This window comes from Microtus pennsylvanicus, chromosome 9 (genome assembly GCF_037038515.1).
Source record: "Microtus pennsylvanicus isolate mMicPen1 chromosome 9, mMicPen1.hap1, whole genome shotgun sequence".
In the NCBI taxonomy this organism is placed as follows: Eukaryota; Metazoa; Chordata; class Mammalia; order Rodentia; family Cricetidae; genus Microtus; species Microtus pennsylvanicus.
In genome coordinates this window covers 2,022,549-2,166,727 of record NC_134587.1, presented here as the reverse complement: position 1 = coordinate 2,166,727, position 144,179 = coordinate 2,022,549, and the positions used below count along the sequence as shown (strand labels likewise).

General features: G+C 36.8%; 1 protein-coding gene across 1 annotated transcript; it reads left to right on the top strand.

Moving 5' to 3' along the window:
- Positions 1–53,424: 53,424 nt before the first annotated feature.
- On the top strand, positions 53,425–120,113 carry Fsip2 (fibrous sheath interacting protein 2). Its single transcript, XM_075984384.1, has 23 exons — positions 53,425–53,523; positions 53,806–53,931; positions 56,662–56,823; positions 58,329–58,418; positions 59,550–59,689; positions 61,376–61,517; positions 62,072–62,182; positions 65,161–65,284; positions 67,400–67,486; positions 69,705–69,820; positions 70,720–70,756; positions 71,587–71,690; positions 73,398–73,461; positions 77,001–77,058; positions 81,413–81,446; positions 83,216–92,126; positions 92,918–102,195; positions 105,494–105,985; positions 110,999–111,090; positions 113,019–113,065; positions 116,224–116,267; positions 118,543–118,612; positions 119,977–120,113. The coding sequence occupies exons 1-23, from the start codon at positions 53,425–53,427 to the stop codon at positions 120,111–120,113; spliced, it is 20,565 nt and encodes a 6,854-aa protein (XP_075840499.1).
- Positions 120,114–144,179: the final 24,066 nt, after the last annotated feature.

The following is a 144,179-nucleotide window of genomic DNA, read 5'->3' as shown; positions in this document are numbered from 1 at the left end:
GAAAACCTATCATGTCCTGTATCAGCACAATTTGGGGAATCTATTATTGGAATCATAAAGAAGAATAGAGTTATGATATGCTAATTGGCTAGTTGCTTCACTGATCTCACTAAAACAACATATTGATTTAAGGACATATACATGGGAAATGTATCCTCTGCAAAGGGACTTTACACTAAGTGTGTGTTGTTAGAAGTCAGTTTAAAGAATTTGGAAATATTGACAAAGGAGTAATAAAAAAAAACTGAAGGCACACCATTGAGGTCATTAGGGAGAATCCAACTTACAGTTTCTGTGGAGCATTCATGGCTAAGGCAGGGCAGGGCTGTGTACTCAGGTCAGCAACACCAACTGAACAGGAGTCTCAGTTTTAGCATTTTGATTTTCTAATTGTAATACTAAGGTTATTTAAGATATAACATTTACTAGTTCAGTGGTTGTTGCCTTCTTCAAAGTTTGTTGAATAATCCGTGTGACAGATGGTAACTTTGTGAATTAACATTGAAGATGAAGAGGGAGGAAAATTTATGAAGTAGAAATGTACTTTGGATAAGCAGTGCATTTTGTTTGAAATGATGAAGTTTGAAAGTGATGCTTTGGAGAAAGAGTTATTTGACCGCATTGTTAAATGAAAACAAGACACTAGAGTGGGGGCCACTGCAAGAGTGAAGAGCTTGGAATAAGATTAAATGATGCATCAATAAGTCCTCCACGTCCAGACAGTATGCACTGATGAATTAAGCCATTCTTGAACCATGAACCACTGGGCACAAGTTACCAGGCACATACACATGTTGTCCTTGATTTCCAAACATGAAATATATAACATAGAAGTCAAATTTCTTATTCTGCACCAAAAATAAAGAGAGTGAGGTCCACAACCTTTTAGTACTCAGGGGTAACAAGTTTAGTTCATTGAACTAGAGAAACAAAAGGGGAACTTCTGAGAATCCAGGACATCTAGAACTCTAGAGACAACCTTATAGTGATAAAGAGGTCCCCAGGGAAAGGACAACATGAGTTTTCACTAGGGCACCTTGAATCTTTAGCATGTTACAAGTTTACCTGTGTAGACTAAAATTTCATGATAGTAGGTAAAGACCGGAAAAGGGAAAAATGTTTAATCCTAAGAGTTTTCTGAGACCAGAAGAAAATGAAATTGCAGGATACCAGACTTAAGGGTCGCATTGAACATCCAGAACACTCAATAGCAATTTCAGAATGGTCACATCTAAAAAATAAGATCAAACTATCATTGGAATCAAAGGACCTCCAACACCTTTGCCAAATCTAATCTCAAGGAATCAAGTCTATCAACTGCCAGTTCAGTCACCTCTCAGAGGCAAGTCCACCAAGTGATGAGTGTTGTAAGAAAGATAGGATATTCAATATCTAACATCTTATTAAAAGAAACTAGGTAATAGTGAAAAACATCTATCATAAAAATTCATAAAAAGACATGGCATTGCCTTGCTAATAAATTAAAAGGAAAAATTAATGTTCTAAATATGCTTACATGGTTAATGGAAACTATTAGTTTAATCAGATAGAGAATTTGATTAGGAACAATTAAATAACATGTATGCGTAAGATTAAGCGGTGAAACTGTTACTTAACAAATAAGAATCTGTAGATCACTAAATGCAAGTCGGTAAAGAAATGAGAGAAAAGCACACAGAGAAAAAAACCCTCAGCTACCCACTTCCCAGGCTACAAAAGCAGAATTAAGGATCGGATCTGGAAATACTAACATGGAAACAATTGATAAACACTCACACAAAAGAAGGAACTCACTAGCAAGAAGGCAATAAGATTATCAAAATAAAAGGCTCTGTGTAGGTATTTTTCAAAAGACAGTATATAAAAGGTATTCGAGGAAATGCTTAAAATTATCAGGCATCAGAGATGCAAATTCAAATCACAAGGAGGCACTACCTCACTCCAGCAAAAATGGCTATTATCAAAATTCTCATTGATAATAAGTACTGATGGGTAAATTAAAAATAAAATCATTGCACATTTTTATTAGACATATAAATTAGTTTAGCTTAATACTGACTAGAAATCTGTGTGACTGTATTGCTACAGGGTTGCACACAATAGCCCAGATAGAGAACTGTGCTACATATCCATTAGTTAACTATGATGTTAAAGCGATGAAACTATGCTTTAGAAAAGCATATAAAATTGGGAAAGGAAAGTGGGATGGGGATAGGGGAAGAGTTGGGTGGGGGAGGGTGGTACTGACATGACCTGATCAAAACATGTGACATACAGGTATGAAATTCTGGAACAACATAAAATCTACATGTTTAAAACATAAAATTTGGCCATCCTACTAATTATTTTACAAAAATGTTTCACTTTTTAATTGATTGTAAGTGTGTAGATGTATGTGTGAATGCAGGTGATTGTAGAATCCAAAGAAAGGGCTCCGATCCCCTGCAGCTGCAGGTAGTTCTGAGCCTCCCAAGGACTTTCTAGGAACCGTGCTTGATTTTCAGAAGGATCAGCACAGCCTGCGCTGTATCACTGAGCCCCATCTCCAGCCCACTTTAGAAGACCCTTACTCTTCCTTAGACATTCAGACTTCTCATTTCACAACCCTTCCATCACTGAGCAACGTTCTTCCCTTTCTTTTTTCTCCAGATTTAAGTTTTAGGAAACTCCTAACTTAATCTCTCTTCCTGCAAACTTGCCTATCCTCAACGCCTGCCCTTTTCGGACTGGCTTATTTCTCTTAGCACCACTTTCCCAGCTTTGGCTCTGCTATGCCCAAACCACCAGTTTCTTTCTTCTGTCAAATGCTATTCTAAAAACATGGGCATGGCATTTGTCCCTTTAGAAACTAATAAATATTTGATAATGAATGCTATAGCCATACACAGCAAATACAGAGGTATTCATCTTGGGTGTGCAAGGAAACAAGGTGTTGCTGTTTCATATGCTTAACGATTGCTTTTGCAAAGAGCCGCTTAGAGCGAATGGCTTCCATTTCTCTTTGTCCTCATCAGCCCCTACTGTTTTCTGTTTTGATTACAGCCATGCTGATAGGAAATAGTACCCCAGTGTTTATTTGCTGTACCATGAGGACATGTTTTTTTTTTTTCCTTCCACATTGAATAGATAGGTAAACTAATCAAACAGATCAAGTTTTATTAGACAAATGCCAAGCAAATTGCTTTCAAAGGGAGTGTCACATATGGTATTCATGGTTATTTTTATATAAATCATGTTCTGACTACGAGCACAGCTCGTACAGCTGAGAGGATACAGGGGAGGCTGTGTATATATTCTGCAGCATTGCTTTTGGACTGGTTCCCTGAACTGGACACTGTTCATGGCTCCGGAGCCTTGGCATGTAGAATGGACTGGTTTGAGATTTAAGTCTCAAACACTATTTTACTTGGCTTGTTATTAATGTAAAATTTCCGTAAACACACTCCTCTATCATCTTATTCCTGACGACAGCACCGTCTACAAGGTCACACTCCGGTGAGAATGAATGCGATTATGCAGATGTATCATATGGTAATTGAACTTTTGGTCAAAGAGGACAAATGTAAAACAGCTGGATTTTCTGTTTTAAAATTCCCATCCGTCAATTACAGCACAGTGATCGGAAAGCAGATGGCGCGGCAGTCAGGCGGAATTCTCTGGAATTAAACATTGACGAGAAGTCAATTTATCAATAAAGCATGTCACCCCATAAAATAAATGCCATGTGATGTTTACCACAATTCCATCACATAGTTAAATGTTTTATCATTTACTAAGATTAAATAGTCATTAATCAATATGCTATTACTTTTTCCATTGTCTGTTTCTAAGGGCCACTTTCACCGGAGGACAGTAATCAAATCCTCCATGTATTGTTTTCAGCCAGATGGAAGCTAATGGTTCAGGTTTTTCTTAAAGAGTACTGAAACACCTGTTCTGTTTTATTCTACTCTTAATAGCCTTGCTTATTAGTAGGTAAAGCTATCTCATCTGTGGTATAATTAAGTAGAGATGGAAATTTTGTGCAAAATGTACAGATTTATTTTACAACATATTCATATCACACTTTAGATATCCATTGAATTTCATAATTTTATATAAATCTACAATAGGACTTTTTAGTTATGGTAATATATAACACTACAAAACATATTGTTAATTTATTTCAAGCAAATCATTTAAATTTAAAGAATTTAAAATGTATGTTGTATGAGTGAGTTGTCTATTATAATAACAAAATACCTGTGAAAATCAGAAGATAAAGAGGAAAGGTTTCTATAGTTTTGTAGCATAGAGGTGTCAGTTTTTGCTCAGATGGCCTCAGTGTTTTCGGGTCTGTGATTAGGCAATACATCAGGACAGGGAGCTAGTTATTCACCAACCAGCAACCAGAAAGTTACAGAGTAGAGAAAGGACTAGCATCCTGCAGTGCCTGCCCCTGAAAGGCATGCCCTCAATGACTTAAGAACTCCCATATATGCCATTTCTTAAAGGCTGTATCACTTTCTATAATAATAGTGCCAAGCCGAATACAAAGCCTTTACATGTGCAATCTGGAAATATCTGAAATGTAAGCTGCAGCATAAATACACCAAAAAATGTTGAAGAAAGAGGGTATACTAATTCTATCATTAAAGGAGTGACATATTTCTCATGATAGACATTATTTTATGATGGGATATAGGCAAGACAAGTACCCAAGACAAGACAAAATAAAGCTCTCAATATTTTAGTGATGTTCTAACAAATAGAAAACAAACATAAATCTAAAATGTACAACAGAATTTCTGGTTCTATGAAGAGATATTCTCTTTTCTAGGAATCCTCTATATACATCAATTGACTTGGATATGATCAACAAAATATCACAGGAAGAGTGTGGTGGGTAAAGGAAAGGAAAGTGGACATAAAGACTTCTGAACTTGATGAACAACGTAATAGCAAGTTCTTGCTATTTGTATGCCCCTATAGAAGTGACACCTACAATATGCTCAACAGTGTACCATGCTGTGCTAATACAGAAGAGTATCTCCCTACATGTAGAGCAAGCAAGACAAGATCCAGAATAGGATTAATCCTAAAATAATAATGGGATTTCAAGTCAACAAAAACATAGCATCCATAATGGAAAAGCAAGGTACAAATTTTGAACAGATTCTTACAAAACATACAGTATACAGATGTACTCAAAACAATATACCCATATATTTACTTTATATATATGAAGTGATTAACTTTGAATAAATAATAAAAAGCTGTTTTTAAGTATAAATAACTATTAATTGTTATTTGTAAGTATAAAGGTAAGAGTTAATCTTGTGTTTAACTTGCTTTTAAAGAAAATATTTCTATCCAAATAGAAAATGATTCTTTTTAGGAAGCTCCACAATTTCTTTCCTTAACAGGTAAGTTCTGAACAGTGTGGTTACCAACTGGATGGCTTCTGATTAAAAAAAAAATTATACAAAATTGCTAATTTTGTTTCAAGTGTGGCCTAATTAGTAGACTTTACAAACATGGATATTTTTTCCTAAAGCAATTAGCACTGAATATCTAAAGCTTCCAATTACTAATATTATTTCAAATAATAGGATATGGTGTTATAAATGGTTGTGCTGAGCTAAGAGTGTCAACTACCTAACAGTTCTCACTAAAACTTTCTTATGAAAGATTCTCTATATAATTAAATTTCACAGTCAAGGGGGAAAAACCCTTTTAAATGCTTTTATTAGTCTTATAACTATACATTTTCAAATGGAATACAGTATCAAGCTTTGTAATAAATTTCTGTTCTTTCCCATTTTGAACTGCGTTGTCAAATTATACTTAATGACCCATTCAGAATCCCTCAAATTATAGAGTGAACGATGTGGATTAATGTACTCTATTCCCTTTGCAACATTTAAGGGTTTTTTTTTAAAGTTTTTAAGGAGAAAATGTGTTTCAGTCATGTTAAAAGTTATATTCAACTTTTCTTCATAATATAATAGCTTTTCAAAGTTTACCCACTTTATAATAGATTCAGGACTGTATAGATCTATCTATACCCAAAAAACTGATGGTGTTGAATCAAGTGAACTATTTTCAAAAACAGAAGTCAAAATATCCCAGTTTAGAAAAATAGTTTGATGATTTGAAATGATACTCTCCTCTTAATTGTCCACATCTTTTAATTTAGTAGTAAGGTTATAATTAAGCAACATCCCTCTATTGTCATAGTGACATACATTATTTTGTTTATGTCTTGTATTTTCCTAACCTGTCTGCCATTTAGCAGAAATGTGAAGTCAAGGCAGTAGCTCGTTCTTAAATGGGATGCATAAGAGGACAGAAACTCCTTAAACAGGCCTTAGCTAAAAGGCTTTTCCTGTCCCTTCCCAGTGCAAGTACAACAGCAAGTATGTTAATCTAAAGACTCAAACCTGTTGTTGTTTGTTTGTTTACACTGTGTGAGGATGTGTCACTGTGATGGGTTTAATAAAAAGCTGAGTGGTCAATAGCTCAGCAGGAGAAGTCAGACAGCACTGCCAGGCAGAGGGGCACTCAGGACGAATCCAGGCGCATTGTTTTCAACAAAGAGAGTTGAGCAAGTCAGACACATGGAACTGAAGGGAAATAAAGAGACATGAGGTAAAATGGAGATCAATAGAAATGGGTTAATTAAAGTTATAAGAGCTAGTTGGAAACAAGCCTAAGCTAAGGCCAAGTTTTTATAACTAATAATAAGTCGTCGTGTCTTTGATTCGAAACTTGTGTTCCAAAGAAAAGTCCAACAAGAAAGACTTGCTACCCAAACCTATAACTCATTAATCACCCTCCAACTGCTCACAAAATATGGCATAGGAAGGTAAAAAAAAATGTAAAGAAAGCTGAGTAATGTTGGTGGTTTTAAGATGGCATACAGTATGAATATAAATTTGGCACTTTAAACACAGGATGATTGTAGTTATAATAACCTCTTCTCCATTCAATACGTATTGAATTATGAAATTGATATTTGAATATGTTATTGCCAAGGTCTGAGTTAGGCATTTGAGTGAAGTAGTTTGTTAAAACCTGGAACATATTTCAAAGCCTGTAGTTGTCTGTTGTTTGATTTAGGCTTCTATTATGTTGCCAGGCTAGGTCTGGAATTCCCAGATTCAAGCATGCTTCTGCTGCAGCCTGCAGTGCAGTCGGGACTAGAGGCACAGTTGGCATGTCTTCATAGGCTTCATGGCTCTCACTGCTTCATAGGGTTTTTAATTTAATGTAACCATTGTTTCCTTATTGTATTTTACACTGTGAAATGTCTCTATGCGAACTGAGTAGAAAATTGCACTAAATCTCTGGAAGGGATTGAGTTTTAGAATAGGTTGCAATTGTAAGAAAACGGATTACGAAAATTTAAACATCTCATCAACTACCAAAGTCTTGCATAAAAAATATAAAAGATATATTTTTAAATTAAATTCAAGTTTACTAAAAAAATATAAAAGGAAGTTTTCAATTGTCTAAAGCGCAAACTGAAACCCATCCTGGAGATGAGTAAGCTGTTGGGAAAAGGAGGAGCTATTTGTGTCAATAAAATTCTCTTGATGATTATTGTCCTCTCCAGATCTGTGAAGAATTTTGATGGGATCTTGATGGGGATTGCATTGAATCTATAAATTGCCTTTGGTAGAATTGCCATTTTTACTATGTTGATCCTCCCAATCCAAGAGCAAGGGATGTCCATCCACTTTTTGGTATCCTCCTCGATTTCTTTCTTCAATGCCTTAAAGTTCTTGTCAAATAGATCTTTCACTTCCTTGGTTAGATTTACCCCAAGATATTTTATGCTGTTTGTGGCTATCGTGAATGGAGAAGCTTCTCTGATTTCCCTCTCTGCTTCCATATCCTTTGTGTATAAGAGGGAGACTGATTTTTTGGAGTTGATCTTGTATCCTGCCACATTACTAAAGCTGTTTATCAGCTGTAAAAGTTCTTTGGTGGAGTTTTGGGGGTCGCTTATGTACACTATCATATCATCTGCGAATAACGAAAGTTTAACTTCTTCCTTTCCAATTCGAATCCCCTTGATCCCATTATGTTGTCTTATTGCTATTGCTAGAACTTCCAGCACTATATTGAAGAGGTATGGCGAAAGTGGACAGCCTTGTCGTGTTCCTGAGTTAAGCGGGATGGCTTTGAGTTTCTCTCCGTTTAATTTGATGTTAGCTGTCGGTTTGCTGTATATAGCTTTTATTATATTTAGGTATGACCCTTGTATCCCTAATCTCTCCAAGACTTTTAACATAAATGGATGTTGAATTTTGTCAAATGCTTTTTCAGCATCTAATGAAATGATCATATGGTTTTTTTCTTTCAGTTTATTTATATGCTGGATTACATTGATAGATTTTCGTATGTTGAACCAGCCCTGCAACTTTATATGGAAAAACAAAAAACCCAGGATAGCCAAAACAATCCTATACAATAAAGGATTGTCTGGAGGCATTACCATCCCTGACTTCAAACTCTATTACAGAGCTACAGTAATGAAAACAGGGTGGTACTGGCATAAAAACAGAGAAGTCGACCAATGGAATCGTATAGAAGACCCGGATTTAATCCCACAAACCTATGAACACCTCATTTTCGATAAAGGAGCTAAAAGTATACAATGGAAGAAAGAAAGCATCTTCAACAAATGGTGCTGGCACAACTGGATGTCAACCTGTAGAAGAATGAAAATAGACCCATATCTATCACCGTGCACAAAACTCAAGTCCAAATGGATTAAAGACCTCAATATCAGCCCGAAAACACTGAACCTGATAGAAGAGAAAGTGGGAAATACCCTACAACAGATGGGCACAGGTGATCGCTACTTAGGTATAACCCCAGAAGCACAGACATTAAGGGCAACATTAAATAAATGGGACCTACTAAAACTGAGAAGCTTCTGTAAAGCAAAGGACACTGTCACTAAGACACAAAGGCAACCTACTGACTGGGAGAAGATCTTCACCAACCCCACAACAGACAAAGGTCTGATCTCCAAAATATATAGAGAACTCAAGAAACTAGACTTTAAAAGGCTAATTAACCCAATTAAAAAATGGGGCACTGAACTGAACAGAGAATTCTCAACAGAAGAAGTTCAAATGGCCAAAAGACACTTAAGGTCGTGCTCAATCTCCTTAGCAATCAGGGAAATGCAAATCAAAACAACTTTGAGATATCATCTTACACCTGTCAGAATGGCTAAAGTCAAAAACACCAAGGATAGCCTTTGCTGGAGAGGCTGTGGAGGAAGGGGTACACTCATCCATTGCTGGTGGGAATGCAATCTTGTGCAACCACTGTGGAAGTCAGTGTTTCGGTTTCTCAGGAAATTCGGGATCAACCTACCCCTCGACCCAGCAATACCACTCTTGGGAATTTACCCAAGAGATGCTCTATCACATGACAAAAGCATTTGTTCAACTATGTTCATAGCAGTATTATTTGTAATAGCCAGAACCTGGAAACAACCTAGATGCCCTTCAATGGAAGAATGGATGAAGAAAGTATGGAATATATACACATTAGAGTACTACGCTGCGGTAAAAAACAATGACTTCTCGAATTTTGCATGCAAATGGATGGAAATAGAAAACACTATCCTGAGTGAGGTATCCCAGACCCAAAAAGATGAAAATGGGATGTACTCACTCATAATTGGTTTCTAGCCATAAAAAGGGGTCACGGAGTCTACAATTGGCGAACCTAAAGAAGCTAAATAAGAAGGTGAACACAAGGAAAAACATATCGTTATCCTCTTGGATAAGGGAAGTAGACAAAATTGCCGGGGAGAAAAGTGGGATCTTGGGGGTGGGGTGGCAAGGGGGTAAGGGGAGATGGGGAGAGAAAAGGTAGAAGGGAAGGAGGGGGGACTTGGGGAAATAGGAGGATCGGGATAAAGGAAGGTTGGATAGGGGAGCACGGAACCACAATTCTTAGGTAAGGGACCCACTTTAGGGTGGGCAGGAGAATTGACCCTAGAGGGGCTCCCAGGTGCCCAAGCTGAGGTCCCCAGTTAGTTCCTTGGGCAGCTGAGGATAGGGAACCTGAAATTACCCCATCCTAGCGCAATACTGACGAATATCTTGGATATCATCCTAGAACTTTCATCTGGTGATGGATGGAGATAGAGACAGAGACCCACACTGGAGCAATGGACTGAGCTCCCAAGGTCCCAATGAGGAGCAGAAGGAGGGAGAACATGAGCAAAGAAGTCGGGACCACGAGGGGTGCACCCACCCACTGAGACAGTGGAGCTGATCTACTGGGAGCTCACCAAGGCCAGCTGGACTATTACCAAAAAAAGCATGGGATAAAATTGAACTCTCTGATCATGACGAACAATGCGGGCTGATGAGACGCCAAGGACAATGGCACGGGGTTTTGATCCTACTTAATGTGCTGGCTTGGTGGGAGCCTAGCCAGTTTGGATGTTCACCTTCCTAGATATGGACGGAGGGGGGAGGACCTAGGACTTACCACAGGGCAGGGAACCCTGACTGCTCTTTGGACTGGAGAGGGAGGGGGAGAGGAGTGGGGGGAAGGGGAGAGGGGTGGGAGGAGGGGGAGAAGAGTGGGAGGAGGGGGAGAAGAGTGGGAGGAGGGGGAGGGAAATGGGAGGCTGGGAGGAGGTGGAAATTTGTTTTTTTTTTCTTTATTCTTCTTTTATCAATAAAAAAAATTTAAAAAAAAAATTCTCTTGATGAATTAGTAAATCAGGCAGAAAAAAAACCATTCCATTAGAGAAATAAAAAGTAAAACTCGGTGAATATAGAACTATGTGCTAAGGTTCTTTAATATTCCACAAAACTTTGGAGAATAATTTAGAGCATTAAAAGGCAGAAAATTAGGGCTTTTTCTTGTATGTAGAGACCTCTCTAATGTGTCCTCAAAGCTTAGGCAGAGTCGGTGTCCTTCCTCCTGAGTCTGGATGGTGGCAGAAGGGTCTGTACTGGAATATTAGTTGTATACTGCAGGCTCGCCTCCACATCTTCAGGTTTCAGCATTGTCTTTATGGCTTTAGGCACTTTTTAAAAAAAATTCAAAATGGAGTTTCTTTTCATATAACAGATTTCAACCAGTTTCCTCTCCCTCCACTCCTCCTACCTCTCTCCCCCAGCTACTCTCTGGCCAAGTTCCACTTCCCTTCTGTTTCCTTTCAGAAAAGAGCAGGCCTCCAAGATGTAACAACCAAATAGGAAAAAACAAGAAACCACGGGGGGGAGAGGGGGGGCGGGACTCATATCAAGGCTGAACAAGGTAATGCAGCAAGAGGAAGAGGCCTCGGAGCAGGCAAAAGAGTCAGAGATAAACCTGCTCCCACAAAAACACCCAGCGAAAAGTCATAACTACGCAGAGGATCTGGTCCAAACCCATGCAGGCTTGTTCTTGCCACTTCAATTGTGAGTCCTGCTTTGGTTGATTCAGTGGGACATGTTCTCCTGGTGTCCTCCACCCCTCTAACTCTACGGTGTTTCTCCAAGGGAAGGGACCTGATGAAAACCTCCAATTTAGACTATCTCTCAGTACAATGTCTGACTGTGGGTCTCTGTATCTACTTTCATTGGCCGCCAGAGAAAGCCTTTCTGATAAAAACTGTACAAGGCACTCATATATGAATATAGGATAATATTAATAGAAATCATTTTATTGACATTTTTTAAATATTTATTATTTATTATGTATATAATAGTCTATCTGTGTGTATGCTGAAGGACAGAAGAGGGCACCAGACCTTATTACAGATGGTTGTGAGCCACCATGTGGTTGCTGGGAATTGAACTCAGTACCTTTGGAAGAGCAGGCAATGCTCTTAACCACTGAGCCATCTCTCCATTGACATTTTTGAATGCTTGGTTTTCCCCCAGTTCTCTGAGCTATCTAGTCTCCAGTTCCTAGCCATTCAGACAGTGTTTGACATTGTCTTCCTCTCTTTGTATGACTCTCAAGTTAAACCAAATATTGGTAACCCCCCTCACAAGTTCTGCACTGATTTCCCCAACATATAAAGCATGCAGGACAAATTGCAGGTCTAAGGTTTTTGGGCTTGGTTGGTGTCCAGGTTCCTCTTCCTGTAGCCTTCTTACAGGAAAGACACTAGAAGGCAGGGGTCAAGGCTCCATGGAGGTACCACTTTAACCTCTTTACGTTCAGTGGTCTGGGTGAATGTTGTCCTCAGCAATGGGCCCGTCTGTCAGTTTTCAGAGAAAGACCTACTATACTAGCATCAGTTTGTGTAGTTTAAGGATCTCTACATACCCCATTAGCCAACTGCTCAACCTATTGCAACCCAGTCCAGCACTGGATGCCAGGCCTGGCTACACAATATGACCATTTTCAGATTCTGTGTCTTCCATTATTAGGAATCCCCACTGGGGTCATCTCATAAATTCCAGAAAGTTTCTACTGCACTGGGTTCCCATACCACGGCCTTGATGATGCCCAAATTCCTGTTGTCCTTCCTTTGTCTCCTATTGTTTTTCTCCATCCCTTTGACCCCCTGACCAGACCACTTCCACTCCTGTCCCCATCCAATCCCAGCCAATCTGCAAAATTTACTTTATTTCCCCTTCTCAGGGAGGTTCATGAATCCTCTCTAGAGCCCTTCTATATACCTGACCTCTCTGGGTCTTTGAGTTGTAGCTTGATAATCATTTACTTAATAGCAAAAATCCACTTGCAAGTGAATTCATGACATATTTGTCTTTCTGGGTTACCTCACTCAGGATAATTTTTCCAGTTGCATTTATTTGCCTATAAATTATATAGATAGATGATAGATAGATAGATGATAGATGATAGATAGATAGATAGATAGATAGATAGATAGATAGATAGATAGATGATAGATAGAACTCACACAAAAGTGTTAAGTGAAGGAATTAAAATATTTTATTATCCACCCAATAATTTAAGTACTTAAAGATAACAACTGGTTGTTTCTAGAGACTCCAATGTTTCATTGAGAGAATTTGAGAAATAGACATGGGAGGCAGTAGGAGAAGTGGACAGAGCAACACTCTAGACATTGATATAGTACAGAAAAGGAGTAAGTCCTTAGGAGCAGATTTCCCAAGAGGCACTTGGTTTCAGGATGTCATGACACCTGGTGTCTGAGCATCATATTAGAGCCCCTCTTCTCGTGGGTTAAACTCCTCAGAGATATGCATGAGGTTAAGTAATTTAACAGCATGTTCTTCCTTCTGTCTCCCAGTCTGCCTGCATAAGACCCTCACCACTGCTGCTTTTCGTGCTCTCTAGATCAAAAGAAATTGAGAAGCAAGTCCAGCTGCTTCTTTCTACCTAGCTATTAGGAAAAAATTTCTTTCTTTTTATATGTTAAAAATTATTAAGATTTTAACCCACTACTTCTCAGAGTTTGGTCTAGAAGGGCTGAGGCTGAAGCTATATGCAGGGAGTATTCCTTACTAAAAGATGAGCAGAAAAGAAATTGTTAATTGATAAAAAAGTTAATAGTTCTATAGAGCTAACATTCAGAAACTCAGTTTCTCCGTCATTTTTCATTCCAATTTAAACCTCAAAAAAGCCTGTGAGTTGGTAACCTATGTCCTGTGAGAGTTTGCCTCAACGCAGCAATCTTAACTAACAACAAAGATCTTTTAGCCTTTCCATAAATCGTTGCTGCAAAACAAAGTATTTATTCTAACCTGATACAAAAACAATGGTGAACTGTCTGGTAACCCAATAAAATAACTGTCTGTCACAAATTTCTCCATCTCTGGATGATTAAACTTGTCACAAATATTTCAGTAGGTCACAGAGCCCAGCGTATATCCTCAATAGAAGACAGTGTTTTATTTTTCAATTTTTCTTTCATAGAAGTGATTTTTTTTTGAGATTTTCAAAAGTAATTTTGAGTTTGAACACGAGGCCAAGGAGATCAACCAGTATAGTGTGTGTGCATGTGTGTGTGTGTGTGTGTGTGTGTGTGTATACATTACATTTTTTCTCTGAAGCAGACACTATTTAGCATTTGAGCACTTTAAATATAGCTCATCATGTACATTTACCATGAAATTATAGCAGTAGAAAAAAGTACAGTTGGTAGCAGACACTTGGAAACAGTCTCTAGTAGGCAAAGTAGATTTATTTTAGTTTGTGTCAGTAACATATCGCTTTGAGAAAATATCTTCCAAATATACTACTAATCACTTTCAAAATTGCCTTGAATTATACTAATGGGAACAAAGTGATGTTTGCTACTATGTTCTTTTTAAAAATCATAACTAAATGGAAGAAATGGGTTTTGAATACATTTTGAAATCTCCCCATATTAATCATATTTTAATAACAGGATTCACAACAAGGGAGATTTTAGGATCACAATAGTAGCTTGTAAGATATTTGTTGTATTAACCAACACATACTAAATAATGTTCTATGCATTATCTATTTCCTGGTGTAAAATAAAGCCCTGTCATCATTTATTTATGAAAATAGTAAATATTATATTAATATGCTGAAAGCCTTGCTTCAGACGGGGTTCAATGACTTGGGACGAATGTGTGAAGTTGGCTCCGTGAAGATATTGTGACCAACTATTGTTGTTCAAACAAGTGGCCCCAGGTAGCCTGGGCCATTTTAAATTATGGTTTCAATAGTTTGCTTGAACTGTTTTACAATCAGTTTTACTTCCTTACGTTTTGAGTAATGGTTACAATAATTGCCAATTTGTTCCTTTGCTTCTTTCCTCTTCCTTCCCCCAACCTTCCTACTAGTAACCATTACCTTTTTTATTTATATCTCTACCATTAGAAGCCTTCTTGCAAGTTACAAAGGAAGTTTTCTAACTAGGCACACCTACAGAACAGAGTGCCCAGCTGGCAGCATTTGCGGTTCCAGCATCATGCAGGTTGAAAGTGGTGAATATTTACCTCAGGTCGGGTCTGGGTTCTCACAGTCAACTCACCAGTCAATGCTGCTGCTCATTCAACTCTGCATTCTGCCCTACTCTATCTACTCTGGGGATATTACAGACTTTTTCACTTATCCTATAGGCAATAGAACTTGGAAATTTAGTCTTAGTAGTTGGCATTGTTTATCCCTAGTCCTTATGTCTATCTTTCTTAACTTCTTGGGGTATTGGCACAGTTATCAGAAATGAGGGTACGGTGGGTTCCTCTGATTCTTCTTTATTCCCTGTTTCTAGACATTAACTCTTGATACCGTCTATTTACTAACCTTTCTAAAAGACTCTTGTGGTTAAAGTCATTCTTTCCAGAACAGTTACGCAAATATGCAATAATAAACCTTATGATCTGCTGTGACTCATTCAAGCTACTAGCATGACTGGCATGGTGAAAGTGAGGAGAGCAGACATACATACGTCCCTGGGTCATACCCAGAATCATGCAGTGAACTGTTCACAGGTCTCTGTCAAGTAGATCCGGATCTCCAGGGTCTTGCCAAAGGAGAGTCTTTCATGCTTTTCTCAGTCTTTGTTTCCCAAAGAAGTACATGGCTCCTGCCATGGATAATTAAATAAGCTCATGCAAAAATATTCAAAATTGTTGGGAAACGGCTAAAGTGAATCAGAAGCTTGTGATATCCATGTTAGAGTCATGGAGTTCCACTGTGTCCCATGATGACCTGAAGTAGATTATTCCAATTTGGCAACTAAAGGAAACAAGGCACAGACCAATTTCAAATTAAGTGTCTATGTCATAGCATCAGGCTTTAAGCTTAAACTATGGGGGTTTCGTTGTTGCTGTTATTGTGCTTTGCTTTGCTTTGAAGCTGTTTTCTCATTGGTTCCTCCTTCATCTCCCCTCCAAAATTATCATTTCCTTAAAAGAAGGATTTGTTCCCAGCTTAATCAAGGTCTGTCTATTGATGTTTATGAGTGAAGAGTGGACCATGAATACAATTGTGAGGTTCATGAACAGCCGTCAGCAGCTGTTCCCATCACTCGTGGGAATGATCTCCCTACCATGGTAAAGGTCATCTCCTGGGCCTCTGGGTGAAGAGCATTCTCTTCTCCTTCAGTGTGCTGCCCATCAGGTGTGTGACCCCAGCAATAAGGAAAGGAATCGATCCATCTACGTTACGCAATCCGGAACGCACACTATTCATATACGGCATTCTAGTTGTTCTTTTCTTAAATTGAATCTCTGGACTTTATAAAAACATCAAAGCACTTAGTCAATGAGAAAAGCATTGCTAGCTAATGTTTGAACCCCAGTGATTTCCACGAAGAATGAGCAATGATTCAAAAAAATGACTTTTGATCTTAGAGTTATTGTTTGAAGTATTGCAATGTATGGGCAATGAAGAGCATGGAAGAGTTTGTAGTAAACAGATGGCATTTATTCTCTATAATGGAATTATGCTCTAGATTCACCAAGAAATGATAATCTAATAACTAATTAAAAGCAAGTAGGTTAAAATAAATTAAAAATACTAAGTTATTCAGATTGTATGAGCTGTTATTGTTACCTGCTACATTTTCTAGACATCAATCCTAGAAAAATATAATTCAGTGGCCTAACAAATACTTCTTAAGTAATCAAACTATGTTTAGATTCATCCACATTTCACTTCATACTTCTTCCCCTTTTTTTTCATAATCGGCAAATCAGGCAAAAAGCAAGTATAGGTTATAGAAGCATTAAAGATAACACACATATGCAAAATGGAATGGTTAGCTTTGATTTTCACGTTGATACAGCGTAGAAACACCTGGCAAGGTGATCTAACTGAGGAACTGCCTAGACGGTGCTGTGCTGTCATCACGCCACCTGATTCCATTAATTGATGTGGGACATCTCCTAAACCAGCATTGCACCACCCACCAGGGTTGGGGTCTGGGCTGTGTGAGAGAAGAGGAAGTGGACTGAGTCGCAAGCAGTCATGCACTCATTCACCGCCCTTAACTGTAGAGATGATGGGAGCAGCTCCTTCCGGCTTTGCCGTTCAATCCCTGCTGTGGTACCCTGTGAGACAAAGTAAGCCTTTTCCCCTAAATCATTCTATGTTGTCAGAGTGATTGCAGCCATTTTTTTTCTATTTTTAAGTAGAGAAAGAAAGAAAGAAAGAAAGAAAGAAAGAAAGAAAGAAAGAAAACATGTTTTTCCTTAGGAGTTTATTTAGTTTGTGTACTCCAAAAGTAATTGTATATTCACCAAATAGAAGCACCAGGGAAGTCAGGATTCTAATTTTACATATCTGTTTATTGTAGACTTTAACTGCATTACAAGACCTTTCAAATCTCAAATAGAGTGAGACAAATAGAACTGGGGTACTGGGTTCATTAGCATTTAATGAATAACAAATTCTGCCTGCCTGGGCTAGTAATCTGCATTAGTCTTTCTCCTGAGTTTTCGTGTCTGTTATCTTCTTTCATGCAAATTAAGAAACTACACAAACACAATTAGAAGTGGCAGCTATCTCTGTAGCAACTTACAGGAAATGGGCTTTACAAAGCAAATTACAGAATAATTCTTTCCTTACCAGCGATGATCAAAGGCAGGCATTCGGGGTAATTCTAGACTGCTTCTGTTTTCTTATAAATTAGAAGAGGAAATAATACAAATATTTTTTTTTTAAGAAAAGAAATCTAGCTGTTTCCCTTTTCTATTTTTCCGTCATGAATACTTGATTCCATGAACTCTTAAGGAAGTGGCACGCGGGAGAGTTTCTGCGGAACTCAAGGTCACCTTACTCACGGAACACACAGTGCTCCCTAGGAGTAGAGAAGTTAGCACAACCGCGCTCTTCCGGCGCCATTTGGCTTCATGCCCTGAGCAACAAAAGCTGTGTTCTTCAAAAATAATATTGGTTTCCACTTCTTCAGCAAAGTCCAGTTCAGGCATAAATAAAGGCTGAGTGCTCCTGGGCAAAACTGGCTCCAGGTGAAACCGAAAAGTAAGCAAAAGCCTCCAAAGCTGCCTTACTAGTGTACTTCCGCAGAAACACCCCGTAACTAAGTTTGCTCTAATTGAACATTAGTTCATTATGCCCATCCCATAACTTCACTAAATAAGGTTGGTTAAGTCAGAAACTTTAATTAAGACAAACTCGGTATGTGGCAACAAATCCCACAGCCAGGGGTGGTAAAGACCTTACTTAAATTTGAGTCTACAGGACTTCATGAAAGAGTCCTTTGCTGTTACTCTGGCCACGTCCACAAGCAAAGCAGCTCCGGATAGCTACGACGTGTCCCACGTCATTTATAGATGATAAAGCTTTATATCACAATGCCAAGATGTTGTTTGTCTGCCAGACGTGAAGTTTTTCAGTTTCTGGAGTTGTTAATGTGAAACACAACATAAAGAAGTTCAGTTCTTAAAACAGCACTCCTTGATGTCTCTTCTTCTATATGCGGAGAAGACGTGACATGCTACCTCTCCAACAAGCTGTGAAAGCTGATGTAGCATGTATCTATAACCCCAGTTCCTTAGGAGGCAGAGACAGGAGAGAACTGTAGGTTAGAGACTTTCATGGGCAACATGAAAATACCATGTCTCAAAAGTGAAAAGATTGTTCCACTTCTCGATGCAGTTGCTCATTTTAGAGTAGAATATTGTTTCAGAAACAAAGGATGTCAGGCTCTTCCCAAGCAGTTTGGTGCTTAGGGAGATAACAGAAAGGTTAAAGATTCCGTGGGTGTGTCCATGGCACCTAGGTGGCGACATCCTGGGAGAGATGTTCTTCCGGAGAGGAAGAATCTAATGGTTTATAAGAACTTCTTTGAGAAATAGTCTCATATTCTCCTAGAGCTCCATGGTCCTGATTCAGTTCTCTGCTTACCACATTTTGTAAACAGCAATTGTTCATAGTCACAAATGTAAAACAGGTATATTTCCTTTCTAGAACCACATTAATTTAAATAATTGGCCTAACTTAAGAATAAAGTATTTTAACTGAGTAAAAAGGAGCAAAAGAGAGGATAATCAATTCAAAATAGAGAGACTGTCAATACTTTTCTACAAATGCCTTTGTGGCATCTTCAACCGTTACTTTATAGCAAGTCAATCTTAACACCGTTCTCTTTTATGTCAGCATGTTAAAGTACTTAGCATGCTTGTTTCACCTTGGTTAAGGTAGTTGAAACATTTGTGAAACCCTAACTGATGGACACGCTGAAGTATATCTTTGACTACACTGAAATATTTAATTTGAAAAGGTTGGAAATTTCAGATGGTAGAGTTACGGTGTTGACAAACATAGCAAAATGATTTATCGTTATCTATTGTTGAGCATCTCCAGAGGGGAGTAAACTTTGATATTTCTAAATATTATACCAACTTTATGTTTTCTTTAACTGTGTAAAGAGTTAGCCATTTCCTAAAAGAAGAAAATTTATTCATTGACACAGAAATGAGAAGATTTAACTAAGGTCACAGAGTTAGCGGTAATAGAGACAGTTGTTATTTGAAGGCAAGTCTCACAGCGCCAAAGAAAACATTTAAACACAACAGCTGCAACAGAAAATGTGTCTACTTTTGCTTCTAAAAGGTAGAAAAGTTCTACCAGGTATAACATATTATAACTATATACTAGTATATATGTTTAATATAGTTTTCAAGGTCACCTTAAGGCTGCAGTCTTAGAGAATGCTTCCCACTAAATGAACAAACAAACCAAACAATGAGAACACTGGTGGACACTTCCTACATATATAAAAAATGAGCTTATTTACAGATATTTTAAAATCTTCTCTATATACTGCTGTATTTAAGAGAACTGGGAATCTTAATCTAAGTTTGGAGGTGGTTTGGATGAATGCCATGTAATTATTCTTCTTCACTTGTGAAGAATGAGCCTCATATCCTGTCAGTATTTGCAAAGAATAAAAGAAGGTATGAGACATTTCAAGGTAATTTGAAAGAAAGTTTGGGTTGCATATGTTTATTTCTGAAAATAATTTGTGCAGAAATAAAGGATATAAAGAAACTCCTGTGTCCCTGTGTTATTGTTTCACTGTGTTTGTAAGGCTTCTCTGCCTTATAAAGGAAGAAATAAGTTTTGGGAACTAGAAAGTTATGAAAGCCCTACTTTACACTCACAAGAAAGCAGTCTTATATTTCAAGGTCACCGGTGGTGATGTGCCTTTGCAGTGATGGCTCCAGCCTGTGAAGACAGCGTTAACCCATTCGTCTACAGCATTGGCCTGGACCCTGGACCCATGCTCATTTTCATGTTCAGATTCACAAAATTCTCTTTTTTGTTTATTCATTCTTTCTTTCTTGTAGTGGTAAACACATTCTGTAGTGATATTTCATTTGTATTTTAATAAATAAAGCCTACCTGAAGAGCAGAAGGTAAAACCAAGCCACTAGGGGCCAGGCCATGGTGGCTCACACCTTTAATCCCAGTACTAGGAAATCACATACTTTTAATCCCAGCACTTGAGAGGAATATAAGGAAGGATGAGATAGGAATTTGTTCTCTTTCAGTCTGAGGATTTCTTAGAGGTAAGATCTCTCTAGCTGCTTTGCTTTTCTGGTCCTCAGGTCGAACCCCAATATCTGTCTTGGAGTTTTTATTAATCAGGCTACATATGGCACTCAGTGTTTGGCAACTACAATCACATAAAACCTGAGAGAACCTGGGAAGGAATTCTAGACACAGAACAGAGTTAACGGCTTCTTTGTAGCAGCATTTTCTTGGGTAGGCTCTATTTGCTAGAGACAAGCAGAGATGCTGCTCCTTTAAGACAGGCTTCCTGACTCAGCATTAGCAGGAGAAACCTCATAACTCTTTTAAGAGGCCCTGCCACTTTTTATGTTTTTGAGCAGCTGGAATCAGGTTTCTTGGTGGTGCCATAGACCTAGAGACTCCACAGAGCTGTGGCAATAAACATGGCTCCTGCCAGTACCTCTGCCATGAAGCTAGACTCTCAGGAAGTCAAGGAATGTGATGAAGCCAGCTCCCAAAGCTGCAACTTTAGTATTAACCATGTTGCTTGGCATCTTAAAGACTTGTGTGCTCAGAAAAAGATACAGTAAAGAAAAATTCAGACAAAAGAAAAAAGAAAAAACTCTAAATGGTTTATGGTTTACAGTATTTAAAATAAAATATATGTAAGCTTGAGACAGAAAAGAAAAAGGATAAACTTTTTTTTAAAGAGAGAGAGACACAGAGAGAGAGACAGAGAGACAGAGAAACAGAGTAGCCAGGCATGGTGACACATGCCTTTAATCTTAGCACTTGAGAAGCAGAGGCAGGCGGATCTCTGTAAGTTCGTGGCCAGCCTGATCTACAGAGTGAGTTCCATGACAGCCAAAGATACACAGAGAAAGCCTATCTCAAAAAAAAATTAAAATTAAAAAGAAAAGAAAAGAAATAGAGTTTAAATTAAAGCCACATAAAGATGGAAAATATACAAAGAACCTGGATACTGTTGGTTACTGTGTTACTGCTGAGGAAGGAGGAACAGCTGCCAAAAGACATTTGATTATAAATGCTGCTGAACTAATTTAACCATATGTTTTGAAAATGCCTTAACTCCAAAATTTAAGTCAAAAGATATGTTACTTTGGAGAAGAGATTATGCTTTTGTTCCCACAGGAAACGAGAGGCTGTGGATTTATTGTTGGTTAAGAAAAATAAGGTGTTTTATTTTTTTTTTGAGGAAGATCCCCTGAAAAATTTTTCAAAGGGAACAGATGGCCCAGATGATCCAACATTTCAGAGAACCTCTGTTTTGCAGTTTCTCCAGAACAGCCTCAAGACTGCTGGCTGAGATGATCCAGCCTCACAGAATACTCCAGGTAGGACTTGACGGTATTCTAGATTTTCTTTCTGTCTCCATAAGATTACCAACACCCAACCAGCAGGAAGTAGCCTAGAAAACTATGTCTACATTCCCAAAAAATGGATTACAGATGCTTGTCTTTGTTTAGCATATTGGTTACAAGTTGTTATAAATAATGGTCATGAAGAAAGGTAAGCAAAGGAGATTAGATTCAGGGTTTATGTTTTGAAAGGGAAAAAAGGGGGGAAATGCTCTGGGAGAAGGCTCTTGTATCCTGTAAAGATTTGTCATTTGTATTGATTTAATAAAATGCTGATTAGCTAGTAGCCAGGCAGGAAAGATAGGTAGGGAAACCAGACTAGGAGAACTCTCAGAAGAGGAAAGGCAGAGACATAGTCACCAGCCAGATGAAGAGGATGCATTGAGTGTGGAGTCTCATGTATTTTATTTGCCACACATTACAGTAACTTTATTCTGTGATATGTTTAAATAAATACTCTCACTTTTAAGAGTTACTTCTCTCCGAAGGCCTCACTGTTTTTAAAGTTCTACGTACTTCTCATTTCTTTGCTTCTTCCTAGAGCTTCCCTCATCTTAGTTATGGCATTTTTCCTCAGGCATGTTAGGAAAGCGGCCTTCCAACTCCTAAGTAATTCTTTTTGTCATGGAACTACTGAAACTCAATTAATCGTTCATTTATTCACTGTAGTAGATGTTACTAAGTATTCACTGTGTGGAGAGAAGGCTCCAGCCACTGGGGACTTAAGAGTAGAGAGAAAAGTGACCTAGTGATTCCAAAGACACTTCTACTATATTACGGAGAAAAAGAAAACAAGCAAAAAGTGGTGGTGGTGACTTATAATGTACTATGAAAGCAAAATGTGGAAAAGTTCCTAAGAGACAGAGATATCATGGTTGGTGGCACCGAGGCAACAGAAAGATGTTACTCAGGTTGGTTAAGAAAAGCGATATCCTTGAAAAGGTAGTCAAAGAAAGGAAACAGAAAGTGAAGATCCCCAGATGGAGATGTCCTTGGGAGAATCAGTGAATACAGACCAGGTCGGCAAAGGCTAGAGTAGACTGCGTGATGGAAAGAATAATGGTCAAGACCCTGAAAGGGATCCTTGTGTGTTAGTCACGCTGATGATGACAAAGTCAAGGACAAAATAAACACACACCAGAAGGTCAAGAGACTTGATGAATCTAAGCTTAAAAACCCCAAGGGCATATCCACAATGAAGAATGCTTCATGACATAAATAGAGAGTCTTTTTTACCTCCAGCAAGATATACACGGCCAAAGCTAAGACAGTTGCTTGATCTCCCTGGAGCACCCTGGAGCCCCTCAAGTGTCTTTCTTTCCTCACGCTCCCTTGGAAATCATACCTTCTTTTGGATTTGTCTTGTATATATCTGAGTACCTCTTGTTCTCTTCATCCTCATGCCTAAACCTGTATTAGCATATCTTTAATAAAATTGCTTCACTAAACTTGCTAGACCTAAATTCTTTTCAGAAACAAAGTCAGGAATTCCAGATTTGATTGACTCAGTGTCACTGAAAGCTTAAAAGAACTAACTTTCCACGCTGGTGAGGATGACATTGTGGAGCTGATTCCTTGACTCCCTCCTACTGACCATGGCACCAGAAGAGACATATACAGCCTTTCCTATGTCAAGTGCATGTTATAAAATAAGACATAGTGTTAGTCACTAATCACTACAGTGTCCATTTCATTAAAGGTGAAACATGTAAGGTAACTAAGATTAGTAAGATGGTGACATCGCAGGAATTATTATATACTGAAATCTTATTCATGATATTAAATTTAAAAATATCAAACACAATTTAAAAAATCAAAAACTACCCAGTTTTCAAAAGAATGAATATGCTATCCTTATATATTTAGGCCTATCAATTAATTCAAATTGGGATATTGATAATAAATAGGGTAAAGGAAAAATTATATAACCATATCAATAGACTTAGAAGTACTTGGTAAAATTGAATATTTGCTTAAAGTAAAACATTTTGCAAACTAGGAATAGAAGAGAATAATTTATCTAGGAAATTTACATTTGAAATCTTTTGACAGGTGTCATATCATATCATTAAAATATTGAAGCTTCCCTCTTAACAGTGGAAAGAAGACGAGGCTGCTGTCATCACGAACGGCTAATGTGGCACTTGAAGTATCTGCTCGTATAAAAGTCAAATTAAAGGCAATGAACATAAGAAGATCAGAAAAGAAACAAAATACCTCCTTATTTCACAAGTAACTATGCAAGAAACATTCAAAGGGGATTAGAGATACTTTATTCTTGGCCAAATATGAGTGAGCTCATCCCAGATGAGTTACACCAAGTTTAATGGTTCAACATGACAATAGTTTCATGAAGTCTGATAGTATGAAAAAGAAAGTCATAAATCAAGTCACCCTCTGAATATGTAGGTGGAAACATTAGGTCATAGTGACAGCAATGCAGAAACATCTCAGCTACAAGCCTCAGATGCTGCCCAAGGGCATTCTTAACCATCTGGTTGGAGAAGACTTGGGGGTTTCTTTGCGCATTCTGAAGTCAAGGGTTTGGACCACATCCAGAGGTAGATAATGAGTGGCTATTAAGGGGAAGAACGATGGTCCCAGATAGTTTAGTTCTGGACTTCCTCTTCACATCATTGATGTTCTAATCAGTCAATTGGCTTTTGCAACTACATCTTCTTCCCAGGAACCCTTATCCACAAGAACAGCTAATTGCTTATTATTCCGGCCCTGTGAGGTAAGAGAAATTAGTCCTGAAGGCAACTCCAAACATAGTTATACTTTGATGTCCAAACTGAAGGCAAAAGTAAGTGCTATAACAAGAGAGTGCCTGTCATTTTGATACCTTTTCATTTGTCTCTATATCTGCTTTTATTAAAATGCAACAGCATTTCATTTTACAAAAGAACTGACACTGTTAGCACAAGGTTTAATGAAAAGAATGCTTAAAATCATTTTAATGCAAAAGTTTGACGAGTATAGGATAGTAGAGTTTGTCCATAATTTTGGAACTTACATATGAAATGTTACCAAAATTAAGATTGGAAAAATAAAGAACACAATTTAAATTTTATTCTTGGCAAAAATTACATCTTTGTAAACTTTCCTACTTGCTTTTCTTTAGCTATTTTGTCACGCAACGTGCCTCCCGTCTGCACTCTATGCGCTAGAATCCAGTTCGCGAGCTTCGGGCAAGGGGCTGGAGGTTGTGGAAACACACGCACAGACCAACACATGGACCTCCAATCGCTGGTACAAAATCCCTTCTTGAATAGCACCATGGAGGCTTAAATACCCTGCAGTCAATGGCCAACAGATGAAAATCCCATCCTCTGATCCTCTAGGCAAGGCGCAGCTTTTAGTAACTTCAATTAGAAGGCTCTAGCAGGGAAGAGCAGTTGAAGGCCAGGACTTAATTGATCCCAACACTATTTATGACGTCTTTCCAATAGATCTCAGAGCAGAGTGATTGGACACAATGTATAAAGTCTCCTGCTTCATTTGTATCATTGTAACAACAGTCCTGTCCTACAGGATAGCATCTGAATTCAGAACAGAAAGAATGTTGTATGGGTTGCAAGTTTACCTGAAAAACAAGAGCATCTGTAAGTATAGGTTGCCAACTACCCAAGAAGACCTTGTACTCTTACACAGTGAATTTTCTTGAGAGCAGCTGACCCAGAGATATTCTAACTTAAATGCCTGGAGCACAGCCGTTTTCGGGGATGCAGTGCTGAACTGACAAAGGTGATCATAGGTCAATGTAGAGCCACCATGTCTCCGCATCCACTTCTGTTTCTCCATTTGTTCAACCACAACAGCTACAGGTGTATGCATCTTGCAAGGATGTATTCTCAGCAGATGAGAGAACTCAAGGATGAACTCTCAGTGGACCCTGGACCAATGGAAAGGTCACTTCTTACGTCTATTGCAGTCCTCCATAAAAAGATGTACATCACTTGAACTTGCTGCAGTACCTGTGACCAGTTGGTTAGACTTGGACTTTCAGCTCACCCCTTCATTCTAAAATCCAAATTGACCATCACAAACTACACAACTAACCTTACCATGGGAGGGTGTTAATCAAGTATAAAGGCAAAAAAGGAAGGCCAAAACTAAATAAAAATTAAAACTACTGTCAGACTTAAGAGCAAGTCTTGAACTTTTGAAATGTAAAATGCCATGCTAAAATAGAAGTGATATCTCTTTAAAAATTCTAGTGACATAAATTTTAAGAAAGTCACTGAAGCAAAAATTTGAATTCAAAATATGTAAATATAAAAGTAAAACAGAAAAATAAAAACAAAATTAGTAAATTTTATATTAAAATCAAAAATTTCAGAAAGATACATATGAATAATGTGAATATCAAATTTCTCCAATGCAAAACATTAAAGTTATGCTAATAAACTCACTATCAAATTATTTTATTAAGTAATAATAATAATTGCTTAATTTTATCTACAGTGTTTCTGAAGTGTTCAATAATTTCTGGACCCTTCAAGACAATCTTAATGAAAAGGATTTTACCTTTATATAGTTCTCACATAGAACAAAATGAAAACTGACCGATCAATCAACAAAAGAACTTTCAGGGCTGAGGAGAAGGCTTAGTGAGTCAGGTGATGGCTATCTAATCATGAAGACCTGAGTTTAGAATCCACAGAAACGCCAGGCAGAGACTGTAATATCAGTGCCTTCTAACCAGAAGATGGGGGACAGAGACACAGAAAAACCCTCATAGTCCTGCTAGGCTGAAGTATACAATCATAAAAAATGAGAAAGATAATATCCCAAACAAGGCAGAAAGTGAGAACCTACAACAGGCATTGTCCTCTGACATTCGCATACATGCACACACACACACCCCAATACACACACACCCAATACACACACACAGACACACACACACACACACACACACACACAGACACGGGGGACGGGAGGTGTGAGCAAGAGTAAATTTAAGCAGAATTTACTTTTTAAGCAGAAGTAAAAGTTTAGAGAACTCCACTCCTTAATGTTGGTAGAGCTGGGCACTTACAGACAGAAGGAAGTATAGAACAGGAACACCTTGATCTGTTTGAACTCAGCAGCTCATTTAACTCACAAACCTCCTATCAATATGGTCTGACCAGCTGGCCACAGGTCAAGTCACTGAGAATGACAAGCTCGATTACTTATTGCACGACTGTGCCCTTCCTGGGGCTACAGTTTGTTTAGAGAATGAACTATGACGCATTTCATAAATGCGCTCTTAAAGTATGGAAACAACTCCAGATCAATTTTAATTTAACATTTCCAGTAGTGATATCATAAGTGTGAGAAGACCAGTAGTTCTACTAAAATATTTGGGTGGAGGAAAGATCATTTTTCCCTAGTAATACTGAATTTTTACTGGATTTTTTTTTCAAATCAGTCACACTGAAAATAGTATATCTTTTTTTCCTGCAATGTAATACTGTTTTTCACTCCAAAAACCTTTAAAAAATGGCATACTGGGCAGAGGTGGTGCATGCCTTTAATCCCAGCACTTGGGAGGCAGAGGCAGGTGGATCTCTCTGAGTTCAAGGCCAGCTTGTTCTACAAGAGCTAGTTCCAGGACAGGCTCCAAAGCTACAGAGAAACCCTGTCTTGAAAAAACAAACAAACAAACAAGCAAAGAGTTGCAAACATCATTGGGTGGACTTAGAAGAGAGAAACACCTCAGTTAAGCTGTATCATAAATGTTTATATTTTATACACTTGACAAGTTGTATATGTAATATGTATATTCCTTTACATGTCAGTAATATATCTACAAAGCTGTTAAAATTACATGATATCTGGGTATCATGAAGATATTACAATTTACCCTAACGGGATATCAGGATAACAAATGGTTCAAACATCAGTGACTAGAAATAAATCATTCTGCTCCATTTATTGTTACCTTTCATGTATTTTTACTTGCCTATCTTTGAAAATTGTCATTAAAGAAGATTCACAGATACAGCCAAGGTATGTTTTCTTTCTATTTAATGGAGCACTGAAATATAGACAATTTGTAGTTGCTCACACATAAAGCAGATAAACCTATCACTCTGTGTCATTGTGCACTGACAGGCACGAGGTGATGTGTTGTGACATGCTGACACAAGCAACAATGAAATTTCTCTTCTTTATTTTTTTCTCAGATATAAAGCCTTGTACAAGTTAGGGATTTGTCTAAACACTCTAGATTTTTGTCACTCTGTAATTATATTCTAAAAATGATTCTGAAAATTTATGAGGTACACAAAAATAACTGATGTAGAACTGGAAGCTCAGAAACATCTTTTTAAATTGCCTAATGTCACACAACTTACAAGGGGTAGGACTTAATGTCAGGTTATCTGGCATCCATGTTTTTGAAATCACTTGACTAATCTGTATTTTGTTCAATTTATATCATCAAAATAAATGCATTTCATTAATCCTCGAGTAAAACAAATTTCAGATTAAAATGTCTAGTTTTTAAAATATTATAACTTTTTTATTTTAACGTATACTTGTTTTATATTAATTTGCTGAATTCTAGACCCCACAGATATCTTTAAGTAAAATAGGCACAACTCTTTTATATTATCAACTAAACAGATTTTTTTCAGAAACACTGTTTATCTTGTTTGACTAATGGGTACAATTTTGAGAAATAAACTAAATGATGACTCTCAGAAAAGAGTGACATAGGTAAAACTCACTGTAAATATTAAGTCTGATGTGTGCCATTACCTGCACATACTACAATGCCATGACTACAGATGTTAAGCTCACCAAGGGTGTTGTCTTAGCCATGCAGGGATGGTGCATGCCTAGCCAGGTGGATCTCTGTGACGCTGAATCACCGTGGTCTACAGAGCAAGTCCCAGGATGGCCAGGGCTATTATTTAGAGAAACCCAGTTTTAAAAACCAAAGCAAGAGAAAAGAGTGTTGCCTTCAAATGGATTTTTTATATATGTATTACATTCCATAATATTTCTTTATAATAGTGAATCAGCAATGCTCTAGCTTGGGCAGCAGTGTCCTGCTTACTGGAATCTGAACACTGACTTCAAACAGCTCAACAACATCACGTGAAGATCTCTAGGAAGTCATACAGGAGCTACATTTTCTATAGGGAAACAACAGCAATGGAAATACCTACATGAAAAAGAATGTGGAAGTTTTGGATGTCCTAAAATGTACTTTGTACTATATTTATAAAGGTATATATTGTTTTCCAAAAATAAAATCATGGAATTTTTCTCTTACAAAAGTGAAAAACAATGATCAATAACATTCTATATACATATATACATACACACACACCACACACATATACATATACGCTACATGTGTGAGTGTTTTACCTACATGTACAGATGCACACCACATGTGTACTTGGTGCCTAGAGAGGCAAGTGGAGCTCATCATGTCTCCTGAAACTGGATTTACAGGAAGTTATATATGTGGGTGCTAGAAATCAAACCCATGCCTTCTGCAGCAGCAACAAGTGCTCTTAACCACTGAGCCATCTCTCCAGCTTCCACTAGCAACACTTTTTCAACACTTATTTTTAATTCATCCACACTCTCTCTATTTCTGTTTGTCTGTCTATCTCTTTCTGTCAGTCTTTCTGTCTCACTCTCTGTATGTACACAAATACTCACTCACTTGAATCCATGTGCATATGAGTCCAGAAGCCTATGGAAGTAGGAAGAGAACATCTGATCCCAGGTAGCTGGAGTTCTAGGCAGTAAAAGCCAATAGTGTGGGTCCTGGGAACTGAACTTGGGTCTCTGGAAGAGCAGTAGGTATTCTTAGATGGTGGGCCATCACCCAATAATAACATTTTAAATTACATTTTATAGTGGAAAATAATCATAGGAAGTCTGAAAATTATACCTCAGCAATTAATGAAAAAGAGACAGGGGGTACAAGGAAGGAGGATGGAAAGGGAAGGAGAAAATCATGTAATTACATTAAAATATTAAAAGTAAACAATGAAAAATATAATAAAAGTAGAATATGTTTAGGCTGTGTTTTAGAAGCACTGAATCAGTAAAATACTGATCTTGTAAAATATAATAGGTGATTTTTATTCACCAGCAGGCTACAGCATTTGTAGCTTCTCTATTATCTTAAATTTATGGTCTCATTCGCTTCTGTGTCTCTAATCTTCCCTTTTTTCATATACTCTTTTGTAAGATTTTTTTAAAAGATTCTTCTCCAAACCCCCTTATCCCACCCTTACTGTGACATAAAAAAATACTATGCCTTTCTTGATTATCAAACATGTTCATAAAAAAGTTTTAAAATAGACTTTATTGTAAAAGCTTACAATTTCAAAATATCACACGGTGAAATTAACCAGACCCAACCTCTAAGTGTCTCAATGAACTGCTGTACAGTTAGGATCAGTGTAGAAATAATGAGAAAGAGGCTTCTGAACAGACAGTTTCTCGCACATTTCCTACTGTGCAGTGCTAAAGTGATTGGCTAATTAAGAGGCCTTTGGAAAAGAATAATGAAGAAAAGATGGAATATATCACTTACCTACAGTGTGAAATTTCACAAGTCAGAAGAAGTTTGAAAATTTCTATTAACACTTCAAAGAATGTGAAAATTCTGGTCTCAGAGATATGCGTGAATATTCAGTATACAATTTGTGTGTGGTTTGTAATATAAACAATTTTCATTATATATAAATACATATGTAAAAATAATAAAATGGTAATTTACCAGTCAATATTTTTTACAATTATACACATATATTTCATGTTTTTGGTAATGTTTATACTTTAATAATTTCAAAATTACTTTTTATATCTGAAACATATTCATATTCATGATTGGCCATATTTTATTTTTATTTGTTTTATACCTTTATTTTCATAATAATGAGAACCATGAAAATGTTGATTACAATATACATTAATATTCAGTGTATTGAAAATCCTTAAAATATGTACTAATTCATTAAAAATTATTAGTATTGACCATTTGCATGTCTATAGAATTAAAATTTTTATAAAAATAACAACTACATGAAAATAAGAAATACCAAAAGAAAGCAGAAATCGTTGTAGTTTTGGAATTTTTTAAAGCTTTCTTGATTCATGAAAGACAGATTTCCTATCTGCTCTGCATACAATTCTAAATAAAATAATTTCATTTGAAAAAAATCCAACCTATACCAGGTTGTCTTTAGTCCTAACACTTGGGAGACATTCACTAATTAATTCATTAATTAAAATTACAATCACTAATATTACTATTGTTTTCATTAGAGAATTCTCCTTATGCATGGAAAGCTATCAAAGCCTTAGTAACAAACATTTTCTCCAGTTCATATTTTTATTTTATCACTACCAAAACTTTTATTTTTAAATGAAATAATATAGGATGCTGTCGAAAAAATTAGTTCTCAGAATGACTCAAATATGTTCTGGAAATAGTACCATTCCATAAAAGAAAAATGTTGAATCTATATTTTTGCTTTTTTATAGATAATAAAAGTATTTATATTCAAAAGCAAAGACAATATGATCAATATTTTAATGAATCATTAATACATTAAATTACATCGAACATTTAAATACATAGATTGTTTAAAATGGTATAAATGTGTGAGTGCGTGTGTGTGCATGTGTGTGAGTGTTTATGTGTGGACATGTGCACTTGAACGTTGGTGATCACAAAGATTAGAGTCATCTGATTTCTCTTGATTTAGATTTTCAGGCAGCTGTGAGCTGGCCAACATGAGTGCTGGGATTGCAACTTGGTCCTCTACAAGAGCTGTAGTAGGTCTTAGATGCTGGTCGACCTTTCCAGCTCAGTTTTGAGTACTTTTTCATATTTTTTGATTATTTGTATGTTTATGTGAAAAGTATAAATATGTATCAAATTATCATAAACTACTTTTAAAATATGAACAAATATGTGTCGTTAATTGCAGCTGACCTTAAAAATTATTGGTGTGGTGCTGGTACAAAGCAGATGAAGATAAAGTACAAGTGACTTAGAACACTAAGGATGATGCATGAACTTGTTTAAGGTACTACATGAGACGATATAAACTAAATAACAAATAAAACAAAGCAAAGGATACAGGTGAACACATGCAGAAGCTCAGGTTTATATAGAAAAATTTTGAATTTCAAGGTATGTTAAGTTTATAAATCTAATAAATTACTACATTAATAGGAGGGAGAAAATGAAGTAAGAGACGTATGTCCTATAGAAAATGTGGGAAGTTAAATAAATACTATGGATGAAATAATCAACAGGTAGGGCACTACAGGAAGTCTATACTTTTCTGTCCAACAAAATCTTACAGGGAAGAAATTTACCATTAAATGATTTCCGAAGCTACTTAGCAACAGGAGTGAGCAGAGAAAGGAGAAAGCAAGCAGTCAACACCCATAAAAGGCAATAAAGAAAAAAAATAAACTTCAAAAACATGTTTTATAAAATAGAGAAGTATGAAGAATATGAGCCCATGATGAGAGAAATAATGCTGTTTCTATTGATGAGGAGGTGTAGTGCACAGTGCTGTGAGACAGACCTAAAGGGAAAATAATTCCCTTCCATAGGAGAGACAGATTTTGTCAAGAATTAATTTATGGGTACATCAACTTGTAAGAACTGAAAAGAATGGAATGCCAGCCATTGTATGAAGACAAAGAAAATGTAGAGAGAAAGGAGTGTATGAAAATACCATATGGGAACCAACTATTTTGTTAATCTACTTTTTAAAACTACATAATTCTCTAAGTTTGAACACATGCATCCTATGTGAATACCATAAGCCAAAAGCTATTAAATAAAAATCCCAGCAGTAGGTATATGAGGTTCCTATAGGTTTCTAAAGAATATGGTGATGTCCTTGGTTACCAATCAGAATTTGAACATAAAAGTCTATTGATGATGATACAACATCCTTTGTCTGCAACCCAAGCTAGAAGTTTCCTCCATGTTGATTAACATTCAAAGAACTGGAAGATACTACAAGAGCTATCTGGGAAGAAAACTCACCCATGGTCTTACCTAACTATAGACACCATGAGCTGTGAGCATTGGTACAATGGTGGCCTGACTATTATTAGGAGGGTGATCAGCTATTTTCTTCTTGAATTTGAGGCCCACTCCACTGGAAGGAACTCATGCCCAGTCAGTGCTATAAAACTTGGCCAACAACTTGTGGCTTGGGGGATCATAGGCCATAACACAGAAACTGTTACTGCTATGCTTAGATGGTCATAGAGTTAAATTGCCTTCTAAACACTAATCTATTTAGATGAGTGTTGATCTCTCCCTTTATCAGAGAAGGCACTTTTGGCAACAGCAGAAGTTAATTCAGAGTCATAACTGGTGAAATTTTAAGTAGTAGGCCATTAATAGGTATTTATATCTTATCCTCCGAAAACTCAGGGTACAGGAACCTGATGGGGTTCAGGAGTGGAACAAATGAGGAACGGGAATGTAAGAGAAGAGGGTCAAGAGGAATGCTTCAAAACAGCATATTTTGAACATGAAAAGGCCATCTCAACATGTCCTGACTGCAGTTGTGATTGCCTGCACAACTATTATGCGTGCACGAGGAGCTTGTGAGGAACTGTGGGCCGTTAATGGATGGTTAGAGAGAGTGATTGTTTTCTTCAGTGGTAGAGCCACTTCTCAGTTGACTCTGTTCTAGTAAATACCCTCCCTGACTTATGCGTAGGTAGACAGTCATAATTAATTCCCATGAGTTGTCAAAAGACTCACAGATACTTATCACTTATTTGGAAGAAGAAGTTGAGCAGCAGGGGAGGATGACAAGTGGTAATGGTAGTGAAAGTCGGGCTATAGACCTGTCTAAATGCCAAAGAATAAAAATTATGATAAAAATATTGATTGGATTAGAATAGTTGATTCTAGAGACAGTGTTGTATTTATTGGGGTGACCACAGCAATATGTTACTATAACTCAAAGATACACATAGAACCTAAGAACTCAGACTAAACTAAGAAGTTTTCCAACTGCAACATTATTCTGGAAATTTTGGGAGCCCTTGGGTTGGGTAGAAATGTAACATGAAGAAATGAACATTAAGTTTTGTTGAGGACCATATGAAATAAATTAACTCTGAGGAATTTCACTGTCCAGATAATCTCACTAAAGTGTGTATGAACTGGTGAATTTATGACAAAATCACTTAGTTGCATTCCTGGTTCTAGTTTTCCAGCTTCTATCACGTGAATGACAGCTCAGTAAAATGTCTCTGAACTGAGAGTATCACTGCAAAGATGCCCCTAACGTGATGTGATGTATACATATTCACTTGCACGTACATATCCATATATAATTTACAGACCAGTAATTTTAAGCCTAAATTATTGAATCACTTAAAATAGGCACAAACAAAAACACCTATTGAGAGTCAAGGAATTTGAGGAAAATATGTTGTTATTGCATGTGATTGTTTGAATGACAAATGCCCACATAGGTTCAGTATGTGAATATTTCATCCCAGCACTGTTGGGGGCTGCGGGAGGAAGGGTGTCACTGGCGAAGGACTTCGTGAGTTTATGGCCCTCCCCGAGTACCAGTTTGCTCTGGGTTCTGTGTTTGTGATGGCAGATGTGATCTCTGTTTCCTCTTCTGGCCGCATTCTGTCATTCTTATCATGCCGTTATGGATTCTCCCTGTGACTATGAAAACCAAATTCAACTTTCTTCTATGAGTTCTTTCTGGTTATGATATTTTATCGCAACAACAGAAAGGTAATTAATACCTTGGACTTTGCAAATAGGACATTTTTGCTTTGTTTTGTTTTGTGACATAGTCTTGCTGTGTACCCCAGTGTGACTTTAAACTATGGTCATCCTTCTGCCTCAGCCTCATGAGCCCTGAGCTGACAGGAGTGAGCCACAATGCCCAGTTGAACAACACTATATTAACAGCCTGGAAGAGATGTACTGGATGGAGAGATGACTCCTCAGACACACACTCTGATGTTCAAGCATGAGGACTTGAGCTCAGATTTCCGCATCCATGTAACTCCTCTGACTTGGTCTCCTGCCTGCTTCTCTTCTAACTCCGAGCAGATCACGGAGGGACAGCTGGAATTTGCCAGCTGTGGGCTGGCATCACAGACTTAGGGTCTGAGAGAGAGAGCCTGCCTGGAAGAAAAAATCAGAGAGTGATGGAGGTGGAATTTCTAGCTTTCTGTGTTATCTTCATACATAGGCACACATTCTCCTTCAGACACATTTTAATCCTCTTGACTTAAAAAGAAAGTTGATCTTTGCTTAAATTAATAATGTGACTCAAAATTCAAAACAATATAATATCCTGCTATCTAAATGCAAGTAAATTTCAGAAACTCTGTATCCAATAGATTTTAACATTATATCCATGCATATATGCATCATATTTATATATGTGCTTGTGTTTCTTATTGCTTGCAGAACTTTTAATATAGCATGTCAATATTTCCAGGATAGTTAATCTAATTATAATATTATTCATCTAAGCACAGAATAAATAAAATCTTAGAGCACTGATCTTTTTATTCTTGTAATTCAAATTCATGCATATTGATTATGAATCATAATGAAAATATATTTAAGTACACATATGTATATGAATCTGTGAAAATAAGGCTACATGAAATTCCCATTCTTATTAGCTGCAGTTTGATGCCATTCTCAGGATCATTTAATACAACCAAGTTGCCTGACAATCTTTTATAAGAAGAACCCAATTCATTTCTTGGTATAATATCTCTTTTTATTTGAAACACATATACTCATTATTCAAAAATGTAAAATAGGTCCCCGTCATTTGCAAAATGACTTATATAATCAGAATATGTTTTAACATGGCTTGTGTATTTATGATGTAGTTGCCAAGAATAATTCAGCACTCAATTTGTGAGTGATATCGTAATACTGCGAAAATAAGGATATATACAAAAAAATTTAAAGCCAATACTGCATATTTCATTTACTCCATTGTTCATGCGGCAGGTCTGTATCGTGACATTTGACTCCTGGCGAGATGACATTTGGTATGAAATCAATGTGTTGTCTGAGCAGTCACAGTCAATTTAACTTTCTCAGAATATATTGTTTTTACTGTTGCTATAAAAGATCAAAATTAAAGTCCCCATGGGGATTTTTAACTGACATGTTAAGATATACAAAAGTAATTTTCTAACAAGAGAGACTACAGAAATGAACTCAATTTCATTTTGATTATAATATATGTTACAGAGACAAAGGAAGATTCTAAATGAGCCTTTGAAAATTTTCATTAAAATTTAATATCATCTGTTACAATATTTGAAATGCCTTATAGCAATGGTATGGAAAGAGACAATACATATTCAATTCAAATATCAACATCTTTTAATATGGTATTTATCTTACAGAATTGATTGGGCTTTCTAACTGCCAATACTAGTACTGTCAAATAGGAAAATGTGTGTTTATATTTTGATGTTAGTTCTTCATCAATCAATGTGAACTTATGAATCACATGTCCATAGGGCAATATGAGTATTTGTTTTATAGTCTCAAGACTCTCAAGCCAAATCTAGCTGTACGGAGTGACATGGGCCTTCTAAAAATATAAGTGTGCCACCATGTGCAGATAGTGTATGGAAACTGTCGTGTGCAGCTTGATTTCCATAATCCCGTGTAAAATCAGAAAGTGAACCCTTGACTTATATTCTCAGAACTCCTGTATTGCAAATTTTGACACTTTTCAAACAAAATGCTTTAAGCTTGCTTTATTATAAATCTGCCTAAAATATGGATTATTTTTACCCATCATCATAAAGGAGTTCCTTTGACATAGTATCATGGAACACATTCGAGATGTTATAGAGGTAATTGATTAAATCTCTCTGAATTATTAGTGGGACTGTCAGAAAATTTTGAAAACACAGCTTTTCAGTTGTTTAGACCACAGAGGAGGATGTGAAATAAATATTAAAAACAGATGGTATTTTTATCCTCATGTCTCCACTGCTGCCATTGCCCTTTTCTGGTTTCTGTTGCATGAACTACTCAGATGGCAGTGTATCAATTATATAGACACTCACAAGTAAGACAGAGGGCAGAAAAACTGCTTCCAATGAAGACACAAAAATTATTCCCTTTAAATGTACTGTGGGTTGTTTTAAAAAATCATATTTAGTAAAGATACATGAAAGGGATCACAAGAAGGCAGACTGGTTTGGAAGAGGAGATCAACAGGCATGGGTCTGAGGAGGAGGCTTGGATATGATCAAAGTGCCTTATGTACAGGAATGAAAATGCCAGACCGAAACGCATTAGTATGTACGCTTAGCACATGTCTAAAAAGGAAGCTCTTTACTTCCAGAGGCATTACCTTCACGAGTTGTACAGTAATAGAAGTAAGCATGAGCACTCAATCCAGGGCACGGTTTCCAGATTTAAACTGCCCTCTGATATAATAGGGCTTATTATAGACAAAATGTAATTTGCACAGATGTTATGATTTTCAAAAGACCAGAGAGACATTTTCACCCTACTTCTTATCTGCTTTTTAGTTTGGCTGAAATCCTTAAACGTATTAGTCATCTCCAGAGATGACGACCTTTAGCGACCCACATGAAATCAAAGTTAGACTTATCTTGTTTCAAGAAAAAAAGATCTTTAACCTTACAGCTGCGGTGTGTAGAACGTGAAGCTGGTCTTATTATGAGATGTGCTTTGTGCTAGGAAACTCTTGATAGGTTAGGGAAAGGAGAGTCTCGGTTCAGTTAATTTCTGTGATGTTGTGGGCAGTCTCCACAGTTTCTCTGAAGAGAAGCGGATTTCTCTTTAAAGAACTGGAACGTCTAATTCAGCATAGTGTAAATGTGCAGATAAGAAGTAAACGGGCATTGAGCTGGTGAAGGGTATAACCGTGGCTTATGAATGAGAAAGGCTCCAGGAAGTCACTGGCATTTGAACACTTTATCCCCCAGTAGGTGGTAATGTTTGCAGAGCTTTAGGAGGCCAGGCATCGGTAGGACTGTTGTGTTACAGAAGACATGATTTGAGAGTTTCAAGACTCCGTGCCATTTCTGGTTCACTCTCTCTACTTCACATTGTGATTCAAGGTGTGAGCTCACAGCTTCCAGTTCCTGCCACTCTGCTTGCTGCCTGCTACCTGCAGTTCCTAGCCTTGCCCCCCTGCTGTGATGGTGATGGACTCTTATCCACTTGGAACCACAAGCCCCAATTAACTCTTCTACAAGCTGCTGTGTCATGCCGCCTTACCACAGCAGCAGAAAAGTAACTAATACCTGAAACTTATTCCTAACCTTGACCACAGAACTGCGCATTCCAGGTATAGCATGCACAGCACCATACATAGCAATTCTATGTTTCAGTACTGCACACAAGAGCTTATGGATGATACCATTCTTGGAAACGATGCTTACTATTTTACTATTAGGTTAGCCAATCCAGAATAAATCAACAGTGATTTATTAGCACTATGGCTATAGTCTTATCCTCCTTGATATCCTGTTGAGGAACACTTTCCTTGTTCATCTCGTTATATACAAATTTTAAGAAGTCATAATGAAGATGTACTCAAGGCAAGTTGGTAAAAAAAAAAATGTCCCTTGTAATACAGATCAGCTAAAGGACTTTTCAGGGTGAAAAAAAATAAAAAACAACAACTATAATCCAAGTTCCACCACAGCTTCTGGAGGGCACAGCCTGTCGTGGTGGTAACGCATGACAGCTGGTGACACCAATGATGACAGTGGCTGTAGAAAAGAACTTGTTTACAACTGGGAAACGGACTGCGAGCCGAAGACCTGGAGCCAGAACCTGGAGCAGAGCAGGGCTAGAATCCGGAGAGTGTGTAACCTCCAGTGCCCTACTTTCTCCTGCCAGGTCCCACCTCCTCATGGTCCTCCAACTTCCCAGAGCAGTGTCATGGCACGGGAATCCTGTGCTCACACACATAAGCCAAACTTGGTAAGATTGTTTCCAATGTTGTAAAGTTTGCAAACTGCTCCAAATAGGAGCAATGTTATTATGGTCCTTTCCGCAAATGACTGTTGGAAAAGTAAGAGGCCCAGTGGCTTTAAAATATCAACCACATACTTTAACTCAGATCCTTGGCTCAAATCCCTACTTCTTGTTGGGAACTTGCCCCTCTCCACCAGCCTCTGAATGCTTGTTAGTCTCATCCAACTCAGTCAGTCTCCTCCCACAGTGAAGCCTCTAGGACACTTGCCATTTCAGTAACAGCAGCTTGCATTTCTCCTATAGTTTTAGTCTGTAACCTTAATTTTTTTTCTTAAACTCTGCAACTTTTCTATCCTTTCTAGCAGATTAGTCAGGCAACGCATCAGCTAGGTAAACATGCATCCAGACTCCTCCCACTTTCCTCAATTAGAACTATCGCCACCTCCACCGCCACCCCTTCTTAATTAGAACACAGCAACCCTTCTTCCTGTGCGGTGCTTACATCCACCCATTCTTTCTTAGAGAAGCTCATTTTACAACATACCATTTTTAATCCCTAGTTTACCAAAATAAAGACAAGCATTTGCCTCCTCTTGGGTGATATCACCATCACAGGTCGCTTGTATCATACCGAATTCTCTGTTCTGGTCATACCAGGTTTACTGCAGCATGTATGCCCTAGATTTACATGTTTCTCTGGACCTGCTACATGCCAAAATCAGATATCTGCATGCGAGTCCCCTACCACTCACACATTTTCAGAATGAGCTGTCGCTACCACGATGGTCAACACTGCTTCCCATGCCGTACCCCACACACTAATGAACTCCCTTCTCTGTTGCATTATTTTCTTCTAACGCACACATATGCATTTATACACTTTATTATTTATTATCTTCCTGCCTGCTTTGTGTCTTTGGGAAGGGACATCCGGAAAAGAACCTTAGCAAAGGTGATAAATTGATTAGAAATCAGTGACTATAGGGGTTGGAATCTTACAGGCCCAGAGCCCAACTATAATTTAACTAAGGCTGTTTTCAACCCTCTTGGAAGCTGTTCTTTTCCCACCTCTGCCTAACCTAACATCTCTGTGACTAACAGGTAAAAGCATTTAGAATGTAATGACTGCGTACCCCATGAGCATCTATGTATTGAAAGTTAGAGTGTCATCAGAAAACATCTGAACCCTACAACAAAAGATTTCTTTAATTTTGCTTTAATCCATGAATTAGTTCCCATTAATACAGTTCAAAAGTGTATTAATTTATTACTTGCTTCTTTCTGTTACTATAAATACCTCCTTAAACTGTTACTACCTTGGAACATGGAATTTGGCGTAATCTAAATCTGTATTCCAGGGCTGTGGTCCATTATACTAATAACCACAATGAAGTATTTCTTATCTCATTTAAGGTGAGTGTTGTGTTTTGCATTGACAACTGTTTGTTTTGTTTTTTAAATGATCAGCACCATGAAGACAATACTTTTGTTTCATTCATTAACTAGTGTACCACAATGAATTAACACAGTCTCTGACTCATAGTATGTGTTAAATAAATACTCGTCTTAATAATTAAGAAATGTGTGGCTGTATATTGCCACCAAAATAAAGGTCACATTGAATTTCCCATCTCTGGTGTTTGATTCCTGGGAATGTAATCTCATTGGAAACAGGGTAATTGCAAACGAAAGCAAACTAAGGTAAGAATATTAGGGTTAAACCTAATCGAATCACCCTGGTGTATTTATAAAAGGCAAGTTGGAGCATCAGCACACCTACAGAGGAGCACATTACATGAAGAAATAGATACAGGCGACCGTTAAGTGATGATGAAGGCAGAGAGTGCTGCAGCTGTAAGCAGAGAACCCCAGGGACCTCGAGTAAATCACAAAAAGTCAGGAAGAGACAAGAGGGGCTCTTACAGACCTCAGACAGATGACCTTGCCGACACTCAGATTTCTGACTTCAAGACATTCGAACAGCAAAAAAAATTAATTTCTACTTTAAGTCCCATGGTTTGTAGTACCTTCTCTCAGCAGTGTTAGGAAACTAAGACAGCAAATTGTTGTCATTACAAAGAAAAGTTATGAGAAAAAAGGTATTGTAAACAAATTCACTGTCTTTGTGGGACAATCTGATGCCCACTGTTTCATCATTTTTCAAAAGTCATGCAGAATATCTAGAGAATCTTTGAATGTTAAGCTTAAAACTATTTCAAATTTGTTAATCGTGTTAGATATACCTGCCATTATTTTCAACCTAAATTATGGCATCTTCCTTTTAATTTCTAAATCTTTAATTACTATTACTGCAAATTGATATAGATTTATTTTTCTACCTTTTTTATGAACCAATGAATTTTATTTGGGTTATTCACAGTAGTATGGGTGAGGGGTAGTTACTTACCATAGGAGTAATGTGTAGGGTAACAGACCAAAGGAAAAACACCCTGCCCCTGGCCTGATCCCTAGTCCTCAGACTTGGAAAACCCCATCCCCGTGACTGAGCATTAATAGTTAATCAATACCTCCAACCATACTGTGCTTTCTCACTAGCTCACCAAGCACGCTCCACAAACCCTATAAAGCCTGCCCTTCCATCCAGCCCTCTACTGTCTCTCTTCCTGTCCAGAGGCAGCCGCCATTCTGTTCTTTCTCCAGTAAACACCTTGTGTGAGGTTGATTGCATGGTGTACTTTCTGGTATTTCTTGGCTCCCAACTGCCAAGAAGCCAAAAAACAACAACAACAACAACAAAAAAAAAAAACCCAAAACCTACAAAATGACTCACCGACAACTCCAACACCAAGGCTCACCCTGGCATGGGTGACGACTCAAAAAAGCCAGGAAACCTGGAGCACACTGCAACTGGCTGGAGAGTGTCCCTTCCAGGGGCCTTAGCTCGTCTAAGCTGCTTCCAGGGAGCTCAGCTGGTCTTAGAGACATCTTCGCAGCTTGGCTTCTCTGAGGGTCTTTCTTTAGCTTTGCTTTGCTCCTCTGAGAGGGACTCTACAGGGAAGTTCCTTAAGCGGGAAGGCAAACAACTCAGAAAAGATACAGAAATTCCCTAAAACTGACTAGATTCACTAGGACCCGCCCCATCAGAGTAAGTGATAAAAGCTGAGAGTCCTTCTCAGAGGAGCAAAGCTAGGCTCTTTTTCCACGTTATATGAAATGTGTACACTTCTATTCCCTATGGTACATTCCTGAAATTGCCTATCTTTACTGTATATACTATACATTTGCATTATACATACAAATATATTTATGCTTATATTTACAGTCTATGTCACATCAGCAATTAATAATAAAATGTCTCTTATTCAATACCCAATTGAAGTATGAGAACATTAATATTTTGGTATAAATATTTGCTTGATATAATTTTTGATCTCCAACGTCTAAAAGGGTAATCTTTTTATACAGTCAAATAGGCGTAGCATGTTCTAGAATTCTATAGAAAGAATTAGATGAGAGACAGCTTAAGAAGCAAACATAAAGAAATAACTAGATGATGGTAGAGGTTACCCTGATTTTTTCTTCATACTTTCTATAAATATTAAATTATGCCATTTTACCCCATGAATATATATGCAATTACTGTGTGTTGATTAAAAACTAATTTACAGGTTAGAAGTCCCATGCTTAGGTTTATGGATTAATTTAAGGAATGTGTATCCTCATTACAAATCAAAATCTCTAATTCAACTCTTGATCTCTTCAGACTTTAATTACCAGGATATTACTCTAGGTTTGGAATATTAAACTGAATATGATAAACAAAACTTCAGGTAAATTATATTCTCTCCATTTTCTCTACCTTATTAAAGGGCTGTTTCAATGACATTCTGAGATTATCTAAGCATCTTCATTATCCTTTGGGTTCAAATTCTTAGTCCAGTGTCCCATCTCATTAAAATATATTGCTTTTTGTTGTTATTAGTGATTGCGTAATAGCCATAGGTAAATTTGAACAACATGGGCAGTTAAAACTTCATGTGTGAACTGGGCAGTGGTGGCACACACCTTTAATCCCAGCACTCCGGAGGCAGAGGCAGGCGAACCTCTGTGAGTTGGAGGCCAGCCTGTCTATAGAGTGAGTTTTAGCACAGCCAGGCCTGTTTGACAGAGAAATCCTGCATTGCAAAACAAAAACAAAAACAAACAAGCAAAAAAAATAATTCACGTATGGAATTATGGACTTGATACATGATATCTAGCAAGCATTTTCTTCAGTGTCTGCTGTCGTCATTCACATTGCCTGTCTTGTCCATAAATGAAATGAATACTATGAAAATATTATTGATTATAATGACAAATCACATAGAAACAGCCAAAGACAGAAAAGATTTCAATGTCTTCGTCTATGGTACATCTGATCAAGCCGTAGAAGTCATCAGTTGTATAGTCCTTGAGTTTAGTAGCAATTAGTTGAAATATGAATTAGTAAAAGGGTGAAAATAATTTCCTTTAAATTAAGTCTCTGGGTAAAATAATACCCCTCAGTATATCCCATCCTAAGATCATTCCAAATTAGCATACTTTAAACATAAATATAGCTTATTTTGCCACTTTTGATACTTTAAACTACTGTAAAGTGTCATCCCTATTCTTTGTGTCTATGACTTTGTAGTTTCTATCTTGTTCACAGAGTGCAATTTTGTATGTAGACCATGTGAGCCCATCCTTTTGCTAAAATATAGCAATTAAGATTGTCTTCATCTCCTTGTCCCTATAGATAACATTTTAATAAACATTGTTATTCATGCCCTGAATTGAATTATGTGTGTCAGTTGATGGGCAGGATATTTATGCCCATAAGCACAACAGCTAGGATTAGAGCAGAGGTGCTCATCTTCCAGGACTGACGAACCATTAAGCACTCCCAAAAGGGATTCGTTTATGTCTCCTTCAAACTCATAAAACTTGCTTAAGTTTTTAATAAGTACCTCATTCTGCTACACTTAACTACTGAATATAAAGTTGGTCTGTCCGAAGGAGATAAGCGGATTAAATGTAAAGATTTAATTATTGCAATCAAGCATACAGATTCTGTATGTAAAAAGACCAAACTAATCTATTGCTGAGGAAGTGAGGTTTCAGACTCTTCAGAGAACCATGAAAGGAGAAACAGTAATGATTCCTTATATTCTAGAATTATGACTACCACATTCCTCCAGAATGGAAATTCTCTAGTATGCTGTCTCTCTAAAACTGATGAGTATCATAAATTTCACTGTCTGTTGGCTCTGAAATTCCTCTGTGAATAGCTCTAGCCATGAATTGTTTGCCATTATTTTTGACCTTTCTCAGAGACCTATCTAAAATGCAAGGATGTCTCATTTCTATATTTACCCGACAAAGAAGCCCATATATCATCCATACCTTTATTTGCAGTCATTTTATGAGGGTGTGAAGAAAGCCTAGAAAGGAAGGAAACATTAGGTTAACTGTCCTCATATAGTCAATCAAAATCAAGCATTTGACTCAATTATTTAGATTAAACTTATGACCTTATAGCTTGACATTAGAAGCACTTTCTACCTGAGTCCAATACTGATCCTATTGGGAAGAGGGAAATCATTAGTGATACTGCTTTCTTTTAGGTTCATATTCCCAGAGCTCTATATCTTGTGTTAAAGCTAACCATAAATGGACTTGTTTCCTACAAACTCAGTGATTTTTTTTGCCTCTGGAGTATGCATAAGTAGTTTGAAAATGGCTTATGCAACCTCTCATTTGATTATGTAGTTTGTGTAAAATGAGAAATTTGGTTTTATGTTCATGCACCCAGCAAATTTCCTAGTAATAGTAGCTTCCATTAAGAAAGTTCAGACCTAATTTGCCCATAATTTTAGTTGAAGTCGTCAATGCCAGGTGAGTCAGAACATGAAAATGGGTCAGTTTCAACTCCCTAGATAGAGTAACTACGCATTGCACTGCTTCTCCAGCCTTCTTTGTGAATTGAAATGAAGCATGGACAGTGACTAATACATCCGATCATATCTGGATCAGTGCCTTCAGTCAGGTGGGAAGGTCAAAAGATGCTTTTAAAAGATATTTATGTGTTTACTAAGTTGACTTTATTAACTTGTAGGATTTGTTCAGCAAATTGAGGTTGGGACTCTGAAAGTTGGCCTGGATAAATAATGCAGATTAACAATCAGCTGAGATAGCCTAACCCTTTGGTGGTAGCTCAAGCGTGTGCAATATGGAACAAGTTGAATGGATATGGTGCCACCCTTAACAGTCAGATGGATGAATAAGTCACATGGGAAACTTTTATGAAAGGCTAAGACCAAGAAATGGAAACCGTATATTGCTGAGACACGTGCCTGTAAAGACTGGTCACAGTTCTATGTGGATTATATATAGACACTGACAGATTTGGTTCAACTCCTTTTTTACCTATGATCTATATACTATACTGCCTTGAAAGACAGATTCTGATGGTTTATAGCTAATTTTATGTGTCAACTTGACTGGGTTGAGAGATACCCTGGTAGCTGGTGAGACATTCGGGGGCAGGTGGTTATTGTTCTGGATCATTTGCAGGGTTATTGAAAATGCCACTAGTTTTATGTGGAACCCAGAACAAGAGAAGGCACTACAAAGTATGCATGGCTGTTCTCCAGACGGCTAAGCACAAATGATCCAGGACACGTCATATGATCTGGCATATATAATTAAGCACATAGAATGTAGTGCATCTAATAGCAGCGGACTGGAATGTTGCTTGGAGTCGTTGAAAAAGCCCTTAAAAGTACATTTAAGTTTAGTCCTTCAGGATTTCAGGAGATAATTCTTGGCCTTCTACTGAGTCATAGTAGAAACTGAAGGTTTGACAATAGGCACCCCTATTATCTAAGCACCTGATCTTTACCTCATGAGTGGAGTGTTAGCTGACCCACTGCATCACACCGTTGTGTATCCCAAACAATATTCTACTACCTCCGCACAGAGGCTGTGCCTCAGTGTACTGCTCTTTCAGTCAGAAATTGTTTCTGTAGTTACTGCTTCTCTGGCAGGGCCCTGGCTCTTGAGGCCATAGCTTGGTAGGAATTCTGTTCCCACAGTCTCTAGCCCTGTTGCTGTCGCTAAAGGTTGTTTTAACTAAATCTCTATTGTTCTATTTACAAATAAGACTCAGGATTCTATGGCTGGGGCGAAAACCTGAGAGGTCACAGAGGCTGAGGTGCAATCAGCTTGCCCTCTCTCCTTGCCAGAGTCTCCAAAAGAGCATGTCCTTCTGCTCCACCAAAGCATACAAGCAACACCACTTCCAATCATTCCTGGCTACTTCCTGTAATTTTTCTGTGTGCTCTGTGATACTCTGTGGCTATATGTTGTCAACTACTTGCTAAATCAGTCTCCTGACCCAAGACTCATTATGTTTAATTAATGCAAATACAAACTCAGGGTTTGCAGTGTGATCAAATGTCCCCCAACACCAGAGTCTTTTCATGCCATTTCTTGTTCATTTTTTAAAAAACTCTAGAATGTATTGTAAATCTCATAAACAAGCATAATACCTGATATATCATATAGTGCCTCACATTAGCTAATCTGTTGCCAAAGGATTCAACTATAACTACCAATACTGTTCTTTCCTATAGTTAAGATCAATTCATGTGTCATACTAAAAATTTTTTATTTAAATAATAAAATATACTATGAAATTCATTTAACAAGAAGAATGTTATTGCATTGATGCTTAATCTCATGCTCTATAAATCTGACTTTGTGAAATACAAAACCCTTTATATTTCCCATTGAAAATTATACAATATATTGATATGGTATTCACCTCAGTATGCTGTGAATATGTTTTATTGCCATTGGTTTATAAAGAAGCTGCTTTCAGCCAATGGCCTAACAGACTAAGTCAGAGAGAAAATCCAAACAGAGATCTAGAGAAAGAGTAGATGCAGTCAAAGAGATGCCATGTAACTGCTCATGGAGACAGAGGCTGCCAGAACCTTACTGGAAAACCACAAGCCTTGTGGTAAAATACAAAATAATAGAAATGGGTTAATTTAAAATGTAAGAGCTAACTAAAAGTACACTTAAGCTATTAGCCAAACAATTTTGCAATTAATATAGTTTCTGTGTGATTATTTCAGGTCTGGGCATCTGTGAATAAACAATTAGTCTCTGCAATTACTAGCTTCAATATTTGAAATAATAATCCACTGTTTCCCGAGTTAACCATTCTGCTGTTTAAGCAGGACATGCAGCAACTACACCTTAGATCAAGCATTCTATAGGCAGTCACTCCCTGGGCCAAACCTCCTGCTGTATCCTTGAAGGAGCAGGGATAGACTTTAATTCTCTCGCCTTCAGTCAGGGTGGTATGGATCCACCTCTGTGGGCCATCTCAATACCCCAAACACCAAGTAACTACACACTAGGTCACACCTTAAGTCAGACCCCCAATTAAAAACTGTGAAGCTAATCCCTTTGACCTTCAGTTAATGTGGAGAGGACCCACTTCAATGGGCCCTCACAATGAATATGATAAAGTACATTAAAAGGGATATAAGTAAATCCATTAATGAAAACACAAACATCAGTGGAATGAAATTTATAAAACTGTTCAAGACATGAAAGTGGAAATGCATCAACAAAGAAAACCCAACCCTGGGGAAAACTACAGATCCCAGATATATCTCATTTAAATTCACAGAAGAATGTATATATATAAATTATATACATAGAAGAAGATATATCTACACTTTGTAATTTTGTCATTGATTCACACTGAAAACATCCCAAGTACTTTCATTCATGTTTTGAAGTGAACGATATATTACTGTTAACCATCCCTACATACTACAGAAAACCAGAAAAAAGCAATACTACATGATCTCATGCCCATGTAATCTAAATATCTAATTTAAATTCACAGAAGTTAAGAGAATGGTGGTCATCAGAGACTGAGAAAGAACAGAAATAGGACATGGTTATTTAAAGGTATTGTAATTATGGTGAGAAAAAATAGTTTACTCCCTTGTGAACAGTTAGTATGTTCTAATCACATTATTTGACAACTATTTTACTTTTGTGTGGCATAATGGCTAAGGCAGAGTCAGGTTTTAAACACAGAACGTGGTTTCTACAGATTAATAATTGAAGTAAAATAGATTTCATAATAAGAGGTTTGTTGTTACATCTGTAGACCAGAGCAAAACTGTGATGCTAAACAATGCAGTTTTTATTGTTTTATGTCATAAACTTTCATTATATCTACCACCGTTCCTTAACTCTTTCCAGATGTCCTCCTATACCATGTTCCTCTTCAGTCTTCATGTGCTTTCTTAAAAACCACCCACTGAGTCTGATTTGAACAATATATTGCTGTCTTATTTGTGTTTTAATAAACAAAGCTTGCCTGAAGATCTGAGTGCAGAGCAAATCTACTAGAGGCCAGGGAGTGAATGACTCCCCCACCCTAGGAACCACCAAGTGCCAGCTGTTTAATCAGCTAGGAGGACCTCATGAGCCCTGCATCCATGCTGGAATGTTGGCTGGGTTGGCTTTGTACAGGTCTTGGACATATGGCCCAAGCCATGTCGAGAAGACCGATTTCATAGCCTACACTCCTCCCTGAACTTTGGCTCTATCAGGCTCCCTTCCTCTTCTCTGAATAAAATTTTTATAAGAAACATGGTTTTAAATTTTTTCATGAATGTTTTTTTTCTCGAAAAATATCATTATATTAAAAATAGGTGTGATTGTAAATTGCTTTCCTGGTAAATCAGCTACGATTAATATTTAGATTCATTATGCGTATTTAGATATTTTAACGGAATTTTCATTTATATTAATTACTCATTAGTCTCTATAGTCAAGTAATGAATAATGTAGGAACTTAACGAGTGTCTGTGGGTCTCACTGAATTTCACTGCTAACAAAGGATTATGAGATTTATTTAAAACCATAATTTGAGGAGAGAAGATTCATCCCTGTGCACTTTCCTACATTAAATAGGAAATACACTGTTGAACAATTGGCTATTTTAAAATATACAAGATTATCTTCTGAAGATAATTTGAATTGGATTATATGTGCTTGGGAGTACATAAAACAAGTAAAAATAAAAAAAAAAGGATACAATGGACCATTTGTCTGTGTATACGTGTGAGGACTATACCCCAGAGAGTGTGGAAGCATGTTTGATCTGTTGTCTGTACATGATTTAGTAAGTGGGGTGGTTTTAATAGGAATGCCCCCACAGGCTCACAGACTGGAATGCTTAGGCAACAGTGAAAGGCACCATTTGTAAGGGATTAAGAGGTGTGGCTTTGTTGGATGAAATGTGTCACTGGGGGTGGGCCATACCAGGGTCAGTGTCTCTCTTTCTCTCTATATACAGATCAAGATATAGCTCTGAGCTATTGCTCCAGTACTTGCCTGCACGTCACAATCCCTGCCACCGTGATGATAATGGACTTATCCTCTGAACCTAAAAATAAGACCTCTTGTTAGAGTACAATCCTAAACCAGACATACCTTGCCCAAACCCAAGAACCGATGCAAAGGAAATGCTGTCAGTTTATCTATGGGAGGGCAATTATTTACATTCATTTTTCCTGGTTAGATTTTATGAATCACTTATCTTCTTTTCCCTCAGAAACACTTACCATCTTTCCTTCTAAATGGAAGAGGAGTGGATATAAAGGTACCTGCCTAATGAGATAATCCATGAAAAGAATTCAACCCAGTGCTCATCAAATTTAAAAACAGAGTTAAAATTGCAACCGTATTGCTGTGATGCAGACTGAAATCCCACCACTTGGGAAGCTGAGGTGTAAGAATTAAAACTACAGGGATTGTTTAGGTGGGAATTAGTAAGGCGCTACCTCAACATAAAGCTAACAGGTAGCAATCAAAGCAACTGTTATCAACCTTCATATTTTCATTTAAAGTTTACAAATAGAGGTGAAACCCAGTCATATTTAATGTGGGAAAATAAAAGATTGCTACTCTCATCTTTCAGTCACTTTTGGTTTAATCACTAAACAGAAGATATCTTCTTAAATGAGTGAATTTTTATCACTTACAAAGATTCTTTGAAAGAGAACTATGAAGCAAAACCCAGCCATTTTTGCTTGTAGGAGATCTTAGTTAGGGTTTCCAAAGCCACGATAACTCATCATGCCCTATAGCTGTTTAAGGAGGAAAGGGATTATTTGGTTTACATATACTGAGCCACAGTTTGGTGAGGAAAGCCAAAACAGGAAGGCCAACAGGACGGGAACCTGGAGACAGAAGCTGATAAAAGATCATGGCAAATGCTGTTTACCAACTTGCTATCCAGGGCTTGCTCAGACTAATTTTTTTATATACCCAGGCCCACCTGTGAAAGGATGGCACTGTCCACATCAATGTAATTCATATAGATACAGGCTTGCCCACAGGCCAAAATAGTGGGACATTTTCTCATTCGAAGGTTCCTTCTTCACAAATAACTCTAGCTTGTGCCAAGTTGGCAAAAATCTAGCCATTGCATAGGGAATATATCTAAAACTCTACGATTGAGAAGAATTGTCAAGACAGAGATTGGAAAGAGTCTGACAGCTGTACACAAGTGTTAGCCCAATAGAGTGAGCAGCTGAGCAGGCCAGGTACTTTTGCACAGAGCAGCCTCAGTGTGGAGAAGATGATAGAGAGGATTGCTGTTGTTTTGTTTCTTACATAACGTCTCCAAAGACTCACTTTATTCTCAACTTCCTTGTTTGTGAAGCTGCACTAAAGATAAAGCTTTTCTCTGACTGTTCACTAATTACGTGAAAATATTAGCAGCAACATAAAATCAAGCCACAAGTGATAAGCAGCTACCTTAAATAGCACTGTGATCACTGCAATGTTAATACAAGCAGCCAGCTGGCGGGGAATGATAAGGATGTAGTGATATTTTAATTGGCACTTGTTCTGCGCACATGCATTAGAATGGTTACAATACCAATGACATGAGTCACTGACAATTATTCCATGTTAGCAAAAAACAAATTTCCTTTAATTTAGCATTATGAAGATAAAAAGTAAGGAAATTACAAAACCACAATTAGAGGCATTTTATTTAAAATGTGTTAAAACGAGTGTTTATTCTTTGAAAATATTGAAAAGCACCACCTTATTTCTGTAGTGGTTGTACATAACTTGATGTGGTTTTGAAAAGACAAGAAAAACAAAAAAAAAACCTGTGAACTCAATATCCGTTAAAGTCTAATAAAAATAAATTAGACAGCACGATAGTGAGCTCTATGAAGTTTTGATTTGGAGTACAACTTTAAACACAATTATAATTTTTGTTTTTATTTTTTTTCATATAATATGATCATGTAGTACCCTCCCCAAGCTTCTCCCAGGTCCTCCCCATCTTCCTATTCAACCCAACTTTATGTTCTCTCTATCTGTAAAACTAATACAAAATATACAAAAACAAAAATCAAAACATTCAACAAATTAATAAGTCAAAATAAAATAAATAAAAAGTCTCAAAAAAAAAAACTGGAGGGAAATGGGAGGCTGGTGGGAGGAGGTGGAAATTTGTTTTTTTTTTCTCTTTTCTTTATCCTCCTTTTATCAATAAAAAAATTAAAAAAAAAAAAAGAAACCCACAAAAAAAAATATTCTAGATACACAGAAAATTTTACAACCATGTATATTTTATAGTTCTAGGCCAAATTTCTGAAGATGTATTCTCTATAGAAACTGCTTACATCACTTTATAACAGAAACTATAGAGGCAAAACTACATTATTTCTTTAAGATACTGTTTGTTTCAAGTGAGCCTAATAAACAATTCCTACTGTAAAAAAAAAAAAAAAAAAAAAAAAAAAAAAAAAAAAAAAAACTGTGGACTTCATTTTGAGTTGGTTAACTACTCCTGGACATGACACCTCCCTGGGTGTGGTTGTTATTTACTCCTCTCAGTGCTGAGACTCTATCTGACTCATAATTGTACAGACCTTGTGCATGCTTGGCTCAGTTTTATTTATTTCCTATGTCTATCAGTCCTTGAGCCTGAGAGACACCAGCTTTCTGTATTATCATCTGCTGCAACGAGAAACTTCTCTGCTGAGGGTTGAGTAAGATACTGATCTGTGGATTAGCAATATCATTAGGAGTCATTTTCTTGCTAGGCTCTTTTAGCAGAATAACAGTAGTTGGCTGTCCACCAAATGCTCTTGATCTATCTAACGCCAGGTTTGTGGCCTGATTTTCAGCAGTGTCAGGTGTGGGTTCTATCACACAGAGTAGGCCTTCAATCAATTAGAAATTAGCGGTTGGATTCCCTTTACCTTTCAGGCCACTATTCCACCAGGATATCTTGTAGACAGGTTGCTGTTGTGGTAGCAACGGTTGTAGCTAATTAATATTTGTGATTATCTTTCCCCTCTGGTGGTGTGCAGAGTGCCTTCCAGCACCATAGGATCTGGACAGCGGGAATGAAGCTTCTAGTTAGACGCCAGATTTATTTCTTCACATTCAGCAACATAAATATCGTCATCAGCAGTAGGGCCTTACAACCGGTTTGTAGAAAGCAACCCATAGCCTTGCCTACAGCCTGTGATACTTGGGCATTTCCGTGGGAGCATTTTGTCCAGCAGCTCCACAAAATGTAATCCATTCCAGGTGCTGGAAATTTTACTTGTTGACAGAAAATATCGAGCTAGGGCACCGTCTTCCCCATTAGCTACTATAATTCTTAATTTTGAAAGCAATACCCTTTCACTCAGTCTTGGCATCGCTATCTAATAGTAATTTCTACTCTCACATTTGGAGGGATGTCACTTTTCAGATTATCACACCCTTAATATTTGAAAATAAAATGTAAGTTATTGATAAGATAGTTACAAATTTAAGGAGGTTTTTAGTACACAGAGTTAACAGCTTTAAATGACCCAGAATGGGCTAATGGGTCAAGGAACCTCTGGAAAAAAGTCCTAGTTCTTGACCAATCAAATGACTGCCTAGAAACTACTATGTCCATGCAACTGCTCAAAGACAAGCACCGCATTTTAAACAGTTGTGTTCTACCCTGTCCAGTCATGACTGTCTCAGAGGGCTGAGAGCTTTACAAAACTGGGTTGGATGGCTGGGGACAGGAGGAGAGGATAAAGTAGAGGACACAGGAGGATGATAAAGGGAAAGGGAAGAACAGAGGAAGGAACATGAAACAGGATCATTTGTGGCACGTGAGCCTGATATGCAATGTTGGGAGAACTGGGGTGTGGGATGGTACGAAGTTTTACTGCAGAAGATGAACATATAGCCAGGTGGACCTCTGGCTCTAGGTATGCTTGGGAACACTTGTAGTTTTTTCGGTGAAAAAAATTAGCTAGTTCTTGGCTCTGTTTTCTCAGCCTCCTACCCAGCCCAATTTTACATTTTCTGTTTGTTTGGATTATCTAAGGGGTGACGGTTTCCAAGAGAACCAGATTTTCCTTGGAAGTCGTCACAGTCCGGTTGTCTGGGGCCGAATCTCCCAATGTGAGCCACTCGATCTGCTGCGTGGCCGCTACTGTTCTAGGTGGAACGTACGCTCGTGGGGCCGCAGGGGGCTGGCACCGGTCATTCGAAACTGTGGGACCACGGTGAAGGAAGCCAGGAAGCGTCAAGGGAGGACGGGAGGCTCAGGCCGCCATGGAGCTGTACCTCAGCGCCTGCTCCAAGACGGCCAATGTTGCTGCCAACAAAGCAGCCTCCAGCAGCATGGCTGAGGACAGTCAGCAATGCGGAGAAGTGAGTGGGGTGGCCTCAGGCCAGTGTGGATGTCCTGGGCCTCAGTCCGGCCTGGGAGTGGTCACTGTGGGGCTCGGGCTGGGAGCAGCAACCGCCTTACCAGCCCCTGTCTGGCTAGGGCAGGATGCCTTAGGCTGGCTGAAGAGAGGGACCCTGTAAGGGTGTGCCCTGCAGGCCTTTGCTTCTGATTCTTGGATTTCTATCTCTATTGTGGGAGGAGATGGGCCAAAGCGTAAGACTACTACCGAAAGAAACGACAAGTTATCTGATTATGTTTCACAGAGGATACACAAGACGCCCATGCCAGGGGTGGGAGCCGCTCAGCTGCTGGATCTTCCTCTTGGGGTCAAGCTGCCTATGATCCCAGGAACTGACACTGTATATTTTACGACGAATATCAGTGAAAAGGTAAGGCAGCTTTTTCTAATTACATTAGTTATCTTGCGTCCCAACGCTGTAGTCTCCTTGCTGTTAGAGAACACAGCAGAGTCTATTAGGAGACTGTGTACTAGCGAACACAGCAGAGTCGATTAGGAGACTATATACTAACAGGCAGACATCCTGGCCACAGGTATTGTTTAGGGTGTGCATAAAGCAACTTCATCCAGTGTGGCTTTATGGGAATATGATCGAAAGGATTTAATTCCTCAGCGCTACTTTAATTTATATTACATGCAACATATCAACGTTTAGTTATAAGCCATTTATATGTCTATGTATTAACTTTTTTCATAGAATTTTTTGATTAAAAGGCTATTAATAGTTTCTATTAATTAAGACTAGTATTTTAATCAATACCGGGATTAAACTCTCAGTGAAAGACATTTTTGTTTTGTGTTTTTCTTTTGAGTCAAATGCTATCCCATGCAGTAAGTTAAAAAATAGATTTAAAATTATTTTTCTTGTTTAGTATTATAATTCTCATAAATGGAGAAAGACGCTGCTTCTGTGAGGATGAAACCCGGTGATCATCTTAGCCCTCTTCCTCCATGCACAGCTTCAGAATGATTTCTTCCAGCTGAGATGGTTTATGCCCATTTAAACAAACGACCACCACTCATTTTTATTGTCCAGTTTGTTGCCAAACTTGGTTTACTCCTTTTTTTCTTCTTTCTAATTTCTTAATCTGAGTCATTCTAGATGATCACTTGTAACTACATCACAGTCACTAATGTATTTTTTCCTAGAACCCACATTTCTTTAGGCTGAATAATTGTACTCATCACTTATAACAAATTCTCAACGGTTAAGAGCACTGCCTGCACGTCCAAAGGTCCTGATTTCAGTTCCCAGTAAGCACATGGTGACTCACAACCATCTGTAATGAGATCTGGTGCCCTATTGAGGGAGAGACCTGGTCAGTCGTCCTCATCAACTTAGACTGCCAATATGGACAAGTTCCACAGAACCGCCATATACGGGAGCCCATGCATGCTTCAGCACTGTCAGGCCATAAACTTCATTCATATACTGCCTACTTCCCTTACTATTTTTGTCCTCCTCCAGTTCTTGACTAAATAATTCTGAAGAAGGCTTATAATGTCAAGTGTTACTTTAATTATTATTGAGAAACATGTTTGTCGTTGTCAAAAGTCAATATTTAAAAAGAGTTGACAGCCAAATGTTACCCTCTGAGAGAGACAACAAATTCCTTCCTTGACATATTATTTCCCTTAAGGAAAGTTAGACTTTAAGCTACTGGAGGACGGATGCTCTCTGGGACACTTTCGTAGTCCTTCTACCTACTTTACCGATTAGGCCCTTTGAAAGATGTTGAGCTTGTGGAATTATGACCTTCGTGACTTAACAAAGCAGTATAAATGCAAATGAAGAGCTACTGTGCAATCTTGCCTTAGACTTTCCTGTTTGCCCAGCACGAAGCATTGCTTCTGCCTTCTAGTTCTTTCTAGAGCCCTACTCTGCCTGATTCTCCAGAATTCAAGAAGTGGACTGAACGCATAGACCTGTATTTACAGGTCACAAACTGGCACCTTCAGGGCCCTCTAAGTTGGTGCACGATATTATCGGCAGTGTGAACTGAATTAGATGCCCATAAACAGCAATGCTCTTCAGATTCTCCAGCTCCCCCCACATGCTTCAACGTCAACGTCATCACCTGTTGTCTGACTTGGCAATGTATTAGTAAGCATCGGAGCTGACAAAATGCAAAGACAGCATTAGCACATTTTCACACATTCTTCTATCTGGTACCTTTTTGTCTTCAGAAGTGAATGTGCAAGTTCTTACCATCCTTCTCCCCTTGAAAAATTAACTGAGAACTCACACCTGATAATGTTTGAGTTGATAAATGAGACTGAATAATTTAAGTGTTTCCTTCAAAGGAAAATCATAGGGATCACAAACATTAGTTGACTGTCATTTCATTCCTTTATGGGTTATGCTTATTATGCTGTTTATATGAAAATATTCATATCTACAATTGTACTGTAAAATCATTCTTATACATTAGTATTTGTTGTATGAGGTTGTGTTCGCTGTTCACAGAGGATACAAACCTATTTTCTCTAAATATGCCTTAAAATTAGTATTTAGTGGAATTGTAGAGTATAGACACTGGTTTTTTTTTTTCTAACACTCAAAGTGCTTTGGGTTTGGTAAAGGTCCCAAGACACTATGATTCTTTATCCTTAGCATTTGGCATCTAAGTTCTACACTGCTAATATGTGTTATTTCCATTTATTTTATAAAAGATTTTTGCATTATTTTTCTTCACTTTAAGATGATTGAAACATAGTAGTTAACATTATCCTTTTTTTTTTCCTTTTATGTATAGAGTCTTAATCTAGGGGGAGACAGACTTCTAGTATTGGCTTTATTTCTTAAAACAAACCATGCACTATTCCTATTCTTTTCCTCATCCTGGTTTTTGTCTCATGGCCATAAGGTGATGCATCAGGGAACAAACTGGCTTAGTGGGGCCAACTGTTTAAATTACTTCATGTGGGTGAGGGGAAAAAGAGAAAGTTGTCTGAGTAAGTCCTCTTGTTGCTTGCTTATTCCCAGTTCAAATTTAAACTGCATTTAAACTGTCTGATTTTTATAGTCATGTCAGCAGGTTAATTAAAAGTGGAAATACATTAATTTATATTTGCAATATTTTAATATCTGTGTATGCAGCTTTTTCGACCTTCCTATGGTTTTAACCTGAGTGATCCTTACTGCCGACTCTTGGAAACCCAATATAAAAGTCTCCATGATCCCCATTTAAGAACGTACTATAAGCGCAAGGATATTCTGAGAAGACTAAAAAAAGGAGGCTACATCACCAGCAATAACAAAGTAGGTGGTCGGCTGCTTGTTTTCCTTAATCGGAGAGAACTTATATCATTTTGTGTTTGTTCCCCTACACTTAGGAAAAAGAGTCTGTTGGTGCAAAAAACACAGCTTTCACCTCTAATGGAATAAGAAATGATTTCTTTTGGAGTTGAAAATAATTGACCATTGCTCAGGAATGATCAGGAACACAGATTTCAGTTACCCCAAATTCCATGATCTAATGCGGAAGTAGCCTCATAAAGTTTTATAATAACTAAACAAAGAAAATCATAAATTAGGAGACTTTTAAGATATGATGGTGGAAATATCAGAGAAGTGATTATAGTCAGTCAAAGAAGTCTCAGCTGTCGGCCTTGGGTGCTTTGTGGGTAACATTCTTCTCCCTTTGAGGACTGGAAAATAGGGTTTTGTTAAAAGGTCAAAGGGGGCTTTTATGTGTTAGTCCCAATACAGGTGGGCAAAGAATATCGAAAGACTCTTTCAGATCAGTTATTCTTAGACTGAGTATCTGCAGCCTTCCATCCCCCCACATCACTGAAGTCCTGGTCTGTAGACCAGCTTGTCAGGTACAGCGTCTTTCTGGGAATTGTCTTTCAGAAGTTATCACCGTTAGCTTTCTTGTAATAAGTTACTTCTTGATGAGCTTTATAGAATACTCAAAGATCAAAATTTCACACGTGATTATTTCTTTCACTCTTTTCTGTTTAATATCAAAATATTGTTGTCGAGTATTTTGAAGAGGCAAAGGAATATTAATGTTCCCAGCTGACTCATAGTTCTCTTTTTCCTGTCTGTAATGGTACTGTTTTGTTATATGTGTTTTTTTTTTAAATATTGAGATAGAAATGTAGGAAAGGTAGTTTGTTAGCATCCTGAGAGATTACTCTTATTGCACTTGAACATTATATTTACAATCATAATCCAATTATAATGAATTAGAATTACCATTTTAATAACTAAAGTTATGTGTGACTAATAACATCCTTTTTATAATAAAGTTTTTATTTCTAAATAGAAGTTTCTTGCTTACAAATGTAGAGTCACCACCTACCAAACCGTTAATAATTTCTTACTCTTCGCACCGTATCACTAAAATTTTCATTTTTTTATTGCTTTTTATTGAGCTCTACATTTTTCTCTGCTCCCCTCCCTGCATCTCCCCTCCCCTTCAATCCTCCCCTAAGGTCCCCATGCTCCCAATTTACTCAGGAGATCTTGTCCTTTTCTACTTCCCATGTAGATTAGACCTATGTATATCTATCTCTCTTAGGGCCCTCATTGTTGTCTAGATTCTCTGGAATTGTGATTTGTAGGCTGCTTTGATTTATAGCAGCCCAGCTAGCTCAGTTGGTAGAGCATGAGATTCTTAAAATCAGGGTTGTGGATTCGAGCCCCACGTTTGGTGTCATAAAAATTTTCATTGCTTTTTTTCACTCTAATAAGCAACTGTTATGACTTTCAGTCTTCGTACAATTAAAATATTGATGCATTATTGGCTTTATTTTTAGATTGTATGTAGTTTGAGGGAACTGAATAAATACCGGCAGTATCTTACGAGTTTAAAATTAGACTTTGAAAGGAACTACTTACGAGAACAGGTAAGTTATGCATTTAAAATCAGTGGTTTAAATAGACGATAAAAAGGTTTTGTGTGTACCTGAGTGTGTAAAATATCGTCTTATATTTTGAAGTTTAATTGCTAATTAAATAATAATCTGTGCAAAATTCGGAGAAGAAATAAACAATATTTAGAAGTTGCAACTTTTGCCCAGTAAGGGAAAAAGATTAAATCATAAAATCAATATACTAATATTCAGTATTATTTTTTATATTTAGTGTTAATGTAGTGAGTAATTCAGTAAACCAAAAAAGTCAGCAGGTCAGATAAGCTAGTTAGACCTTAGCTGGCAGTAGAAGCTGTCTCTTGTACTAGAAAAATTCCGAAGCTAAATCCAAAATAGTCTTAGGAACAGCTGTTTTTCTTGTTACATATGTGATGTCCTACATAACATGGAAGAACCGTAGACCGTGAGTTTGTATCTATGTATGAATACTGTATTTATTCACAAAAACTCATAAAAGTGAAACAGAATTCTTAGGTTATGCTTGTTTCTTTTAGTCCTGAATCAAAGTTGTGTATTCTCTCTCTCTCTCTCTCTCTCTCTCTCTCTCTCTCTCTCTCTCTCTCTCTCTCTCCCTCTCCCTCTCCCTCTCCCTCTCCCTCTCCCTCTCCCTCTCCCTCTCTCTCCCTCCTTCCCCAGCATGTGTAGTCAGATGTTTATTTAAAGTCAAGAGAGCTAAAAATTAGGAAAACATGTGCTCACAATTTTATATTACAAAGTAAGAATGTTAGAGAAAAGCAAGAATGACTCAGATCAGTTCAGTGCCCACCTGAAACACTCTGCAAACTGGAACCAGAGAACTGTGAGTTCCAGGCCAACCTGGGTTATATATTTTGAGACATTGTGTCATAAAAATCAAAAATAAATGGAAAAATAGACAGAGACAGAAAATGTAGTATTGATGATGAAATAAAATAGTTGTCTTCTGTTTTTAGAGCGATAAATCCTTACTTTAGTTCAGCTGTCGGCTTTTGTAATGGATTCAAAACAGAATTAAATGCAGTTAAACAATTTACCATTTATAAAATATAGGAATTTTAATGATTATATTTCTGGGAAATGTAAAAATATTATATATTTCTGGCATTCTTTTATTTAAAAAAATAGCAATTGATTACAAAACAGCTGCACAAACTGCAAGAAACCAGCCAATATCCTCACTGTTCTGACGTCACACGGTTCCAAAACTGGTTGTTACAGGACAACACACAATCTATTAAGGACCAAGAACGTTTGTTAAGACACAGGTGAGCCTGAAGCTCTAGCACTGTGAGTGTGTGTGTGTGTGTGTGTGTGTGTGTGCACATGTTTGCAATAAATTATACTCAAAAGCATTGTAAGCAGGACTTTTATTTTCTTAAGTAGTAAATATTGTTCAATTGACCTTTGTTCCTTGGTAAGGAAAGGGAAGGAAATCAGAGAGGTGCAAGGAGATACTTCTTCCAGGGGAGCTGAGATTTCTGGGAACCCAAGAGATAATGAAATGAGAGCTGAAAGAAGCACCAGATCTCTATAGAACTTATTTTTGCAGCAGCTAAAAGGAAAAGCAACTTTTAAAAATCCCCCTTTAGGGACTGACAGCACTAAATCAGTTCAAATGAAAACAGGAGTTTTAGTGTATCTGAAGAAAACACGAACATTCTAAAATAACTGAAACGTATTTAAATATTTCCCATTCACAGTCATTAATTAGCATTACATTACCAAATTAATTTCTCTGAATGAAAACCTATTTTCCAGTCTTTTTCCTTTACTAAGAGTGAGAGTTTTATATTGTATAGTTTTGTTTCCTAACAGTGCCATAAGATACACTGTAGAGTGATATTTTGTTGTAATCTAACAAATAAAGGTTGTCTGAGGATCAGAGTGCAGAGGTAAATTACCAGTTGTCATAGAGGCCAGGCAGTGGTGGACATACTTTTAATCCCAGCATTCAGGAGACAGAGGCAAACAGATCTCTGTGAGTCCAAGGCCACCCTGGGCTACATGAGATTGAATCTGTCTAAAAGAGAAACAGCTCACACACAAAGGTGACATCAGTACCTTAGGATAATATGCCTTTAATTCTAGCACTTAGGAGGTGGAGACAGGAGTGATGGCTGGGCAGAGAGAGGAATATAAGGTGGGAGGAGACAGGAGCCCAGCAGTCTGAGAATTCATAAAGACAGAATCACCCCTTGTAGTCTGAGGATTTGGTAGCGGTAAGTGTCTCTGTAGTGGATTAGGACTGCTTCTCTGATCTCTCAGCTTTCACCCCCTAACATCTGAGCTTGGGTTTTTGTGATTATGAACATTTAGAATTCGTGCTACAGCACTGTTGTCCCAGACCTTCAGTGGGAGTTTTGTGTTGCTACCAAGAGCCAAGTGCTCATGTTGTCCTGAGAGGATCCTTTCAGCGGATGTGTGGCAAGCCTTGTTTTCTGTTGTGTGTGGAAGTCCCGGTTCCTAAACCCACTGACTTACGTTTCACTGTGTAAAACACAGAATCAGCTTTTTTCCCACCCCACTATTTCTTTTTTTTTAATATTTATTTACTTATTTATTTATTATGTATACAATATTCTTTCTATGTATATGCCTGCCAGAAGAGGGCACCAGACCTCATTACAGATGGTTGTGAGCCACCATGTGGTTGCTGGGAATTGAACTCAGGACCTTTGGAAGAGCAGGCAATGCTCTTAACCGCTGAGCCATCTCTCCAGCCCTATTTCTTTAATCTAAGTAACAAATATGTATTAAAAAAGAATTAAGAATAAGTCAAATATTACGAATACATCTGATCTGAAAAATTATAAATGGAACCAACAAAACAAACTATAAAAGCCCTATGAAAATTCTGTCATTCAAACCATAGCAAGCAAGGTAGGACCTGGCTTGGAGTATGGTGATAAGGCTTCCAGTTCACCTGCAAGCCTATGTTCATCCTCACTCAGGTATTTGGATATGATCAGTAAGGAACTGGAACAACTAGAGCGCACAGCGGAAGAGCAGCGCCTTCTCCGCATGGACAGGGAAGAGAGACGGCAGCGGGAGTATACAAGAAAAAAACTCAATCTCCGGAGAAAAATCGAAGAGGTAAGACGTGACTGTAAGTGTTGTTAGGGGAAAATACACAGTTTTTCCATTTGCAAATAAACTTAACGGTAGAGGCAGATACCACAAACGGCATAAAGAACGATTATTTTTAAAGATCAATGTAAAAAAGTTACTACGCATTGTTTCCCTTTACATTTACTTCAGTGTGCATAGGAAATAATTTTTAAATTGCCTTTGGTAAAAATGAACCATGGCCAATTTTCATTTGAAATTTAAAATTATTCATTTGTGTGTGCACACCGCATAATGCAGTGAAGAAGTCCAGACAGCTTATGGGAGTCAGTTCTTTCCTCTGCTACGAGGGCCCTGGGAATCGCACTCAGGTGAACAGGATTGGCCGCTGACAGCTGGCGCCCGGCCTCGTGCTGGCTGTCTTAGCCCATTCGAAAAGCGCTGAATGGCTTTCATACATCTGTCCCCAGAAGTGTTGGGCCCTTGACTTGCCAGGTTTTTTTTTCTTGGTGGTGGACAAAGCGCACCTGCCGTGAAAACAAAATGCCCTCTCCCCTCCACGGTAATTCTGTGGCCTCTAGGAATGGAAGACAAAGGAGATGCTGCTGCTCACGAAGATTGGAGAAGATGTCAAGAGAGAGCAGCGGGTAGAGGAACAAAGGCGCAGGAGCCGAGAAGAGAGCGACAGAAAGGTAATGTGAGCTTTGAGGGCTTTCTTGGGATGTTTGAAAAGGAGCTTGGATTTCAGAGTAAATATTTGAATGACAAATTATTCAAAAACTATATATTCTGCAAAACTAAATGTTAAAAACTTAAGAACCAAAAACCCGGGTGTTGCTGTGCGGCGAAGCCTATTTATGAACTCCAGGAAAGCTGCCGACTTGAGCCCACTGCGAGGCTGGCCTTGTGCCCACTGCAGCAGCCACTGTATCACTGAAAAAACAGCAGCAAGTAGAACCCTTTACCAGATTACTGTTAAGTACACACACACACACACACACACACACACACACACACAATGCTCTTGTGAATGTGCATTTAATCCTAAATTATATCTTTTTTAAAAAGATTTATTTATTTTTAGTTTATGTATAAGTTTAACAGCATATATGTATGCGCACTACATGCTTGCATATACAGGGGCCAGAAGAGGGAGTCCAGTACCCAGGAACTTGAATTCCATATGGTTGTGTGGGTGCTGGAAACTGAGCACAGATTCTCTGGAAGTGCTCCTAACACCCAAGTCCCCTCCTGCTTTTGATTTTATATCCTATGGGTTAGTTTGTAGGTGGCTTCTTTGTTTAATAAAGCACACGAAATGATCTTTCATGTTAATAAATGTACATCTAAAATTCTAAATTTGGGGTAAACTATTCTTGACAAATTTAGGTGTAAATTTTACAAAGTTTGATTTGTGTTGCAATATATCATTATACTTAAAACTTCACAAAATATTGGGAATTGAAGTAGCTGTTTTATTTTTCTATAAAAATATCATAAATTGAAGTTTTTACTTAATTTTCCATTCTGCTTCTTGCATGTGTATCTTAGGCTTGTTCGAGATTCACTAATGATGTGAATAGTAGGCTTGTCTTACTTAATATAATCTGCATATTAACACCTTATCTTCAGTGTTTCAACAGCTCTGTACACACCTAAAGATAGCACACACACACAAAATAGTTAATCGCAGTAGGTTTTAATAATAGAATAGTACGAGGCACAGCAGCTTCCCTTGCCATGCATCTCAAAAGTAAAACATTACTTTTACTAGAATTAGCTTTGAGGTTCTCTGTGTCTCTTATACTTTTCATAAGCCTTAAAATTTTTTACTAAGCCAGGCTTTGTGGCACACGCCTTTAATCCCAGCACTTGTGAAGCAGAGGCAGGCAGATCTCTGTGAGTTCAAGGCCAGTCTGGTCTGCAAAGTGAGTTCCAGGACAGCTAGAACTGTTACACAAAGAAACCCTGTCTTGAAAAACAAAACAAAAAATTTATTACTCGATCACCAAAAGTTTTATCATAAAGGAATGTTGGTGGTTTGTCAAATATTTTCTTTGGTGATTTTGTGGAATTGCTGTTTATGGTTCTTTGGTGTGTATAAAATAAAAATGTTAAACAGTCATTAAATCAATTCATTTGGCCAAATTTTACTGTAAGTTTTATGATATATAGTTTGATACAAATTGCCAGAAATTTGTGTAGAATTTTGCAGAAGAAATTTTAGGTTTATTTTTGATCTCATGTAGTTTCTTTGTCTGGATCTGGTATTGGTGCAGCACAATATCATTCAGCTAGCTTGTAACCCAGACTGGGTTTCTCCTGAAACTCTGAGTTCACCATTTGTAGCAATTTTGGAGTTTTTTTAGGCACCAATTGTAAAATATTTGTTCTATCTCATATTAGTTACCTTTCTCTCTGTGGTCAAATACCCAACAAGCAGTGACTTAAGGAAGGGAGAGTCTATGATGGCTTTCAGTTTGAGAGGATACAGTCTCTCTGTATCTTAGGGAAATAATGCAGGATCAGAACAGCTGGTCACTGTGCATCTGCTTTGGAAGCTCAGGAAAAAAATGAATGTCTGTGCTCACCTCAGCTTTCTCCTTTTTCTTCTGAGGTTCCAGAACCTAGAATAGTACCACCCACATTTAGGGTGTATCCGTTCTTCTCAGTAAACAACCATGCAGACCCACAGTGTGGTAAATATTCACGGTGATCCTCAATCCCGACAAGTTTGCAGTGAAGATCAACTGCACACAAATTACATGCTTTCCTCTTGCCAGAACCTTAACTACTTCAAACGGTGTCTATCTTCCTGAAAGTCTGAGTGTTCTCCCTTCCAGGGCTTCCTCTAAGATCCTTTACATCATGGAATTCATACAAAATGCACCTATACTGGGTGCACTGAAATTTTCAACTTGAAGTCTAAGTTCATCTTTCCTAAGTTAATTATAACTGAATAATATATTTTTATAGGTCACGTGGCCCTGTCTCTTTACAGGCCTAACATTCTGCCACTTGATGCGTTATATTGACTTCTTGTGTTCATTCTTTCTATAACTTTGGAAATAATTTTGATTAATCAAACTTTTTACGATTTGCCAGCTGAGGCTAGTGTTACTGTTTATTGGAACTAGGTATTGCCTATAATTGAAGCAAGGGCCATTTTAGTATTCTAGCCAGTATGACTCATGAAGCCTTTATAATGGGGCTTGTAAAAATGCATATAATTTTCATCTTTATGGAAATGCAAGGCTGTCTCCTCTCTTAGCCCTCAGGATGTTCTTTTATGTTCTCTTGTGTACTTCTTTATGTGCACTGATCCTTTTTCTTACAGAATGCGGAATAAGATGTCTAGGGCTCTCTCTGTGTATCTAGCACTCTTCTGACTTGTGCATGGTCAACAGTATCCCAGAGAGTCACAACGAAAAGTTACATTTCTAAAACTGCAATCATTCTTCTAAAGTATTCAGTGAGGTAAACTGTACCTACCTAAGCGTGCAATCAGAAATAGAAATGGATTCCTTACTTCTCTCTAAATACTCTAAATTTACAAGTCACAAGACAGAAATAAGTGTTTATTTCAACTATACGATATGGTTTAAATATTTGTTTGGAACTTAAAAATGTCAAATTAATACTCACCAGTATATTTTCTTTACTATTTTAGAAACAAGCAATGCTAGAGAAAAAAATGGCCTATCATTTACAAAAAATGCAGGATACTGGCTTAAAAGATGACGTGGGAAGAAATGTGTTTGAATATAAAGGACAGAATGGAGCTCCTTATGAATGTGAGAATACTGTGCCACCAAGTCGATCAGTGTAACATGTAATATCTTACATACTTGTGCTCCCTACCCACTTTATACAGGGTCCTAAACTAATGATTTCCACACTACTATTCTAGTTGAAAAGATCACACACACACACGCACACACGCACGCACACACACACACACACACACACACGCATACACCAAGACTAAAATAATGTTATCAACTGGTTCAAGTGACAAATTTGATTGCCCTTCAATTTTTACACCAATTTCCTTATTCTTAGTATAATGTATATTTTACTACTAACACATTAAAACTAATGTGTAAGGTAATTATTTATATACATTAACATTGTGTTTTGGTATGTTGTCAACTAGTAAGAATAGAAAACACCTGGTGAACTAAGAAGATAAAGAAGGAGAAAGGTGGTAGAAAAAAGCAGGGAAACATAGACTAGAATGGAGGAAGGTGTAAAAGTAGCAGAGCGTGACTGAGTGTGGCCAATTCACATCAGGGCATTTTGGGTGTGACACCAAGGGATCACAATGAAATGATCCGTATCAGTTGTTGGTTAGCACAGCAGGAGGTTTTTTAAACGTTCTAGGAATGCACACTATTGAGAGCACGTGGCCGTCAGCCTTTTTTCTCATCAGCCCCACCTGTAGTTCAGCTCCTCCCTGTACTGTTACCTTATTAACTGCTCTTAACTGGAGTCTGCCTTACCTTCCTCCACACATATTCTGTAACTGTTTAATTATGATAATTTCAACTGCTGATCCCGAGCTTTTTCCTATAAATTCACTTTAAAGGGTATGCAACCATCACCCCATGGAGTCCAGTCTTAATTTAAAGTTCTAGGTTTTAGTTTGCACTATTTTCTGAAGATGACACTGTCCTCTCCTGGTGCCACGTCCAGGCTCTGGAGCCAGACTGTACTGACCAACACCTCCTCTAACTCCTCCTTTATAATTTTCAAGACCTGTAAATGGTTTTGGCAAGTAAACATGTCACAAATACTATCACCATCTAAAACGTAACATAGCACACTAAACAACTATGAAAACCTAAAAATTCTAGGACAGAGTAAGGTTTTATTTATAGTTCTGTCAAATCGGAGTACTGACCTTTGTAAGCAGATTAAATTCCCCATTTTTGCCTCTCTATGTTCATTGTCTCGGCCCTACTATTACTAGTCTCCATTTCTCTCTAATCCTTCACACGCAATTTATATCCAATCAAGTATTTCTAGATAACCTTAAATTGTATGAACCCTTTTCTTTAAGTCACTGGAAGCTTGCAATACTCTAGATATCTACAGATTTCTAATAATTTCAATCACTATAATACTAAACTTCTATTTTTGTCATAAAATTTTGAGAAAAATATATCTACTAATTAGTTCACTAGATGAATTAATCCAGTCAATTTGCTTTTTTCAAGGATTGGTGCAGCCCTATGCTTCAGATTAGAAATCACTTGAGCAGCTTTGTACATCCAGATATCTCTTCCTCATGCAACTGGGAAATAGTGTGAACTGTCCACTTTTTCACGCATTTAAAAAAATTTTCCTTTTCTGTGTGTTTTATTCTGTATGCACATGTGTGTAGCATGTGCATAGCTGTTATCTCTGAAGGTCAGAAGAGGGCAGGAGACCAGACCTTTGGAGCTGCTTGGTTGTGAGCAATCAGAACCAAACCCAGATCGTCTACAAGAGCAAAAGTTGCTCATAACTTCTGAACCATCTCTTCTGGTCCCTATATACACAGCCACATATTTTTGCTTTTACTCATCTCAAAGTCAAATTCAAGAATCTCAGAATCATTGTGGGCTGATAAATCTTCATCAGTGTCATTATGTTGACCTGTACTCTTTACAGAAATTCGGGGTTAGGTGTAGCTTTCCTTCTTTCCAAAATAAAAATAGTCTCTCCAAGTATGCCTTTTAAGTTAAAGACATAATATCTCAGAAATAATCACCTCTTTCCATTTTCCATTTCTCCATCTTCTCCTCTCTGTCCCCCAAATACCACATACAGATTAACAAGGACTTACTTCCTCTTGATCACAAGAGGATATTTGGTCTTGGGTAATTCTATTATCACCACTAATAATGTCTTATTATGTTTTTAAGCTTCTATGAAGAAGAGAAAGAAGCATTTTGATGACATAAAAGTAGTTTATCCTGATGGTGAAGATAGGCCATATAAAGGAACGTCAGGTAATGAATATTTTAATAAATACTCAATAAGCAGCACTCCTCCATGCCTTCTGCTTCAATTCCTGCCTTGACTTCCCTTCCTGAGAGACTATAGTTGTAAGATGAAATGCATTCTTTATTCCCAAAGCTGCTTTTGGTCAAGTTTTTTATTATAGCAGAAGAAACTTAAGATAACAAAAATAACACAATACTGCCACAAGAAAAGAACATGTAGAATAATGGAATAAAACAGAATATCTTATAAGCCGACACTACCAAATACCCACTGATTTTTGACAGAGTTCTTAAAAGTCTGAACTGGAGAATACGATGCTGAGTTCAGCAAATGGATCTGGGAAAGCCGAATATCTACAAGTGGAAAAATAAACCAGATGCCTAAATCTTGCCTTATATAAAATTCAGTTCCATGTATATCAAACAAACACAACTGCTAGATAAAAAACTGTTAGTTAAAATATTAAAGACCTAGGCATACGCAAGAACTACCAAATGTGATTGCACAGAATTAAATGACTTCACTTGACATATGTTTTAGACAATAGAATGATTAAATGGAGGACTGAACAGAGTAAAATCTTTTCTAACTACACGTATAATCTTGGGTTAGCATTTGGAATAAATACATTCATACACACACACACACACACACACACACAAAGAAAACAGGAAATCAACCAATCCAACTTGTAAGTAAACTAATGAATAGACACTTCAAAAGATGAGGTATAAATGGCCACCAAACTGAAGAAATAAATCAACATCATTAGAAAAATGCGAGCCGAAACACCTGGCGAGATGGAAATCAAAACACTGACATTCTTTTCCACTCCAGACTAAATTGCAGTCATTAAAAAACAAATAAAAACACATGCTAATGAGGGTGTAGATTTCAAAAAGTGAAGGAAATCTGTCTCTCCGTGCTGGTGGGAACATAAATCAGTCTAATCACTTTGAAAATCTGTATGAATTTTCCTAAAAACTTAAAAACAGATCTACCACGTAATCTAGCTAAATCATTTTTGGGTATTCCCACTAAAAACTCAAACAAATGATACAGAGACCTGCACATCAATGTTTATTTCAGTACTGTTCAAAATAAATCATAAGATGAAGATTGGTGTCCTTCAAAAAAGAATAAAGAAAGTATGGTGTGTTTGCACAGCAGAATTATGTTTAATCAAAAATGTGGTAATGTAAAACAACGAGAGCAAGCCAATGTTTGAAAGTTTGTGCAAATTTAATTTCCCTTAGAAATTTGCTTCAATCTATGAAGTCACTTAAACTCAAGAAATAATTTGTGTCTGGTACATTTTTGCAGAAAATGTTTTTAGAGTCATTAATTTATTTATTTGTTTGACAGTAATTTACTCACATTTTAATTATTCATAAGTAGGAGTTGATATGTAAGTTTTCAAGAGCATTGTCTTTGATGTCAATTTTCATATCATCCCTCTTGTATTGTACTTCTTTCTTAATCATTTGGCAATTATCTGTAATCTCTGCTGTGCCGATTGATGTCTTCTCCTTTTCCTGCTCAGGCTTGTTTTCATTTTTACTGAGTTTAGAGCCGCCTGTTTGGATCATTAGTTTTTGCGTTTTTTTTTACTATGTCTTTAAATGAATTATTTTCTCTGCTTATTAAGTATTGATAGAAATATGTGAAAGAAAAGTACTTATGACCCACTGGTGACAGATACTATAATAGGGTGATCACTTTGATAAAGTTTTTAAGGTTACTTAAGTTATAATTACCATATAGCCCAGGTAGTTTTTATGATAAAGATTTATTCAATTTAACTGAAATAGATACAGAGACAAATCAATAGTTTTATAGATCAATATATCATATTGATCTATGTTAGATATATATGTATAAAAATTCACAGTTCTTACCCCAAAACAAAAGCAAAGGAGAAGTGTACACACTGTATCATTTAATTCATGCAAAATTTCAGAAAACACAAAATAATATTGAGTTATACATCAGTACTCTTAAAGATGGAAAGATGGATTAATGACAACCATCGCGGGGAACATTTATATGAGGAATCCCAATATACTATATCACTGATTGAATGATACTTTCAGTTGTCTGTGTCTCTTTTAGAAGTATTGTTGCTCAATAATATTTAAAATTTAAATAACTACTTTAAGGAAATAGTTTGTTGCGCTTAACAGCATGTTCAAAATCAAAGGATTTCTCCTCATTTACTCCCAGGGCAAACGTCCACTGTTGTTAATCAGTCTCAGAGTAGTACGAAGAATGTCATGAAAATGTCAGGATCCTCAGTTGCTTACCAGCCAGAGGTACAGAACAGCAATTTAGAACAAAAGGTAAAAATGTTTCAATGATGTGGTTAGTGTTACTTCCTCTGCTTAAGTTCCATTTACACATGTGACCTCTTTTACTAACCTGGCGTTATTAGGGGAAATGAATTCTTGCAAGAAAAAGGGTTCCACTCCCTGGGCAATGAAGTGTCAGCTTAGCTATCTTACTCATGTACTGTGAAATTTATCAGAAGCAAATCCACAGCCCGTTATCAACAGTGATGATAATATACTATTTATTTATTTATTTATTTATTTATTTATTTATTTATTTATTTATTTATTTATATAATACTGCTATTTGTTGGTAGTCTAAGAAATGTATGCTCATGTAGACCAAGCACTGGGATAAGCTAAAACATGGAAAAATAAGAAAATTGTTTTAATTTTCTTATTGAATTGAATGCAAATTGAGTCAATTATATGCAAAGGTGAGTGAGGCAGCACCCTTCTTGAGGACACATTATCCAGGGAGTCATAAAGAAAGTATTGACTTCATCCGGAGTGACTAATTTTTATTCTGGTCCTAATGAGTATTTTAAATAAGCATTTTATAGTGTTGCAGGATGTTTGAAATGGTAGTATAGCTCCCTGTATCCTGTTGAATGACTAAGTTTTGGAATTATCCATTGAACGTCTCACTGTGCCTTTAAATAAAGTACAAACTGGAAGAGGAGTAAGGTGTATATTGCTAGAAATTGAACTCAATATTGAACTAGATTTGAGACAGCAAAAAGTATCCTGGGAAGTCAGTGATAGGCACTGTGTCTGGTACACTTCTGATGGCAAACTTAGAGCAGAAAGAGGAGAAAGCATCTGCATTAATTTGATTTTCTGATAGAAGATAAAAAGGTCTTCCTGAAGTACTGTTACTTATATTTTTTATTTAATGTTTTATCATATAGAGAAATGGAATGACGAAAAAAACAAGTGATGAAAGAGGTAAGATTTTGAACTGTACTTCTCATTCTGTTTTTAAGTATATAATTATACTCCATTGTATGGTTTTAAAAGTGTTTTACCTAATTTTAAAAGGAATGATTAGTTTGACTTTTTTATTTTTGAAGTAGCCTTCCTCCAATCACTTCTTTCTCTTTTTAGTTTACTACACATCTTGCTGAAAAAAAAATCTTTCTCTCTGTCCCATTTCTCTTCTGAACAGGTGGCTGCTGCCTCTTCTCCCTCTTCTCTCTCTCTCTCTCTCTCTCTCTCTCTCTCTCTCTCTCTCTCTCTCTCTCCCTCTCTCTCCCTTCCCCTCCCTCCCTCCCTCCCTCCCTCCCTCCCTCCCTCCCTCCCTCCCTCCCTCCCTCCCTCCCTCTTTCCCTCCTCCTCTCCTTCACCCCCTTCCCTTTCGCAATCCACTAAATAAACTCAAGGCTCAAACTATCAGAAAAAAAGAAAAAAATCTTCTTAAAACAGCTTTTTGTCACGTTGCTTTTTGCCTAAAATCAAAGTTGTCATTGCAGACTGAATACAATTATAACAGTCCATTTTGTCAATGGGCCTTGTTTGTTTCATTAGAGTAAGCTCTTTCACTCATCACAAGATAAGTATTTCAGACTTTTTCTTTGGAAGCATTTGGGAAGAAGTGACATCTCGAAAGATATTATCCTTGGAGAAGTTAGCTTATAACTTAAACAGATTGCTGACTGTGATTATTCTGGTGAGGGTGGTGGTTTAGTGGGAAGAATGTTAGAGCAAGCCTGCAAATTATGATTCTCCTTTGGCACTACAGTGCTTTCATTTTTTAAAACTATTTCTTATCTCTCCAGTCCCTTTAAACACATCAGCCAGAAATTCAGTTATTTCAGCTCAAAATTCACCCACAAAGACTACTAGACTTTCACACGCATCTTTGGGGCCTCAAAAAGAAGAGGTATGTAACATTTAATTTACTCTAGATTGAATCAGAATAAATGAGATACCTTATGGTCATTTTAATATATGAAAATGTCACTCTTTAACCTTACAGTAAAACTTAATCCATGAACTTTATCATACAATTGTAAGAATGTAATAACCCATCATCAGGGTGGTACCTACACATAACCCTCAGAGGACTCAGGTGAGCTTCTTGGACACCGATTTATCGTTTTTCATCAGTAATCAGATAATCTGCACATAAAAAGTTATCACTGGGACCCAAATGTATAGCCATTACATATGAAATGAACATTATTTATAAATTGTCAACCTATTATCTTAGGAATAAAATCAATACCCGCCGTCCCAAAATTATCATGGTGTTAATTTATTATGCTAAGGAGTTTACATGGTTTTCAAATATTTTGATAGAAGATATTTAATAGATTATCTCCTAATGAATTATTCTTATTAAAGAAGAAAAAGACATAATTTTATGTGACCCATAATGCAGAAGAGTTGACATCAAATAATGCAGAATAAAAATGCAGAATATCTAAAATGTGTCATGCTCACCATGGTATGCCTCTGAGATACATTTTATTATAAAGAAATATTTGCATAGTTAGTTCACTAATCTGTGGTGTCACTAGCTTTGTCAAATTACTATCAGGAAAAATTTTAACTGTTGGAATAGCCATATTGTTTATCATACTTTAAAGCATCTAACTTTAATAAATCGAGAAGACCTGCTAAAACAGCATCTTAAAACATACTGTAGCCACACTTTGTTTCTTCCATTTTCACAACATTACAAGGAAAAAGAGGCCAAAAAGGACGTGTCAAGTTTGTTCATGCGATTGTAAGTAAAAATCGGCATGATAATATACAGTGCTGATTGATTATTGCAATACTCCAGGCTGCACAATGAGAACACTTGGTTACACACAAGGAAACAGTTCACCTCACTACACAGACACAGTATGTCTGAACGGTGTTATCCACCTTTCTGAGCATCGCCTGCTCTGCTCACTTTCCGTGCTGCTCACAGATACCAAACTTAACTGTTCTACAGCACTCAGGGCAAAACCCAAAATCCACCAGATAGTTTTTTATTGCTTGCTTTCACGTTTCAAATATTGAAAAATGGAGATGCTTATTGTCATTTTTTTTTCTGCAAGCAGGTATAGTGCCCAGAAAGGTACAGAAACTCACAGTCACTCATGGAGGGTACATGCTCTCTTTTTCAGCATCACTGAACTGCTATACTACTTCTTATTAAATTAACTACTTTGCCTTCTTGATGTGTTAATTTAGGGTTACCAGAAAATGCTATATTGTAAGAAAGAGGTACCATAGCAGGGACAGAGAACCTTCCTCTTATATAAGACCATATAAGTCTTCAGTTTCCATTCCTAATGCCAATTCCATCCACATCTAATTTCATTAAATTTTCTAATGATACTGTATTTGACATGAATAAAGTATATGCTGAGAATCAAAGTTAGGAAATCATCATCTGTGTGAGTTATAGTATTTTGGACATCTTTTATTATATTAATTTTAATTCTATAAATAATAGGTATAAAATAAGCACAAAATAAATATTTCTTACAAATGGAAATTTGTGAGAAACTTAACAATATTAATTTAAATTTAAACATAGAAATGTAAGTTGGTGATAAAAATTTGGAGAAATCTCTTGTTGCTGTTTATGTAGAAGGAGATGCAACAGGACTGGAATGGAAGACCAAGCAAAAGATCAAGTTACGTTGCTGAGCCAGGTAAGCATCAGCTGGAAATCATGCAGCTGTTAAAACAGTCTTCCACCAGCCGCTTGCTATACAGTTCCACATTCTCTGCCAGTTAACGTCTGAATGCAGTGATTTCTGCTCAGTCTTGTACAGTGAACTGAACATAGATGGAAAAGGTAGTCGGGACTGTTTCTTAGAGCTTTGACCCTGTAATGGAAGAAACATTTAGACACACACAAACCAAGTTTGTAAATACAATAAAGAGTGTGCATAAAACTACATCATGTATGAGGAGAATGGGTAGGAATATTATTTGAGGCATGAGGAAAGAGTTTTCTGATTCTGATTATTTATTTTTGAGGTTTTGCTACAATAACATCCTTTCCCCTTTTCTTTCTTCCCTCCAAACCCTGCCATATATCCTGACTTCTTCTTATTAATAAATTATATATATATATAATTAATGTACATTTATATACATATATATTCCTAAATGCTTAAGTACAATATGCTTATTCTGGATGATGTTACTTGTATGTTTGTTTTCAGGGCTGAGCAATTGACATGCTCATACCTGAGTCCCAGAGGAAGACTCTTTCTTCTGCTGTCAACATTCATTAGTTACCCAAAGTTCTTTGTGTAGGGTTGAAACTACCTGGACGTCCCACCTTCTACTGTAGAATGTCTATTAATTTGTCTGTGTTTTGCTAACATCCAGGAAGTGATTTTGGTGAGAGTTTACAGGTGTCATTTCTGAGTTTTCTAGGAAGCACAGTGGCAAAGCACACTCCCTGTTTCGGTACATCCTCTGTTTTCTGTCCTCTCTTTCTCAATGTTCCAAAAGCCTTCAAAGGTTTCATGTGTTTTAATTTCATGTGGGTTTTAATGGGATATTTCTCAGGATCACATCAAAATTGAGACAACATTTTCTAACATTTTATGGTTATATTTTAATGTCTTTTTCACTTGTCTAGTAGTTTGTCTTTTCCTATCTTCCAGACGTTGAGGCATTGTTTACAAATAAAATTTTATGAATTCACAATAACCTTCCTAATCATTTGAGACATATAAAGTTATTGATATACATATATATATATATAAACTGTGTACTAAGGCAGTCAATATATCTTTCACCTCAGTTACACTTGTGCATGTGTTTTGCATGTGTGCGTGGTTGGAACACAGAAGATATTCCTTCAATAAAATACTGCTAACAAAAATCACACTGCATAATGAATCCATAATATTTATTGGTTTTACAAAAGACAAAACTGTGACCAATATCACTTCATGTCCTTTTCCTTCAAGTCTGTCATATGAGTTTGATAGTCCATGTTCCACATGTAAAGGAGAACATGCGAGAGTTACATTTCAGCACCTTTGACTTACTTCATGTAACATAATGCTCTCCAGATTTGTGTGTTTCCCCTTTCTTTTGTTTTTCCTTCCAAGACACCCTTAAGCTTTTTACCCACCTGCTCTCTCCTGAAGATCCATCTTTCAGTGTACAGCAAAGTGTCCATAACAACATACTAACATATTAACAAATACACAAAGCTGAGTTATATACTGTTGATTTCAATACTTGTTGCTTCTATACACAACATGTGTAGTTTTATCCTGTGGTTCTTATGTAAACAATGCAGAATAACAACCATTTATAAATGCACTGTGCATTGTTTATTCTGTACTATTATAGAGCACAATGTGCAGGAGATAAGGATAGGCTATGTGAAAATCCTATGTTATTTTGTACCAAGGACCTGCAGATCCATGAACTTGATCTTTGTCCTCAAACCAATACCCTAATGATACCAAAGGATAACTCTACATACCAATGTTCTTTATCTACTCATCATCAATCAATCAATCTATCTATCTATTCTATCTATCTATCTATTCTATCTATCTATCTATCTATATATCTATCTATCTGTCTATCTATTCTTTGTATTATTACATTTTTGTTCCTATAACAAAATACCTAACCTGAAACAGGACCCAGTGTCTTAAAAAATTCTCTTGGCTTGAGAAATTGGCTCATTTAATCATTATTTGAGCCCATTCAGTAAAGTGATTTTCTGTGGTGATTACTGTTAATGAACACTCTTTCATGTTACGTGTGTGTGTGTGTGTGTGCGTGTGTGTGTGTGTGTGAGAGAGAGAGAGAGAGAGAGAGAGAGAGAGAGAGAGAGGAGAGAAAAAGAGATGGAGAGACAGAGGGGGGTTTCTTTTAATGAGGGATTCACACTGGCCTCGTATTTGAGCATACCAGGATAAGAAGGCTCTCTACAGAGTTCACGGGATCTGCTTTAGTCCATCTCCCCAGCACAGGTTTTAAAAGTACACGCCACTACATTTGACTTTTTTCTGTGCATTCATAATCTCAGCATCTTCTCCAAAACCATAAAATACATAATGACAAAGCCACACAAACTGAAAAAGGTATAGAATTTAATATACTTTATATATATGCTATTCACTATTTGAAAAAATTAAGAATTGCTAATTAAATTGATTTTGAAATATCTCTAAATATAAACACAAATTTTCTCTTGACAGTTAATTCTAAGACTTCTGTTTCCTGTTTATTTGCATAATTAGCATACACAAATCTACACATTTTATCCAGTAAAGCAGTGCAGATGTTCTGAAGAAAGACCTTGCCTACGTCTTTATTAGCCATAGACAGAAACAGAATCATATATGTTATATACAAAGTAACTCAGACATTTCAGTCGAACAAGGCAAATGACAAATTGATGAACAACTAATAAGGAAGCATAAACCAAATAGTATATTCCATGAATAGTTATTGCTGAAAATATTATGGTAAAACTATTATATTTTCAAGATACATGAGTTAGCTTGTAATTATAGGAACATGAATTTTTGGTTTTTTACATTTAATATACATTTCATTCGTAAAACTTTTTGTGTGTATGTCTTAGGGTGCACGAGCACGTTCAGGGTCCTGAAAAAATGAGAGGATGAAAACTGTGGGAGTTTCAAGCATCTGTAAGATGTTTGGCTTCTGGCAACAGAACATGGGTTCTCTGTGAGAGCAGTATGCGCTCTAACCCGATGATCCCTCTTTCCAGTCCCTATAAAGAACCGAATGTGAGCATGGTAGTGTGATTTCAAAATGCTAAAGAAGGATGTCTATTTATTTAGGTGAGTTGCAAGGAAAGATTTCAAAGGATTTACCACAGACTCAGCAGAACGTTTAAAAATAAGAAGTATAAATGCAAGGTTCTCCAAAGGAAATGACCAAGGCAACAACAGTCCAGAGGCTTTGGAAGGATATTACAGTAGAATATTAAATTTGACTCTGTCTATAGGCTATAGGATACACACAAAAGACTAGGCACTGAGAGGTGGTTAAGGAGTTCAGATTTTACAGTACATTGAACTCTGTGCTAAGAACTTTGGAAATTGTTGCGTAATATCCTGAAAGGCTTGTACACTAGTCAGTTACTAGTAAGAACAGGTTATTTGATGATGTTGTTGCCATTTTAAATGCTATTGAGGATGAATATAAATTATCATTTTCTTTTCTTGATGCTTAGGATCGCAGGGTGGTCCTCCACCCCCGGGTATTTTTTCTTCTCCTGTTTACTCAACTATGTAAGTATCCAAATTATTAACATAGAACTTTGCATTCATATTCTGGTAACTGCTCAAGTACATGACTACATGAAACCTTCCCCTTTTTGTAATCTACTTAGATTTACTGAAACCTCATTGCTTGAAAACTTGAAGAGTGAGCTTGAATTAGAGACAAAGTGAAGGCCATCCTCATTCCTCCTGTTCAGTCCTCTGTTCTCCGAACCCAGCATCTGTTCCCTTTACTTCAGGGTTTCTTTGGATTTCTTGCTCAAATATTTACCTATGACTTTTGAAACTATGGGCTTCTAAAACTGTTCATCATGGCATTTTGATTACTTGATCATCTTTCTCTTTCTTTAAAGTTTTGCAGTGTTCTCCAAAATAATACTGGCATTGGAAACTGCAATGTTTCAAGAAGAGATATTAAGCAATAAAGCTTTTCATTTCTCCAATATTGGGGAGCAGATATTTTGGCATGTTTTCAACTTGAAAAGAAGTAACTACTGTTTTAGAAACACTGTGATCATGTAAAAATGTTCATGTGGGGGTGCACATGTGCATGCAGGTGTGGGCAAGCGGAAGTCAACATCACCAGTTGTCTTTCTCTTCTCTTGATATGTTATTTTAATGAGGCAGAGTCTCTCTCCGCAGCTGACCCAGCTTTTATGTATGGTCTCAGGATCTGAATCCAGTGTTCATGCACAGCAAGCTCTTTGCAGACAGGACCGTTGGCCCAGAACCCAATGCTAAAATTTTAAAAAGAACTCAACAAATCAAATGAAGTATAGACTAAACTGCACACTTTACATACCTAGATTCTTATGCAAATGGACATACATTAGAAAATATCTCTGATGACAAATGATTTTTATGTTCGAACTAAGCTTTGTCGATGATGACTTTGAGCTTGAGGTTGATAGGCATCAATATGTAGAACTCAGTGCATGATCACAGAATACACAGCACGAGTTATAGTCAGAAAGAATGACTCTCACCCAGACAAGTAAAATGAGGAGGAAGGAAGCCCATCATGTGCACACAATGATTATTTGTATTTATGTGATATAGAAATGCTAGAGGAGGAACATTCTAACCTCCTTTACTGTCCGGTCAGACTCTATTCATCACAAGCACAAATTTACCTGTATATTATGAATATTATGGCTTTACCATGGGGACCCCACATTTGTTCCAATGTCAACTACCTTTCAGCTCCTACTTATTTGTTCTTTTAAGAAGTGTAATTGCAAAGGACTGCTGTTAGAAATGAAAATTTATAATATAGAAATGGATAATGTGTCGGCAGTGGGAGCAGCACTATAATAAATAAGCATCAGATGATTAAGTTTGAAATCCTCTGCCATATAGACAATGCTTAGAATCTGTATTAATTGTTTATTAAGGTAAATTTCAAAAGTTCAGGATATTACTATTATGATCAAATTAGCATATAATTAATTACTTTGTCAGCAACACATGGGCAAAATTTAAGGCAAGAGACCATTCAAAAATAGTCTTCATTTGAGATTTGGTATACATAGGCACATTTTTATAATCTATTTATCAAAGATCTATTGAGAGCATGCTGTATTTCAAGAACAATGCCATATCTAGGAAGGTGAACATCCAAACTGGCTAGGCTCCCACAAAGCCAGCACATTAAGTAGGATCAAAACCCCGTGCCATTGTCCTTGGCTTCTCATCAGCCCTCATTGTTCGCCATGTTCAGAGAGTCCGGCTCTATCCCAAGCTTTTTCAGTCACAGTCCAGCTGGCCTTGGTGAGCTCCCAATAGATCAGCTCCACTGTCTCAGTGGGTGGGTGCACCCCTCGCGGTCCCGACTTCTCTGCTCTTGTTCTCCCTCCTTCTGCTCCTCATTGGGACCTTGGGAGCTCAGTTCAGTGCTCCAGTGTGGGTCTCTGTCTCTATCTCCATCCATCACCAGATGAAGGTTCTATGGTGATATGCAAGATATTCGTCAGTATTGCTATAGGCTAGGGTCATTTCAGGTTCCCTATCCTCAGCTGCCCAAGAAACTAACGGGGGACATGGCCTTGGGCTCCTGGGAGGCACTCTAGGTTCAAGTCTCTTGCCAATTCCAGGGTGGCTCCCTTAACTAAGAATTGTGCTTCTGTGCTCCCCTATCCAACCTTCCTTTATCCCAATCATCCTTTTTCCCCAAGTTCCCCCCATCCTCCCCTTCTTCCTTTTCTCTCCCCTTCTCCCCTTACCCCCATCCCACCCCAACCCCAAGATTCCAATTTTCTCCCCGGCAATTTTGTCTACTTCCCATAGCCAAGAGGATAACTATATGTTTTTCCTTGGGTTCACCTTCTTACTCAGCTTCTTTAGGTTCACCAATTGTAGACTCTGTGACCCTTATTTATGTCTAGAAACCAATTATGAGTGAGTACATCCCATGTTCATCTTTTGGGGTCTGGGTTACCTCACTCAGTATAGTGTTCACCTTCCTAGATATGGACGGAGGGGGAGGACCTAGGACTTACCACAGGGCAGGGAACCCTGACTGCTCTTTGGACTGGAGAGGGAGGGGGAGAGGAGTGGGGGAGGGAAAGAAGGGTGGGAGGATGGGGAGAAGGGTGGGAGGAGGGGGAGGGAAATGGGAGGCTGGGAGGAGGCGGAAACTTGTTTTTTTTTTCCTTTTCTCAATAAAAAAAAAAGAAAAAAAAAGAACAATGCCAGATCTTAGGAAAATATTAAAATTTACAGAATTAATGACTGTGATTATGATGAACTATTTTAAGAAAGCAATATAGGCCAGTTTAAAACTCCCTATATTATATTCACATCATTCTGAAATAAATGTTTGAAATAGTGTAAGCTTTCATTTTTATAAGGATTGAAGAATTATGGTTCTGACTGTTTTTTTGCCAGTGTCCATTTCTTTTATGAAAAGAATGATATTTGGATGTCTTTACTTTTCCATTATCTTTGATTTTATAGCTCGCTTAAAAAAAACAGTTACTTCTGTGGAGGGTGCTGGGGATTTAGTGATGTGCCTCGCTCATGCTAGGCACCACTCACTCAGCTACACTGGCAGCTTAATAGAGTCAATATTTAATTCTGTCTTTTCAGTCATTTCTTTATGTCTCTGAAGAGGTCTCTGAGAGGTCTTTGCTCCCTGTTTGGACACATGGTATACTGTCAGTGTAGAGAATTATAGGACTCTAGTCTATGCCTTAAGACAGAAAAAGTAAACAAAAAGTTAAGTTTAGACAACCAAAGTTGAATAAATAAAAGAAGGAATGTTTGGAACTTGGAGTTTATTTAACAAACTAAATCTGAGAAAAGTTCTAGTCTATGGACTATTGTCACCTCCCTCTCCTGTTTCTTTCCTCTCTTCAAGCATCTTTCTCACCTGTTTCTTCTCTCTCTTTTTCCTCCTCTCTCCTGCCTTAGTCCTGGCCTAACTCATCATGAACTCAATCTTTCTACCTCAGTCCCCTATCTAGCTGAAAATCCAGCTCCTATGCCATGCTCCCAAAAACATTCCTGAGCTGAAACTATTGAAGTATTTTGTTTTGTTTTGTTGCCACACAGGTACGTTGCAGTATTTAAACAGATGTTTTTTCCACATTTTGTTTTAGATTTTGAGAAAAATAATTTTGGAATGTATTAGAACGAGATTAGGCAAATAGTTCGTGTTTGGAATGATTAGAAATAGATGTCTAGACTTATTTAACATAATTTTTAATTATTGCGTTCTTACACATTTTTATAAATCTACCCTTTAGTATATAATAGTAAATCTAATTACAACACATGAAAGGATGTGTTCATCACATCATTGCTTGATGATGACTGAAGCTAGCGTTGAATGCAGCCAGAAACCCATGATTCTAGCCAGTAGGTAGTGAACAGTAGTCCACACGTTCTCTTTCTGCTGTGAGATGTAGCAAAAGGAGGATGGGACTTTAGGATCTGAAAATGCAGATAAAGGGACACAAGAGAGCTATGATCATAAAAGCCATTACTCCATTGTCTCTGTGAGCAGATAGGATAGACTGGTCTTCTTTTCCTTTTTTTCTTATCCTATGTTAATCTCTGGAGAACCGGAAAACATACATATCAAAGGTTTATCAGAGTTCCAACTACCAGACACAGGCTGTTTATGTGATATGTTGTTGTTCTACTCTCCTGAGTAAATAAAGCACATTTTTGAGTCTAAAGGCACATATCTTAGGAAAACATTACATAAGAACATTCAAGAGAACAAAGCAAAGTTTAGGGTATTTTGTGTTTATGTAGAACTCTCATAAAAAAGAAACAATAAGTAATATGAACTTTAAAAGCATTTTTATAAATTATGTGTTCTAACTTAACAAATCATAACTATTTCTTAACTTTACAGGCAGCAAAATCTACAGAATTGCTTGCAGGATAAAGTATGTATCATAAAATTTACTGATAAGACAGTATACTAATTGCCATATGCCATTCTAGAAAAAAATGTATTTCAGATGCCAATAATTATCTGCTATTATTTGTTGGCCATACCCTTTGTCTTTTCTTGTGTTAGAAGTTAACTTTTAGATAATTTTAATAGTTTCCTTTTAGTGTAAAGTTGTTATCAAAAAATACTCTTGGTGCTTTAGGACAGTCTCTTGGGTATAACACGGAGAAGCATTCAGGGACCTAGCCCTGAGAAGCAGAATGAGAGAACAGGATCTCATCTCTCATGAGATATTATTAATCAGTGTAGCTTTGCAGATATTGATGTTGAACTCCAGAGAGAATGAGTTGAGATACCTGAATCCATCTCTAGCAATTCTCATAGGAAGAACCTGCTACCAAAGAGCACAGGTAAAGGTACTTGCTCACCTGTGAGCTGAGACTTGAGGCATGAAAATAAAAGAAGGAATATTTTAATAACATTTAACCCTGTCTAGTCCGAGTAGTCAGGGATATTGAGTAAGATCACAGCAGTTGGTCTTTTCCCATTGATTCCTGAACAGTTAATAAGTCATAGGGCTTCTGTTTAATATAATTGAAAGAAATGGAAGAACTAAGATTCCTTCAACCTCATTTTGTTACATGCAAAACTTTAGATGTTGCCTTTTTTATATTACAATTGGTAATGCTTTATACTTCACCTAGTTTAAGAACATCAGTATGGTTCTGTTGCTCATTATATCTTGTATAAGAAAATACATTAGATATTTTAATGTGTATGTTCAGTATTGTTCATTTAGAATAAGTATCTCCTATCTTAAAATTTATAATTTATTAATGGAACTTTCAATTAAGGGTATATTTATGTAACCTAGATTTTTATACTTGTCTCGATCTGTGCTTCTCAAGACGTTAGTCATCATCTACAATAGTAGTGAAAAACTATTTTAAGGAATTGGGGGATTAGAGCTGAGTGGCCTTTCATTAGGCGCTTCCTATGAGCTTCAAAATGGATCAGCAGAGAGGGTGCTACAAAGATTTGATCTTTTCTTGTGATGTTGACCGTAGATATATTTTGGATGGGAACAGCCTGCCAGCCTTTCTATCATGTCTTGCATTTTCATTCATCTATTTTCTGCTTTCCTAGATCATTTTTACTGATAAGTCATGTTAGCTACACAGCTAGTTTAAAAGGTACTTATTCTGTATTCCATAAAAACAGACTGTGTACTTATTATTATGGCATGGAATAGATACTAAGATGGTTTATTTTTCATCCTGATATAGAAGTTAGACAAATGCTTCTGAAGAATTAAAAATACTTTTACTGTATCTTTTTGGAGAAATACTTTGAAACAAATTTATCTGTTTTCAAAATATATCACAGCTCGATATCACATTTTTTTCTAAAACATTTTGTGAGTTGTGACTAAATAGCGATTTGATAACTTTAAATATAAAGATATTTACTCAAGTTATGAATGTTGGGAAATAATTTTATAGTTTCTTAAGGTATATAAATAAAATGAAATTTTATGCTCAAAATATTTCTATCTGGTATGAAGTAAAGCAGTTTAAAAACAGTCTGAAATTATGAGTATATTCTGTCTTTATTTTGTTTATAAATGGTGCTGGTATTCTACTTATGATATTATTATTATCATATAATTGTTTGACATGAAAATTGAATGCTATCCCCATATCTTCCAAATATGGAATAAATGTTTATATGAATTCTTTTATCTGAATATCTTCTTTCTAGATAACTTCTGATGAACTAAATGGCATAATTCAAAACATAATGACGTGGGTTGTAGCTACAGTGACCAGTATATTATATCCAGCCATCATAAAATATGAAGAAAGAGTACAGAGTAGTACTTATCCAGTGTCCGATGACTCAGACATTTCTTCGGATAGCTCAAGCTTCTGTAGTACGTGCAGTGAGGGCTTTACATACAGAAGCTTCACGCCTAAAACATTTCAAGCAGAGCCATGCATGTTTGCTGGTGACATGCCAGTCAAGAAACCACCCACGCCTTTGAAACCCCCTTCAGCACACGTGGAAAAAACAGTTATTGGCAAAACATATCAAGTGAAAGGACAATCGATATCCTCACAAGTCAATTACAACAAAACCAGCTTGGAATATCCATTTCCTAAGATAGGAAGCAGCAAATCGGATAGTCAACTTTTACCATCGTTAGAAACCAGCACCAAGAAATCTAAAGATGCTACCACAGAAACAGATAGTTTAGAGAGCCCGTTTCTGTATGATAAAAAATCAAAGGCCATGGATCAGATGAAAAATCTAAAGAACGTTTTTGTCAACTTTAAATGTCACTTGAAAGGAGAAACGCAGCTCATTTTAGAAAGTATTTTTCAAGAAATCATGTCTGACTTAACCCAGGCCATTCCTTCTCTTTCCTCTGTGACAGCTGAGGTCTTTGTGGACCCATGTGACACAGAGAGGGAGGACACGCTCTCAAACGTTGACATATGCTCAGTCGCTTCGGAGATTGTGGAAAACATGCTTGAAAAGCTGGAGTCGGCCGTTGAGAGAAAGTGTGTGCAGATAATTTCACAAGAAGATCTGACCATCGATACTAAACCCACTTTATCATCTAGTGGTGAATATTACTCATCCTTGGATACAAAGACTTCAGAAGAAACGCTGGCTTACATCGTGGAACCAATGTGTGATGTGGCAGATGACATGGTGCATGCCATTTTAGAGAAGTTGATGACTCTTGCATCTTATAAGAAAAGGGAACTTCCTCCTGAAGACACAACTAAACATTTCCATCAACAAATTAAGACAGAGCCACCACATAAATTCTATCAAAAAACTGACCAAAAGACTAGTTCTGAATCTGATGCTGCTAATCAAATTGTGAAAGATGAGATACAAAACTTAATATCAAATATTTTTTCACAATCCTCTCTAGTTGGTTATGTAGAAGAAGCAATAAGCACTATACTAGGCTATGTACAAACTGAACTTAATAATGAGAGACTTATTGCATCTGAAGAAACAGTAGTACTTCTTCAGCTACTGGACGATGTCTTAACTCAGCTTCACCGGGTGCCAGCAAAAGCAGATGTTAAAAAACATAGGCAACCCAGAGTAAGAAATCTTCCTGATGCTGAAGAAAAGTATAGACTCACTGCCGCAAGGACCTTTAATGGTCTTAGAACTAAAAAACCATTTCCCCCTGTTAATGTCCCAGGCATGGTTCTTTATTCTGAAGACGATGACGAGGAAATAGATAACCTTGTGAAAAGTGTGCTTCATTCATCCTTCACTGATGAAAAAATAAAATCACAAGAGCAGGTTCCTAATCACTGGCCTACAAAAAGGGATACTTATTTTGAATCCCAAAGAAGTCATAAACTACCAACAAAACCTACATGTCAAAGTAAAGTTGGATCTCATGACTGTGGATTAAAGTTGGAGTTATCTCTTAGTAGTGAAGACATTGTAAGGACAAAACACTGCTTGACTAATGATCCTTCAATTTTCAGCCAAGATCAAAAGTATCAAATACAAAAGGCTTCAGAAAACATAGTCAAACACATTTTAACAGAAATGCTCAAGGACATGTCTTCGGTTTCATCTCATCACCCAGGAAGCAAAATTGATGAAGAAACCTCTGCTTTTGTCTCAGAAAAGTCTCAAGGACTATCAGATCAAGAATGGATGGAACAGCACTTCTCGGGGTCAGAAATCTGTGCATTTGCACATGAAATAACAGATTCTGTGATAAATATACTTCATAAGGCTTCAAAGTACATTCCTAAAACTATTAAAAATGCCATTTCATCTGTTCATCAAACTTGTCCGGATCATTCTGATACTCCCCAAACAGCAAAAGAAATACCAAATAAAACGCCATTCAAAGTATGGTTTGACAGTGAAAAGAAAATGAAATATTTATCCTCACTCAGTGTAGAGATGGAAAAGTCTTCCCAGTTAAGATCTGGAGGATGTGAACCTAAGTGTGTAAATGATATTACTGATAAGATCATTGATACAATTTTCAAAAGGCTGAAGTTATTTATTTGTCCAAAACTGCAGATAGGTAAAGAATCTTTACTGGCAGAGAAATCATTACATTCTCAACTTAGTACTTACACAATGAAAATAGTCAACATTGTTTTAGATGCTATACAGAATGAACTAGAACTCAGCAAGATAATCCCAAATCTTAGGGAGGCAGACCATACCAAGTGTCGTACAAGCAAAGGGATGTTTGCTGATTCCAATGAAGCAATAGACTCCCAAGTCAAAAGTGTCAATGACATTATGGAAAGTCCATTACTAGCATGTATTTGTGAAATGATAGCAAGTACAAATGAAGATCAATCAAGTACTTCAACTTCTACAGACAAGGCAGTATCTACAATGTTATGTGGGTCTGACAATGTTAATAAACAAAACATTTTGTCAAGTAAGCAGGATAAAAATTCTTTTCGACGATACTTGGCTACACCTTGTCTTTACCACAGTGCCACTAATGGAAAGGATTTGAAAGAGAATCCCAAGTTGCAGGTGTTAGAAGAAATTGGAAAAACACTGCATGAAATGTTAAGCAAACTCACAGGTTCCCAGCCTGATTCTCAATCATCTTGTAGTAAGCAAAGCACAGAGAAGTCAACTAAGGATCCTCCAACACTATCTAATGTTCAACCCATTTCCAAAGCAATTCTGGAATACGTCCTTGCAAAATTATGTGATATCGACATAGAGAGCAACATTGTAAATTCTGGATTGAAAACTACCTCAGAATCCCTTGACACTGATAGCCTATCATTTGCTTCAACTTTGGAGGAAATGGCCAAATGCTCGAACATCATCTCCAACATAATTTCCAAAATGATGATGGAGAATAAAGACACCACCAAAAACAAAGCAAAAGGCGATATCCCAGGGTCTTCAAAAACTGAGAACTCAAAAGAAATGTGTCCAAATAAACTGAAGACCGTTGCCTTAGATATTCTGAACATGGTTTTTACTAAATTGGAAGGGTTTGCCAGTGGAAACATGGAAAATGTTGGTGGTCTCAATGATGAAGATAAGAAAGAGAATGAGACGGGTTGGGAACTTGAAAGCAAAACTTGTCCCACAGATTCCCATGATAAATCACTGCAGTCCACTTTATACACTCAAGCAAAGAGGGTGTCAAGCGCTATTCTGAAAGCCATTCAAACAGAATTAAATATTAACCCATCAGATTGTAAGGAAAATATAAAAAGCTCACCACAGGAGACACAAATGCTTACAAACATAGTTGATTTAATTTTAGATGTAGTATCTAAAGATATGTTCACTGAAGCTGAATCTGAGAGCAAAGGCATTGAAAACTACAGATATCAACCAGTTTATGGAAATTTCCTTCCTGGAGGAGCTGAATCAGAGTCATTTCTAGACGATGACACACAAAATAGAGAATTTATCAGAGATATAACATCATCCAGGGAAGAAACTCAGACCTTTTGTACTGACCAGTGGGTTCTAGAAAGAACCTTAAGCAAAATTGAAGTGAAACTCAAAGAACCACACAAATCCCCGATTGTTCCTATTATAAGAAATATTTTGAATGAAATTTTTCAAAGTGCTTTAATCAATCAAGTAAATACTATTTCCATCTCACATCCTCATTTTAGTGGTATGCCTTATAAGGTTCCTGTATCAACTACTCAAACATCTCAATTTATGGATCCGCTGATGGCCCCTTTAGTGTCTGATGCAGATGTGACTGTAGTGGTAAATGATGTTGTCAGGACCGTATTTCACAAGCTTTATTCAGCTGCCACGACAGAAAAACATGTAAGTGAAAACAGTTGTGAAACCATCATCTTTTCAACCAACGTTTCCTTTCGTGAGCATGCCTATCCAGGAAACGGACCTGTCCGTGTCTTAAACGAAAATCCGTGTGATATCCAGTCGAGTTGGAATGTTGACAGACAGACCAAAATAAATGTAGTTGAAGATATTGTACAGGCAATATTAGAAAATTTAGAAACTTTTGCTGCTTCCAAAGTAGAATCTCTCTTTCATCCCCAAGTCGACTTCAAAGTCCCAGTGACTTTGGCAGTACAGCAGGAAGAGGGAATGGTAGGACAAACATTATCAGGCGAAGACTCTCATTCTGATAAGCAATTTCCCTGTTGTTCAGTGAGTCATAGTAACCCGGGACAGATGGAGTCATGGTGCCAACTGTCTTTTTCCAAATTAAATATTTACGCAAAAGAAGTGGCTAGGAAAATTTTACAAGGTATCAAACATGAGTTGGATAAAGAACAAGAAAGTCCTCTCCTGACAAATAACCTTGTGGTTTCTGAGAATATTGCAAGTCAGGTTGTTAACACAGTGCTTGATATTGTGTCATGCAGAGGCAAGTGTGAGAGCACCAGTTCCGACAGAGAAAACTCTTCAGATCGGCACGAAGGAGTTATTGAAAGGCTAGTCAATAAGGCAGAATATCGAAAAATACTTGAGTTTCAAATTCAAGACACCATTGAAGGAATCTTATGTGATATTTATGAAAACATTATATATCAGAATAATCTCTCATTTGCCACGCCCACTCTGCAATACAGTATTCCTAGCAAACACTCAGAAGCAAATTACGAACCAGTTGTTACGGGTACAAATATTACTCCTAAAGTGTCAGTTCCTAAGACAGACGTCATCTTGGTATCCAAAGATATAGTGGATATTGTGCTTCATAACCTTAGTTCCTTGGTCATGCTTGTCATAAATGCAAAGGATTCTTCTTCCTCGAGATTGGCCTTCTATGATATGTCTCCAAAATCACAGGGCCAACAACCAGGGTATTCTTTACACCCAAAACATAAGAATTTAGCTGAAGCTGATGTTTATAAGGTGCATGAGGAGAGAAATGAAGACACCAGGGAACCTGCGCCTGACCCATGTGAGGAAAATGCGAACTTCATTACGGAGACTATTTTTAATCGGTTACAGTCTTTTGCCACAGAAAGAATAAATTCATTAATGACTCCTGCCTCTCAGTCTAATAAAGAAAATGTATTTGTTAGCCCAGCATTTGAAAATGGTAAACAAGATGACAGCTTTTTTCATGAATCAGATAAATTTGAATCTGATGCGAATGTCCTAAAATTATCAACCACCAAAACAGACCCTAGCCAAAAGCTTGCAGAACCTGTTTTTGCCAGTTGTAGAGAAAATTTTGGAACCACAACCCACTTATCACAAACTGGCCTTAAGGACTATGCTGATTTCATTGCCAGTGCTATTTTGAAGATCATTAAAAATGATTTAGACTTAGAGATGCAAAGTGTGCACACATATTCAAACAATATTTTATTTCAAAAAAATGTCATTGTGAGTGAAATTGTTGATAGCATCCTAAAAATTTTGCACAACAAACGATCTTTAAGGGGTGGTATTTTATCGTCACCAGAGAAGCCTGGGTGTTCCCAGTTAACCATACCAAATGAAGTCTTACTGGGATACGAAGGAAAGGAAAAAACGACCACATTACCACCATTTACAAATGACCCCTTAGGAGAAAACCCAATAACAACAGAAAAGGAACTCCAAAGAGCTGTCTTGGAAGAAGTATTTATGAGAAAAGGAGAATCAAAACCAAGAGAAAAAACTGAAATATTCAGTGCAGTAGAAGAGGTTTTGAAGAAGCTGAGTCAAAACATAATGGAAATCATAGGCCACTTGCCGCCATTTAATGAAATGCCCTACATTGTGTCTAAACCTAAAAGTAAAACATCAAATATAACACAGAAGAGATTCTTTCAGTCTCATATTAACAGCCTATCAAATGATATACTTGAAAATATTTTGGGAGAAATGCACTCTGTAGTTGTGACATCATTGTACAAAAAAACTAAAAGCTGGAGAGAGGTAGAAATGGGCGACAACAATGACATCTCATCAGCCCAACCACCGTGCTTTAGAGAAAATAAGCCCATAAGGAAGAGAAGTAATTCCCCTAGAACCGGGGTACCACAAGTGCACCTTTATGCAGATAATTTAAATGTTCTGGTGTTAGAAAATGCTTTTTTGCCATATTCACCACTGCAAATTGGAAAATACTTAGTTCAAATAGTTCTTGATAAGTTGTCAAATTTTGTTTCCCTGCATCTGGAAGAGAAATTTCCCCCTGAAGGTAGTTATGATGACATGTACCTTCTTCGGCTGCATAATTCTAAACTTAGCCCTAAGAACAGCCCTAGGCCAGGGTGCAAAACAAGTTTAAAAGCAAGGTCAAAAATTACCTCCTTCTCTAAATTAAAAACAAAACCGCATCTAGGCATTTGCAGTACTAAGTCCAGAAGCAAGACCAAATTAGGTGCTGGAGAGAAGTCTCCCAGAGAGAAGCGATCCAAAACTGCCATTGGGCTGCCACAAACTCCACCAACAGCGGACGCCCAAACCATACTGAAAATCAAGCTACCAGCTTCAGAATTAAGAATTTATGCCAAGAATATAATAACTGATATTTTAGAAATAATTATGAAAGAACTTGAAAGAGTAGCACAAAAAAGAGCCACGTTAAATACAAAAGCACTTCCCACTGATCAAATTTTTGAAGCAAGAAAAATTATTAATGAAGTATTGCAAGAATTATATGCCACAAACAACCACGATTTGGCTTCTCCAAGTAATGTCTCAAATCTAGGTGATTTCCACCAACCAAAGCAAAATGTGGGTGCAGGCTTCCCACCTGAGCAGCAGGCGTGTTTTTACTTAGAAAATGTCTCCTCGCAGCTAGAACAGATTTTTCCTAAAGAAGGTATCTTTAAAAAAATGTTTGACAAATGGCAAACAGAAACAAGTGATACAGGAAATGAAAAGTCTAAACTTTTAACCGTAGCTGAAAACATTTTGACCGAAATTTCAATTAAAGCAAAAGACATGGAGTATTCACTTTCGCTTTTAAATTTACCACCTCTTGAAGATTGTGAAAACAGATTCTATGATCACTTTAAAGGTGGATCTACTAGAGCTGAGGATACAAAATCACAAATCAATATGTTTGGACGGGAAATTGTTGAAATGCTATTTGAAAAATTACAGCTGTGCTTCTTGTCTCAGCTACCTACTCAAGATAGTAAGGGGATCCAACCAAGTAGGAAGGAACGCATTGCTGCTAAAAGTAAGCATGGTGCTCCAACCAAGCACATTCTCAGTGGCATGCAGACTTTCAACACGAAGATGAAAGATCAAGTGTCTATGAGCCACCAAATCGTGCAAGAGATTGTAGAAAGAGTCTTAAACATGTTAGAGTCGTTTGTGGACTTGAAGTTTAAGCATATCTCTAAATATGAGTTTTCTGAAATAGTGAAAATGCCTATAGACAATCTTTTTCAAGTGCAACAGAGACAATTAAGCAAAAAAATGTTGCCAAAGTTACAACCATTTAGGAAGTTTAGTGATGAACTCAAGCCAAGTACTGCTCTAGCCAAGGAAAATGTACAGAACACACTCCTCCAGGTCCATTCATTCCATGCGGAGTTACTTCGGTATTCAGTCACTACTGTCAGTGACATGCTTAGTATAATCAAGAATAAGCTCGACAAAGAAATAAGCCAAATGGAGCCATATCCACTCAGCATATTGAAAGAGAACATTGCCGCAAGTGAGATCATTGGTACACTGATAGACCAATGCACTCATTTCAGTGAGTCTTTGATCACAAACCTTCCAAACAAAAGCTGGTTCACAAGGACTGAGAATGTTTACATTGTTAACCAGGTTGAATTTTCATCTCACGTGAAAATGCCTACATCAAAGGTGAGAAACACCAGTGTGAGGAGTCATGTTCCACAAAGGAGTGTATCTGGCTTGGGGCTTAGTTCAGAGAATGATATAAAAGAAAACGATGGGATGAAACCTAATTCACCCACACACACAAGTTCCTGTGTGGAAAAAAAAGATAAAAGCCCAGAGTCAATGGGAAGGCCCAATTCGAAAGCTGAGCCATCATGTTCTAGAAACAAAGAAGAAGACCAGAGTCAAAGGCAATCCAGCTTTGGACCTTTTGAGGAAGTCACAAAAGGTAACAATTCTCTCCCTGAAGGCAGTGTGTTACAAAAATTGTTTAAGAAAGCAAATGATTCCACAGAAGAATCACTGAAACAAGTGATGTCATTCATTGAAATGGGGAAAGGGGAAAACCCAAGGGTTTTTCATTATGAGACTGCAAAACCAATAGAGCCAAGTGAAATTAAGACAAATGTTTCCCCACTCAAAATATCTGTAGCAGCAGATAATATTGTTAACGCAGTGCTCTCGAGCTATGGCTTTCCTCATCAGCCATACCCTGAAGAAAGCCCGAAGACCATGAGACCATTTTTTATGTCAGGACAAAATCCTTTGTCTGCAGTATATGGAGGACAAAAGAATGAGAAAAATTTGCTCCAAATGTGGTGTCAACGAATGCCCTGTATAGACGATGAAAAAAGTAAAGGTCTTGAAGCCTGCCAAGGGGATCTTTCTTTATTACACAAATGGGAAAATAAAAGCCCCAATATGACAGCAGAGGCTTTGGAAGACACTGACAAGATTGCTTTTGTTGATCATGAACTGGGTCCAAATGAAATGCATTTGGTGGCAAGACATGTCACTACGTCTGTGGTCACACATCTAAAGAACGCCAGAGCAGCAGGTAAGCAACAGATAAGTTCATTTTTAAGTTGAGATAATTTTAAGAAGACAGTACAAGGTATATTTAAAAGATCTCTTGTCTGAGGGTCTAATTTTGTTTTTCTGAAAATAGTTTTAGAACTGTAGAATAACTATTTGGTTACTTCTAAATTTCCATGGTGTATAAAAATGTCACTAAGTTAACTGTTAGTGCATTAAAAATAAAAGATATGGTTTGTTTTGTTTTTGTCTCCTCTAGGCTTTCAGATAAAGAAAAAATGAAAAGAAATTTAGGGTAGGGAACTTTGGAGGAGCATGCACTATGAATTGAAAAGTTTGCCAAGTACTTAGACATGCCTATGCAGCTGCAACCTATCATTCTCTTTCTGGAGTTGGTACACTTGTAATTTTATTCAAGATGATAGAGTAACACAAATCTTTAGACTTACAAGTAAAATGCAGCAAATATTTTGATTTGTTATACTTTTAAATAATCATTTCATGGAGCTACAGCAGGATGTTTCAGCAAACCTGAAACATCTGTTCTCTTAGTGTCCATACACAGTCAAGGCAGACATCAACACATGACTTAGAAATTTGAATATGGAAGACCCGTTTTTCTCAATATATTGGCTAAGACTAAGATTTCACAATTGTGAAATATTAAAGGAAAATCCTACTTCTTTATTTATTAAGTTTTACCTTTTACTTTAATAGGAGCAAGATAAATTGACAATCTATTGAATATCCTTAATTTTCTTTAATCCATTCTAAAAAAAATGCTTATGTTTCCTTGTTACATTTATTTTTTAGTTTTAACCGAGGAGAACTTGTCTCACGTTTCTTCACTTCCAAAGAAAAATTATAACTCAAAAGAGCCTCTAAAAAGCATATATAGTAACTCTTCAATGTATCAGTTTTGTGAACATCTCTCTGACTCAGTCATCTGCTACTTGATTTCAAACATTTCTGATGGCACCAAAGAGGATATCAAAGACAAAGCATGGGAAATCCAAGATGAAATATCTAACAAATATATCTCAATTCATTCTCAAGTGTATAAGAGCAGGTCCATTTCCATTGGAGAACTTGCTTTAAGTATTTTTGAAGTTATCATTGACATTCTTTCTAATGGTAACATTATAAGTGTTGACAAGGCATTTCAGGCTTCCATCAAACCCAAATACAGGTTCTCTCCAGGTTTGACTTCTTCTGACTTTGATGATATCTTTCAAGATCTCTTAAAAGGAATGATTTTTGTATTGTCCAAAGAACTAGGAATAAATCGCCATTTTGAAAATAATGTAAGAAGCAAACAATATTCTACATTTCAAAATAGTGTGCCCTTTTTCTGCAAAGCCAATACCATGGAAAGTCAGATAGACGCCAGAGACTGGGAATCATGTCCTCACCTAACTGACTACCTTGCTCAAAGAAATAAATTAAATTACCTCACATGTAGGTTAAACAGTCTGGTTGGTAACCTAAAATCTCATGAATCCAAAGAAGTTGTCAATGAAGTCTTTAATATTGTTTTAGATTTATTTTTACCAGATGAATTTCCAGATGGGGGTATGAGTTCTGGTAAGCTAGCTAGAACATGTCTTACCTCAAATAATCAACAAGATAATAGAATACTTACAAATAATCTAGGGCTTTCCCCCAAATCAATTTTTCTTCTCAATATTGTGTGCGAGAAACTTATTAGAACACTTCTAGAAAAATTCACGGGCACTGCATTTCTTGAAGATAGTTCTCTTTCTCGTGAGCTAGCAGAAGAATGCCAACATGTAAAATTACTTCGAAGTGCTCAAGGTAGAGATTTTGATTATTGTAAGGCATCAATGGACTATGAACAATTTCAAGGAGATTACATGTCAGATGCTTTGGAAAACCTGGCAGACATGGATCAAGATTTATTATCATCAGATCGTATACTGAATGTTGTATCCCACAGTTTGGTTAAATCTTTGATGGATAAGCTATCGCATGGTTTTCAACAAGCTCCTTTTGAAAACAAATGCATGAACTACAAAACAGGAGAAATACAGCCTTTTCCCCCCAAAGCAAAAAGGAGTGAATTCATAGAATTGGGACAAACTAATGGCCATGTAGGATTTGTGAGCTATGACAACAATGTTTTGAGCAGGTCCTTGAATAATCCCAGTGCAACTAGCTTTAAGATGCAGACACCGTGTGACAAACAACATGCTGTAAAACCTTTCTCTTTACCACTTCCTGGAAGACAAGAATCAAGGGGAATGAATGCAGTAGACTTTCATAAGCTATGCCAAAGAGGTGTAAATGGTGGTGTATATTCAGCCACATTTTTGGAGGACATAATCTCAGAATTATTTCTTAAGCTGTCTACCTCATTGTGGAGGAAAAATATGAACATCACTGAAACCTGGCTCAATGAGATAAATACATCGCTTATCAGCAATATAGTGAATGACCTAAATGATGCTCAAATTACTGTTCTAAGGTATCCTGAAGAAAGGCTCTATTTCCCATCAGCACATAAAGGATGTGTTACTAAGATTGTTGATTCTATTTATTGTGACGTTTTACAGCAATATGAATTTCAAGTAACCTGTGGTAATAATCTGCCATATGATAATCCTTCAGTAGCTGAACAAATGTCTAATAGAATATTGTTAGAGATTGTAGACTACCAGCTTCCATCTTGCTTTGAGGCTAAGCTCAAATCAAATTCAAATCATATGCTCAATGCTGGAATCATACTACATAAACTTCAAAATAATCTAAGGAAGTTTATTTCTGAGCCTGTGTTGTCAAAGGGTTACAGCACCATGTTACCGCACTCATTTTTAGAATACGTCATCAGAAGACTTTTAGCTCGGCTTCTTCCCCTGCCTATGAAGCCTTCATCCTTGAAGAAACAATGTAGAATGAGTGCAGATTTTGATGAAATGTCCAACTGTATAACAAATAAGGTTATGTCAGCCATTTCAAAACATAAAATCTGGTTCACCATCTGTGACGACCAAAATCTCCACACAGATAAAAACCTCCAAAAGATGGTAGATTCTGTTTACAGAAATATTTTTAAAATGTCTGGTTCTCTTGATTTAATACAAAAGAATATAATTAGCCGAAGTCCAATTATGATTGACCAAATAGCCAGTTTTATTATCCAAGAGATTATTGAAAACCATCTTCAACCATTTTTATGTGGAGAGAATTTACCTCGCCCAAAAACTCCGCTGGATGATGTATCTTATATGGTCAAACAAGTTCTCAATGAAGTTGTAGAGTCTCACAAACTGCAGAAGTCATCCTCTTTTGGCATTAACCCTGATAAATTCATAAGGGAAATTGTTACCAGAGTTTTCTCAAAGATTTTTAGTCCTAAGCCTAATAATAAGGCTGAACTGGAAAATATGACCCAAAAAATAGTAAACTCGGTAAATAACCATTTAGACCAAGCTAAGATTCCTATTCTATGCGATAAGCAATCATCCTTTCCATTTAGTGATGCAGATATTGTAGATGAACTTGTCACCTCGATATATAGAAATGTTCTGAAGCAGCATGGGCTAGATCCTGACATTGACGAGTCTGAAAATAGTGATGCTTTTGTGGAAAATATTACCAAATTAATCACAGCAGCTATTTCAGACTACCTTCTTCACCCACTGTTTTCTGGAGATTTGTCAGCTGCTTCTTATTCTAATTCAATGGCTGATGATACTTTTTATAATGCTCTTGGTAACATCAATAAATCCAGTAAGTCAAACCAGAGTCTGCCTCCATATAATACATTGCTACCATACACATTTTTAGATGATATGGTCAGCATACTATTATCTAAAGTTTTCCCTTTTTCTAAAACGGTTTCACATATAGGAGCTCCAAAAGATAAAGGAGTAAATTTTAATGAAATTGCTTCCAATCTGATCAGTGATATTAGAACAAAGATTTCCCAACATGAAATTAGATTTTCGAAAGATGAAGAGGCAGCCAAGTCCTTTTACTCAGAAGATGATGTTCGCCATCTTGTTGATTCTGTTTCCACAAATATTTTAGAAAACTCCAATTCTCAAGAATCATTGGAACAAAATATCACCAAAAGTAATGATGTTTTCATCGATAAAATTGCAGGTTTGATTATTAAATATGTCTGTGAACAGCATCTTCAGCCATTCCTGGAAAAGAGGCAATCATGCGCTCCAGCGTCTAAATGGTTTGCCGACAAGCAGCAGCTAACTTACACTAGTGCTTATTCGTCAGCATTTTTGGAAGATGTGGTCTCTGGAGTCGTAAGCAAAATATTTCACAGAGTGGTTGGCATTGTACAAGTGGAGTCAACAAGAAATTCAGAAGCTGTTTTGTTTGATAAAGCTGAAGCTCTTCTATATTGGATAACAGAGGAATTTTCAAAAGCCCAGGTTACAACTATCGAGAATGCTGAGGAACGGCTGTGTATTTCCCCAGTAAGGAGCGATGTACTCAAGAACATTATTGACACTGTGTACAGCAAAGTTTTAGAAGAATATGAAATGGAAATCATGACTCATAAAGATTTTCTAAATGACACAAAGGCATTGGCTGGCCGGATAACCAAAATTATTCTGACTGAAATTTTTGACTTCCAAATTCCACCAGATCTTGTAGCAAATCTGCCTTTAAGTTTACATTCCAAACTTAGTCAAAATGTTTTGGTAAATAGAGTCCATTATGATATTAGTAAGTCAAGATTCCGAAGGCAAGCATCAACAATATATACTACGATGCTCTCGCATATTCATTTAGAAAAAATAGTCACTCAACTTATATCACAGATAAGCCGAACACGTTCCAGTGCAGGGCCTTCTGATACTCCTCCATCAAAATTAAGTAACACAGTCATGAAACTGATAAATGAAATCATGTCGATAATTTCAAAACATGCAATATGTATTGTAAAACATGGAAATGAAAAGCAAAGTATGATTTCAGAAAAAGACATACAGTCGATGGTTGACTCCATTTACGCTGACCTTTCTCATTCGGATCTATACCAGTCTCTTACAAAAGATAAAAAAAGTATAAGTAGCATACCTGTCTCAAAAATAGCAAGTTTTATAATAAAAGAGATCTTCAATCACCATCTACAGTCCTTCTTATCGGGAGATAAAAGCTTTCTTTCAGCTTCAGTTGCTCAACCCCGCAAGCAAAAAGCAACAAACCCTAAGCAAAGAGAATTGTCTTTCATTGTGAACTCTGCTGTCTTTTTGGAGGAGGTAATTTCTGAGCTTTTATGCAATATTCTTCAGTCATTCATACAGAACTCCTTGGCTGATGAACCCCCAGAGAGAGCTATAACAAAAATAATGGACCTTGTTACAACATTAGTAAAATCAATTATTTTAGAGTTCACTACATCCGAAATTTTACTTGCAGAAAATTTGGATAAGAGTCTATGGTTTTCAGAGACATATAAAGAAATGGTTCAAAAAACGGTCAACTCAGTTTATGAAAATATATTAGATGAATATAAATCACAGATTCAACTACATAGGGCTATACAAAATGACACTACTTGTTTTGGAGGAAAAATATATCATTTTATACTGGGAGAAATTTATGACTATCAGGTGCAGTCATTAGTTTCAGGGGAATTAATGCCTTCTTCCTACTCTTTCCCTCGAGCTGAAAATATCATCAAAAATGTGCTCAATGTCATCTTGAAGGATACCAGTGCCTTGCCATCATGCATGACAGTGCTTCCTTCTTCTCTGATAGAAAATATGATTTATAAGCTTTTAGTAAGTATCTTCCCTTCAGATGACACTACAGATAAACTAAAGGAGAAAGAGGTTGGACCAGATGATGATGACGAATTCATGGCTGCAGCTTCAAAACTGACTGATGAGATTTTAAAAGAAATTTCTGAGCATGAGATCAGATTTGCCACTGAAGAGGAGACTGCGGTGGGAACTACTGACAACTTCATTGATTCAATATGTAATAATATTTTGAAAAACTCTGAATTCCAAGCCGAAATACAGAAAGAGTCACAGAAAAAGGGAGGTTCATTTCTCAGTAAAATAGCTGGTTTCATTATTAAAGAAATCATGGATCATCATTTGCGACCATTTTTATATGGTGAAGGCCCACCTGCTGGTAACTTACCTGATTATGGCAAAGCTTCTGTTGTTGCTAAGTCTGGGAAAGAAAAGGCTCAGCCTTCACTATTTTCAGCTGCATTTTTAGAAGATGTAATTGTTGGCCTTGCTCACAAATTTTGTTCTTTTGCAAGTCTTACTGAAGATTCTAGGAAAAAGGATATGCCAGAGCCAGAAATTGTGAACTTAGCAATCAACTTCGCAAACTCTCTCATACGGGAGTTTAGGAAAAGTGAAATCAAGGTTTTACCACATGCTGAAGAAATATTTTCGTTCCCACCAATTGGGAAGGAGACAGTTGATGAGATATCTAATTTTGTTTATGATCAGTTCATAGGGAAATTGGGATCTGATGGAATTCAGAAAGGTGACACTGGTAAAATTGTTATAGAAATGGTTTCTTCTTTAGCACAAAAGGCAATCTCTGCATTCAAGATTCAGCCACTACTTTCAGGAGACTGGTGTTCAACTTTCTTTTCATTTCTAGATCCAGAAAGTATCAGTCAAAGGGTTCAGTGTCTACCACGGAAAACCTCCATGCAGATTAGTAGATCCTTAAAGCAGACCCGGCTGGCTCTGTCTAAAGACTTATCAATGAGAAAAGATGAAACCAAAAGTGCAATGCTTAACTGTATAACTACCATTATGAAAAGCAATATCATCAACCTGATGTCAGCATCAACTGCAGATGTCACAGATACAAAGAAAGATGCTGAAAACAAACCAAAATCTGCCACTCAAGAACATGAGGCTGCCTCAAAAGCTATGTCTCCAGCTACCAGTGTGAAAAGTAAGGAAACTCAGATTGAACCTTTGACAGACATATGTAAAAGTAGTCAAACTGAAAAAGAGAATTTAGTTCTAATCAATGAGCAGGGGCAGATGATTGAAATATACACCCATTATTCGGTTGCTACTGCTACTGTTGATAACATTTCTGAGAAAGAGGTACATGGATCAGATTTTGTAACAGACAATGAAAGGAAAATGGACAATACCAGTAAAAGTGTAGAGAACACAGATGACAAGCCCAAGAGTGAGAGCAAAGAGACAATGACAGAAAAAGTTGGAAAAACAACCCAGCAGCCAGTCAAGGAAGGAAGAATGAGGTCTGTAGACGAAGTGGATGTTGATGAAGAACCGTATTCAGAAACTGAACACGTTCAAAATGTCATTGAGAACATTTATGATAATGTTTTAATAATATCTTCTCAAGAGCCATTGGACATTTCCAGACCAATATACAGCAAAAGCCTCCTAGGTGATAAAACTTTGCTGATACTTCAAGATTCTGCACAGCCTGTTACAGCAAAGGATAGATCCCCATCAGTCAGCAAAGATATTGCTCCTAAAAAGAAAGCAAGTGAAGAAACTGAAGTTAAACGAAAAGACGAGAGTGAGGTAGAAAGAGAGAAAGCGATTAAAAGTCAACCTAAAAAACCAGACCATCCGCCATCCTTGTCAGGAAGTAAACCTACAATTATTCCTGCTAAGTTTCTAGAAGATGTCATCACTGAAATGGTGGACAAGCTAGTATTTACATCACCAGCAGAAACAAAAACACATGATAGAGTGCCAGATCAAAGTAATAAGCCAAATCAAGGTGAACTTTATGACACAGCTATGAGACTCATTGACTCAATGCTGAAGCAGTTATCAGACGCAGAAATCAAGGTATTTAGGCCAGCGAAGGGAACTGAGATGATCTCACAAGCAATTAAAGAATCATCAGTTCATACGTTGCCTGCCGGATCTAAAGAAGCAAGTACAGATGTACCATCATCCAGCACAAATAATGAAACTGTGGATAAGGTGCCAAGTGTGCAGAAAACAGCTGACAAGATGCCTTCCTTAGAGAGAATGCCAACAACTGAAAAATCAATTGTTAATAAAATCGTGCACACTTGTGTTTGCGATGTTTTAAAGGAATGTGCATCTCAAGAGTCTATTTGCAAGAACATCAACAGCAATGGGGAAAACCTAGCAAAAAGGCTAACTAGCACAGTGATAAGTGAAATTTTTCAGCATCAGCTTAACTTGATATTTTCTGATGAGGTACCAGCTTCAGCATGCGTGCCTCTGGAAACAAAAGATGTTGAGGAAAAGGTACAGAAGGTAGTACAAACAGTCAGTAAGGAATGTCAAACCTCATCTCCATACACTATAAAGCTGCCTTTTAAATTTTTGGATGATGTGATTTCAGCTCTTTTAGCGAAAGTGTTTTCAAAGCTATCCAATGTCAAAACAAAAATATCTCAACCAAATTTTTTGACACAACTTGACTTGCTTCAAATGAAGTTAGTAAGTACGGTTGCAGAAGAGATTGCCAAAAATGAAGATATGATTATACAGTATGTAGAATCCCTGCATCCAAATGATGATGAAATTATTCAACTGGTGGTTCAGACAATTTATAATAATCTTTTGCCACAGTTTGGATCACAGGAAACTATCCAAGACTGTATAGTTAGTGGATGCAAAGTCCTTTCAAAAACTGTGGTTGATTTAGTCCTACGAGAAGTGGCCGGCAATCAGTTACAGAACTATTTCGGTGGTGAGCTGACTCCATATCAGTGTGCAGAAGTGGACAATGTTGTTGAAAATATCCTCACCAATGTTGCCTTAACTACTCCGTCACAGCCACCACATCCTTGTAAGCTATCTTATAACGTAATAGAAGCAATTACTGTAAAATTCTTATCAAAGCTCTTATCTGTGTTTCCAAAAATGTGTACAGAAAGAACTAAATCTCAAGAAACTGAAATGCAAAAAATAAGCGCAAAAATATTAAAGTCCATCCAAGAATGCATCTCCAAAAGTAAGATCAAAGTTGTAAAACCTGCCAAGGAATCAGAACCTGTGCCTTTAGCGGACGATGCAACGATTGAAAAGGTAGCTGATTCTGTTTATACCAACCTTTTAAAACACTCTGGCTCTCCTACATCTGTATTTGAAGACTTAAAGGGGAAGAGTAATGTCCTTTCTGACATAATAGGTATGTTAATGGTGAAGGAGATTTCCAATTCTGAATTTCAACCTCAAGCAGATGAAGAACTCTCAAGTTCTGAATTAGTTTTGGAAGCTGTCCAAATTATGGAAAAGGTGGTGAAAATTATTGATGAACTTAAGTCTCAGGAAAAATCTTCATTTATAAAAGATTTAATGTTAGACTCCAGAGCTTTGGAGGAAGCTTTGGCTTTGTTTTTGGCTAAACTAGTAAAGCGTCCTGGTGCTGCAAGCAAAGACGGAGACAATTTAACGAAGCCTGAGTTAAATAAAATTGCATCTCAGTTGACAAAATCTGTAACAGCTGAAATTTCCAGAAGTAACATTAGTCTTGTAGATTCTAATTTTGAAGAACAATCTTTAGATCCAGAAAACATTGAAATGATTTCTCAGGTTATTGAGTCTGTTTACAATAATGTAATAAAACCATCTGGAACGCATAATGAGATGTACGATGTGAAAGATACAAAGAAGTCCTTCCCTAAGAAAGTTGCTAGCTTAATTGTTGATGGAGTTTCGAACGTTCCTTCATGTAGGGTTAGCACCAAGAGTTCTTACGTTGCAGCTTTTGGAGATCTAGACACAAATCGAATCATTGAGAAAGCACAAAAGCACGCTGAACAAATGAACTCTGACTCTGACAAAGAGTCAGATGATGTATTAGAAGATGAACTTCCTGTTAGAATAATTCCACATGTCGGAAATAAACCACTGAAAATAGATCCAAATATCATCTCAGAACACTTAGCAGTTATTTCTATGAAGACTCAGCCTCTGGAAACACTTAAAATGGACTGTATAAAGAGAACCGGATATAGCATAGCAGAGCTGAGAAGAGCTTCCATAAGTGGAAAAGGTCACTCTTCCACAGACGTGTCTGAATTAGGAACAAGACAGAAAGAAAGACGCATCTCATTGGACAGGACAGGACGGCTAGATGTAAAACCCTTAGAGGTAAGTATCGCAGCAATGGAGGAAATGGGCCAACAGTGAGCCAGGTCTATGATTTCCTTTTTTTCCCCTAGATATAAAGAAAGATAAACTTGTTGTTTCTGTCAGCCACACAGGAAATGGGTTACAGCGCTTCATCTCTACATTCAGGATTTTCAAGGACTGACCCTGTCATTTCCCTATTTCACATTAAAGGCCTAAGGCTAGTTTTCATAAGATAATCCCCTAAAACTATTTTCTTTGAAGCAAGGAAACATAACTATGGATCTTTATTAAAACTAGAACAACTGGAATATAATTATATTTAGAATATTTTAAGAACATTTATTAAAAGCCATTTATTTAGGGCACTGTAGTACTATTTTTCTTTTAGTATTTTTATTTCAATTCTTTTATGTAGTACACATCCTTGTCTCAGTTCCTCTTGTGTCCTCAATTCCTCCATATTCACCCTAATTCAGATTCTTTCTTTCTCTCTCTTCTATCTTAAAAGACAAAGAAACAGAAAGAAAACCATAAGACAAAACATACCAAAACAAACAACAACAACAAACAACATGCAAAAATGACTCTTGGTCATAAGGCTTGCCCTGGGGAATGGTTGATACATGTAGTGACTTTCTTTTAGAGAAAACCAATTTTCCCTTTCCCAGCATGTTACCAATTGCAAATAGCTTCTTGCTGAGGAGTAGTACTATGTATCCACTTCCTCTTCTCAACACTGGAGTTTCATTGTATTTGAACTTGTGCATGCTGCCACACTCTGGGAATTTATATGTGTAACAGACTTACTGTGTTGCATCTAGAAGATGCCATTTCCTTGCAACCATCCACACCTGTGACTCTGAACAGTCTTTCCCTCTCCTCTCCCCATGGATACCTGGGCCTTACAGGTAGGGGTTTGCTAAAGACATTACTTTTAGGGCTCAGTGCTACAAAGTCTCTTAGTTTCTGTGTATTTTCTAGTTGTGGGTCTCTGTGTTAATTGCCAAAAGGATTATTCTCTGATGAGGGATGAATGAGGCACACTCATCTGTAGCAATATGTCATGAGAATCCATCTAATTGTCTTCCTTTACAGAATAATAGCAAATGGATTTTCCCTAGGCCAATGATCTCTCTAGTGTCAGGTCTTTAATCACTTGAACAGTTTCAGATCTGGGTTCTATCTCATTTGATTGGATTTACATCCAATCAAAAATTGGTTTATTTATTGCTATAACTTGGAGGAAGGCCACTTGTTGGTTCCCGGCTGCTCAGCCCTGAAATAACCACCCAGAGACTGTATTAATTAAATCATTGCCTGGCCTATTAGCTCAAACTTCTTATCAGCTAGCTATTACACATTAATTTAACCCATCTCCATTAATCTGTGTATTGCCACGGGGCAGTGGCTTACTGGTTCCAGCATCTGTTTGTGGTGGGGATACTTGGCTTCTCTCAGACTCCACCTTCTTCCTAGCATTCAGTTTAGTTTTCCCCTACTACCTAAGTTCTGCCCTATCAACAGGCTAAAGCAGTTTCTTTATTCACCAATGGTATTCACAGCATACAGAGGAGAAATCCCACATCAATAACTTTTGTGCCATTACAACAACTGTATATCTTACAGTCAGATCACTGGTGTAGGGCCCAGGGTTTGTAGCTGGATGATATTAATAACTACTTTTCTCCATCGGTAGGCACCGGCCCTATCTCTCCATGTTTGAAGACGTATGTATGTGATTTCTAGAACAATAGCACTTTGCTGTCAAGTTACAGAGGGTAACCAATAGGCTTATCAATAGCCTGCAATATTTGAAAGATCCTATAAGACCCCTTGGGTGAACAGTTCAATATAATGTAACCCATTTCTGGCATGGAGGTTCTTTTCAAATTCCTTACATTGAATGTGTACATTTTTGGTTTTTCTTTATGAATGTGTTCTGTGCCATGGCACTGAACCAATATAAAACTGTTTTCTCTGGAGAAAAAAAATACTGCAATTTTTTCCAGTATAATATTGAAAATTACTTACAGCCCATAATAAGTTAATCATACGTAAGACATTCCCTGACTGTAAAATTTCTATGATCATCCTATAAAATATTACTAAAATAAACCTTAATTATCTATAAAACCATCCAGAACATTTTTTTCCTGACTACCAACTTTCAATCACAGTGAGTTTTTAAACAAGAATGCCATTTTCCTTGTGAGTAGAGAAAAATCCATTTGATAATAGTGGCAGCAGTAATACCGGGAACAAGAAACAACCAGCAGCCTTAAGGAACTCGGACAGAAATCATACCTGCCAATCTGATTGTGAGCATGTCTTCTGTCAACAAAGGAACAGAAAATAGTCTTAGGCACTTGGTTTTGTCTCATGGCTCAGTATTCTGCTTAGCGACACCATGTTTTTCATTTAAACTGCCTGCAATAACAATCCCCAAACTATATTGCATATATTTGGATTTTCTAACCTTACTAATTTTTTTTTACAAATAATAGATAGAGTTGATTATTTTGAATTTTTCAAGAGTTGCTTCTAAATAGTTTATTCCCACAGAAGATATCATTTTAATATTGTAACTTGAAAATGTGGTTTGGAAAGCTGAAAATGAAGGTTGAGCTGAAGATTAATTATAAATTAACTTATAGCTTCTGTGATATAGAAAAGGCCACCAAAAAGGAATAATTTGGTTACTGAGTTATAATTACTTTTTCTTGAATTATTCTATATTAAAAAATAATTGGGATTTAAATGAATTATAAAAAGAAAAGATTTACTTATTTTTTTAAAAAAAACAATGTGATTATGGAGTGAAAATAAATAATCTAAAGAAAGACCACAATTCCAATGGGTCATTGCCTTAATAATTAGAATCCTCTAAAATCCTGCCTCTTCTTTAAAAATGAATGTCTAGATTTTTATAAGATTACTTATTAGAAACAAAAAGTTAATTATGTAGCTCTAAAACAATTTTGGAGGGAATTACAAAAATAGAAAACAATAAATTTATTTTAAAATTTATTTTATAATATTTATAGAGCTTAAACTATTCTGTTAGACTGGATATTTGGAATAAGTTACAATGGAGTAATATCATCTTAATGTAAAAATGTTAGATACAATCTGGCATTGCGTATGATTTTTATCTATTTCCTTCTTTTGAAATAATGAAAATATGCCAGTATGTGAAATTTGAAAGTATTTGCTAGATTGTAGTTAGAAATCATGAAACATAGCAATGACACAAAGTAATATAAGAAAACAGATTGACATGTTTATTTTTAATACTTAATTGTACTTTCAATTCCAGGCTGTTGGCAGGAATTCATTTCAAAACGTAAGAAGGCCTGATGTCACCAGAGTAGAGCTTTTGAAAGACATCCACAACAAAAAAGAGCTCATCATTCGCTTAGTAGCTCACGACATTAGCCAAAAAGCTTCAGAAACTAGCTTGAAAGAGGACACAGTGTCTGATGAAGAGGAAATTGTCTTAGGAGAGGTTGTCGGACACCAGTGTTTAAGGGAAACATCTGGAGGTCGTGCCGCAAAGGTTGCGAAACACTTAGAAACCCAAGTCGTGTCTCCCAAGACAACCACGAGCACCAGCAGCCTGAGAAAGTTCTTAGCACTAAGTAAATGCTGTCACCCCACATCCGGGGAAAATATTGACAGTATTGAAACAACCGAAAACCAGATGGTGGAACCTAACAAGACACATGTTAAAAGAGCTGTTGCTGAGCTTGACATGGCCTCCTCCAAAAGCTTAGCAGAACCGTCTTCTAGGGAGAAGTTACAATATAAGGTAGGTGACAAAAGGTGACTCCCAGAAACTTGGAAGGGTAGACAACCTCATACACTCTGTTCTGGGTTGCACCTTGACTGTCTAGCAAAGCATGCTAGAGTCATTATCTGCATAAGCCTGTAGATACATAGCATAGGGAAAATAATTAACTGAACATGAAACTCAATTAAGTATTTAATACAAAGAAACCTAGAACTGGTAGCTGAATAGAAAATGAAAAAGAGACACTTCTTGGGAACATTCAACCTTATTTATTAAATAAATATCTGTTTGAGGCTATAAATATTTGCTGGACATTCATAGAGAGCTTAGTGTAAACAGGACGAATCCAAACATGTGTCTAAGTTATATGGAAGTTCGAACTCTGTGGAAAGTCAGATTGTGACACAGCTTGTGTCAAGACCTAGGTCCAACCCGTAGCACTAAAAACAACAAATGAAAACAAAAAGAAAATTATTGTCTGGGTCTTTGTTGTTTGTAACTAAATCTCGCATGTTCAATTTTACCAACAAAGGCTCAAGAGCCACATGCTGGGGTGGAAGTCTGCTAGCTCAGGGAGGCAGAGGAAGCCCCTGGCTGTCCTTCCTGCTCCAGTGACATCCCAGAAAGAGGGCTTTGTCCTAGGCCATCTTGAACAACAAAAGTTTCAGCTCAAGTCTAGTCATCTCCACTTGCTGCTCATCTCTCTATCTGTCCTCCTGACTCCATCTTACTTACGGTTTAATCCTAGCTTCATTTCCTATCAGCTGGCTGATGCTCTGCCTCCTGGCCTATTGTTGGCTTTATAATCCTGTTTACAGTACTCAAGCAGAAGGCTCTTGGATTAAAGGTGTGGGATAGGCCTGAGTTACACCAGAACTAGACACAATTTTATTTCCAGTAAGAAATGTAATCCTGGGGTTCACAGAGTGATCGAATATCCTGTAAAAGTTCCCTAGTTTTGTCTAAATAAAAAGGAATGGATTTTAGCCCTAACACAACAAAGCTGTTTACAAAAATGAAGCTACTCGGCTGAGCTTTCCACAATGTCCAGCTAGGCTGTATTGGGTAGTTCAAGGATTAGGTATTTTTGAGTTCAAGGTTCTGTAAAATGTATCAGTCTGATCTGAACTCAGGATATAAATGTCCTGAGCAGATTGTAATCTGAAGCTGAATTTTGGGGTCACTACTCTGGGACTCCAAATTGGGATTTCAGGCCTGTCTGCTGGAGGTAGGTAATACCACTTGGCCAATTTACTCTTTTGCGCGCGCGTGCGGGGGGAGGGGGGGGGTTGAGATGTTTCACTTGTCCAGTGTTCACTGGATTCTGGATTCTTCATTCAGAATTTTTTATTCTCCTGGAAAGATGAAAATCAAAACCCTACCTGAACCCAAACTCTGGGGGTTCCTTTTTTGCATATTTTACCTTTGGCAATTTTTTTTGTCTTTTAAATAAAAACATCTTTTGAAATTTTGAAACTAAATACACCTTAGTATATATGGACTATATATATATAGATATATATATATATATAATTTCTTTACATATAAATTCAATGTTTGAGTGTACTTATTTTTAGATCACAAAGGCATGCACTTTGAATTTCAGCCTGCATCTTGCAAGTATGTTTTAAATCATTGTAATTCTTATGTGCCTGCCTCTCCTTTGCAAGTGCTAAGATTAAAGGTGTGAACCATTACCTGGCTATGGGTTCCTTATAATAGTTATTCTTATAGGGTTGTCTGGTTTAAATTGGTTCTCCATTTTCCTTTTATTGTTTAATGTTAGGCATAAACTTTCAAGTTTTTCTAATGTATAATCTATCTTTCTTGCTGAATTATTCTGAATTTGTTCCCTGGTGAATTTTAATATTCTAGTCTTAATTAAACACGATGCCAATTTCTCCACTATTTCATTATTTTAGATATTTTTCTATCTTATCTGTATGAGCTACATAAAATTTGTTGTCTTTACTAAGTTCTGCTAGGTTACACCATCTCCATTCATGCCCCAGTGATTAGATATTCCTGCCATTTATCTGCCACTTAGTGGTTTTCTAGTTTGATGACCTTAAAACTATACTATTGCACATGTACTGTGTGTTGGAGAAGACAGAGGTTTTCATTTTGCTTTCCTAATTGTTTGTCTTATAGCCGATAGCACTGCCCTGATTTTGTGTTTCCTTCCTCAGTATTGGCCATTCCATCCCTGGTCTATAGGCTTGCCATTTTCCATTAGTTTTGGTTCCATCAGTGGTTGATGAACCATCAGTAAACTGTGATAGCCAAATCCATTCTGTTAGTTCCAACAGATAAATGTGTGCCTCTTTCGGGGGATGAATGAGCTGCTTAAGGATGGCAACTGAGCTATTTCCTCCGTGTGGGAAGGGACAGACAACATTTGCTACCATATCCTAGTCATGAAGGAATTTAGATAGGCACCAGTTTCACTGTAATACGCTTCCTTCAATAGCTAAGCCTGTGAAGGTCTCTGCACTTGAACATATCCATCACGCTAAGGGTGCCCTTATGACAATAGAGCAGTTGGCAATGACTGAATCACAGGTACCCCATACCTTGTAAAATGTCCAGATTTTTTCCTCAAAAGAGAGCATATTTATTCTCAGTATATGGAAAGTGTTTTTAATAGAAGCCAAAAGGACACAAAAGTTGGCAGACTTCTTCTTGCCTTATGAAACATCCCCAGTTGCCAATTCACCAAAAAAAAAAAAAAAATGATATCCATATTTCGGCTCCACTGACTCAATATTGGTCAGTATTGCGTGAATGGGGAAGAGCTTCCTGGTAGTTGAAAGCGCTGTTGTTTGTTCCTGGTAGTTGAAAGCGCTGTTGTTTGTTCCTGGTAGTTGAAAGGACTGTTGTTTGTTCCTGGTAGTGGAAAGCGCTGTTGTTTGTTCCTGGTAGTTGAAAGGACTGTTGTTTGTTCCTGGTAGTGGAAAGCGCTGTTGTTTGTTCCTGGTAGTCGAAAGCACTGTTGTTTGTTCCTGGTAGTTGAAAGGACTGTTGTTTGTTCCTGGTAGTTGAAAGGACTGTTGTTTGTTCCTGGTAGTGGAAAGCGCTGTTGTTTGTTCCTGGTAGTTGAAAGCGTTGTTGTTTGTTCCTGGTAGTGGAAAGCGCTGTTGTTTGTTCCTGGTAGTTGAAAGGACTGTTGTTTGTTCCTGGTAGTGGAAAGCGCTGTTGTTTGTTCCTGGTAGTTGAAAGGACTGTTGTTTGTTCCTGGTAGTGGAAAGCGCTGTTGTTTGTTCCTGGTAGTCGAAAGCACTGTTGTTTGTTCCTGGTAGTTGAAAGGACTGTTGTTTGTTCCTGGTAGTTGAAAGGACTGTTGTTTGTTCCTGGTAGTGGAAAGCGCTGTTGTTTGTTCCTGGTAGTGGAAAGCGCTGTTGTTTGTTCCTGGTAGTTGAAAGGACTGTTGTTTGTTCCTGGTAGTGGAAAGCGTTGTTGTTTGTTCCTGGTAGTGGAAAGCACTGTTGTTTGTTCCTGGTAGTGGAAAGCGCTGTTGTTTGTTCCTGGTAGTGGAAAGCGCTGTTGTTTGTTCCTGGTAGTTGAAAGGACTGTTGTTTGTTCCTGGTAGTGGAAAGCGCTGTTGTTTGTTCCTGGTAGTTGAAAGCACTGTTGTTTGTTCCTGGTAGTGGAAAGCGCTGTTGTTTGTTCCTGGTAGTTGAAAGGACTGTTGTTTGTTCCTGGTAGTGGAAAGCGTTGTTGTTTGTTCCTGGTAGTGGAAAGCGCTGTTGTTTGTTCCTGGTAGTTGAAAGGACTGTTGTTTGTTCCTGGTAGTGGAAAGGACTGTTGTTTGTTCCTGGTAGTTGAAAGCACTGTTGTTTGTTCCGCTCCCACTGGAAATTAGTTACCTTTCTAGTAACCTTGTAGAGGGTTTTTGTAATATTCTATGAACATGATGTGTGATTTCTATAGTGTGCAAACACAGCTGTTAGGAGCTATATCGAATTTTATTTCCCTGGGTGGTAGGACTAAAGTCATGTGCTTTAGTCCACAACATTGTTCATTGCAACTCCAGAATTTAGAAAACAACTAATTTATAGAGATCCTCCTGTCCTTTGATCTATGGTTGACTTTATTTAATCCTGTTTACAATATTCAAGAAGAAAGCTCCTGGATAAAAGGTGTGTGCTTGATCTGAGCCACATCACAACTAGAAACAGGTTTTTCGAATTTTAATGTAATTGAGGGTTCACCTGGTGTGATCCAATATCTTGCAACATGTCTGAAAACAGACTTTTGCTTAATAGATATGTTACCTTCATAAATTACATGGTGAATGTTTTTCTTACATAGTTTTTGACAACTAACCTCAATGTAGCAAGTTTTATGTGGTATTTTGAATATCACACATATATTAATGCTTTAAACTTCTCAATGACCCTTCTGGTTTAATCTTGTCCAAAAGTCAGTACTAATATTTTTAGAAATCACATTGTAGGATATTTCCTTTGAGACAATTGCCTTAATTAAACATCGCAGCATAGCTTTTGTACTTTTATGTTTAGACAAATACCAAGTCTGCAGTAAACCACAGAAAATGAACACATCTAATTTCAGTCTAATCAAAACCACAGGATTTCCCAACAAATAGATATGTGATAAAATGTCTGATCAGACAAACTTATGAAATTCTCAGAGTTGTATCTCTGCTCTTCTAATATAATGTAATAAACAGTAATTAAAATATTTTAATGTTTAAAATATTACATAAGGATTAAAATGTCACATTTTTTAGTATCAGTACTAGGTTGATGTTTAAAATGGGTTCAAAATCTAATATCAAAATTTAGAATATATTATCTTTACAGAACCAGTTCAAAACAACTTACACTAGAAGAGGAATTTTAATTAGAATTAAAGGGACCATCTCTATTTTTACCTATTTAGAAAATATTTTACATAATCTGTAAAACTTTCTTTTCATTAACGTCTTGATTGGAGTATAAATATGCAGTGGAGGAGAAAATACGTATCAGGTTCTCTGTGTGTAATACCTGATCTATGATTTTACAGAAAGAAGAGATTCTTGTTCCTGAGCCAACACATTACTTAATACATAGAATTATGAGCACTTCATCCTACAACCAAGAAGACCTCCTTTCTGGGTAAATAAAACTTAATGCAGAACAAGCCTAGAAATCTGAGATGAAAACTGGGTCTGTTAGTAAATCTGTCGTTAATCAGGGGTCCAGAATCAGATCCTTCTGATTCTAATCTCTTGACTCTGTCTCAAGTTTTCTCTTAGCATGCCATGCTACATTTCTAGTCACCAAGCCCCCACCTGGTCTCTGGGGTAAATGTCACGGATCAGACAGTGGCTAATGTGATATGGTGGTGCTTGTGGGTATTGTTATTATTACCTGAAGGATGACCAGGTAGTGTGCTGTCAGCATAGAAAGATTGCTGCTCGGCTTTGTGAAGTAAGCTAAAGGTATATAGCACTGCTTTATGAGAAGGATCTGAAGAAGACATGGAGAAAGGTTTAGTCAGAGTGCTCAGAGATTAATTTTAGGAGCACAAACTAGCTGTATTAATATAAAAGCACAAAACGTAAAGTATAAGTTATTAAATAGATTTAGCAGTATACTGTATTGTGACAGTGTGATTAATGTCAATTCAGAATGAAAATCAATACAAGGAATGAAAAATACATGTACATATATATATGTATATATACATTTGTGTGTATGGTGTACTTGCAATATTTACTCACATATATGTGTGTTAAGTGTATGGGATGTGTTTGATGTGTGTGTGGTGTGTATAACTTATATTTATATATGCATGAGTCAATATCTAAACCACTCACCATACTTCAAAATAAAACAACAAAACCAATTTTTAAAAATACATATTTGAACAGAAAATTCCTCTGAAAGGACATACAGACCGCACATGCTCTCCACAGCATTAATCACTAAGGAAATGTAAATCAAATCACAGAAGATGCCAGTTTGAAACCATGACAGTCACTGAAAGGAAAGAGGTGGGGAAAGAGAACAGAAGATAAGGATAGAGAGAAACTGAAGCCTTCACTCAGTGACACTAAAATTACAAAATTGTGAAATCACTGTGAAAATCAATGTGGACCTTCCCTAAATAACTTAACATGAAATTACCATGTGATTCAGCAATTCTGAATATATTCTACAAAGAACCGAAAGCAGGTACTGCCACAGATGTTAGTGAGCATGCGTCAGTACCAGCGTGATTCACAATAAATCAAAGAGAAAGGCAACCTTAATCATCGTTATCAGTGGATGAGTTCAAGAGAAAAAGTGTCTTAGTCTTTTAAATATTATCTACTATTTAAAGAAAATCATCACATACTAAAATATGGACGACAATGGAATAATTAGAATAAGTCACAAAATGCCAAATATAATTTTGACTCTACTTGTCTGGAGTATTCAAAATCCTAAAGATATCAAGTAACAGATTGATTTTTCTGGAGGAAAAGAAAGGAAATGGGTGCTAGTGTTTAATGTCTGCGGTGGGAGTGATGTTTGCACAGCCCTGTAAATGTGCCCAATGACACAAAGCTGTTCCTTGCAACGATCTAATGTTGTAAATTCTATTTATATTTAGTAATAAATTTATAAGTGGGGGAAATCAGTTTATAAATCATTCTCCACTTTGAGTTTTAGCATTATGTTATCCCAGCTGTGCTTCCAAACGGAGAATGGCAGATCGTTGTTAACTAGTACCTTCCAAAAGGAGAAGGGCAGATCGTTGTTAACTAGTACCTTCCAAAAGGAGAAGGGCAGATCGTTGTTAACTAGTAGCTTCCAAAAGGAGAAGGGCAGATCGTTGTTAACTAGTAGCTTCCAAAAGGAGAAGGGCAGATCGTTGTTAACTAGTACCTTCCAAAAGGAGAAGGGCAGATCGTTGTTAACTAGTAGCTTCCAAAAGAAGGGCAGATCGTTGTTAACTAGTAGCTTCCAAAAGGAGAATGGCAGATCCTTATTAACTAGTAGCTTCTTCATTTGTTAAACAAACAAATTAAAAATTGTTCCTTTTTATTTTATTTTAGTGAAGCAGAAGAGTTTAAACCAGATCTGAAGACTAATACGTTAGAAGGTTGGATATTTTTCTTAACTTATAGAAATTGATGAAAATGTAACTTTTTTGTATATTTTGATAACTGAATTATTTCCTACTTGGAAAATGATTGACATTGGATTTGAAAGTGATACTAATTTACTTTTCCATTAAGCATGTCTACTTTTAGGAAGTGATCCATTATCATTTCATCCAAATGCTTTGTCTTACATGAATTTAGTCTGGTATGTAAATTTACATTGACCATTCTCCTGTGAATAAAGAAACATGTGTTGCTATGCTAATTTATATCTGGACTAGAACTGGAATTAGCTCAATGAAAAGTTATGCTTTCCTTGTATTAGAGTTTACCCCTACAAAGATGCAAAAGGTCTTTTAAAGACAAAATAGAGTTGTTCTCATTGAAATCTGGCTGGCATGAACTGTTTTTAAATATCAGTTTATATGAACCTATTACCACATTTTTAGGAAGTTTTACTACAATATTTGTTCAGAACTCAGGAAGTAAAAAGTAAACAATATATAGAAGAGGTATAGAGCCATTTTCACTAAAGCATGACCTTGAATTTCAAACCACAAGTTTATCCTAACTACTGCTCTGCAACCTACTCAAGAAACCACCTTCTCTCAATGTAGATGTCAAAATAATTTTCACTGCTGTCCGCAGTGATTCTGTCTGAACAGCAGCATCATATCATAATGTGTGCAGAACAGTAATCACCAGTGAGATTCCTGAGTTACAGCTCATGGGTTTTATGATCCAGCCAGGAACTACCTACTGCAAATTCCTTGACTTTATTATTGAAGACAGTCAAGCAGGAGGTGAAATCCAACATCTCCAACTCTTTGTCTAAGAATCCACACTGGGCCTCATTCCCTGTGGTTAAATTTTGTGTATTATTTTGTTTTGCCTAACGTTGATGTTTGGATTATGCATATTTCTTATATTTTTCAGTGATGTTGTCACTGACCAAGTCATTTATTCATTTATTAATCTTAAGGTTCATCAAAAAGTTCTTTTTTTGTTGTTATAATATTACATGTGTAAATAATCTTGACAAAGTTTGTCCTTATGGAATTTACACGTTAACTTGAGTTGACAAATCTAATCATCAGAATGTAAGATAAATCCAGAGGTTGTTAAGTCCCTTCCAATTTTTCTAATGACATAATTTCAAGACATTGCGATGTTTACAAGACCTTAGTTCATGCTACCCCAGTTACGTTTCATAACTCTTCCTCTGTTTTCCTTGGGCCTTCCTCTACTCCATCAAACTCTGATTCCTGACCTCTTTGTTGTCCTTCAATCATACAGAGCCTTTCACTTGCCAACATTTTTGGAATTTTCTTTCCCCTTAGTCTGCCTTATTATCCCCTCACCTGTAGAATTCTTCCACGTCACTTTCCCAGAGCGATCTCTTTAGATCACCGTCCCTGAAATTGAAATTAATTGCCTTCTGTGACCTTACACAGGCCACAGCTCTGCTTTCTTTTTCTCTCCTTCAGCTGGCTAAAAGACTGTGTATTTTAATTATTTGATCTTGACTGCTCTGTATCAAATGCAAGCTTGCTGAATTGATGTCCACTGGAGCCGAAAACAGCATTTGGCATATAGATGTTGAAAAGACTGAGTGATAAAGCTTTGTAAGAAGCTACAGGAGTGGGAAGGAAGCATGTGAAAACAGTTTGAGTTATGAGATTAAGGTTTTCATTAGATATTTAAGCTGAAATGACATGTGAGTCGTTGGAGTTTTCAGTATATATTTCAATGGAGTTTATGAACGTACTTATTCCTAGTTTCATAAAATATAAAACAAAATTTCAAGTAATTGTGAATAACTGAGTCGCTTATAACTGGAACTTTTATACACCTCTTAATCAAAATAGCGTTCTTAACTGTCCTGGAAGTCCAATACCTGTGCACTGTAGAAACATAAAAAAAAATTGTGTTTGCAGTTTGTGCCCTCTTATTGCACCCAAACATTCTCAATCACTTCAAAGAAAAAGTCAGAAGTCAGCTCAGTCATCTGAAATATAAAGTAAAATCAGATCCTCTAGGAATTAGTTAGCAATTCTTAAAAGAATTACTTGATGTTTTTTTTTACTCTCTTGCTAGAATCTATACTAATCCCAAAAGATAATTTATAATATTCACTTGTGATGGCTTTTAATGACTTCATACGTATGGCATACTTCATACTTGAATGTGCAGTGATTCCTGTTGCTGCATCATGTCTTCTATGTTACAGCCAAAGTAAACAGTCTCATTTCCGTTTTATGTATAAAGAAACTGAGTCAGAATGGTTGTATTTAATTTGTCACCCAGGTCTAAGCAGTGCAGCGGAGACTACAGAAATCCTCCACTGGCAGGGCAGTGGCCCTACTAATCACGGGTCTCTGAGAAACTTTGCTGGTAAACTTACTGCCGCTTCCTTGTGTTTCAGTGATGCGCTCAACTCTCTTGAAACTTCAGGCAGCTTTTTAATCTAAAGGGATTCCATTTTGTCTGAGTATTAGCTCAAAGACGCCCTGCTTTAAAACATCATAACTTTGTTATTTCTGCTGATACAGAGTCTTACCATGTAGTTCTGGTTAAACAGGACCTTGTTTTAGAGATCAGGCTGGCTTTGAACTCACAGATATCAGACTGCCTCTGCTGAGATTGAAAGCGTGTATCATCATGTCTGACTCTCTTACCTCTTTCTAATTTAATAAACATAAAGTATGTTAAAGTTTAAAGGCCCTTAGAAACTATCTCTGTTATAGGTTAAAAAAAACAAACAGGAATTAAGTGGCTCTCCATGGATGTGTAGTTACTGAAGCACAGAGCTTGCTTGTCCTGACACATCACACTCATTTTTCATGATTTCCAAATGAAAGGCAAATACATCTTCCAACATTCTAGTGCTCTTACTTGTTTCAAATGTGTTCCAACTGTTTAGTCATTAAAATAATAATTGCTCAGTATACCTATATTATATTATTTGAAATAAAAATATTGGATTGGTATCAACAAATATATGTGTGTATGTGCTTATGAATGTGTGTCTATGAATGTATGTATATGTCTATGAATGTGTATGTGTATATAAATGTGTATGTTTCTATGAATGTGTATGTGTCTATAAATGTATGTATGTGTATATGTAAAAAAAGTATTTTCCTGCCTTTTACAGAACATATTCAGGAGACACAAGTAGGGGACTCAAGCAGTGTTCAGGTAAATATCTTTCAATATCCTCGGATTTCTCTACACTTGGGTTCAGTTGTAAAATATCTCAATTTTCAAATTCTATCAATGTCTGAGTAGCATTATTTAGGAACATCAGGAAACATAGCACTATTCAAATCACTTCACAATCAAATTTCCCCATCTGAATAAAACCTGTCTTTAATATCTGAAAACATCCCTTCATGAAAGCTATTGACCCTCTGTTTTTTGTCAGAACCGCTGTTTGGGTGAGCATAATAAGCAACTGATTCTCAACATTAATTACATTTCCATTCATGGCCTCTTCTGATTCTGAAGAGAACCCTAAAGGAGTGAGTTCTTTGATTCTGCCCAGAGCTAAGGGTCCAGTGCTGATTTGGTAGCTGGAGACAGGACACACACAGTAACTTCAAAGATGAGTCAAAAGGTCTATGAACATCTGGTTTCACCCATGTTCCCATGTTCCTACAGACTGGCTCTTCACATACAGCTAACTACTACATGGTGCGGACTGAGGAATGCTCCTCTATCTCAACCCTTTTACTAGCTCCAGCTGTATCTTTTATTTGTTTTGTTCTTTCTCATGGTGTCTTCTTGGTTTATTTTAATCAAGTTTCATAATTTCCCCCACATACATGAATACAGAATTACAAAGTCACCAGCAACTCACCAGTTTTACAGTATAGTACAAATTTCATACCCAGTCCATAAAATCCTATATCACGCTTAAAGATATTTTTGTAAATTTTCCAAAGAAATAAGTTACTTCTACATTCAACATCATCTTTTTTATGAATGTGAGCATCTATTTAACAATCTCCAATCTCAATTGATTTATACCATGGAGAAAATGAAACTGGGAATTGTAGGTCAATGAAAGAGAGGCTCTGGAGTTATAGTCTGGGAATCATTGATATTCTTTGGCTGATGCTAAATTCCTAGTCTACACCCTTCCACTTTTGTACTTCCTTGTTTGTTACCTTTTCGATGCCCAAACTTTTGTGAAAATGGCATTTCTAAGGAAAGTTGAATAAGTAACCTTCACACTCACGTAGTCACCAGTTGATTACAACTGAAATCTGTGGGTAATACTGAGGATCTGAAAACAAGCAGTAGAAGTTTTGGTTGAGAAATCAAATTTCAAAGAGAAGTCAATATCATTTCTTAAATTTTCTTTAACTATTTCCCGGCACAACATTGAAACTTCATAGAAAGGAAAGATAGAATTAGTTTGCTTAGAAAGGCCTTGATACTTAACCCGTGGGGATAGAGAATGGATTGTTTTTTCTGCTACCATAGCAAGTGTCATTCATGAAGGTAAGATGCCCCCTAAATTTACCAGAGTACATAAAGCTTCCAAGCTGATGAAAACTATGGGGTGGACCTGTTGTTTTGTTCCTGTTCTTTGTTTATGGAATTGAAAATGGAAGTAGATACAAACCTGAAGAGTACGAAACATAACATACAAGCAGACTAGAGCCCCAGGGCATTTTCACCAGATGATTAAAGTGGGAGGGACTGTTAAGAGTCAAAAGCTAGCCTGGCAGTGGAGACACACACCTTTAATTCCAGCACTCTTGTGAAAGTCGAGGCCAGACTGGTCTACAAAGCAAGTTCCAAGACTGTCTCCAAAGCTACAGAGAAACCCTGTCTCGAACCATAGAGAGACTTAGCAAAGGCAATACCTACATGTCTGTCTGAAGTTTCTCTTGAGCACTTGAAGGTATACAAAGATTTTGAGAACTCAAGTCTTGGCAGTAGCTGTATCTAGCCTTTAGGGACAGTTACTCCTCTTTATTCAGAGAAATGGCACAATTCTCTAGAATAAAACAAGTACCTGGCATGTTCCTAGAAATACCAAAACAAGTGACTCTATTGTTTCAGAACATGTAAATTGCTAAACTTTCCACAGAGAAAGTTGAGAGTTGTAACATGAAGCATTTTAGCTTCTCCTGTATCATTTTTCCTTGTCTCAGAAACATGCTTGCAATGCATTGCAATCAATGCAAAGGAAGAGGTAGGCAAGTGACATTTTACAAGAGTCAAGAGAGCTCAGCCTTCGGGTGTCATGAGGTTATAGGCAAGGTCATCACCCATCGCAAAAACAAATCCTCAGAACTATGGCTTGCAAGTTTACTTGCTTGAGCCTCAAAGAGAGCTTATTTGAAACAGAATACAGATTTCACCTGCATGAATTTATACAATGGTTGATATGTATTGGGGTATTGGTTGGCAAATGTGATCTTTACTGTTTCTGGTTAAGTATACCAATTTGTCTTGGCAGTTTCACACCATCTTTGAAGGATCAAAAAATACGGCCACCAGTGGACGTCCCTCAAAGGAAAACATTCCAGGTACAAACTACATACAGTAACTTTTAACTGCCAATGAAATTAAACTCTTATTAACTTTATTGTGAATGCAGACATTTTTATCATTGATCTTTCCAGGATGAGTGGCCCTTGTTTTGGACATTATTAATATGGTATTGATATAATATTCATATTATTTGTATAAAAGTCTACAGTTCATTATATAAATTGTCTTTAAATTTGGATACCAAGGACCAACAGATGATCTAACTAACATTTGTTAGGCCACAGCCATTCATATGGTACCAAAGAATTAAATGGGAATAACTGAGGAAAACCAAAATGAGCTCTCCAAGGTTCCACAGCTGCTGAGCTACACAGAGCTCCAGATTCTTAGGGCCTATGGTCATTCAGAAGCAGCCTTGTTCACAAGAAGCACGGCTTCATGAACAAGATGGATGATGTAATAAAAGTGGAATAAGGATTGTGGCTCAGTGGAACTGGCGGGACCCATTGGTCACTAGAATGATAGATGCTTAGCAACCTCTTAAGGGCTTTCTTTAAAAAAAAAAGAGAGAAACCAAATATGTATATGTAAATAAAGATTGCTGACTTTTGAAAGTTATATATTGCAGTTAGGAAGATGTTGAGTTTTGATATTCTATGTGTTTTCAAGTTCTATTACAAGTTATCATAAATTGAGATATTTGCTAAAAGACTCAGGTTAATATAAACTGATACAGAAAACTGAATGCAAATACTGACATTTTTATTACCTATATAGTCATATCATACATGACAATTAATTATATCTGTGGACTTTCAAAAGGAAATTTATACAACATAGGGAAATTACAGCATTTGAAGATATTTCTTCTTACAATGTCTATCTTCTCATACTTGCATACTCTGTCATAGAACCCATATACAGAGCACTGAAATGTATCTCCATTTTCAACTCATTAGGCACTTTCAATTAGTGTTCAAGAGGGACAGGAAGTAGGCTTTGCACACTTAATGGATATGCCTCAAGGTCAAGTAGATACTACACCATGAGAGAAAAAATTACTGAACCATATTCTTAGCTTAGACCCATTTTACCTGTACTGTCTTAAGCAAGGTCTTCGACCTCACCCAAGTTCATCATGCATGAATGAACTCTACTACAGAGCTACAGTACTGAAAACAGCCTGGTACTGGTGTAAGAACAGACAGGAGAACGCATGTGCATTCCTATGCACGATTCCTCAGGGGATGCCTAACCAGACAAGTGAAAACACTGTAGCCGTGCTTGATCTTGCACAGATAAATTTACAAATGCCAGCTTCTTAATTCTAAGTTATTGCTGTAAAGTAACTACTCCAATTATCTCTCAGTTCACTAGTACCATCTTTTTTTTTATACAGAAACATCCAAGAACACTATTTCCAGGCAAGGGTCTAAAGTGCTGGCCAAGGTATCTTCAACTCTGTCAAAGGTGTTCTCCAGATCTGGCGGCAGTATTCCAAAATCCTCCTCACCACCTCACCAGGATAAGCACTAAAGTTTCCCCACTTGATAAAATTGTGATTCCCTACAAAATAAAATGATATTTAAAGTAGAACATGCTGTCCAATTATTATAACACTTCAACTTAAAATATATACTTTAGATAAAGGCTTGTATTTTAACAAAATTATTTTTTCATTATTTTACTTTTTAGATTATAATCACATCATTTCCCCCATTCCTTTTCTCCCTCCAAGTCCTCCCGTACACTCCTTGCTCTCTTTCAAATTCATGCATCTTTTATTAATTACTTACAAGAATACATGTATATGAGTATACATATATATTCATACATATAACCTGTCCTTTCTGTATAATGTTACTTGAATGCATAATTTCAGAGCTGACTCCTTGCTGTTGAATAACCAGTTGGTGTACTCTTTCCTGGGTAAGCCTATTTCTCCTGCTCTCAGCTTTCCTTAGCTGCCTGTGGCTCTTTGTGGAGGGTGGAAACCTTGAATTCTTTCTCCCTCCCCTGCTGGCATGTCTACTGTTGTTGTCCCTGTCAGCTTATGGTCAGGCATGCTGATGAAACTTAGTAGGTGTAACATCTGAAATTACCAAGAGACACAGCGTCACAGCACATTTTCTGTTCCCTGGATCCTACAATCTTTCTGCCCCTCTTCAACAGTGTTCCTTGAACCCTAGGGGTAGTAGTTTTGTCAATGTTGGATTTGGTACTGACTTTAATTAATAAACAGAAACATTAATTTATATAAAAATATACATAATACAGTACCATAATTGTCAATACATTCACCTGCAGGTATAGATATTCATATATATAGCACAGTGTCTAATTTAGGATAAAACTATTTGTCTCTTAAAAAACTATCATTTCTTTACTTTAAACTTCAAAATTAAATTGATTTATCCTTATAGCCATTTTCCATATATATATATAAATGACTTTCAGCCTAGCAGTCCAATCATAGAGAGAAGTCAAGGGCGGGAGCAAACAGGAATTGCAGTAGAATCCATGGAGGAATGCTTCTTACTGGTTTGCTTCTCAGTTGCTTAACCTACGTTCTTACACAACCCACGACCACCTGCCCAGCACTGGCACTGTCTACAGTGATATGTGCCCATCCATATCAATCAATAATCAAATCAAGACTTGGCTACAGATCAATCTTGCAGCTACATCTTTTTCAATTAACATTCTCTCTTCCCAGATATGTCTGGATTTGTGTAGACAACGATTTACTATCACAGATATTAAAAGTATTAACTAGGATTTTTAAAAATATTGATACTAATTTTAATAATAAGTAAAAGAAGGGATGGGGTAAAGAAAGTATAAGGAAGCTATATGCAAGAACTGTATGAATTCTGGAACCATTTAAAGGCAAATTGCTGAGCATGAGGAATTTTCATGGTGAGATTATTTGAAGAGGAAGAACCGCTCTAAAATCTGAGCAGCCCAGATAAAAGCTTTGCTTTTGCCGCTTGTCATTAATTCCTCTGGTGACAGACTCATCTGGCCCATCCTGCCCACTGCTACATTTGTTTTTTGACATTAGGGCTCAGCTTCAGGCTTCTAATATGGACTGAAAATCAGGAACTTTGCTGGAATCTTCTAACCATTTTTTGAGGATTTTTTTTTTTTACCAGTGTTCATCAAATTCATGGACTGGTGTTCTGAAGTATCTTTGCTGAACACACAGTATAATGAAATGTAAAGTAACCAATAACAAAAAGTGCTCCAGTAAATCCATAAAACCATAGAAACCAAACAAAATTCTCTTCAACAATGACTGAGCCAAACAGGAAATCAAAAATGGATTTTTAACATGCCTTGAGAAAAATGAAAATCAAAATGTAATAAAGCAGACCTGAGGGGATTCAAAGAAAAAGCACTGGAGAGGAATGTTAAACAGAGAAATGTCCAACTAATGTTAAAGGAAACGCCAGACCTTCTCTCCAGCCAGCTAATGGGAGCTTCCTGACTCTGGGCTGACAGCTGGGGAAGCTGCATGGGACCAAACTAGGTCCTATGATGTAGGTGAGAGCTGTGTGGGTTGGGCAGTTTGTGGGGCCACTGGCCCTAGAACCACTATTTATCCCTCGTGCATGAATTGGCTTTTTGTGACCCATTCCCTATGGAGGAATACCTTGCTCAACCTACTACATACAGAGAGGAAGACCTTGGTCCTGTTTCAAGTGATGTGACAGATGTTGACTCCCCCAAGGAGGTCTCACCCTCTCTGAGAAATGGACTGGGAGTGGGATGGAGGGAAGGTAGAAAGAGCAGGAGGAGGGGAGAGAGAGGGAACTGGGATTGGTGTGTAAAATAAAAGAAGATTGTTTTAAAAAAATGAAGAAAAGGCTGAAAAAATGATCAATTTCTCTCCCAGTGGTTCATAAAAATAAGAACAAATGAATCCAAAAATAAGATATGAAATATAGATATCAGAACAGAAATACATAATATAGAGAAGAAAAGCCAGCAAATGAAAAGTTTCTTTGAAAAAAGCATGAAAGAATGCTACCTAACCTATGAAAGGAAAGAAGATCTAAATGAAGTAAGAAAATTAGAACATAGATCACAGAAGCACAAAACAATTACAATGATTTATTATGAACAATGCTATACAACAGATTGCATAATTGAAGGAAAGAGATAAATTCTTCAAGACATGCAACCTTGCAAAATATGAATCAAGATGAAGTTGAAAAGATAAACAACTAAATGAATTTCATTAAAAAATATCCCATAGAAAAACCTAGTAGCCCATGTCTTCATAGATGCATCGTAACAATATTCAAAGAATAATTAGTAGCAGTTATCGAAAAATGTTTCTAAAATTTAAAAATATAAATACTTCCAAACTGTCATAGTTTTGCTTGTGAGACTAGCCTTTAGTGGCTGAGTCATCTCTCCAGCTCAGGCCCAGAAAGAGAAGCATGGTACTTATTCACTATAAGTGGATATTAACTCTGAATGTACAGCCGTGTTGTTTTCAACTCATTATGATCCCATTGTTCAGCATTCTGTGGTTTATTAACCTTTCATAATCTCTATTCTGTATTTGTGTAACTAAGAGGTAATTCTATCACTAATTCATATGATATAGTCTATAAAGCCTTCACCAAATCATTTCAGATTGGATTGTATACCTCTAAACATAATGCTCCTAGGTTATGTTTCAAATAACCTGGGAGTCCAAGTTTAATTTTTAATAAGGTATATTAAGTGATAAGTGCCCTGCCTTGATGCTTATTATGGTACAATAGTCAATATAGTTAGCTTCTCTATATGAAGATAATTAAATTTTCATTACATTTATCTGAAAGTAAGATTATTAATATTTAAACAAAATATTTTACATAAAAACAAAAGGATATTGTCAATAATTTATTTAATCTGAACTTCAAGTACAAGCATGTAAGTTTAGTTTTCAGCTGATGACAATAATAGTTTAGATAAGTCACTTTTGTACTCCTAACCAGTTTATTACATCATCAGAAAAAAATGTTGCACAATTTCCGGATTCACATGGCTAATAAGAATCCTAAGGATCTGATGAAATTCTAAACAAGTCTCATTCTCATATATTATTGTTTATTACAAATGACTACATAAGGGACTGCAAAATTCACAAGTTCAGATTTCTTTAAAACTATATTTTAAAATATAAAAATATATTTAAAAATATATTTTGTTCATCTTTTACTGAAAAACAAATTTCAAATTTTATTACAACATGATTAGAACAATTGATTATTATGAGTATATCTTAGTATAAACTTTATATTAATTTTCTGAGACTCATATGTTTCTAACTTGCAGAAAGCCAAATCTAAATACTGAATAAACTATTTTTATAATATATTTTCCTACAATTTATCTTATTTGCAGTGTAAGGAACAAGAAAACAGCTGTATTTTCCAGATGTAGCAAAAAAAAAAACTTCAATAAAGGAGGCAAGCAACACAAGTATCATATAAAACAATTTATTTGCTTCTCAAAATGGTTATCTCAATTTTAAGATAAAACTGTAGCTAATGATAGAGCCTGGCAGCTGTTACGGTTAAACTGAATATTGGCAAAGATATTAGGCTGCCGCTCTATTAACGGTATTCTGAGAACACTCAGATTGCTGCGAAAGCATTCTAAAGCCTTCCCTTTTAATTCACTACTAAAAGTTAAGAAGAAAAAAATCTCATTTCATTTAGGTCAATGATACCAGTTGAGTGACAGAGTGTGTCCATTTCTGCTATAAGTAGTTAACTTCTACTTCACTGTGTAGCCAGAGATTCAAACACAGCCTTTAATAGGTAGGAAGAAGTGTAGTGAATCCATGAGTGGCTTAGAGAGTCGAATAATCTTGCATCTCTAGCGGATGCTGTCTCTAAGAGTCATGGAAGCAGAGTAGATTCCAATACAAAGCTTGATGGTGATACACTGCCTTCATACGCTCACTTCTGCTGTCAGCTGTCACAAGCTGCAGTTCTAGGGAAAATTTAAACTTCCAAACATGGCTAGAAGACTGTTCTTTGTAGAAATCACTAAGATTATTAGGGTCTATAGCTAAACAGAATTATTTCTATAGTAGAAAAGTCATACAATTACCCAATGGGTATACATCAAATCCCAACCTGAAACTGTGTTAATGAACTAAAATAAGGATATTACCAATTAAGTCACTTATCTATAGATCCATAAATATGCCTGCAATATGATGCATTTTCTCATCTCTAAAACTTAGTATCATTTTCATGTTTCTCTTCAATAATTGTTGCTTATGTTTTCATGCATATTATTTTTATGACAGTACATTTTAATGATTGTACAAGATAAGATAAACTACTGTGCAATTTGAGATATCAATAATTTTAGAAGAATAATTGATAGCCTAAAGTGATGCATCTAGTTGCTTGCTTTTGTCTGCTTGCCAGCAGTAAAAAGGAGAAATCATAAAATAGCTGTTAGAACAAGGTCTTCAGGTTTTGTGCTGAGGGATACTCTTTAAGTCCTGGTTTCAGAAAGCTGTGTTCATCTTTAACTTCAGTGATTTTCTACATTTGTTAATTTCAATTTCATTTATCTTTATTATTCATATTTCCTTCCTTCTGCTTGACTTAGATTTTTCTAGTTTCTTGAAATGAAGACTGGATTATTGGTTTGTTCTCCAGAGCAAGAGTGGGTGAGATAGCAAGAACAAAAGAGAGAATCTGGCTGGCACCGGGCGAGGGGGAAAACACATGACGTGTGAGTCAAGAGGACGAAATGATCCCTTAACTGCCTATCTTGAAAAAAAGTCTTTCTATTTTATAAAACCGGTGCCCACTGTGTCTGTCTGAAAAAAAATATCTTCATCAAGATCTTAATAAGGAAGTTATCTCTGTGAGTTCGAGGCCAGCCTGGTCTACAAGAGCTAGTTCCAGGACAGGAACCAAAAGCTACGGAGAAATCCTGTCTTGAAAAATCAAAAAAAAAAAATATTAATAAGGAAGTTTTAGCAGAGCATTTTAAAGCTGCCACACAAAATGAGGACCCAGAATAGAGACCCCTAGACATGGTAGGCAAATTAACATAGCTTTCCCGGGGATTCGATGATGGGGGCTCTCTTTTCTTGACATTTCTCTCTATGTACCATCCAGGGGAGTTTTCGACATGGATGGATTGTCTGCTGGGAGAGAAGACATTGTCTTCTTTAGGAAACCACATTTACTCATCTCCAGTTGACAGCGCCACACCCTTGTCCATGGGTTGGCTCTGGTTAAATACAATAACTCAAAAGCAAAACAAAAGACAAGCAGTTATATGGACACTTGAGAGGAGAAGGGAGCTGGGAAGGGGTGCAGAAGGATAACAGAAGGTGGGGAGACACGTCTGTCCAGAATTTATTACACACATGAATGAAACGGTCAAAGAATTGCTTACTTAGAAGTAGTGATGACAACCACCATTGGATGTTTATAAATTTAAATATCACGCAACTGTGTCATATTTAATATGTATTTTGTAGAATCAACTACATCTAAATTATCAGCCCATTAATAAAGGGTTTGTGAGACTAAATGTATTTCATCGAAATGAGAACACAAAGGCAATAAGCATTTATTCCATTTGCCATGTAGCTATAGAGAAAGCCACACTTGTTGTTTTGGCAGAGTTTTGAAGGGGAATGATGAGCGGGGTAATTCTGTATAGAATAGAAAGGCTTCCTGTGTCCCCACTGGTGCTAACCTGAAGCGGGGACTTCTGAAAGACAAGCTATGAAACTACACTTGACTCACGCTGATTGATCCTAAATCCTTCCAGTCCTTGGCAAGGCTCTAGCTATCTGTGCCCAGTAGCTGTTGGGGTTGCTGGAGGGAGAGCGAGTTATGCATTGGAAATGGTCTGACTTTCATCTGATTTTACTCTCAGTCTCTCTCCAATAAAATAATAAGAATCAGTTCATAATTTAATGATCAAATTATGCCAACAATTACTGTTAAAAATTGAGTAATATACATTGCTTATATTTTCCCACAGATTATATGCAGAAAGGAACAGAAACAAGTTATATATTATTAAAATTAAAATCATATTGCTAAGAAGTGTTTTTTAAAAGCATTGAATTATATTCAAGAACATAAATGTGATGTAAAATTTGAGGAGAACTCTTAATGTCTAGAATAGTCTAGAGGCTGTGTGAGGTTGTAATAACTGTAATAAAAGGTTAAGTAGACTGGAGGTCAAGACAGCAGGTAATAAAGTTTTAATTCATTATATTTTTCAATACTAAAAAAACCATAAAACTGTAATAGCATGTTAGAGAAGATATCCACTCTAAAGTACTGATAAAAAGTAATGTGTGAAGAAAACAACAAAAGGAAGTAAAACTACAAGTCTATTACCCTTGCTGTCTTCATCTGAAGTAATAAAGAATATGAAACCTCAGAGAAAACAAATTAAAATTTGTTTATATTTATTTGTTGTGTGTGTTGAGGGTAGGGGCTCAGTATATGCACATCACACACACCACACACACACACACACACACACACACACACACACACGTGTGTAGATCAAGGACAGTCTGTGGGAGTTGGTTCTCTCCTTCCTCTATGTGGCTCCTGGAAACCAAATTCAGGTAGTCAGACTTGATGCGGAATGCTTTTCCCCACTGAGCCATCTCACCAGAGCAGAGTTTTGTTTTAAATACTAAGTCATTTCTCATGCTGTAGTCTGACATGCTGTGCAGCTATCCGGTCTCTAAAATCAAGTGCTTCCTCTATTGCTTCTAGCCTGGCAGTTTCCTTCCCTAACATGGAGTTCCTCTCAGGATTATGTACCACACATTTAAAGCACTGAATATAAAGTCTATCACTTAGAATTGTTAGCGGTTCTTCAAAGTTTGCTACAAATGTGCTGTTTGTGCAAGAAACACAGTAGTATTTAAAGCACTCGTGGTGAAATACTAAACTAACTGGAAAGTGCCCAGTTTTATGGAAGTCACACTGCGGAGCAATGCAAACACTATAAAGAGGATTATGACAAAGAAAGGCATGCAGAGTGATAGTGAAGAGCTTTGTTAGAAATAGAAGATCTGTCAAGAGCTATTCAACCAATAACCTAGAGTCAAGACCTGAAACAAGCGAGGGGAGGACTCCACAGAGAGGCAGAGAGCCCTATAAATTAAATATGATTTATTGTCACTCAGATTCATGTTGAGTCTTGGTCCCTGTTGTGCTGAGATGTGGCACCTAGTGAGGGGAGTCTGTGCCGTCGGGGCAGAGCCCTTAGGAACAGTCTTTCCCATGTGTAGGAGTGAGAATGGTCTCTACAAAACAAGTCTTTGTCTCCTCTGTCTTTTGCAACTACATTTTCTTTCTTTCTTTCTTCCTTTCTTTTTCTTTCTTTCTTTCTTATTTATTTATTTTTACTATTTCCCAACACTGGAGGTATTTACTTCCCAATGTAGCCAGCTTCTCGGTGTTTACAAAACTCTTTACATCTATTAGGTAAAATTAAAGAAAAAAGTTTAACTTCTTTTTTAATCAGATAAGCACAACAGTTACAAAAATTACATGTACACAATTTATGTACTTTAAGCAAAGCACTGCTTGGTATTTTGAATAAAATGGCACATTGAAAATCTTTCATAAGTACACGTAAAACCACATAGAAAACAGTATCAGACAAACTGCTTTGTTCAGTTCTATAATTTAAAATATTCGCATTAAGAATTCTTTAATCCCAGTACTTGGGAGGCAGAAGCAGGCAGATCTCTGTGAGTTTGAGATCACCTGGTCTACACAAGCTAGTTCCCAGACAAGGTCCAAAGCTAAGAGAAACCCTATCTCAAAAAATTAGAAAAAAATAAACTTCTTGTGATGTATATAACAATAAAGCTTTATCTACTCTTATTTTTCTAAAAATACGTCGAGAAACCAAATCTTGAAGAAATTGAACAGCAGTCCACAAACTGTGCACAAGAAATGGAACAACCTTCATATGCCGCTTTAATATTCTTAAGCTTGCATTTTTTAATAAGGGCGTCAGCACTTAAATTGTAACCTTTAAATAAATGGATTGCTTTTGTAGCCTTGGAAATACAGTTGGGAGTAATTATTGCCAAGCAGCCTGAGCTCATAAGCAACAATAATGGATTTTTGAAAATTAAGCAAAAATCAAACTTTTTCTGTTCATAGAATCCAATTTTAAAACAGAAGAGAGATTTTATGCAGTAACTAAACATCTCTCAGAAAGAAAGCCTCCAGCTAACTACCTTTTGAATAAGATGTATTTTTCGTCGTTCTAAAACATGTAAACATAAATTTTAATGCTTTAAGGTTCAATTGTATTCCATGAATTAATATTAGACTATCATATTTAAGTGCCAGGTAATAGTAACAGTGAAATATGGTATAATTTATTAGTGAAATTGTATTTTGTTTCTATTACAATTTATAATTAGGCCAACTACAGTTTTAGTTTCTGTTAACATTGAAAAGTGAGTATTTCATGTAATTGAATCATAAATTTTACCCATTATACCTGGACTTTATATCTTTATTTTGCATAAGAGTTTCAACATCCTTAATTGCATCCTGTGTTGCTTTTTATAAAATGCTTTTTTTTGTAGATTTATTGCACAATTATTTCAGAACAATATGAACACGTAGAGATATCACATTCATTTCATTCGTACATTTTCTCCCCATTTTGTTTTATGATCGAATAGGGAACTGTTATTCTATATTTCAAGATTCATTTGACTATTGTATAGTACTTTAATTTAATTGAAATTTAAGAATGAAAAATAAAACCAAGTTCTCACAGAACTCTATTGCTAAGAAACTTTATTTTAGCCTTTTATGTGGATGTGGAAATATATAGTCAGATTTCCCACATCATGAAAGGTCTTGCTGAACACCAATGGATAAGGGCATCTGTAGATCTTAAATTCCTCAGAAGCTGGCACAACTTTAGATATCATGTACTCCTCAAATTAGCTCATCTTAGGCAACTGAGAAAGCTCAGGATTATGGAAATGGAGTGACGACCAGATCCCTATAGCCCACCAGAATACCATCTGACAGACTGTAGTTACCCAAAATCTCCGTTTCAGGCTTTTATTGATCTAGTTTCACACTTTTGAGTCTTCCTCTACACAAATCAAATTCCAGCAATGTCAATATCCACTAACACCTTTTAAAATATATAAATTCTTAAACTTGTCATGATGAGATCAGCTGTTCAGAAATCTGTGCGTTCTAATGCTGATATACCCTGAAGTTTGAGAAGCGCCATTTATTCCAGTGGATGCTTCTCCCCCTGCCTTCCCATCATAGATGGGAATTCGTGCAGTTGTTAGATTCCAGTGGATGCTTCTCCCCCTGCCTTCCCATCATAAATGGAAATTCGTGCAGTTGTTAGATTCCAGTGGATGCTTCTCCCCCTGCCTTTCCATCATAGAAGAAAATTGGTGCAGCTGTTAGGCAGCCTTAGTCCTCAGCACCCTTGCTGAGATAACCAGTGTGCAAGGACTTTGCTGTGCCTGTTCAAACAAAGTCTACTAAGCATCAACCTAAGATAATTATGTGTGACGTTTAAAGAGCCCCATGAACTTTCCGGGTGGTCAAATTTTAATAACTAACAAGCATTAAAATATTCTGCTGTGAGGAATGCTTGGTCGTCTTCCAGCTCTTTGCCAATTTACCATCAATGCGGACTAATTTTTCCAAGTTGCAGTAACTGTGGAAGATAAATAGGCTATAGAGTACAGCAGCCTCCATATCACGTGGTCTGTGACCTTTCTGCGGTTAGGAGAGCATCATTTGAAATCTAGTTCCTTCCCACATATCTAGAATAAAAATTGTACGTTACTCTCTCTGAAATATGAAACCCTGGACATGTTTGGAATTTCAGAAGTACTAGGTTGTCTGGATTTCTGCTCTGAATGCTGAGCACAACTGAAAAATAGTTTAACAAGGCTATACAGGATGGTCAGATATGCTCTCCTCTGGCTTGAAGTTGCGTCCTTCTTCCCTTGAATTCCCCACAGAAGGTAAAAGATTTATGGACTTACGATTCTCTAACCCAAGACTGTTCCTCTCATCTTTTTCACTTCCATTATGAAAACAAGTTCTTGTATTAAATCTTCCATTATTTGTAAAAGATTCTGACTGATAAAAGATGTTCTCTTTGAACTGGGTCTAATTTCTTATACATCAAGAACCTTAAGTGTAAAATTTTTAAATTTGTGAAGAAATAATGTAAAAACACGTGGAAGAATGAGAGTTTGGGGTAAGTTTTATATAAACTTTTATACAGGCAAGTAAATAAGAAAGCCAATCATGAAGCAATTACAATGTTTTTTTAAAAAAAAAGTCTTTTTGGTTCAGGAGTCAACACCTACAAAACATATTAGAACTATTTTTAATATGGTAAGTTCACTAACATCTACAAAGGGTCTGGGGCTGAGTTGGTGTCCTAATCCCTCTACTGGAAGTCTTGACTGGTCACAAGAAGTGGCCAGTTCAGGCCAAGTACTTACCACTGCTAGGAGTCTTACTCTCTATATATCTATTAAGTATTGTACTTGAAGCTCTAGCTAGAGCAACAAGACAACAAAAGCAGATCAAGGGGATACAAATTTTAAAAGAAGCTAAAGTGTCAGTATTTATAGATGACATGATAGTATACATAAGAAACCAAAAAAAATTCTACCAGAGAACTCCTACAACTAATAAACACCTTTAGTGAAGTGGCTGGATAAAAGATTAACTCCAAAAATCAGTAGCCCTCATATAAAAATGATAAAATGACTAAAAAAGAAATCAGGGAAACACACTCTACCAATAGCAACACATACTATAAAATAACTGAGGATAACCCTAACCGTCTGGTGAAAACCCTATACTGATATGGGATGCTCTTTTGTACACGTGTTGCTTTTATTAGTTAATGAATAAAGAATCTGTCTCAGGTCTGGCAGAATAGTAGGCAGGGAAAACTAAACTGAATTCTGGGAGAAAGAAGGCAGAATCAGGGAGATGCCATGTAGCTGCCACTGGGAACAGATATGCCAGAACCTTGCTCGTAAGCCACAGCCACATGGCAATACACAGGTTAGTAGAAATGGGTTAAATTAAAATGTAAGAGTGAGCCAATAAGAAGCTAGAATAGGCCAAGCAGTGATTTAAATAATATAGTTTCTATGTGATTGTTTCAGGTCTAAGTGGCTGGGAACAAACAAGTATCCTCCTACAACACTATATGGCCAAAATTTCAAGACTTTGAAGAAAGAAATTGGAAATGATATCAGAAGATGTAAAGATCTCCCATGTTCATGGATCAGTAGAATTAACATAGTAAAAATGGCTATCTTACCAAAAACAATCTGTGGATTCAATGCAATTCCCATCAAAATTCCAACACAATTTTTTGTAGACCTGGAAAGAAAAATACTCAACTCACAGGCTTAGAGATAGTTTTACAGCTAATAACTCTTGCTGGTTTTGCAGAAGACTTAAAGACTAATCACTAGAACCCACATTGGGCAGCTAACTACCACCCATACCTTCAGCTTCAGAGGATCCTACATGTTTTTCTGACCTCCTTGAACAGGCAAATACACATGTGCAAGCACACACAAATAAATTAAAATTTTTATTTTAATTAAAATAAATTAAGAATTAATTTTAAAATAAAAAAATTTCAACTCACGAAAAAGCACAAGGATTTGAAAGAAGAGATCCTAAGCTAAGAAAGGTACTGAAGCTGTCCCCTGCTTGAAAACAAGCTCTCAGAGAAGTGCTTCTGCAGGGTCCCTTGGGGAGACAGGCAAAGTCTGAGCAACTGAGGCCAAAAACATCAGGCTCTATGAAAATGTGGCAGTACAACTGGGCAGCAGCATCCATGTAGCACTGGTACGGATGGCAGGAAAGATGTAAGACTGTAGGAGTTTTCTTGCCACAGTCCCAGGGGACCATGGGGAAGAGACAATGTATGACAGGATAAAATTCTCTGCGGAGAGGCTGTAAGAGAAAACTTCGTGAAGCTATGAAGGTGAGGCCGAAGTTCTAACTAATATAGACCCAGGAATGTGGATAGTCCAGAACCACGGGACTCCAACCCAGAGAAAACTGCGGGCTTAAAGTGGAACTGACCCAAGACAGAGGCTCTTGTTGTGTGTTGCAACACTGTACAGTGAGTGGACTTGGAGTCTTCGCGGTCGCTAAGTCCATTGTGAGATAGAGATGCTGTACATGGAACCGAGGCATTGGGTGTTTGCCTTGTTGCGTTCTGTATCGTTTTGACTAGTCTTTGTTAGCTAGGCACTTGGCTTCTCATTCAAAAACTGGAATGTTTACTCGATACCGCTAGATTTTGGGCTAATAAAACTTGAGACTTTTAATTAATTTATTTTTATTTTATTTTTATGAAATGTTTTTCTTCCTTTTGTTACCAGTTTCTCTTTGTAGCCCTTATGGTAACAGAACAAAGTTTAGCTTTTATTTCTTGTTGTACATTGATATTTAATTGATGGAATCATTGATTGTGGAATGTTTTATTATAATCCATCTCACTCTACTTGTTGTATATAAGTTATAGCTTAAACTTTATGTTTTTGTCATTTAAAATGATAAGAAAAATAAACATTGAGCAATATAGACTCGAGCTACTTTTTCTGGGTTTGAATTACGGTCCAGTGGCTGTTATTGATTTGAGAATGGGTTAAAAGACTATATAATCTATGTACTTTTCTTATATTTGAAATAAAAATGTTATTAAATACATATTATTATACAATTCTATGTTGTTTATTCAACTTAACTAAGTACTTAGAATCTTGCATGTTACATAATGAATGTTATTTTTATTTTTCCCATAGTTAAATTTTGTCTGATGGGACTATCATTTGATAAAGTAGTATGCCAAACTAAACACTTATTTATGTAAATTGGTACTTTCCATGTAAATTGTATCAATTATTATTTCTATATCTGGAAACTGTGTCACAAGATGAAAAAAGTAAAGCACTCACAATAAGTATACCAAATAAAGCAATAACATATTTTCTAAAGTGAGGTGGTTTAGCAAAGTTAAAAGGTCATGAAAATTAAGTTTTTCTCTCTGTAATGAACTTACTAAACATTAATTGAAATAGCATTATGGTATGCTACCAATAGCAAGTAAAATTTTAAGTATCCCATGCATTATAATACTATCTAATAAATCAATCTAAAAAAGAAATGAAGCAGTATACTATCTATACAAACAGATGCGATATGGCAATTATGTTACTTATAAACTAAGAAAATTAATGCAATTCTGATACAATGCAAAAAAAGTTTTTTGCCTTATCAATTTTTGAAGTTTATCGTCTACAAGCAATAATTATTTGATTAAAATATGTTTAAATAAGTTAGCAATGAAATATGATCTACATCCATGATCCAATCTTGATGTAAAATATGATCCTCAGGGTGTCCTGTTGAGACATTCATCAGGACTACTCCTCTATTGTCTGGCCCTAAAAACATTGGCTATAGAAATATTTCTACTTTCTTCATCTTCTGCCTGTGACATCGTAAAACATGCCTTGTGTTTTTGTGTGCATTTTTTACCTAACATGTATTATGGAAAATTACTTTTTTCATACCTGTGGCTTTTCTTTCACAAATATTCCATTCTATCTACTCTTGAAATGGATTTTACTATTGCAAAAAAAAAAAGAAAGAAAACTCATATAAATGACCTTGGAGACTATATATTTTAATAACTCATTGAGATTACCTATGGATAAAATTATTATCTAGCATAAGTTTACATTTATTTTTAATAGGAAATGTTTAAAATATTTTCCAAAGTGTCTGAATACTTTGACATTTCTAACTGTGCAAGTTATGAAATTATGACTTATGACTGCTGTGAAAACATATATGGACAAAATCATGTGAGGAGGATTCATTTTGGCTCCTGGTTCCAGAAATTTTTATTCTATAGTTATTAGTTATAGAAATTATTATTTTATAGTTCCTAGCACCATCTCTGGAGAGGCAGAACATTGTGGAAAGAGAAATGTGCAGACAAAGACTCCTCATCACCTGATGGAGAGAAAGTAGAGCACCTTTAGTCAAAAAGCCCAAGACAAGGCACACCCCTCAAGCACACACATCACTGACCTAGTTCCCTAACTGTTCCCCACTCTCCACAGCCTCTCCAGCCTTTAATAATGGATTCATACTGAACAATACCACATGAATTCCCCTTACTCCAAATCCTCACTGCTATTGATGCAGACACTCTTTGTAAGTGATAATTACTCTCAACTATGCCAAGTGATGTCTTACAATGTTTTAACTAGCTAGGTACCAATGACATTTAACATCATTGCGTTTACCTGTTTAGAGTTCTCTTAACATTGGCTAAAGAAAAGATCAAAACTTGTTTATACTTTTTTATTAAATAATATTCTTCTAATAGAGGGATCACTGTGCTTTTTATATTTGTATAAAAGTTTTCTTATAACAAAGGTTTTTATATTTTCCTTCTACTCTGAAACTTGCCTTTATATTACCTTGTACTGTCTGTTGAAAAGCACTATTATTGAATCATGACAGTCCCATATATTATTTTCATGCTTTATGGCTTACAACTTTTAGAAAAAAAATCTTAAATATCTTTACCCAAAGATAAAAGATTTTTCATTGTTTTCTTCTGCAAACTCTAAAGCTTTATTTTTAGAATTAATGTTCAATCTTAAATGATGTATAATAAATAGTACAAATTAAGACTTTAGTATTCAATGTTTATCTAGTATGTTTAACTTTCCCATAATAATTTCATAAAAATGCTGTCATTTTACCCTGAATTCCCTCGATGCCATCATCAGTTCTGTAATGACAACTCAGCATCTGGCTCTTCATTTTCTGTCATCGATCTGCATGTCTGAATTTAAGTAACATGACATTGTTTTGATGATATATCCTGACATCAAATGGTATACTTTCTTCAGTTTTAAATGGTTTTTGATAATTCTCGGTCTACTGTATCTTATTCCCAATGTTCAAACCAACTTTTTCATCTTAAGAAAACTCACACTTGAAGTCTTGATCATAAGCTATTGTTTGTTATTTTTGTGCATTGTTGTTTCTAAAATGTCATTGGAACATAGAAGAAAATAATTTCCTTCAAATCGTTCACCCCAGGGAAAGCTAATTTACTACATCCAAATATAACAAAATATCTTAACCAGTTGTTTTTATCAACTTATAATTTTCTTGTGGTTGAAGAGATGGCTCAGTGATTCAGAGTTCAGTTCCCAGCACCCATATCAGGAATCCCACAACTACCTGTATTTATGACTCTAGAGGGTCTGAAATCCTCCTCTGACCTCCATAGACACATGCACACAAGTGGAACACATACTCACAAGCACGCATACACTTTCATAACTAATAATAAAATTAATCGTTAAAAGTAATCTATTCATTCAAATATAAATCAAGCAATAATTGTTATCAAATATAACAATATTTTTCTAATTCTTTTTCAGCTCACTTTCTATAATTATTTAAGCTGATAACTTAAAAATACCTTCTTTAGTAGATTATAAGTGAATTAAAAGTTTGGTGCAAATTAACATAATTTTCTGCAATAGGTATATCATAGCCTCTTCTAAAAGTTCTTAATACCTTTAATATGACACCAACACATTTTATTTACATATAATCTCTCATTGTGAACACAATTAGCACTCTGCCTCACAACACCTAATACCATCAGAAGGCACAGATATTTGCATTACAAGTAATGAAGTAGCAATGAAATAACTTTATGGTTGGAGGTCACCACAGCATGAGGAACTGGATTAAAGAATCACAGCAGGAGGAAGATTGAAAACCACTGATCTAGATGGCCAGCCTCGCCAACTGGCTGGTGACCTCACATGCTTGTGATGTATCTGAATTGGTCCATCTGTAGGAAATTCAAAACTCCTACAATATTCTCTGCAACTGACATTTACCAACTCCCAGACCATCACAGCAGATTTATAACCAGCTTCTTAAATTTATGTGATTCATTTTCAACTAAAAACCATTGTAGGCTTCTTTTGCAATAAGCCAAAGTTCTTCCCATAGCTCACAAAGACCCTCCAAAATCTGTCATCCTTGATAAAATTGTGCCTACTTTTAAAATATCCTCTATTAGACACTAACTTGTTTCCTTTATATGTAATTGTGGCATTGTTTTGTCTGTCCTTTTTTAAGTTTATTTAAATTCATATTTAAACCCACAAAAATAATCCAACACAACTTGGGTATTCATTACTGTCGCAATTAGCTCTTGAAATGTCTCATACTATAGCCGTCGAATGCCTTCCCTTCCCAGCCAAGGTCATTAAGTAACCAACTGCTTTATTACCAAACAGAATTTCCAAGTAGCTAATGATTTCTACTACAGTTGAGCATATCAGATAGGTAAGACCTTAATTCCAAGCATCAGAATAGGTTACAGAATACTATTGAGGGTAAAGGAGAGAACTCATCTCAAACTCCTCTGATAGAGAGAATAATGTGTATCAAACGATGGGATGTGACCCCAGGTTTTTTCTTTTCTCATCATAACTTTCTCCTTAACGTGCGGGGCTCTGTTCCTAAGCTCCACCCCTGTTCTTCCACCACTCCCACAACTGAGAGACTATAACATCACAGCCCTATAGTTTAACACATTCACAGAGGTGTATCCTACAAGCCCCACTGAAACCTTTCAAAGTAAGTTATACAATGATGATATGATTAGTACTTTTGGGATTTTATGATCAATTTTCTTGACAAATACCGTGAGAGAAAGTAGAGTTGATTTGATATAGGTGAAGAGTGTCTCTGACACCTGGTGAGTCATCGGGGTGCTGCAATGTGTAAGGTGACCCTAGAGAACTGCCCAAGCTGGGGACAGGTGTGACTGCCAAGACAAAAACACCCTGTTTTGTTTTTGCTGCTACACAATGTATCTAAACTGCAATAATATTTAACCTAGGCCACTTCTACATCTTTATTTATAAAAGGGTTTCTATGCTAAAGAAAACAATAATATTCTTATAGAAGAAATTAACAGCAAGCTCATAATTAAACTTTTGCTCTCAGGAAATGCTGTATGTAACACATCAGTTAGAAGTCGCAGGGAAATTGCAGTCTCTATACACGCATAACCTGACTTAAAGCTACACACAGGTTGGCTCAAAACACTTACATTCCTTTGTGGAAATGGAAACAAATTTAAGTAACTTCAATAGAACAAGGCAATGTTTTGGATTTAATGTGTTTATAAATTAATAGTATTTTATTAGAAAAACAACCAATCATAACACAATAGCAAAATCATATATATTTATCTAACAAAACATGTGAGATTTCACACATAGCTTTAAAACCCTGCTGTAAAAGAGAACAAAAGGTATATTACCCTAAAGAGCATAATAGAATAGCTATTTTATTGCAGCTGTTTGTAATCAATGCTACAAACCACCAGTGTTGCAAACACAATGCCATTTTCTTTAAGTTAATTTATCAATTTAAATCTATATAAACACAATATGGAATTCTACAAAGGATTCTGAAATTTACATGAGGAAATAAATGCTCATAAGTTAAAGAAATTAAAAGAATATCCATAAAAGTAACCAATGATCTCATCCTCCTCCTTGAATATGCTTTTTTTTTACTCATTCTTCCCATTTGTTCCCTTCACAGATCCATCACTCTGATAAGGGGTGTCTTGAACATTCCTTCCTTATGTCTACCTTAGGGGCAGACTGCAAAAGAACAGAACTTCCAAACAGGATCAGGCTCCTCCTTATCCTCCTCCTCCTCCTCCTCCTCCTCCTCCTCCTCCTCCTCCTCCTCCTCCTCCTCCTCCTCCCCCTCCTCCTCCTCCTTCTCCTCCTCTTCTTCTTCTTCTTTTCATCCTCCTCCTTCTCCTCCTCCTTCTTCTTTCTCCTTCCTCCTTCTTATTTCTTCTTCTTTCTCTTAATAAAAGCATTTAACTGAGGCTTACATATAGTTTCAGAAGGTTAGTTTATTATAATCATGACAAGGGCATAGCAGGAAGGAGATTGGTAGCACTCTTAGCACTAGAGCAGTAGCTAAAAATAAAGTACTGATCTACAGGCAGAGAGAGAGAGAGAGAGAGAGAGAGAGAGAGAGAGAGAGAGAGAGAGAGAGAGAGAGAGAGGAGTTTTCAACACATAGCTTGGAAGACATGAATCATAATCACAGAAAGAAATTTTCAACCTCTAAAGGACCAGGCAAAGAAATAAGATAATTTCAAGCATTTGATTTTTGCTTGCATAGGACAGTCTATCAAACTTTTATGTTACAGATAAATGGAAGTTTTCCTGAAGCTACAATAGCATAGAACATTCAAACATCAGCCATACTCAGAATAAAACCATCTATCGATATGAGCTCATTGCATGCTTAGTAATCACTTCTTGTTTGGTTGTCTTGAATCTGGCTGCCTCACAAGCCCATCTGTTTCTTTACTAGAATTCTGGAATTTATGACTAGGGGAACTGGTGTAGTTTCAAATTTGTCTCTGCAATGCCAGAAGAGAAGCTGGAACCTCTAAGTACCTGGCATTTTCTTTTTCATGGAACTCTCAGGCAGCTTTGGTTTAAGACAAAGTGTCAGAGAGCACAGATACAAGAGAGCTTTTAAAAGGATGCATTAGTGTAAAATTAAAAGCTAACAGTAGTTGACAGATTTAAATTATTGTGTTAACCTAATAGTGATTTTTTTATTGAAATCTCTGGTAAGCATACATAGGCATAATAATAATTGATTAAAAGCCAGTGATCTTGGTGGGATGGCAACAAGGCAAAGAAAGCAATCTGGAAGCTCTTTAGATTAACTATTCGTGTTGACTAAATGTTAACAAACATAGTTACAAACCCTATTTTTTTTTAATTTTTTTTATTGAGAAAATGAGGAAAAAAAAAACAAGTTTCCACCTCCTCCCAGCCTCCCATTTCCCTCCCCCTCCTCCCACTCTTCTCCCCCTCCTCCCACCCTTCTCCCCCTCCCCCCACTTCTTTCCCCCTCCCTCTCCAGTCCAAAGAGCAGTCAGGGTTCCCTGCCCTGTGGTAAGTCCTAGGTCCTCCCCCCTCCGTCCATATCTAGGAAGGTGAACATCCAAACTGGCTAGGCTCCCACAAGGCCAGCACATTACGTAGGATCAAAACCCCTTGCCATTGTCCTTGGCGTCTCATCAGCTCTCATTGTTCGCCATGTTCAAAGAGTCCAGTTTTATCCCATGCTTTTTCAGTCACAGTCCAGCTGGCCTTGGTGAGCTCCCAATAGATCAGCTCCACTGTCTCAGTGGGTGGGTGCACCCCTCGTGGTCCCGACTTCTTTGCTCTTGTTCTCCCTCCTTCTGCTCCTCATTAGGACCTTGGGAGCTCCAGTGTGGGTCTCGGTCTCTATCTCCATCCATCACCAGATGAAGGTTCTTTGGTGATATGCAAGATATTCGTCAGTAGACAAAGTTGCCGGGGAGAAAACTGAGATCTTGGGGGTGGGGTGGGATGGGGGTAAGAGGAGATTGGGAGAGAAAAGGGAGAAGGGGAGGATGGGGGGGGGGGAACTTGGGGGAAAAGGAGGATTGGGATAAAGGAAGGTTGGATAGGGGAGCAAGGAAGCACAATTCTTAGTTAAAGGAGCCACCTTAGGGTTGGCAAGAGACTTGAACCTAGAGTGGCTCCCAGGTGCCCAAGCCGAGATCCCCAGTTAATTCCTTGGGCAGCTGGGGATAGGGAACCTGAAATGACCCTATCCTATAACAAACCCTATTTTTAAGGGAGAGTAAAGATCACATTTAATTTATAAACATGTAAGAATCAAGTCATTACAGAAAAACTCTTCAGACTTAAGTAATAAAACCCCTGAAATGTACTATACCATAGATGTAGCAAGCATACAACTAGAAAATGTCATGAATCCATCAAGTTGACAAAGATTTTCTAAATCTATAGTAAGTTCTAAGTATCCATCATGAAGCCGAAGTAGGGGCGGAATATCAACCATTGATCTTTGTGGTCCGTGCCTCCAGGTTGAAAATTAAAAATAAGGACTGAGATCTCTGACAGAGTATACCAACTGGCTGTCCAGTGCTGAATGGTCAGCCCCGAACGCATACAGACAAGTAACATTACACAGACTAAACAGGTTACATTAAGAAATATATATGTATATACAAATATATGCATGCACGCACAATAATTGGTAAAAAAGGAGACCATGAATTAAGGGAAGCAGGAAGGGATGAAAAGGAGGATTTGGTGAGAGGGAAAAAAAGGAGAATTGATGTTATTAAGTAAATATATCAGAAATGAACTGAAAAATTAAATATTATGAAAGTCTGGCAGGAAAAAAAAATCTTGAAGCCAAGGAAGGAAATGACACACTATGCTTGATATTTACCTTCTTTTAACATTAAAGGAAAATGTAGTATCTTGAGCTTATTTTCTCTGTTTTCTGACATTTTTGTTTTTAACATTGTGTTTATTTGTTTGTTTATTTGGTGGCTTCAATGGTGAATGGTAGAAAATAAGACATGGGCTTTGCTAGAGGAAATACATCACTAAGAATTTTTCCTGGAAAGACACCCTGAGTCCTGACCCTTTCCTGTTTTCCTCCTTTCATCCATCAAAACACTCTCCCTCACCATGGCTGAGAACCAATAGAGCTAGCTCACTGTGGACCATGGTGAAAGCTTCTGAATTCAAGAGCTCAAAGAAATCTTTGCTCCCTTTAAACAGTTTCTCTTAGGTATTTGCCATAGTGATGAAAAATGGACCATGGGAATCATAGATTCTATTACAATCGAAAATAGAGTCATGTGGGAAAAGATATAATAAGCAGAAAATAAATTTATCATGATGACTAGTTCAGGCTGATGAGATACATTATTATAATGTATTAAACAGTCTCGGGAAACTAGTTTTTTTACTTATAAATTTATATCTGTGTTATCCAAAATAATCTGGAGTCTGCATTGTTTGAGATGGGTAGCAGCTTGAGTTAATAAGGACATCACATGTGTGTCAATTATTTAGTTGCCATAATTTAAGATTCAAAAATATTAAAGGAAAATTAAGGACAGAATTTGTTGGTATTGATGCCACTTTCTCCTGGTCGTTTTGCCTACTAGATACAAGCAACTGGTAATGCTTCCAAAATGTAATAGGGTCCAACATGTGTTAAAGCAGCAACTATGGAGTAAGTCTTTGATAGTTTAAGTTCCCATCCCTGCAGAAAAGGAGAGATTGAAGAGAATAAATGTGTTAATTACATTGAGGGGTTAGGAGATAATATTGGCTATGTTTCTTGTCTAAAAGCAAGAGTCCACATGTAAGCTAAGAGGTACTGCATCCTTTAATCTATCCATTGCCTCAGGAATCACTGTGCGTGCAGGCACACACATGCACAAGCACACAAGGAAGACTATTCAGGTATAAAATTATTAATATAAAGTATTAGAAACTTATTGCAAGGCATTTGGTAGACAAGAGGCCTAATGCCAGAAAAATTACATTTTTAGGCTAATACTAGATGTAAGTTCACATTCTTACAGTTTTAGACTATTAATAGATGTAAGTTAACACTCTCAGTTCACACTCTCATTGTAAACAACAAGCAGCCTCTAGGAAGTTGAAAATCCCTGGTTTATTTTTTTTTAAGAGAGTGTATATGCTTACATTACTGCCATTGCTTGGGTAGGTATCCCCCAAAGGCCTGTGTGTTAAATCCTTGATTCCAACCTGTAGTTATGGAAGAAGAAGCCTTTAAAGCATGAGCCCTAGTGGGAAAGTTTGGTGTTGCTGGAGGTGTGCTCTCAAAGGAGATTTTGCTAGTCTGGTTCCTTTCGCACCTTTCTTCTGCACCTTGGAGAAGACGTGAGCAGCTCTCTCCATCGACGTCTCTATGAGAGGTCTCCTTCAAAACCACAGGACAAACTGAGCATGTACTAAAACTGTGAGACAAAACATCCCTTTTCTTTTCTGAATATACCCAGTATTTGTGTAATAAAAAATGGAAAACTGGCACAAGAAGTGAATTAATATAAACAAATTTGATATATTGGTGAATATGCAGACAAGTCTTTGATATTTATTGGCTTATAAGAGAAATTTAGAACTGTTTGGAGGAAGTAACATAATCCTAGCATGCTCTACCAGGCTTTAACTAGCACTTCAGTAGGAGACTCAGAAGGCCAGGATGCTGTGGGATTATGGGCATAAATGCCCTCATGTTGAAGTTTAAGACAGAAATGAGGGATCTGCCAGAAACAGGGCTAGGGCTACCTGTGTCATGCTGAACTGCATTTTGTCCTTCCTTGAGCCTTTATGAAAGGTGACAGTTTACTTAGTCAAAGAAATTTTAGGGAGGCCCGGCATCCAGTACATCATGTGTCAACCATTGCAAATAGCCAGAGATTACAGAGCAGCGCAGGGGAAAGTTTAAAAATGGAAAACGTATATAGAACAAAGAGCATGGATAAAAATATGGCCAAGGAAGGTGTGGGTAATTCATGCTCATTAAAAAACAAAGCCAAGTGTTTTCACCAGGGAAGTAAGAGAGATACCAGGAGGGCATCTCAAGAATCATGGAAACAAAAAATTCCTAGTGAATTTCTTAATATAAGTCTCCCCCCAAACTTCCTTGATTTCCCAGAAATGTTCAAGCCAACCAGGCTCTCAGAAGTTCTGCAGCTATTGTGTGAACAGGCCCAGACTCAGTTTCCACAAAAGGCTTTCTCGTAGAAATGAAAACAAAAAAAACAAATAAATAAAAATAAAATATCAGTGCACAGCATTTTCTTGATGAGTTCAGATTCTTCTTTAGACAGACACGTGGCTGCCATATGTATCAGGATCTAATCATGCAGCTCAATGACCTGCATCTACCCATCTACCAATGGAGACTGAAATTTGCCCATAACTATAACTAACAGCTAAATTGAAGCCCAAGTCAATCCATCATCTTTTTACTAAAGTCTTTTCACTCAGGGTGACATAAAAATTTTTAGGCAGATAATGTCCAACTCCTCGAAGACTCCTACACTACGTCTTATCTTTTTATTTAGTGATAAAAACTTGTTCATACATCAATCATTCCACTGCATCCTACATCTTTCTTTTTGTATTTTTTTCTGAGTTTCAGATAATATTCACATTTCAGGGAATCAGAAGGAAATAAATTCAAATCTGAACTGGGAACCTCTTGCTTAATTCCCAGAGGAGAATGCACCAGACCAAAGAATTTTACTCCTGTCTCTCAGGTGTTCTTTATGAATGTGCCCTCACAACTCCAGACTGGTTTCTCAGCTGCCTTCTGATACTCCAACGTGTTGGACTACTTGCAGGCAGATCAGTATTGATATAACCTATGTTATGGCATCCAGAACTTTATATTGTATGACTGTAGTGAACATACCTTACCAAAGATGGTTTCTGTAAATCATTGCCTTTAATCATGTTGGAGCTCAAGGCTGCTTTGAAAATGTGAGAAGTGTGTGAATTATCTTTCTGAGGAAATAGAGACACACACACAT

What these genes read in the sequence shown, in the direction of transcription:
- Fsip2 (XM_075984384.1), top strand. Translation starts at nt 53,425, where the DNA reads ATGGAGCTGTACCTCAGCGCCTGCTCCAAGACGGCCAATGTTGCTGCC. An exon ending in GGAACTACTTACGAGAACAG is followed by an intron (nt 58,419 to 59,549) that starts GTAAGTTATGCA and finishes TTAAAAAAATAG; the next exon opens with CAATTGATTACAAAACAGCT. An exon ending in CTCAAAGGAAAACATTCCAG is followed by an intron (nt 118,613 to 119,976) that starts GTACAAACTACA and finishes TTTTTTATACAG; the next exon opens with AAACATCCAAGAACACTATT.